Genomic DNA, 144,179 nt, shown 5'->3' with positions numbered 1-144,179 from the left:
GGTTGCGGGGTTGTCCAGAGCCCAAAATTATTGACTGGGTCCCAGGCCGTGCCCCTTGTTTTATAGGGATCTTAGAGATGTGGGCTTCTTCTTTAAAGATTTTATTTATTTACTTATCTGAGAGAGGGAGACAGACAGTCAGCAAGAACGGAACAGAAGCAGGGGAGTGAGAGAGGAAGACGCAGGCTCCCAGCGGAGGAGCCCGATGAGGGACTCCTTTCCGGAACGCCGGGATCACGCCCTAAGCCGGAGACAGGCGCTCAATGACTGCGTCACCCAGGCGCCTCCGGTTGTGGGCTTCTTGATTTTTCAGCCTGCCTTCTGTGTTCTGGGGGAGGGGCCTGCCGCGCCGATACTCAGGCAACCCTGTTTGGTTAGAGTCTCCGTGTCCCCTGCGAGGGAGGATGGGGATGGGCACTCTCTGAGCCGGTATTTCCAGGCTTTTGTTCTCTGGCGGCTTTCCCTGGCGGCCGGCTATGCCTCTTCTGAGGGTCAGAGCAGCAGAGGCTGCATTGTCTCAGAACAGAGGGATTGCGGCCCGTTCTCCACTGATGTTCTGGCCACTTTAACCCTATTACTGTTGGTGCTGCTCAACCCTGCAGCGTCCCGGGATGTGCGCACCAACTCGGGGACCCTGCCCTCACTTCCAGGGCCGGCGCGTCTCTGTCCTTTGTGTTTCTAATGCCGCCAGCCACCGGCCGCCCCGCGCGCCCCCGGGTCTCCTGGTCTCAGTCTATGCCCGGTGAGCACACCTCGATTCCGGAGTTTCGTGAGAAGCCTGGTGGCGCGCGCACCCGGTTCAGGGTCTCAGTCTGCTGTTTCGCAGGTGCCGACTGCGAGTCCGCCCGCTCCCCCGTGCAGATGGCCCGCCAGCCGCCAGCCGCCCCGCGCGCGCTCCGGGAGCTCCCGGTCTCAGTCTGGATCCCGTGAGCACACCGGGATTCCGGTGTTCCGGGAGATGCCTGGTGGCGCGCGCGTTCACGGCTCACCGGTCTCAGTCCGCTCTCTCGCTGGTGACCTCTGTGAGTCCCCCCGCTCCCCCGTGCAGGTGGCTGCCGCTTCCCGGCGCCCAAACGCGGCGGCTCCCTCCCCCTTCCGTTTATCTTCCGATATCCGTGCACGGTTTACAGCTCCCCTATTCATACCTCAATACTCAGCGCTGGAGATGTTCATTTGTAGAGATCCAGATGCATCATCCTGCGTCTCAGGCTGATTCCGTGGTTATTTAGGCTGGTCTGGTACCTATCCAGCTCGACTCAGGGGACCGGCTGAAAAAGGGGTCCCCTGCTCCTCCGCCATCTTAACTCCCTAACCGAAACTTTTGCCTCTCCAATACCTTCTGTGTGTGCTATCAATTGGTTAGAGTTAGTTAACTGGTCATCTCCTAATCAGGACGAAGCAGTTTAAATTAGTCCAAGTCAGCCAGTCAATAATGGTCAGTTAAATTTTTTAGGGTTAATTATTCAATCAGGCCATCAGGATGAGGGCTTAGTCATTCAGAGGGTCAATCCAAAGAGTTGTCCCAGTCAGTAAATTGAGTTGTGAATCATTGAGATTGTGAGTCACTATTCAGTCAGCCATTTGGTTGGTCAGCTGGGATTACTCATCTGTGTATTGGGTGCCATGATATTGTGATTTATAATAAGAAATATATTTGGTCTTCCTCTCCATTTCTCACAGAGAGCTCCTAAAGCTGTTGGAATTCCCTAAGTGATAAGAATGATAAAGGTCCCTTGATATTTATAACAAAACCCTTTCAACTATACATGAGTTTATATTAATTAAGTCCTTAAGGATAGGACTGGTTGTTAGCATAACCAACCATGTGATTAGAGTGTTGGAACTTTCAGCTCTCTAGAAAGGGGAGAAAGGCTGAAGATTGAATTGATTGGCCAATGGCCAATGATTTAATCAATCATGCCTATGTAATGAAGCCTCCATAAAAACCCAAAAGGACAAAGTTCAGAGAGTTTCCAGGTAGTTGAACACATGGAGACTCTAGGAAAGTGGCACATTCAAAGACTATGGAAACTCTGTGCCCCTTCCCAGAAATTGTGCCCTATGAATTTCTTTCCTTTTTAAAAATTTTTATTTATTTATTTGAGACAGAGAGAAAGAGCAGGGGAATCAGGGGTAGGAGCAGAGGGAGAGGGAGAGAGATAATCTCCAGCAGAGCTCTGCTGAGTGCAGAGCCTGATGTGGGGTTCGATCCCACAGCCCTGAGATCATAACCTGAGCCAAAACCAAGAGTTGGTTGCTCAACTAAGTGAGCCACCCAGGTGACCTAACCTATGAATCTCTTTCATCTGGCTATTCCTGAATAGGCCCTTTCATAACAAATCAGTAATCTAGTAAGTAAAATGTTTCTCTGAGTTCCGTGGGATAGTCTAACAAATTTATTGAACACTCAGAGGCGGTTATGGAAACCTCCAATCTAAAGCAAGAGGGTCAGAAGCAAGTTGACAACTGGGACTTGCAGGTGGCTTGAAATCTGTGGCCTGACATCTGAAGAATGGGTCCAGCCAGCTAGGGTAAGTGTGTCTCACACTAAGCAGATGTCTGACTGAAAAGTACTTATTTTTTTCCACTCACCGTTTTTTTTTCTTTTTTTCTTTAAATTCAGTTACCCAACATATCATTAGTTTCAGATGTATTTTCAGTAATTCATCAGTTACATATAACACCCATTGCTCATCACATCAGGTACCCTCCTTAATGCTCGTCACCCAGTTACCCCATCCCCCCACCCACCTCCCCTCCAGCAACCCTGTTTCTTTCCCATAGTTAAGTGTCTTTCACAGTTTATCTCCCTCTCTGATTTCTTCCCATTCCATTTTCCCTCCCTTCCCCTATGATCCTCTGTGATGTGTCTTATATTCTTCATACTTTTCATTTCAAGGGCTACTGGCTTATAGCTGGGAGCCAGCCCAGCCAGAGAAGAAGCACCACTTTTTTGGACACTGCCCCCAAGGGTTGCCAAGGCTTTCAGTTGCGAAAGCTCAAAGCAATAGGCAAAAGCCCCCAGAGCAGGAAGGAAGCAAGGGGAAGGGCTTCCTACCCCAAAGAAAGGTTATGGGGAGCTCTGAAAACAGCAACAGCAAGAGAGGCCTCCTGAAGATTTGAAGTGCTCAAAATGTCTGAGTCACCTGTTTCATCACTGTCTTTAAGAACAAGTGGGAGGGGAGGACTCAGCCTAGGGAAATGGTGATGTTTGTGTCCAAAGCCCTCCTGGCAAAGGATTTCATAGGCTCCCCGGCATCTATGTCTTGATTGAAATCTTTCCCAGTAGCATATTACCTCACAGCCAACAGCAGCTGTTTTGAGTTAGCATAAAAGATATAAAAGAATAGATTCAAGAGGAAGGGGGAAAGGAAGGAAATATACATTTAATGAGCTCTTACATTGAGGCATTGAAATCAGGGATTCACCACTGAAGGCATACAGATCTCAAGGACAAGCAAATGGAGTGGTTAAAGCGTGTCCTTTGGAGCCAGACTGACTGGGTTCAAATCTTAGCTCTACCAATTACTAGTTGAGTGACTTCAGGCAACTGACTTGTCCTCTCAGTTCCTTTACTCCCTCATCTGTGGATATGGCAATAGCATGTACCTCAAAATGGTGTTTTAAAACTTAAATAAGTTAACATTTAGAGAAGTACCTGGCACACAATAATCACCCAGTTAAGAATAGCTGTTATTTTCACACATCATGTGCCAAATGGGGTTCCATGAAATCAAACAATAAACATGGTGAATCTTCCTGGAAGATTAATTTTGTTCCATGGTAAATAATTAAAACATTATTTTAATCTTAAACAGCATATTTTGGAGTAGAAAAGTTTTATGGATTTTTAAGCTAAAATAAGATGTTTTAAGGAACCTAGGGCTTGCCACAGAAGAACCCATCAAACTCTCCCTCACACCTTGTCTGCTTGTTCCCAGGACTGTGTGTTCCCAGGACCGAATATGGTAACTGTCACTTAGAGGGCATTTGATTAATATTTGTGAGATGACTGAATGAACTAATATGCCCTACTTCTCTGTCTCTAGCTAAAAATTTTTTAGGGATATTAGAGCCTCACAATAGGCCTGCAAAATATTGTACATTACAATTATCCCTACTTTAGACATTAAGAAAGCAAAACTAGCAAATAGCTAGAGCTGAAGTTCAAACCCAGAAGAGGATTCTTTGTTTGACTCTAGATCCTGGAAGTGTTGGAGAGACAGCAATGCCCAGGACTCTCTCAATACAGAAGAGATGTCCATCTGCCCAGTTCTGGACCCAGATGAAAGCAGGAAGGTGGAAGGGAGGTCTCCACTCTCCAGTCTTCTGTCCTAAGGGCCTAGATGCCCCCTTTTCCCGTTCCCTGCGACTTCAAGGGAAGTAGAGAATGAACAATGGAGTCTTGGGTCACAGAGGATTGACCCTTCGGAAACATGAATCCTTCCCACACTGCCTCATCAGCGTCAGGGTGGGGTAAGGTGAGGTCATTGGTGATATGTTGCCCTGAAAAGAGCTCTCAGATGGAGAATCAGACTACTGCCAGTCAGTTCCAAGTCTACCATTACTAGTTTTGTAGCCTCAGACAAATCGGTTCATCACCTGGTATCTCACCTATAAAATACTGACCAAAATAAAACTTCCTTTCTTTCAGAGGTTCTAAATTACTACATTATGAGAACACCATAAACTATAAAGGGTATGAGCAAGCATGAGAGAGAGAGAGGGAGTTATTAATAACGACAGGGCAGAGGGACCTTCAATGCCAAGGTCATCATCATTCCTCACCTTGAAACACTGGGTGAGCTGTGGTTTCTAGTGTAACCAACAGCTTTCAGCTTCCTCATTTTTACTAATGGCTGTAAGCAACATCAGAGTAAATGTTCATCTTAAGTCCACCAGATGAGGAGGAGTGAGGTAGGAAAGGGGTTAGGTATCATGTCATAATAAAAGGAAGCAGAAGCGAGGTTCCTACAGGTGCAGGCAGCACTGAGTTTTGGAAACGAAACAAAACAAAACAAATGGGTGGACTCTTTGGACTTCTTTCTAGATATACACCTCCAATTCCCACAATGAGTTCCCCCATACCTGACTCCTATTCCTGTAGCCTTCATATCCTCCTACCATTTCCTCCATTTTCACATCCCTCTCCTCAAGGTTATCTGGGGAGGGAAAAGGAGATGTTGAAGGGGGCCCCCCTAGACACAGAAAGCCAAGTCAGAAGACTTGGTTTAAAATTCCTGTTCTGCAACTTATTAATTAGGCAGTCTTGGGCAAGTCACTTTACCTCTTTGAGCCTCTGTTCCCTCCTTGTAAGGTGGGTAGAGTAAGTCTGTATTCACTATTTCAAAACATTATTGTGAAGGACAAACAAAATGATAGATTGGATAATGGTTTATCAATAGCCACATGCTACAAACAAATGAGAGGAACAAGCATTGTCACTAATTCAGGCTTGACCAGCTCAAAGGACAGGCCACACATTGTTCTGCATCCCCTAACTACAACCAAATGCTTAAACATGCCATGTTCCTTTTGGAAGTCCCCTTTTCTTCAATCATTCATTGACACTCCAATTTTGACCATGGATATCTAACCAAATTCACTATTCATGCACAAAACTTTGTGCTCCTCCCATCCCCATTTTGGTGAATGCTATCACCAGCCACCACCTCCTGGCTATAGAAGACAATGCAAAATCATCTTCAGTATTAAATGACATTAATGTTAATGTTAATTAGATGACTAATTTTAAGCATAATTAAATGTGTGATGGTTATGAAAGAAATTCATATTTAGAGATATATTAGGAAATATTTATGGGTAAAATGACAAGATACCTGGGATTTGCTTTAAAATGTTTTTCCCATGACAAAAAAAAAAATCCTGCCAAAAAAGGCAAGAAAGGAAGCTGAAATAAGACTGTCAAAATGTTGATAGTTGTTAAAGCTGGGTGATGGATATCGGGGATCCATTACACTGTAGTTTTCTCTTACTGTGTGAGAAACTTTCAGTAATAAAAAGTAAAAAAAAAAAAACATTCTATTTAAAAATAGCACCAAAAATCATACGTTATCTCAGAATTAACATAACGAGAGATGTAAAGGATCTATATTCTAGAAAATACAAATCACTCTTGAAAGACATTGAAGAAGACACAAAAAGATGGAAAAATATTCCATGCTCATGGATCAGAAGAATAAACATAGTTAAAATGTCTATGCTACCCAGAGCAATCTACACTTTCAATGCCATCCTGATCAAAATACTGATGACATTTTTCAAAGAACTGGAACAAACAGCCCTTAAATTTGTGTGGAACCAGAAAAGGCCCCAAATCACCAAGGAATTGTTGAAAAGGAAAAACAAAGCTGGGGGCATCATGTTGCCAGATTTCAAGCTATACTACAAAGCTGTGATCACAATGACAGCATGGTACTGGCACAAAAACAGACACATAGACCAATGGAACAGAGTAGAGAACCCAGAAATGGACCCTCGGCTCTATGGGCAACTAATCTTTGAAAAAGTGGTAAAAAACATCCAGTGGAAAAAAGTCTTTTCAATAAATTGTGCTGGGAAAATTGGACAGCTACATGCAAGAGAATGAAACTTGACCACTCTCTCACACCATACACAAAGATAAACTCCAAATGGATGAAAGACCTCGATGTGAGACAGGAATCCATCAAAATCCTAGAGGAGAACATAGGCAGCAACCTCTACAACATCGGCCAAAGCAACCTTTTTCATGACACATCCCCAAAGGCAAGAGAAACAAAAGAGAAAATGAACTTGTGGGTCTTCATCAAGATCAAAAGCTTCTGTACAGCCAAGGAAACAGTCAAAAAAACTAGGAGGCATCCCACGGAATGGGAGAAGATATTTGCAAATGACACTACAGATAAAAGACTGGTATCCAAGATCTACAAAGAACTTCTCAAACTCAATACATGAGAAACAAATAATCAAATGAAAAATGGGCAGAAGATATGAACACTTTTCCAATGAAGACATACAATTGGCTAACAGACACATGAAAAAATGTTCAACATCATTAGCCATCAGGGAAATTCAAATCAAAACCACATTGAGATACCACCTTACGCCAGTTAGAATGGCAAAAATTGACAAGGCAAGAAACAACAAATGTTGGAGAGGATGTGGAGAAAGGGGATCCCTCTTACACTGTTGGTGGGAATGTAAGTTGGTACAGCCACTTTGGAAAACAGTGTGGAGGTCCCTTAAAAAGTTAAAAATTGAGCTACCCTATGATCCAGCAATTGCACTACTGGGTATTTACCCCAAAGATACAGACGTAGTGAAGAGAAGGGCCATATGCACCCCAATGTTCTTAGCAGCATTGTCCACAATAGCTAAATTGTGGAAGGAGCCAAGATGCCCTTCAACACATGACTGGATTGAGAAGATGTGGTCCATATATACAATGGAATATTACTCAGCCATCAGAAAGAATGATTACCCAACATTTGCAGCAACATGGACAGGACTGGAGGAGATCATGCTAATTGAAATAAGTCAAGCAGAGAAAGACAATTATCATATGGTTTCACTCATTTATGGAACATAAGAAATAGCAGGAAGATCGGTAGGAGAAGGAAGGGAAGAATGAAGGGGGGTAAAGAGAAAGGGGGAATGAACCATGAGAGACTATGGACTTTGGGAAACAAACTGAGGGCTTCAGAGGGGAGGTGGGTGGGGAATTGGGATAGGCTGGTGATGGGTATTAAGGAGGGCACGTATTGCATGGTGCACTGGGTGTTATACGCAAATAATGAGTCATGGAACACTACATCAAAAAGTAAGGATATACGGTATGGTGACTAACATAACATAATAAAAAAATATTTTAAAAAACTAGTTTTCCAGTACTTCTTGTTTTTGATATCTCTTTGACGTCACTTGAAATGGTCACAGAGGGCTGACATCAGTCACCAACTGTGGTTCTATCATGCAACTTTGACTTGGATCCTCTGTCTTCTCAACTATAAAATAGAAGAGGAGCTGTTCTTCCCAGGGTAGTTGTGGAGATCAAAAGAAATGTGTGATAAAGTGCTAAAGCAGTGTATATGTATGAAAATTATGCATATAAATCCATAGGTTTATTGTTATTGTACAGAGAGGGTAAGTGGAACTCCTAGAAGACCTGACTCTATCAAGCTCCCCAGGAGACTTTCTCACAAAGCTGAGGGACCCAGCTAGGGAAGGCTCTCAGAGCCAAGCTGAATCAGGTGGGGAGGAGAGGAAGGAAGCTTTTGTCAAATTATATTGCTGGTATTGAAAATATTTGGCCTGGGGGCCCTCCACCCTACAATAGAGACTAAGCTTTCTGACCCTCCCAGGCACCTGTATGCTGTGGGGCTCCTTAGTCCTGTGCCTTCCCCTCCCAAAATCCCTAAGGGGGCCAGGACTTACTCCTCGAGAGGCCTTCGTGCAGGCAGCAGTTTTTCCTCAATCCCTGGTGTCCTGGGCTCAGCCACCTTCCCAAGGGCTTCTGGGCCTGCCACCTATCCACTGCCTTTTTGGGCAAATTTGAATTGTGTAGTACAGGAGTTAGTTAAAAGAGTAGGCTCTGGAATCAGATTCCCTGGGTTTGAAGCCCACTGCCAATATTTTGCTAACTCTGTGATCTTGGGGAAGTTGTGTACCTGCTTTGAGCTTCATTTCTTCTATTTGTAAAATGATTATAATTATATTGTCTATTTCATAGGGTTGTTATGAGGAATAAATGGTAGTTTACATTATATCCAACTTAAGTGCCAGGCACTGTGCTCAGCACTTTTTATTTTTCTTGAGTTACAAATTAGAGAAATTGAGGCAATGAAAAATTGAGTCACTCACCCAAGGTCCACAACTAGTGAGTGGCAGAGCAGTATTCCAATCCAGATCATCTTGTTTCAGAGCCCAAGCTCTCATCTGCTCTGCTGATTTGGTGAATAGCCAGTGTTCAATAAATGATAGTTATTATTATCATTCTTAATAATCACAGTAATTTCTAAAGAAACAATCCCAGAGAAGCTAAATTTAGAGACTAAATTGGTGATAAAATTTTCTTGCTGAGAGAGAACTCGTGGATTATGTGGAGCAGTCCTTGCATTGTACAGAAGAGAAAACTGAGCCCCAGGAAGGTAGAGTGGGTTGCCCAAAGACATGCAGAAATTGGGGGCAGAACTAGGGTCCATTCCTGTTCTGCTGACTCTCAGGCCCATGCCCTTTGTACCCTCCCAGGCCTCTTCCCCCAAACCTCAAGCCCAGAAACCGCTGATAGAGTATCGAGTGGGAGTGCAACAGAGGGTGCAACAGACTGGGTTCCCCAACCCCTTTTCACTTCACACTGTCACACTTATTGGTGAGAGGTCTCCAGCAAGCTGCTAATGTGATCCTATACTAGGTAGACATTATCTGACACCCTCAGGACAATCCTAGCCTATATGCAAAGCCTAGCCTAAAAAGATACTAGAATTATATCATGAGCCTGGGAGGGGTGATGGAGAGGGAGAGTCAAGTTACCAGCTGAAGAAGATGGATCTCAAAAGACCCTTCAAAGACATACAGGATGAAGCACTCTACAAACAAGATCCCAGAACCAGAAAGTTGCCAGCCCTCCTCAATTGCTCAGCCCATTACCACACACAAAAGTCTCCATGTGGGCAGGCAGCTCTCTGGCTGAGGATGCACTGGATATATAGCCCTAGACTTGGTCCTCAGAGAAGTCCCCCAAAATGCAAGACAGTGCAGTCATGGGTCTGATTTTTAGGGGTTATTGGGGAGTGCTATGGAAAACACACTGGGCCTAGTGTCAGAAGCCCTGGGTTTGCTTGTCCACCCCTGATCTCCACACCATAGATACACTTTATGTCCTTGGGCAAGCTATCTAGCCTACCTGAACCATAGATACATTGTCTGTAAAATAGGCTGACACAATGCTGGTGAAACATGCCAGTCTCAGGTGAAAACAAAAACCAGATTGTGTTTTCTTGAGAAGTAATTTCAATTTTGCCTGCAAGTTTGAAGTTTCCAAAAGGAAGCAAGGTGGTGAGACAAAAGCAGTAAGAGAAAGAGGGTTACCTACTATTCTGGTCTGCCCAGGACCAAATGGGGGCTCCGGGTTTCAGGACTTCCAATGGTAAAACTGGGAAAATCCCAGGGAAACAAGGACAAACTGACTACTGTAAAAAGAACCCTGGCCAGAAAATCAGGAAGAAGAAAGGAGATAAACATTTGAGTTCCTACTCTGTGCTAGACACTGTCTAGGTATTTTCCTTTGTATTCAAATCCCAGCTCTAACTTCAACTTACCTTGGACAAGTCTCTGGGTCTGAGATGAAATAAAACCTCTGAAGTATATCTCCATTTGAACATTCTGGGAATCCTTTCCTTCAAACTCAGATGGAATTTGAGGCCCAGGGAGGTAAAACCCACCCAGCAGATCAATATGACCATGCCTCCCCCCCATACTCCCTGACCCATCCCACTCCCCCCTACTCCCTTACACCACCCTTCTCTAAGGACTTTGGTAAAGCTGTATCCACACTTTCTGAACTCCTGCTAGAGTTCTGTCATCTGGATTTTCTCTGTGAGCATCTGCAGGGACATTTCACGGATCCGAGGAAACATGCTTAGATCTCAGGGATCAAGGCAAGCTAGAGAAGCCTTCACAGGTGTGGGGGTCAGCTTCTAGCAGTAGAGTGTGGGAATGGAACTTGAGGCTAATGTATGGGTGGGGGGGAAAGGCTTACTTTGAGTTCTAGCTTAGCTCAACAGGAAGCAGTTTCGAAGGTCCCCAGTTTAGGGTGGGGGTTGAAATACCGGGACTGGATGGCTAAGGCAGAAGCAAATAGAGGTGGCATTGTCTCAGAAACATAGGTCTGCCCCAGACACAGGAGATGGAAATAACCTGAAGTGGCCCGTAATCTCTTCCCAATTGTCTGGACAGAGGCTTCAGGGGGAGCTTGCTTTCTCCCAAAGTTTACTGGTCCAGAATTAGCTGAACCTTCTCTAAAGTGAATTCTTCTCCTCTGCCCACTCCCAATGGAAATGGCCCCAGGCCTCTGTCGGCATGCCATTTCTCCCTCTGTTCTCTCTGGGTTAGCAGATCCAAGACCCTGCCTGTCTCAGCTCCCTGTTCACTACCATCCCTACTCCCCAACCAAAATCCCAGGGATCAAGAGTAAAGAGGGGGCATAGTTGGGCAGTTTGCCAAGGAACATTAAACCCCTAGTCACAGGGATGGCAATTTAGGCTTTACTAAGGAGGACTGGGCTTGGGTAATGAGGAATAGACAGTGTCAAAGGCCCAGGCTTTGGAGTTAGAAACCCTGGGCCAGAGGACCTATCCTGCCATTTACTTGTTGGCTGTGTGGACTAGGGCAAATCACTGGTACTTATTTGAGATTCAATTTCTTCCTCTGTAAAATGGGAAGAATGACAGACCATTAGCCTCAAAGTGTTAGTATGAGCAACAAATATGTAGTGGACATGAATTTTGTAAATTGTTGAAGTCTCCACATGAGTTTGCCATTTATTTACCTCTCCCTTCTAAGTCAATTGAATAGAACACATTGACTGAGTGGCCACTAAGTACCAGGTACTGTGGGGACTGCAAAGATGAGTAAGACAGGATCCCTGAAGAATCTAGAAACCAAATATCATTATGTTAGGATAGTGGAACTATGGATATTTTTTTCTTCTTTCCTCGATTTTCTACATTTTTTCTTCTGCAACTTGGTTATTTTTCATAAACAAATGATAAGCAAATATTGGTTGAATGTGTACTATATGCCACGCACTATACTGGGCACTTTGCACACATTATATTATTTAATCTGGCTACGATTCTATACCCTCACATACATAGGATTGTCACAACGATTACATTTTTACAAATCTTTTACACCATTTTACAGATACAGATACCGGATTCAAAAGGTTAAGCCTCTTGTTGAAGGTTTACAGACAATAAATGAGTGGTAGAGCCAAAGTTTCAATCCAGACCTGTCAGATTCCAAAGCCCAGTGCTCCAAAGCCAAAGTCGCCCTCTAGGAATAGCCCCTCTTAAGGGGTAATAGTGATACACAACACATTTTACTCTAAGACTGATTATGTTAAGTTCCAGAATAAGGGTGGAGATTACTGTGCACACAAAGAGGAACAGGAAGTAAACTCAAATTTAGATGAGTGTGTGGAAAAAAAAAAAACCACAAAACTTCTCAGAACAACTTGGAACCAACCCTCTTACCAGAAACATCTGGGACTCCATACAGATGGTGATCTAAGGAGAGAGGTAGGCCCTGTTATAATTAGAAAGAGCTTGAACGCTCAGTCCTTAGCATCTGGGTGCTCATTCATTTATTAATTTATTTAAATACTCCCTGAGCACCTGCTCCGCTCTAGTATTAATGCTGCTCCGCTCTAGTATTAATGCTGCTCCCTGGGGGATCAGAAAGGATTAAGGCAGTTTTGACCACTTTTTAAATCTAGCTGGACACACACAGTGAGAGAATCAAGTAATTATAAAATAATGCAAAAAGGGCAGAGATAAAAATACATACTAATGATATCAGCAAAGTACTCAGACTGGCAGAGGGCAAAGGGAATTTTAATTGCTATGTTTCCCTTTAGGATAATGGCATTCCAAATTTGGTTTTACAGTACAGAAGAGGACAGGGTTAGGGGAGCTGGGACAGGACTTACAGGAATGGTTTACTGCTTCCCAGGCAAGTGGCTGCAACATGCTTAAAGGTCCCAGTGCTCTAAGCAGAATAAAACAGCTCATAGTAATGATGTTAATAAACCCTAAGCATACATTCAGTGTATGTGCCAGGCACTGAGCTAAGCACTTTAACCACATAACAAGCCAGTGAAGTGAATGGGATAGCCTTTATTTTTCAACTACAGAAATCAAGGCTCAAAAAGATTCAGCAACTTTCCCAAGTTTATGCAGTTAGTTCAAACTGAGACTGGAATCCTCATCTGTTAGTGTCCGAAATTTCTGCTCTTTATTTAATTCTTCCGTGAAAACCACACACACACACACACACACACACACACACACACACACACACGCAAATTACCAACAGACGATATATTGTACATGTACGTCTAGAATCACAACCCACAGTGCACATGTCCATAAAAAAAATGAGAGAAGCTGCTTGGACCCTTCATCATAACATGTGCTGCTGGTTTACCACAGTAGTTTAACAAAGATTTGTGGAAGTAAAAATTGTCCATAAAGAAAAGTCAATTCTTTAACTTAACTATGCCAAGCTAGGCAAATGAATTACATCCAGGTACATATCTGGCAGTGACAGCCACCCAGATATTGGTCACTTCACCAATTTCTCTAATGATCTTGTCTCCTTCTTCCCTGGACCAATGCTGTCTGCTTGGGCTGCACACTTGGGTGAGGACACTGACCTTTCTAAGGAGAAGGAAGTCAGTGAACTGCTCTTCAGCTCAAGGTATCATGTAGCCAGACTGCTAGCTAAAACTTCCAATCCCTTCATATGCACCAGGGCTAGGAGGGTTTTCAGAAAGTAAGAAGTATTCTGAATGATAATTTAGATTCCAGCAACCGTGGATCCTAGTTCCAGGCTCAACCCCCAACTCACGGAGTTATCCTGGGCTAGGCCACTGGCCTTTCTGGTCATCACTGCCTCCACTTCTCTAAGCTTACTTAGGGAGTTAAACTGGCTGACCTTCTGAAGGTCCTTCCAGCGTCAACAGTCCATGCTTCCAAGAGAATTTACCTCAGAAGTTTTAAGCATAAGAGTGGATCTGTGTGAGCATGCTTCCTCATCCCTATTCTAAGGTCTCTTGGCTGACTGGAGACCAGGAGGTAGAAGTAGGATGGGGCATACAGCAAAGAATATTATTCTCTGGAAGCCTTGGACTTCAGAGAGGAACAGGCACATCTGTGATGGGAGTGGGTAGCTCTTGTTAAGCAAACAACAGCAGTAACATATCCTGGACTTTGATCAAGAGATATTCAGGGAAAAGAAATGAGCAGTTCACAGATTCTACTGTGGGTACTAGAAGCAAATGCAAGTTTAAGTTTCTAAGGCTAGAGTGATGATAGCTACTTAGGACATCAAAATGCAGGCAGGAAGAAGAGCAGAAGAGATAGACAACATATTTTCTAGCAATTAGCAGAAAAAAGCTCCAGAGTTCCCTAAAGAAAATTCTTCATCCTTGGAAAGACAGTTTTTTCCCAAAAGGCCTGGCAAGGGTTTGTGATACCAGCACTACTGGGCACAGACTTCCAGGATCAAATCCTTTTTTAAAATTTTTATTTCGTTTTGGTAGGGTTTGAAGTGGAATGTTAAAAAGTCCTAGGAAATGATGGCACACTGAGGAAACATGAGCTCCAGAATAGCACAGAGGATTTTTTGCCTCTTCTGTCTTGTCATCCTATTCAGCTCTCCCACCTCATCTCCTCCAATTTAAGGGTAATGCCCCAAAAAGGAGCCAAAACAATCTTGCAGATGGATTTTCCTGGGGATCCCCCTTTCCTCATGACTATCTCCTTACCCTTGGAGATAATTTTGCTGATGTAGAGTATACTCTAAGAGACCCACTCAAACCCACTTTATGCTGAAGATTTGGGGCATGATATGCTCAGAACTGTGCATCCATACTGTCATCAGCAAGTCACAGACTATATTCTAGTAGACCTCCTCTGTGTCCTGAGCCAAGGAATGGGGAGAAGATGATCCCAGAGTAGAGCATAGGAGGTTTTTGGAAGGCCTGAAACCATCCCACCTCCGTGAGTAGACAAATGCCTGTGGCTAGACCATTCTACTGCACTGAGTCTCATTTGCTTATGCAAGGAAATAGAGATATGATGTTTGTCACAGGCTTATTGCCAGGACTGAACAATGTATGTAAAGTGCCCAGCACACTGTCTGGCATGTAGTACATACTGGTGGTGACTTTTTTTTTCTTACTAGAGTGACATCCCCTTTTGCCCAGCACTTTCCTGATTTTGGCACAGAAAATCTCACATTGTGAGAAACTCCCTCAGTCCTGGAAGACTGGGATGTTTGGTTATCCTATATTCTATCATCTCTTCTCAACTCTCCAAATGAAGATATAATCTAACCCCATCTTCTCATTTGTTTGACTCATAAATTCATCTATTTCTGTATTTCTCTAATCAAAATCCTTGAGATCTATTTATCTATCTATCATCTATCTATCTATCTATCTATCTATCTATCTATCTATCTATCATCTATCTATCTATCTATCTATCTATCTATCTATCTATCTAAATTCAACAAAGTTTCAATGTGCTTCTACTTTCCATTCTTCCCAGTAACTCTGTGTTCTAGGACAGTGCTTCTCAACCAAGGTGATTTTACCCACAGGGGACATTTGGCAATGAATGGAAGCATTTTTTATTGTTACAACATGTACAACATGGGTGGGGGGAGGAGAGTGCTACTGACATCTAGTGAATAGGAGTCAGGGATGCCATTAAAAAACCCTCAGTGCACAAGACAACTCCAACAAGGAATTATTTAGTTCAAAATGTCAGTAGTGCTGAGGTTGAGAAATCCTGGTCTAGTGGATATTATTAGCTCAATAGATGCTACAAATGAAAACTCTGAGACTGAATGAGATACATAGCTCAAGGTCAAAGAGCTGAAAATTGGCTCAGGTAGGATTCAAGCCCAGACTTGTTGACTCTGGATCCAGTTTTTTTCTTACAATATTGCAATGCTCCTGAGAAATGTTTTGTTTGTTACCTCATCTGGGTTTATTACAACTCTGGCATGATAAGATACAGCCCATGTTCAACATGGGGAGATAAGTCTTCAAAACTCAGGTTGAGAGCTTCTTAATCCATTTTAGCATTATACCCTGTGGCATACCCCCACTCCCCTCACACACACGTGCACACACACACACACAGGGCACAAGGTATGATAGCAATGAGGGTTTGGTAGTTAGCTGGGGCCCTTGAGAGGCTGGAGGCGAGTGATAGCTGGGACTAGGGTATTGGTGGAGAGGGAAGAGAGGGAAGTCCTCCCTGCCAAGATAGTAGACAGTTATGGGGAGGCAGCAAGCCCATTCCTCCAGCCTCTTGGCATCCACAAAAATGTCTCCAGTCCTTGATTCTAAAACCAGCCCCCAAGAGGAGCCACATCTTGCACTGTAGAGCTCATAGAGGTGGCCCACTGATGTTGTTGTGGTATCCTTGAGGGCAATGGTCAAGAAAGAATTCTTGAGATGCTTTACAAAGCAACTTAGTAATTTAATTTATTTATTTTTAATTTAATTTTATTTTAATTCAAATAACATATAGTGTATTATTAGTTTCGAAGGTAGAGTTCAATGATTCATTGGTTGCACATAAACTTAGTAAGTTTATTTAAGTTGCATGGGGACAGCAGCCGAGGGCAGAAAGAGCTGCACTTTTGCTGTATGAAGCTGGTGGTTATATGCTTAGTGCTCAAGAGGGAGGGGACATGCAGGGAGTATTAGATAACAAGTGTTTTCTTTAACTTTCTACTCATAAAGTTTCTTTTGCAAGATTTCTCTGGTGATTGCCATTCAGTTTGATATTAACTATTGGTGATATTTACAGGCAGTCATGAGACCCTGTAAGAATATAGCAACCAGCACATATTTGATCCTTATTGAAACTATGCAGGATATAGGTCAGCCTTCTGGGCTAAAGGTGAACATTTTTCTGCTTCTATCCTTCATCAATGTAATCTACCCCAAAGCTCTTATTTTATAGATAAGACAGAATGAAGTCCAAAGAAGGGTTTGGCTCACTGTCTTGAGGGGGAAGAGGAACAGGAACACTAGGGTATCCTGCCACTTCGTGCAGAGCTCATGTCACTACATTCTCTGGAATCAGGCTTGCAGGCCAAGCAGGCCCTTTTACTTTAGTGCTGGCTGAGTGGAAGCCAATACATCTCACACCTCTGTACCTTTAATTCCTACACAGCAGGCTACCTTAATACCCTGAAATTTGAGGATCCTGAAGCAGATGTTAAAGTGTGGAGGTGAGGGAGTATTAGAAAGAAAGAGGGCTAGAGACGATCCCCCTTCCCCTTTTGATATCTTTTTTGCACTGCTGGCCTGGGCTGCTGAATCTTCCCAACCCCGTCTTCCAGCCTTAGTGCCTAGCTCTTACTCTCCCAGCGTCCTTGACTTTGATCAATTTGTCCTTTCTAAAGCACCTAAACCTCAAAACAAAGAAATCGTTCCTAAACATAACATTTTCTACACCTCAGGTAACCACTACACATACTTCTGCTACCTGCCAAGCCCCAAAAGAAATCAGAGTTTGGTACTCTACTCTACCCTGAGCCCTTATTCCCTAAAGCAGACATTCTAATTGAGTGGTCCAGCCATGTATTTCCTGCTCACAGAGAAAACACCTAGTTTATTCTAAACCACTAGGCCTCAAAAGGTGGTCCCTAAATCGACAATGTCACCACCATCTGGGAACTTAGAAATGCAAAATATCAGGCCCCACTCCAGACGTACAGAATCAGAGGAGTAAAGCCCAGTAATCTTGGTTTTAACCAGTATCCAGTGTGATTCTGCTACATGCTAAACTTTAGAACTCCTGCCATGCACCCTTATGTTAGCCTTACAAAGAAGCAAATGGTATCATTTTAGGGGTACTAGGAAGTAGGGCCACCAAGAACAGTTGTGCTTTGCATAATTCCAGAGGCCATCTTTCATGTAGATGCGAATGGTACCATGCAGAATTGAGCAGTGTGGACCTGAGAGTAAAGGTGATGTTCCTCTTCCTGCCACCAAAAGAAATTAACAAATAAAAAACAAGAATGGAATACCGCATTTTCTTTTAGTCCTCACGGTACTGTTCTGGAGCTGGTTTTTATAGGCTAGAGCCGATCGTGTGCATCTCGTCCCAACTCTGTGTTCAATGATTTCACATTGGTAGCTTGAAATTGGCTATAATGAAAGTATTGAAACCACAGAAATTGGCAAACTACAAATAAGAGTTTAAAAAAATTAAAGAGCCTGTTTACCCTTCTTGGCAGGGCCACCAAGTATAACCATGTGAGTTACACATGGCAACAATACCTCTCCAGCAAATCTGTACAAAAATATGATTGCATCATAGTTCTTTGTGGCAAAAAGTTGGTAACAAAATGAATGCCCAGCAATAAGGAACAGTTGAAAAAACTACAGTATGTTTGTGGTAGGGATTCTTACACAGCCATCAAAAAGAAACAATTTCAGCTTTATCAGATGACTTGAAGGGGCATTAATGAGAAATTGCTGAAGGAATTATGTAGAAAAGTCTTTATGATATGATCCCATTTTGGAAATCAAACAATATATGCATCTATGCATAAGAATATTTGGTTATGTGCAGGGAAAAATATATAATAGCATATCAACATGAATTATGGGAATAATGGGAATGAAGATACCCATGAAAAAGACTGTTCAAAGTGTCGCTAATATTCATATGGTTAGATTTATACAGTTAATGGCAATTTACATATTCTGTAAATGTAAACCTGCTTAGAATAATAAAATTAAAATAACATAAAATTGGGAGGTGGTAAGGTGATGGTAGGCAAGGCAGTAGTATTAAGGATCCATGTGCGGTTACACTTCCCCAAGTAAAGCGGTCCTCCAACCCTGGTCAATAAGGATCAGGATTTAACAGTTCTCAGTGCCTTTATGCCCAACCCCAAGCTCTGGCTTTCCAACCTGATATACAGGTCAATTGCTGAGTAACATGTAGCACAGCTGGATCATTGGACAACTGAAAAATGAGACACAGAAATGTGACCAACCAGCAATCAGCTGTGCTGTTTCTGTTCTAACAGCAGGTGCCCTGTATTTATTCTCTTCTATAAGTAGGGGTAAGGACAGGGGCTTTGACACCTTTCACTTGAGTGATATCTCCCTTATCTTTAACACTTTTCCTCCAATATCTAGTAAATAACCTTGATGTCTAGTATTTAATCACCTTTTCTTATTCCTTCCCTTGTCTCCATTTCCAATATTTTTTTAAAGATTTATTTATTTTATTTTAGAGAAAGAGAGCAAGAGTGGGGTAAGGGGCAGAGGGAGAGAGAATCTCGTGCAGACTCTGTGCACTAAGTGGGGAGCCCAAGGCAGGACTTGATACCATGACCCTGAGATAGCAACCTGGGCTGAAACCAAGAGCCTGATGCTCAACTGACTGTGCCACCCAGGCAACCCTCTGATATTTCAATCCCAGTTCTAGATTGGACTCTTCATCCTTTAGAGGCCTTCCCTGAACTCCTTATTACTGTCTTACCTTGTACCTATTTTTTTAAACATAGCTCTTATCATTACCTGAAATTATATTATACAGTACTTTTTTCTTGTAGGTTGTCATTTTCCTTCCACTAGAATGTAGGATTCATGAAGGCCAAGACCTTAATTTTGTTCACTGCTGCAACCCCTAGAAGAGTGCCTGGTACATATGGGTGCTTAATTAATATTTCTTTGTTGAATTATTGAATACATGAATATCACTTAGTCTCTGTATTTCTCCTATGCCCTGAAGATCTTAGACATTGTTTTTTTTTTTCACCAGGGTAACATAAGGCCCTAAAGAAATTTGTGTCTGCTGGATCCTTGAAACAACTTTCACTCTCCTCACTCCTTATAATAACTGTGCAGCCGTGGTGCAGATCCTTAGTACAGGTTCTTTGTTTTTTGAAGTTTTGTTCTGTCTTGTTCTCATATCTGTGTGGTAAAATTCATTTAAAAAGTATGCAGGAGATTTTCAAACACGGGCAAAAGTAGCTTTACCAATTACCAACATATGACCAATCTTGTTGCATCTCTACCCTCTACTGTTATATACCCCCTTTTATTAATTTTTATAGCTTTAATGGGATATAATTTTCATACAATAAACTGCATAATTTAAAGTATACAATTTGATGAGTTTGATATGTGTATATACTCATGAAATTATGGCCACAATCAATATAATGAACACATTAATTACCCTAAAAGTTAAAACAGTGTTTTTTAAACTGCAGGTTGCAACCCAATAATCATTTGTGGAATCATTTCCAGGTGATAGATGTGAGACAAGCCTGGATAGCCCTAGAGCCTTATTTCCTTCTGCTTTTCAGTAGCTCATTTAAGAGCTGAATGTGCTGTACTGAGCCAGCTGTGGAAAGAGTAGGCCTCTGGCTGATATCAGCATTCCTGGTGGGAAAGGCTCTTCCTGGGGCCCTTAGTATGTACACCTTGGCCTTGGGCGTGCATACTTCCTAGCATTTTTACTGATTTGAAAGATCACTGACAGATTTCTTGTTACTTAGAGAAACTAGGTGTGCCTTAGCTCCTTTTCCCTGTGTGGAGGCAGAGCTTGTACTCTCTTGGAGTGCTCACAGTTGCACAGACAGCTTACTGTCCAAGCAGGCCCCTCTTTGGTGGGACTTTGGCCTTAGTGCACACAGAACATCTATGACTGGCATATGCCATGGAACAAGGAGAGATCAGGAGAGGCTATGTGTATTATGCTACTTCTTGGCCTGTATAGAAGTTTCCCCCCAATAAATCCCATGTTGTACCTGCATCATGTGGTATATCAAAAACTGGCTTCCCAAATATTACCAACATAGACTATTGATAAGACCAAGTTGAGTTTATTGCTTACCAGGGTGAAGAAGAACACCACCTATGCAAAGCTTTGACAAAGAAGTCTCAAAGGGAAGGAAGGCAAAGTTAGAACTTGAGAATTGGAAGTTTGGTTTGAGGTAGGTCTTTTAATGCAGGGACTTGATTAGAATTAGGTAAGGATCATAATGCAACAGTCCAAGATTGGTGGAAACAGCAAGACAAGGATTTTGAAGTGATGGATTAAAAAACTCTTAGGGCATTTTAAACTCTCTGTTGATGCTTTCCATCGAAGAGTTAGTTGTTGGATTTTTTAGGATGTTCCTGTAATAAACCATTTGCCTGGGTAGGGAAGCCATGGAAAAGTAAAGTCATGTTAATGAAGACAGTAGAACAGGGAAAATATGTTTGTGTAGACAATAGGGTGTAGTTTTAGTTTTCAATGTCCAGGTTAAGTATGGGAATAGAAGGTTTTGATTCTCAGATGTTGGCAGTATATGTCCATGAACCCCTTACATGACAGTGATGACCAGCATTTTTCAAAAAATGAAACTAAATAAACTAGAATTAAATTGCATGTAATAAGGTTAGATACTCTTTCATGGAAACTTTCCTTCAGTTATATGTATGTATGTGTGAAATAAGTCATGAAGTAAAATGTGTCTCCTTACAATAGGTCTGGAGCCAGAAATGTTTGAAAGCTACTGCCTTAGAGAAATGCTGATAGATCCCTAAAAGTGATAATTCCCTCTCTCAGCAAGTGTGCACTGCTCCAACCTAACCTTCCATGCTAGTAATAGAGGACTGTCTGGCTTTGTTAGGAAAGAATACATAATATGAGAATGAAAATGGAGGTCTTCTTCAGGTAGACTAGGGTTTGAGTGGGAACTTTGAATCTGTAAGGTTGTCTGCCGTTTCAGCAGAGAGCTGAAAGAAGGCACATTGCTACTGAAGCACAAAACATGGAGGCTAGACACAAATAACAATGTCCTACTGTTAGCACTGTTAGTGTCTAAAACAAAGTCCTAAGAAGGCATAGGCTTCCATTTGACTGAGATACAATCTACTTTGTCAGGTGACTGGATAAGATGACCCTTGGGGCGCCCTCCACTGAGAGAATATTATGATTCTAGAGAGGATCCTACGACAGAAGCAGGCAATTAACCTGAGATGTTATTTGGCGATCACCTCTTAGTACCTGATCCTGAGGTATTTTTGGACAGGATAATAAATGTGACACAGTGGACAATTTGAAGAGCTTCCATTCTGAAGTGGGTCATCTACTTCTCGGAGGAAATTCTGCCACTTAAGGGCTTTAGAAGGCTCGAGGTTTTGGAAGGGACATTAGCCATTCTCCTCCACCACCATCATCCCTCATCAGGCCTGAAATTCCTCAGAGGGCCCCAATCCTTAGGATAAAGTACTATCTTCTACATTTAAAATGTAAATTCTTCTTCTGCTCAAAATTTTGGCTTTTCACATTTGTTTTTCCTGCTTATCAAAAAGAGGCTTAAGTTAAAAAGGAATGAGAAACACTGCAACACTACCTCAGTGGGAATTGACATGGTTTATTCAGGAATTCATTTAGCAAACAAAGATTAAGATTAATTGGAGACTTGGATGTCCTGCTTTTGAAGGTTTCATGGTCTGAAGCTGACCTATAAACAGGTAAATCACATCCCATGTCTGAAAGTTGTGGAAAGAACCTAGGCTGAAACCACACAGACCTGGGAGGAAATCACATTTCCTCCTTCTTAATGGTACCATCTTGGGCCACACAGCTGAGCTTCAGTTTTCTCATCTGTAAACTAACAGCAACAAAACTAACTTCACAGAGTTAAGGAGATGATTTTATTCAGGCTATAGCCATAGGAGACTGCTCAAAGAAAAGAAAGTTTTATAGAGGCAGGTGAACAAAGGAGTCATCATCAGTCTTATGGGAGCCATGATGAATATAGGTAGGGCCTTATCTCAGAATATGCCAGGGCAATGTGCTCCCTTACAATTAGCTGGTTTTTTGGAACACAAAATTGTGGGGGAGTTTTCTCAACAGTGGCTGCTTTCTTGGACCCTAGGGTTCAGATAAAGTTCAATGTTGTCAAGCATTTAGCATAAGGCCTGGACCATGGTAAGCATTCAACAAGTGTTTCTTTCGTTTCCTTTCTCCAGTAGAAGGATGTGCAAAGTGGTGTGGGGATTCAGAGATGGGCCTGACAGATTTACTTTGCTTGGGAAAACTGGATTTGACAAAACATCCTGAATCTTAAAAGACAAATGGTGTTTTGCCAGAAAGAGGAACAAAATGAAAGCTTTCTAGATAGGCTAACATAAAAGAGAAGGGCATAAAGGCTTACAAGATACATGTTCAGAGACCAGCTGTTACTTCAATGTGTTACAAAGAATTGCTGAACATGAGGTCGGTTGGTGCCAAATTGTAAAAGCCAGTGGGAAGCCATTTTATACTTACTGTTTCAGGAAAACAAACCAGGAATGTATGGCTCTGTCAAGATGAGATTCCATTTTATGACTTCTTTGCCAATTTGAATACCTTTTATTCTTTTTTGTTGTCTGATTGCTGTTGCTAGGACTTCTAGTACTGTGTTGAACAATAATGGTGAGAGTGGGCATCCTTGTCATGTTCCTGATCTTAAGGGAAAGGCTCTCAGATTTTCCCCATTGAGAATGATATTTGCTGTAGGCTTTTCATAGATGGTTTTTATGAAATTGAGGAATGTACCCTCTATCCCTACACTCCAAAGTGTTTTAATCAGGAAAGGATGCTGTATTTTGTCAAATGCTTTTTCTGCATCTATTGAGAGGATCATAAGGTTCTTGACTCTTTTCTTATTGATATAATCTATCACACTGATCGATTTGCGAATGTTGAACCACCCTCACATCCCAGGGATGAATCCCGCTTGGTGGTGATGGATAGTCCTTTTAATGTACTGTTGGATCCTATTAGCTAGGATCTTGTTGAGAATTTTGGTGTCCATATTCATCAGCGATATTGGTCTGTAATTCTCCTTTTGCATGGGGTCTTTGCATGGTTTGGGGATCAAGGTAATACTGGCCTCATAGAATGAGTTTGGTAGTTTTCCTTCTGTTTCTATTTTTTTAAACGGCTTCAGGAGAATATGCATTATTTCTTCTTTGAATGTTTGGTAGAATTCCTCAGGGAATCCATCAGGCTCTGGACTCTTGTTTTTTGGGATCTTTTTGATCACTGCTTCAATCTGTTCATGATTAATCATTCTGTTTAGATAATAAATTTCTTCCTGTTTCCGTCTTGGTAGTTTGTAGGTTTCCAGAAAGGCATTCATTTCTTCCACGTTGTTTAATTCATTGGCATATAGTTTTTGATAATACTTTTTAATGATTGTTTCTATTTCCTTGGTGTTGGTCATGATCTCTTCCCTTTCATTCATAATTTTATTAATTTGTGTCCTTTCTCTATTCTTTTGGATAAGTCTTGCAAGTGGCTTATCGATCTTATTAGTTCTTTCAAAGAACCAGCTTCTAGTTTTGTTGATCTGCTCTACCGTGCTCCTGGTTTCTAATTCATTGATCTCTGTTCTAATCTTGATCAACTGCCTTCTCATACGTGGGTTAGGCCTGTTCTTCTGTTCCAGCTCCAGCTTCTTAAGGTGAGAATATAAGGAATGCATTTTAGATTGTTCTGTTCTTTTGAGTGAGGCCTGGATGGCTATGTATTTTCCCTTTAGGACCGCCTTTGCAGTGTCCCATAGGTTATGGACCAATGTGTTTTCATTCTCGTTGTTCTCCATAAATTGTTTAAATTGATTTTTAATTTCCTGGTTTACCCAATCATTCTTGAGCAGGATGGTTCTTAGTCTCCAAGTGTTTCAGTTTCTTCCAAATTTTTCCTTGTGATTGAGTTCCAGTTTCAAAGCACTGTGGTCTGAAAATATGCAGGGAATAATCTCAGCCTTTTCGTATCAGTTGAGACCTGTTTTGTGACCCAGAATATGGTCTATTCTGGAGAAAGTTCCATGTGCATTAGAAAAGAATGAGTATTCTGTTGTTCTAGGGTGTTGTGTTCTGTATATATCTATGAGGTCCATCTGGTCCACTATGTCATTCAAAGCTCTTGTTTCTTTGTTGATTTTCTGCTTAGGTGATCTGTCTATTGCTGATAGTGGAGTGTTGAGGTCCCCTACTATTAATGCATTATTATCTATATGTCTCCTTATTCTGGTTAAGAGTTGGCTTGCATATCTGGATGCTCCCCTGTTGGGGGCATAGATATTTATATAAGACTGCTGTGTAAGGGATGGAAGCAGGGGGACCAGTTAGGAGAGTAGTATATGATCTAGAGAGGATCAAGGCTTGACCTAGAGCAGTGGCCATTAGGATTTCAAGGAGATGACTTATTAAAAATAAATTATAGGGAGGGGTAGGATGCAGGTGAGGAAGAAGGTGGAATAGTAGAGGATGATAATGTTAATAATAAATTGACTAATATTTCTAGTGCTTACAATGTGTCCTGCATTGTTTTCAGAACTCTACACTTATCTCTTTTAATCCACACAGTTCTATAAAGTAAGTGCTTTTCTCCCCTTCGTTTCCAGATGAAGAAAATGAGGCATAGAGAAATTAAATACCTTGCTGAAGTTTTCACAGATGGTAAGTGATGAAGCCAGAACTCAACCTCAACCTGTCTGAGTGCAAAGATTGAAGCTTGGATGACTGTGTGCATACTGTTGCCATTTACTAGGATCAAAGGAAATAGGATGAGGGTGAAATTTATGGCGAAAGTACTTTAGTTTTGGACAGGTTGATATTGAGTGCAGCAGGCAGTTGATTAAATGGATTTGGATCTCCAGGGAGAGATAGGACCAGAGCTAGAGACTTGAGGGGTATCAACATATAGGTATATGCTCATTAGGGCCCTCAGGGATGCCTTAGGTGAATGGGATGCACAAAAGTAGGGGTGGAGAGTTAGAAGGGGGGGATGGTGAAACAAACAAGGGGAAGCAGTAGCTTGAAGACAAATTTGATCAATTTAAAGATTTTGCATGCAATGTCTTAGACTTGGAGAGCACTTGTTTAATTCAAGACCATTGGTACATCTGGAGTTGTCCTGCAGCACTACATGCCTAGGGATTTTTAGGATTCTTGAACATGTGACAGGATGCATTCCATGGTACCTGTGGTAGGCTGAAAAATGCACCCCCCTCAATCAAAAGACATCCACATACTAATCCCTGGAACCTGTGACTATTACTTTCTATGGAAAAAATAAATAAATAAAATGGAAGAACACTACCTTATATATAAATAAATTTTTAAAAAATAAATATTTAATTTATTATTTGAGAGAAAGAGAGAGCACACAAGAGAGGTGAAGGGCAGAAGGAGAAGCAGACTCCCCACCAAGTGGGGAGCCGGGGATGGGGCTCAATCCTGGGACTCCGGGATCATGACCTGAGCCAAAGGCAGACGCCTAACCGACTGAGCCACCAAGGCATCCCTAAATTTAAAATTTTATTTAAATACATTAAAATTTTTAATTACAGATACAATTACATTAAAGATCTTGAAATGGGGAGATTATCCTGGATTATCCAGATTGGCCCTGAATGTGATCACATGTAGTAGAGGGAGGTAGTAGGATATCTCACACACACAAAGGTAAGGTGAAGTGAGGACAGAGCAGAGAGACATTTGAACATGCTGGCCTTGAAGACTGGAGTGATGTGGCTATAAGCCATGGAGTGCCAGGAGCCACCAGAAGCTGGAAAATACTAGAAATGGATTCTCTCTTAGAGCAGCCAGAGGAACTAAGACCCTGCTAACACCTTGATTTCAGCTAAATAATACTGATTTCAGACTTTTGACTTCCAGACCTGTGAGATATACATTTCTGTTGTTTTAAGCCACCAAGTTTGTGGAAATTTGTTACACCAACCACAAGAAACTAATATAGTGTCCCCTCAAAGCTATCACTACTGAACACACTTTTTGACCCAGTAATCCTTAATTATCAACAGGTATCAGGCCTCATTTGTCACATATTAGACATGGTGCTCTTGTTATGTACTTTGGTCAAGTTTTCTTGGAACACGTGGAATAGGGAGACTTTCAGCTTCATGGGGAATGAAAGTGGAAGGATAGGAGTCTACAGAAAAGCACTATCCAAAATTAGCCTCTAAACCCCTAAAATGTTCACAAATGATTCCTCCAGACCTGGCAGCTCCTCTGACTGGATTAGATCTTAAGGAGTCATATAAGCCATCTCCCTGTCTTTGCTTGTATGCAGCCAAGATCCTGAAGGTTAAAGGTATCTGGTTTCGGGCAGATAACTGGCCTACTGGTTGGCATGGCTACTCAGAACAGAGTAACTGTCACTCAAGAACCATGAGAATATTACATCTTAGGAGAAAATGGATGGAGAAAGAAGAGCATATGGAAAACGGATTGGAATTTGTTGCTATAAAGTGAAGAAGAGTTACTCACAGAAATGCTGTTAAGATTGCTATCAACAGCAGAGAAAAACAATTATCATATGGTTTCACTCATAGGTGGGACATAAGGAATAGCACAGAGGACCACAGGGGAAGGGAGGGAAAACTGAATGGGAAGAAATCAGGGAGGGAGACAAACCAGGAGACCCTCTGGACTCCAGGAAACAAACTGAGGGTTACAGAAGGGAGGGGGTGGGGGAATGGGGTAACCAGGTGATGGTATTAAGGAGGACACGTGTTGTGATGAACACTGCATGTTATACACAACTAATGAATTGTTGAACACTACATCAAAAACTAATGATGTACTATATGCTGGCTAACTGAACATAGTAATAATAATAAAAAGTTTGCTAACAACAGTTCTCTCTCAAGTGTTAGACTGGAAAATAACTTTTGTGAGAAGAATTGGGATGGAACCCTGAACACATTTCAGCCAACCTGTAACACTAGAAGGGCTTCATAAAATTGTCCCCCTGGCAACTCCAGAATCCTAAGGAATTATGCAGAAAAACTAAGTATACCTACGTAGATGTTGAAACCAACATAGCAGTGGATTGCTGGAAAAGTAAAATGCTACAATTTCCAGCTATGGAAGACAACCTAGAGATCACCCGGTCTAAGCCCCCCTTACTGCACAGAAGTGAAAAACAGCAGATATTTCAATCTAACCTTAACTATTTCAATATTTGCTCTGTAGTCTTACTTCAGTGTCCACAGTGTTTTTCTGGGTCAGGTGCCGATTCATGGCAATGAAAACATACTTATAAAGGCATTCCCAGTACACAGGACAACCACGATCCCTCCCCTGCCCGCCCAAGGGCGCAAAGTGAAATTCCTCCCACAGTTAGACACAGCCTCCTTGGGGTCTGGGACAGAAGCACGTCAGCAACCAGGAAATGAGCGGAACCTTGAGGCTGAACGCTTACAGCCCGCACGGTTGCTTTGAGAAAAGAACACTTCCGGCTGGAGAGGCCTTGCCCCCAATCTGTGGTTAGGTCGGCCCCCACCTCTGTGTTCCGATTTGCCACGTTAACTCAGGGAGGCGGGCTTGCGTCTGGGTCACGCTCTCCCATTGGCTGCTGGCATAGCGGCGGTTTGGAGTGAGGGTAGTTCGTTGAACTGAAAGCTGTACGGAGTGCTGCGGCGCAAGGCCTGCAGTCGAGCCCAGTGTCCCGGCGGGAATCCGGGGCTGGCCAGGTGTAGGTTTCCAGGGGATGGATCGCGTGTGGAGTGCGTGGTGCGGGAAGTGCGTCAAAGAGAAAGGGTCGTCGCCACTTTGGGCCCAGCGCATCGTGGTCGCCTGGCTCAGTAGGGCCGAGTGGGATCAGGTGACGGTGTATCTGTTTTGTGACGACCATAAATTGCAGCGGTACGCCCTGAACCGCATCACCGTGTGGAGGAGTAGGTAAGGCTGCAGGCTCAGCCCTCCTGCTTGCGTGCTGGTGGCGCCTCACCTCTTCCGTTGTAGGATTCCTCTTATAAGGCCCTAGTGTGCAGTCTTCTAAATGCCTAAGGCCCTTATGAGTGGTCTGGGCGTTGCCCCTTTCCCAAGAGCCTGGGGGAAAGTCACAGCCAAACTTTTGAACTAATCCCGTGTGCGGAAAGGAAGGGGGTGTGCCTCAACCACCCTCTTTTTTTAAATCTTCGAGCTTTAACCCTTACCTTCTTCTGTCTTGGGGAGGGTGTCGAAGGGACCAGTGTGGCCGAGCTAGGATTTAAGGAGTAGGTTAACACCCTAGGGTGGATTTCCGAGTCGAATTGGGCTGGAGGGGGGGCGGTGCTTCTAGCAAAAGCATGTTTGAATGGAGCACCTCAGTCCAGTTGCTAATATTGAGTTGGGAGCAGACAAAAGATGAAGTCTTTTCTAGCTGAATGAATCGAAGGTTTTAGAATGAAAGAAACACTTAATTGTTGGTTGATTGCCTAGCAGTTAGGTGTCCTTTGTAAACCCTAGCCGGCCTTTCACACCCTGTATACAATTGGATCCCAGGGACATTATCCTCCCTCTTCCCACTTTTTTGATTTGTGTCTAGTTATGCGCTGGAGCCAGTTATGTAATTGGAATAACTTACAAAGATTTAGGTTCTGAGGTGGAGGGTGGACCAGGATTAAGGGCCCTTTATGATGGTGCTGGACTATGGCCCTTTAGGTTAGGCAACGAACTCCCCCTGGCAGTGGCTTCTACTGCTGACCTGGTACGCTGTAAGCTCATGGATGTAACTGGTGGCTTGGGCCCTGATGAACTTAGACTGCTCTATGGCATGGCGTTGGTCAGGTAAGACCTACATGGGTAGGGGCGGGGGTGGGTTGAGAGATGGGTGGGGGTAGCACTTGATAAGCAAAGCTTGGCTTTACTTGCTACCTGAAGCAAAAAGCCCCATGTGTCCCTCTGTATGGGTCACCCTGTGATTGTTTGACTTGACAGCTTTTGGTACCCCCTGTCAATGCACATTGCTCTTTTTTTTTATTCCTGAGAGCCTTCCCTCTTCCATTTTCCTTCCCTTTCTGGAATGTGGGGTGGAGGTGATTTACACCAAGTGATCTTAGTGAATCTCTTCCAGCTGATAATTTGATTTTTTTTTTCCTTCCCCTTTAACTCTTTTACCCAGAAGAACTTTTCTGAATGGTCTGATGTCCTTGGCCATGATTTAATGTGGATTTTTCAGCCCTTCTCCCATCTCTGCCAAGCACCATCATTTCCCCCTTCTGTCCTTGAACACTAAAATGTTGCTGAGTTGAAGTGGACACATGGTCTGGGAGTTCCTGATTAACAAAGTGATTTAGAGTGGTTCTAGCTGTTTCATACACATCAGGAAAAAGACTGCCGCTGAATTTTCTCATTTGTCAAAATTTGCTCATCTCATACTGTTTACTTTGTGTGCCTTGAGGTCCTCCCTAGCTCTTCTTACCTTCTCCATCATTTAGGTGGGCTCCCCATATCATTTGATGTAGTCTTTTGTTTTAGCATTTATAACATGATCTAGCACAATATGTTTTATTATGTCATGATTAATTATCCTAGACTGACCTCTTCAAGGCCAGAGCAATGTCTTCTTCATCTGTATGGCTTCAGTACAGGACAGACATCCCTGTGCTGGCTGATGACAATCATAAGAAGAGGACAGAACAGTTTGTGGAAAGGTTGTAGAAATGCAGAGTGTCAGTAACTCAGGAAGGTGTTTTGAAGCCCCACTGGTTTGAGTAAAACAGTTCCTTGGGCTATGCCACTTATTTCTTCCCCAACCCCAGGTTTGTGAATCTTATCTCAGAGAGGAGGACAAAGTTTGTCAAGCTCCCTCTCAAGTTCCTGGCTCAGGAGGTATGTGTGACAAAATGGCCTTGCTCAATTCTCTCTCCCCAGGAGGGCTCACTTAATGGGGCATGGGGTGATATGGGCACACAGTCAGACTAGCTCATCCCACCACTACCAGCCAAGCCCAGCAAGAACCCCAGAACCTCAGCCTCCAGTTTGAAAGAAGCAGACTTGCTCCCTTGCTCATGGCTGTTATCTTCAGTGGCTTGGCCTGTGCAGCTTGTTGGGAGTGGGCCAGTGAAGCTGAGGCACTGGAATGCTCCACTGGGTGAGGACAGGAAAGAGGTGGCAGTCACAGCACCTGCCTTCTGGGAGCTGACAGTCTGAGGGAGGAGACAAGCTCAGCCAAGCAGCATGAAAATGCCTGACATTCCTGCCCTGAGTGAGTACGTGAGGTGTGTAGAAGCCCAGAGGGCAGGCAGGTTCTCAGCCATCAAGAGAAGCTTCCTGAGAAAGGGTGTGGGAGGGAGGGAGGAAGAGTAAAGGGTACCCAGGGATTGGGACTCACAGACAGGGCAGGGGAAGGCTGGAAGTGATCATGGTTGGAGGAGGTAGTTACCTTTTCTGATTTTCAAGATCACCTCCACAGAGCAGTAAAAAGAATAAGAAGACCTTGTTTCTAATTTTGTCTCTGCCATTAAAACTGGAACTTCCCCAGGACCTCAGTATTTTTATCTGTAAACTGTGGAGAAGCCAGGCTAATTCATTTCTGTGGTCCCTTCCAGCTTTAATATTTTCTAATTTCTGTACTCACACCATCTGTCACAATCAGGTAAACATCCCGGATTGGATTGTTGAACTTCGCCATGAGTTGACCCACAAGAAAATGCCCCATATAAATGACTGCCGCAGAGGTGAGTCTTCGGGGGAATATACCGATCATAGTTAAGCCCAGGGGCCTTGGCTGGGTGGCACTGTGGGGAGAGGGAGAGGAAGGAGAATCTCTAACTGGTGTCAGAGCCAGAAGTAGGGTGAGGCAAGTGAGGTACTTGTCTTGGGCACAAACTTTAAGGGGATGTCATAAGCTCAGTAACCAAGATAAATAACATTTTGATGTGGAAAACCCACAATGAACAAAATGACAAAATTTTAAATACAGGATGATTATTAGTGATTTCTCCTTTTGCTTCAGACTCCAATATGGCTTGGCAGGACACTGTTCTGATCCTTTTTTGATATCTTGATTACTGCATTTATTGACATCCCCTTAAATTTCATACCTAAAGAGGTGAATGGGGGACAAGTTGAGAGGTGTGAGCCCTCAAGTGTCATGAACCCAGGAATTCTTTAGACACCCCATCCCAATTGATTCAGCCTAGTCACTTCATGTTGGGGAAACTGAGATCTAGAAAAGGGAAGAGACTCAGCCAAGGCCATGTAACTAGCTAGTGGCCTGGGTCCTTATTCTTCACTTGCCAGCCCTTTGTCATTTTTGGCATCCCATCTCTAATACTGGTATTAGTTTCTTCTAGGAAAGGTGTGGTGAGCAGAAGAAAGCAAAGAACAGGGAGATAACCCAGAGCAAGAGGGGCTACTTCTAGATATTTGAGATTTGTGCCTTCTCAGAGCCAAGCCTCTTCCCTGGGGTCTTCCCAAAATGCTTATAAGAGGAGGCGAGGGGCCTGCTAGGAGCTGTTTGCCTATGGCTACTCCTACGACACTGCCTGCCTTCCTCCCCTCCTTTAGGCTGTTATTTTGTTCTGGATTGGCTCCAGAAGACCTACTGGTGCCGCCAGCTGGAGAACAGCCTGAGAGAGACCTGGGAGCTGGAGGAGGATAGGGAAGAGACAGATGAAGAAGATCAAGAGGAAGATAAAAATATTGTTGTTGATGACATCACAGAACAGAGACCAGAGCCTAAGGATAAAGGGAAAGGTGCAGAACTGGATATCAGAGTTGATGGAGAAAGTGAAGGCAACAAAGAGGTTGATTCACATTTGGAAAAGGCTCTGAGACATAAAGAGCTATATGGTAGGTGTCCTTGGGTCGGGAGAGGGGCATGGAGGGGCCCATGAGTCTGGAAGACTCAGACTTAGGTTTAACACTGGTTATTTTCCTGGCTCAGCATTTCCTCTGGGGTCGTGGTGAGTTTTAGCTTAAAACAGTTACTGTCACAAACCATTTCCCTTGAGCCCTGTGAAGTAGGAGAAGCAAGAATTCTAATTCCCAATTTACAACTCAAGAAATGAGGTGAGAGGGGCTTGGAATCCCATGAGGAGCAGAGGGCTGGGGTTCCCTATCTGTTTCCATATTCTGTTTCAGAAAGAGCCCGAGAACTGCTGGTATCATACGAAGAGGAGCAGTTTAAGGTAAGAAAGTGCCCTTGACTTAGTGTGTTTTCACTTGCCCCAGCCATTTCTTCCCTTTTACCAGCTTCCTGAGAGAAGTCCCGAGAAGGAGTTTGAAAGAAAAGTGGCAGAGCTTGAGGGAACTTCTCGGAAAGAGAGAGGGGGGAACTAGGAAGGAGACGAGAAGCAGAATCCAGTTGGCTGATCCTCCACACCGATGGAAGAGAGCAGATGATGGAAGTCTGTGGATAATCTGCCCCGCTGGGTGGTAGGGAACAACTGGGCATAGGTGGTTGTATAGTCCTGCAATACTGCAGCTGATAAGCAGATGGCACCCGGGAACTTTCCTAGATCAGGTGAGCTTGAGGGATGCTATTTTAGCAGGAAGGGAGGTAGCCTAGAAACCATTCAGCTTGACTCTTTCTTTTCACAGATGAAGACATAAATTGAAGCCACAGATGAGTGAAGGGACTAGCCCCAGGTCACATATGCAATTAGTGATAGAAACAGAATGAGAATCTCGGTCTCCTGATTCCCTTTCTTCCATAACCCATCTCTTCCCCTCATTCCTGGGCCCAAGGGTCTCTGGCCCGATTCCAACAAAATGCCCTCACTGAACATCTCAGTAGTAGAATATCTGGTGATTGGGAGGCACAGGGAATTCAGGGTGGGGAGGGAGGAGGAAGAAGAGAAGAAAGTCTGGCATTTGAAGGTCAGGATATTTTAAAATGTGGGGCCAGGAGGGGAGTTGTGGGCCCTGCATGCCCTGCCCTAGCCCATGAAGGGAGGTGCTGAGAGGTCCTATGGGAAGGGATCCTTGAAGGGTGGGAGAGGGTTGCTTGGCTGAATCAGGCTTCTGAAGGTAACTTCTTTGCTGGCAGGTGCTGGAGAAATTTAGGCATTTACCTCAGGCTGTTAAGGCTTGGAACAACCTGTCTCCACCTGTGGAAGGCATCCTGGCAGAGCTCAAGGGCATTACATGTGAGAACAGGTGTGTAACTAGGTAATCAGGGGCTGTCTGCTTTAGCAGCCTCACTGAAATAGGATTCCATATCTCAGCTTGCCAACCTCTGCTGTAAGGAAATCAGGGATAATCCTGATCCCCTTCAGGGTGACCCGAATTCTGCATGACCCTGTTCCCCTGGCCCTGCCAGCTGCCAGGTGGGAATTGCCTACTCTGAATCACTAAAACAGCCAGAGACAGGAATGTCTACTGTCATCAGTCCCCTGGCCAGCTTTGTTCCTCTCTGTCCAGCGGTATGTGGAGCTCTGGGCAAGTAGGAAAAGCCCTTCATCCTTACCACTTCACTGTCTAGCCCTTGTCCAAGTACGAGGTAAAAGATATGGTGAGCACTGCTGATCTTTTGAACTACAAGTGGGGAGTAATCGTGCCCCTTGGATAGTCATGGTTGGGGGAACAAAGAAGAGGCTTTCCCAGAGCCTGGCTCTTTGAAAGAGTGAGTCCCTCCCTGCTCAGTGTGGCCATGAGCCTTCCTCCCGCCCCCCCACCCTCCAAATAATGCTCAGTTCAGTCTAGTGCAGACAGTATCTATCCATTCCTATCTTCCCTAGCTCTTGGGTCTTGCTACCTAAATTGAGCTGGAAAGGGCTTTGAGGAACCTTCCACTAAACCTATAGAGGCACTGCTAGACCTTCCAAACTAGGGAGAGGTTGGAAGGAATCTGGGATGGAGCACAGAGTATTAGGAAGGTTGTGTAGGTGGCAGGGTGGGCCTGGATGGGAGCCTACAGTGCAGGTTAGGATTGCCTCTTGAGTCTTCTTCATTCCCAGGATACTGCTAGTTCCAAAGATGTTTTTATCAGTGTCTGCCCATCCTAGGTTTCTTGGCACCCTTCAGCAAAGGTCACCTCAGCAGCTGGGGTAACTATCCCTGTACCTCTGTACAGTAGTGTCTGCCCAGTTATGCGGAGCAGGCAGCTGGCTGTTTTAAGTGCTCTTCCTGGATGCTGACCTGAAGAGATGGGAGATGGATGGAAGGGCAACTCTTTCCACCTCAAACCTGGTGGAGCGAGGGATCTAAGCATGATAGCATGATCTGACAATGCCTCTGGCCATTGAGACACCTTGGGAGCTCATGTTCCCTCTCTAGGCCTGGTCAGCTAGGTGAGCCTCTTTTGGAGAGAACTGCTAGATTTGGTGAAGACAACTGGCTGTTGGTTTCAGTTTGAGCTACATGGGGTGAGGGATTACCCCTATAGCCTATGCTTTCAACCCCTGTAACTTAGTTCTGGGTTCTTGGGTCCCTAGGAATAAGGATTGTATTTGCTCCAGCAGTTGAGTCCCCAAAGTTTCTGCTTCTAGGATTTGAAAGAGGGTAACCGGGGAGAAGGGGAGGGGTAAGAGACTGGAAGACTGTCAAGCAAAAAGACTGAGTAGTAGCAAAAGTCTAAAAGCCCTTGACCTTGTGTCCCTAGGCATTACCTCCTCTGTGGGCCTGGGACCTTTCTCCGTCTGTGCTTTCAGGATTGTTCAGCCACTACCGCCCTCATTATGGGCCTTAGATCAGCACGTGCTTGGTAAATGCTTGTTCAGAACCCACTTATCCCAGTCTCTGGCCCAGCCTCTGCCCCAGAAGGCTGAGGCCTGAGATCCAACTGTCAGCTGTCTTCGTTTCCTGTGCTGCTTTGCCCACTTGAGCCAGAGGCATAAGCTGCCTTAGGAGTGGGTAAGGGAATAGAAGAGGGTCTTCTCTCTGCTCACTTGGCTTAATTAAGTGTCCTCTTGCTCCAGGGAGGCTGTGTTGGATGCTTTTCTGGATGATGGCTTTCTCATCCCCACATTTGAGCAGTTGGCAGCTTTGCAGATAGACTATGAAGGTATGGTCCTGGGGGTTCACTTCAGTCTTAAAGTACTGTGCTTCCTGGGCAAGAACACCAGGGGTTGGCTGGGTGGCCCAGGACGGGGAGGCAAGGGCGGTTTCCTGCCATTCCATAGCCTCTGGAAGCCTGTTTCAGCTGAGCAGAGCAGGTAGCCTCACTGTTAACTCAGTTGTTGGGCTGTTCTTAGGTGGCCTGGAATTGGGTGGGCTGGGGTGGGATGGGATGGGCTGGGGTGTGGGGGAGTCTTAATGTCATTATTTGCTATGTTAATTGTGATTTAGCCACTTACTAGAGAGCTAGAACAGCAGAACTGGAAGGGCCTTGTGAGGTCATCTAGTTCAACATCCTCATGTTACAGATGGGCAGACTGAGGTCCAGAGAGGGGAAGGTACTGACCCAAAGTTACACAGTGAGTTATTGACAAAGCTGAAGCTAGAACCAGAGCTTTTTTTTTTTTTTTTAATACTTTGTTTTGAGTCATTTGGTTGTCAGATACTAACTCATATCTCTCCTTACTGTTCTGCTCTTCTCTTTCTGTTCTGTGGTGGCAACTCTGTTGTTGGTGGGCCCCCCCTCCTCTCTCTCTTGCGTCCCCTTCCTCCCCACCTTCTCTTCCCCTTTCCTTTTCTTCTTTCCTTCCTCTCTTTTCCCCTTTCCTCCCTCCTTGTCTTCCATGGGCCCCTGCCTCCCCTTTCCATCAACCTGTATCCCTTACAAACCAGAAAACATGGACCTGAGTGACATCCTGGTGCCAAAGCCATTCTCTCAATTCTGGCAGCCTCTGCTCAGGGGCCTGCACTCCCAGACCTTCACGCAGGCCCTGCTGGAGAGGATGTTCTCCGAGCTGCCAGCTTTGGGGGACAGCGGGATCCGGCCCACCTACATCCTCAGATGGACCATTGAACTGATTGTGGCTAACACCAAGACTGGTGAGGGAGACTAGCCCTGGCCTCCGGGCCTAACACAGCCCAGGCAGGAGCATCTGCCACTGTCCTCAGCTCTCAGCTGAGTAACTCCAGGCGGTCATGTCCCTTGTTAAAGGTTTAGGCTTGCCCAGGAGGGCCCCCACAGCAGCAGTGGACAAATCTTCCATCTTTTTTTTTTTTTTCCTCAGAGCCAAGTAAACTGGTCTGGGATAAAAGGGCCTAAATGCTTGAGCCATTGGGAGGCATAGAGTGGGGAGTCTGGAGGAGTGGGGAGGGACAGAGCCAAGCTTTTAAAGGTACAAGGTTTGGTGGGAGGCTTATTCTTTCCTTCTCCTCAGACCCTCTCTTCTCTGTCAGGACGGAATGCCCGCCGATTCTCTGCAAGCCAGTGGGAAGCGAGAAGGAGCTGGAGGCTATTCAACTGCTCTGCCTCCCTTGACTGGCCCCGGGTGGTTGAGTCCTGCTTGGGCTCACCTTGCTGGGCCAGCTCCCAACTCCTTCAGCTGTAAGTCTCTTGAATTCCATCTGGTAAGAGGGTGAGGCTCCACAGGCCTCAGGGCCACAGGGTCCTAGAGTGGCAGAGTTGGGCCTTTGCAAGGACTCTGAGTCCCATTCCCCTCCTACTAACAGATGGGAGAACTGAGTCCCAGATGGCGTAGGGGTAGGGAATTCTTGCCTAAGATCGCACAGCTTAAGACCTGGCTCAACTGAGTCCAGTATGAGAATGATTGAGACAATTCCCTCCCACCCCCAGAGTGCTTAGCACAGTAGCCTGTACAAAGTAAGTGCACAATAAATGGTAGCTGCTGTTTATTATTAAACCCAGTCTTCTGACTCTGAGCCCAGTGCTGTCGCCTTTGTTATCCTCCCAAAGTGTACCTCTCCTAGGTGCTCACCAACCTTCAGTGACTTCCTGTTGCCATTCTGATGAAGTCTAGGCTTCTTGGCCTGACATTCAAAGATCTTTCTGATTCTGTCCCAGCCTATCATGGTAACCATACCTCCTGTGATTCCCCTTTACCCAGTCTACCCTGGGTGCTGTGGTCAAACTGAATATTGCACTGGTTCCTGTAAATACCTGCGGTTGTCTCCCTTTCCTTTTCTCTGTCATATTCGGACCCCGAGCCACTTCCCTCATACTCATGGAAGCCTTTAGCACGCAGTTCTCTTCCTGCTTTCTGGAGCAGTATCTGTTTCATTTGAGTGATCCATCTGACACTCTTCTCCTCCTCCACTCCAGTGACCTTCATTTTCCACTACACCCTGCAACCCATTTTCATCATTCAGAGCTGTTCCACCTCTGAAACCTGACATCCCAGGATCCCACTCAGTGACCATAACCTCTTGTCCTTCCATTTCTCACCCTTGCATCCCATGATGTTAGCTCTTTGCCTGCATCCAGACTTCCATCCCTCCATTTCCTGTCTCCCTCAACCTTGCTTCCTCTCCATCCTGTCTGTGGTTGATCACTTCAGCCACTCACCGTCAGGACTGTCAGCTCTGCCCATCCTTTGGTGTTTCTGACTTGCAAACCCCTGAGCTGGGATTGATCCTCCCGACTCTGCTTCCCCCACTCCTCAGCCCGGGTAGCTGAGCTCTGCTGGAGAAAACCACATAGCACTGCGGATTGCTGCCACTATGGAGGTATGATTTTTCATCTCAGGCCAGGCCTCAGTTCTGCTTGTCTGAACGTTTTACTTGTTTTCTGCCCATTGTCTCTTGTGTTTCCTGACTGTTCTAAGCCCTGACCACTCACCTCAAGCCCCTCCCCCTCTCCCATTTCACCCTAGCTTCCTCGAGCATCCAGCAGGGCCCCCTTGACCTGAGGTGCAGCCCTCGTGAACTGATCTGCAGCTACACTCAACCATCTCGCCAGTCTCAGGATGAGGTGGCCTTGCCCCGCTTCAAAGCCTGCTCCTCCACCTGTGCTCTGGAGCCACCTCTGCCAGCATCACTGGGGCCTCGACCCTGCCTCTCACTTGCTCTCCTGGCTCTTGCTCTTCAACTTATGAATGTGTCTCAGTTTTTTTCATCTTAAAATAACAGTAACATAAGCAAAATCTCCTTTGACCCTGCATCCCTATGGTGGGTAATCAGCAGCATATCAGTCCCCCCCTCCACCACCATCAGAACATCTCAAAAGAGTAGTCTACACTTAGCAGTCTTGATTTCCTCACTATCCTCTTAATTCCTCAACCTGCTGCAATTTGGCATTTACTACCAAAACTGCTTTGACCTCCTAATTAACCAAATCCAGTGAGCCCTTGTCCGTTGCTGTATCTGCTGCATTAATGGCTATTTACTACTCTCTCTTTGCAGTGCCTGGGCTTTTTTCCCCAGTTCTTATAAAGTGCCAAGGCCCAAATCTCTTTATCTATCCCAGGCTTCTCCCCCAAGATTCAGCCTCCTGTATTTGATTATATGTCAGACATCTCCCCACAGATGGCCCACAGTTACTTTACTGTGACTAGAAGAGAATTGGTCATCTTACTCTCAACCCCAATCCCAAAGTGATCTCCTCTTTTGCTCCCTGTCTCACTTGGTGGTATCACTATCTATGCTGTTACGTTGACTCTCAAGCACCTCCCAAATCTGAGATTTTGTGTTTCCATGTGTACTTCCCATAGTGTCTCCTTCCCTCTATCAGACTTAAGTTTTTCAAAGGTAAGAGCTCTGTATTAGCCATCTGTGCCCTAAACCACCACACAAATCCAGGCCCTAAACAGACCTCAGTAAACATCGTTGAACCAAAGTGTACTGTGCCGTCTCATTGCCAGCAGTGCTCTCTTTGGTGGGAGCTAAATTTGTGCTTGGGGACTGAATGAAGTGGGAGTCTAGATGCCAAGACCCTCTTAGTCCCCTGATCCCTCCATAGAGTCAGAAAGTCATTCTTGAACCCTAATGGCATTTAGGGCACGGTAGTAGTTTATAAGAGAAAAAAATATAGCTTTGTAGACAAAGTAAGCCAGGGCAAGACCTCCGGGACATGGAACTGAACCAAACAGCCAAATATCCAGATGTGTATGCTCTAGACTGGAAGTGATATGGATGGGTGGGAAACTGGGAGGAGAACCAAAAGACTTGGAGGGGTTAGGAAAGCATGACAGGTCATTTGAGCAATTCCAGGAGGAGAATAAACGAAGTTTCAAAGTCTAGAAAGACCATGGTGTGTGAATGTAATGGGGGGAGGGAGTGAAAAGAGTAGCATGGAGAGGTTTGGATAGGTGGCCTTCAAGGTACTTTCCAATCCTAAGTGCTTGCAGAGTGGAAGCTGCTGGTCTTGGAGAAGTCTGGACCACAGAGATCTCCCAATCCAAGCATACCAGAGGGATGCGACACATGCCAGCAGTAACAGCGGCTAACTTGGGTACGACTCCTTGTGCACAGATTCTGCTTTTCCCAGATACTCAGTGAATCTAGAGTCCTAATCACCCCATTACACAGATTGAGACACAGGATTATCCTAGGTATTTTGCCGTAAGTCAGTGGTATGTCTGCAAGTCAGAGCTGGAGCTAGAATCCAGATACCCTGTCCTTATTCCTGTGTTCTTTCTATAATGTTCCATTAGATTGCATGGTTGTGGAAAGCATGTGTTATTAGGCATATAGAGAACCTGACTTTGTTTTCTGCAGAAGAAAAAATAAAAGATACCACTGGCAGTTAACTGTCTCAGGCATGGTGCTGTGCTTTTTGTAGAAGTAATTTCATTTGACACAGTCTTTGGTGGTGGGAGTATTATATCCTTATTTGATAAGAAAGACATTGAGGTGCTAAGGAGTGAAGTGATTTATCCAAAAGTCACACAGTTTGTTGATGGTGGCACAGGGATTTGGGACCAGGTTTTGTGAGTCCAAAATCCACATTCTTTCCACAACCTGACCTGTGACCAGACAAACCCTAGGAGAGAGATGCATTTTAAGATTCACATCACCCCTACACCTCAGTGGTCACACTAGACAGCTTGAGGTAGCGAGTGGGTAATAATAAACAGTGGTGATACAGCATCTTGCCAATATCAAGTGCCTGGGAATATTTATTTTCAATCATACTAATGGCCCACAGTGAGAGGGAAGAGCTTCTCTCTGGCTTTTTCTCCAAGAAGGCTAGAAACTTTTCAAGAGCTTCCCCCCAGCCAGCCAATATTAATTCAATTTGAGCCAGTGTCCTCTTGGAATATGAAATTAGCCCTGCAGAAGGGGTCTCCCAATAGAGTCACTAGCCCCCAGCCCTATCCCCCCCCCCGCCGTGACCAAAGACCATATGTGGCCAGATAGCCTGCTGAGCATATGGCGACCTCCATGAACAACTCACAGTGCAGTTCACAACTCAGTACACCTAGAAGGGAGCTATTTGTCCACTCCCCCAGATGCCTGGTTTTATATGAGGCTCTGGAAGGGGTGTTCACCCTCTTCCTCCCTAGGAACTCTCCTCCCTATTGGCTCTATGTCTGTTGCTGGTTTTGCTGTTAGCACCATCCTTCATGTGCACACTGTTATCATCTTTAACTCTTCTCTGCCTGACCCCTACCATCCAGTCACCAAGCCCTGCTCTCTGTCTTTCACAGTTTCTCTCCCCCTCATCTCCACTGTCAGTGCCCTCTGTCAACCCTTACCGGCTTTCTGGTCTCCCTGCCTCCAGGCTGCCCCATCCACTCCATCCTCCATGTGGCCATCCTCCACATGTGCACCATGGTGATCTTCAGAAATGCAGCAATCACCTGTGCTTAGAGTTGTCAGGTGAACCCCTCTGCCCGACACACACACGTAACCTTTGCAGCCTTCTCTTCCTCCCACAGCTCCCCAGCACAGCCCTTCTCCTGGAGCCAGGCTACTCCCACTACATGTACACGGTATAGTGTGCTCACTCTTGTCTCTGCACAAAGCCCTCCCTTGATCTCTCCTGCCCTCCTTGTACTCTCTGCCTCTCCCCAGCTCCTGTAGTGCCCAAGGTCCGCAGTGTTCATCTGGCTTCCCTCCCACATCTTGCTTTGTCTTGTCAACTGCTGGTTTTTTTTTTTTCTTTTCTTCCATTTCAGACTGGGCTAGAGTTGCTCCTGGAAAGGGATCACATTTTGTGTTCCATGCAGAAGGAGCCCAACACACTTCCAGGCACATCTTTGGAGCTCAGGACAAATAGCTCAGCTAGGCCCGGGGAAGAGAGGGATCTACCATTCTCATGTCCAGTCCTGTTGGCCTGTTGGCTAATTTGTGTATTTACATAGCATTTAGTACAGAAGAATAGCTATCATTTATTGCATGCCCACTCACTATGTGCCAGGCACTGTGCCAGGCATTCTATGTGACCTGTCTTCACTCTTCCCAACAACCCTATAAGTTAGGTGCCGTTATTACCCTTATTTTACTGAGAATAGAAGTGAGTCACAGAGATGAATCACAGAGCTTGTTCAGGGGCCCTGGTCCCATTTCTGTTTGCTCTTCTGCACTGCTTTTCAGAGGCATTCTGGAAACTCAGGAGACCAAGTTCAAACCATGGAATATTGGGGTATGAAGTGAGTTGAGATTTTGAATCTTTCTTACCCCATCCTTTCCTTTGCTCAGTGTCTTCAAAGCCATGGGACAGGTCCTGCCAGATGAGGAGCAGGAGAGGCTGCTACGCATCTGTTCCATTTATACCCAGACTGGAGAGAACAGCCTAGTACAGGAGGGCTCAGAGGCCTCCCCCATTGGGAAGTCTCCTTACACACTGGACAGCCTGTATTGGAGCCTCAAACCAGCTGTTTCCTTTGGAATTGAAGGAGAACCTCAGCCGCAGGAGGAGCAGGGCAGTCTTAATGATCTCAAGAAAGATGAAAAGGAGGAGAAAGATCTGGAAGATAGGGTGGAGGAGGAAGAAGAGGAAAATGATGACCAAAAGTGGGAGGAGGAAGATGAAGAAGATGACGAGGAGGAGGAGGAGGAGGAAGAAGAGGAAGAAGAGGAAGATAGAATGGAGGTGGGGCCTTTCTCTACTGGGGAGGAGTCTCCCACGGCTGAGAATGCCAGGCTGCTGGCCCAGAAAAGAGGAGCTTTGCAGGGCTCTCCATGGCAAGTTAGCTCTGGTAAGAAGCCTGATACCCACTTTCCATCACACCAGCCTTCCCTCTCCAGCTGGTTCTAGAGGCTTCCCTCCACACTAGAGAAGAGATGGAAAGTAGCAGAAGGTGGCCAGTGTGAGGCAACCTGACGTGTAGATGGCACCTGGCTTTCCTCCCCTTTAAGACAGAGTCTGTAAGCTTCCGGGCACTAACAGTTGTCACGCTACTGGTTGCTTCATGCAGAGTGCCCCATGGGGGATGGTGTGGGTGTGGGCACTGAGTAGCAAAATACAGAGAGAAAGCAAGAGGTGTGTGGATATATGTGATTCTGCATGTGTTTTTTGCATGCAGTGATCCAGGAGCAGGGAGACAAATAATAATGCTTTCTATGTATTATGTGTATGTGTGTGTATAAATGGAGGCTGGGTGGTGATGAGACTTCTCTTTTCTGTTTGTATGAGAAAGAGGGAAACCAGGGATATTAAGTTAGAGGAAGTGGAAGGGAGATCAGCAAAGTGAAAATAAAGGAGTGGTGTGATCTTAGGTGAGTATACAAGTTAGTGAGACAAAGCCTGAAGGGGGAAGAGAAGATTAGATGATAAGAAAGTGGGGGTACACAAGTCTTCTTCTCCTGAGGGATGTGTTTTGAGTGCCTTTGTTTAAGTTAGGGAACAGGAACTTTAAGGCAGGGAGATCCTGAAGGAACCAATAGTTTGGTGTATGTGTCGGGGGTGGGGGCATGTGTGTATGTGTACACACCGGAGGCAGGGGTAGATGTAGGGCACAGCCAGTATGATGAAACCTGAAAGAGGGAAGGAAAACAGCTGGGATTGGGTATGGTGTAGGGTGGGCATGGTTGGGAACAATAGGGAGAGAGAGGGAAGGTAGCAAAGGAACTTAGGGGTAAAGGTAGAGCCTTTGCCCTTGTGTGGACTTGTGTGTGGAAGGGCTGGTGCATAAAGGTGCTAGGTGTGAGGGAGCACCTTTATGTCTGTGTGTGGTCCTGTACGTGCTGGACATAACCAAAGCCTGGTGGCAGAGAAGTCTCTTAGGGCAGGGAGGGCTGTGTTTGGGGTCTTTGTAAATATTGACTGGGAGGGGCATTGATACAGGCAGAATTGTACGTGTGAGAGAGTAGGGGCTGTGAAAGAAGTCATTGTGAAGTGGATACTATGCATCTGTGCGTAGTTGCACACATGTTTTTGGAAGAAGAGGCAGGGTCACTGAGACCTTTGGGAGCCAGGAAGTATGTCTGAGGAGAAGTGGCAATGAGAGGTGGGGGTATATGGAAAAGTGTGAGAACAGTCAGTGAGACAGCCATCCAGAAGTAGCCCATGTGTGCTGTGTTGTCACTGAGGGACATGTACACAGATGTCAGGCTGGAGAGGGAGGGGCTGTGATACAGACAAAGGTTGGGGATGTTGGTGATGGAGAGGGAGGATGGTCAGGTCAGTGACAGACATGGGGGAAGTGGCCCCTGTGTATGAAGGTATCGTATTTATAGGGCAACACAGGGCATTAAGACAGACACAACTTCTTCCTGTAAAAGAATCGGGGTGGGTGGTTCTATGGGTAACATGAAAAGCTAGTCCAGGCGTGATACTTACCAGAATGCCAGGGGCATTGTGACAAGGAGAATTTTTTGGGTAAGGTACCAGGGAGATGGAGAAGGCCAGAAACTGGATCTACTTGGAGAAAGAAGCTCATGAAAGCTTCACTTGAACCAACATTGGCTGCACTGGTATAAGGATGGGAACGTTCCTCTCTCTAATACTACGTCGAGGGTGTTTAAGTGATTGGACAGAGGTGGTGGAGCATGCTTCATATGGTTCATTCTAAAGTGGAATATCTGTTGGGGGGCTGGGAGAGTAGTTTATGAAAGTGGAAAGGGTAGGATATTAAAGCCTTTTCTTCTCCCTCTTTCCATTGCTGCTGCTTTGTGGGCATACACATACACAGGGACATGAAGATTTCTCATACATTCTTGTATGCCTGTGAATGAGAGGTGTAGGAGGCAGGGAGTGAAACTGGGAGCATTCATTGAATGGTGGGTTCAGTCTGTGTGTTTATATACTTAGATGGCAGTGGGCAGTGGGTATGCAGTAAGATGGTCCTTCCCTAGATAAGGGATGTTCTTTGTGTTTACATCTGAGGGCAATAAGACCTTGCAGGGGCGGGGGGAGGGTACAATACCTCTGAGAGTCCACCCTGAGGTGGTACGTGGGGGTGTGTGTATATCTCTCAAGGCAAGACCACTAAGAAATGGGGCATTCAAACACGTTGGGGTGGGGGTTGTGTGTAGACGTGCAGGAAATCTAGGCCATTCAGATACTCTCAGGTATCTGGGTTTGGAGATGCAGTATGGGAATTCTGGGGCATCCAGACTCTCCAGGATATATGTGTGTGCAGAAATAGCAGAGCAGGTGAAAGGCTGAGGCAGTGATAAGGCCAGGTCTGAAGAAGATATCCTTGTCTGTGTTCATGTTGAGGACATGTCTGGCAAGCGGGAGAAGAGCCGAGAGGAACAGATATGTTTGTAGTTGTGTACATGGCATGTGTGGACTTGGGGGTGGGTTGTGTTGGCAAGTGTGGGTGTGTGTGAACACAGGGAAGGGAAGAAGGGCAATAAAGAGTGAATAAGGGAGTGTGGAAGGGGTAGGGAGTGTGAAGAAAGGAGCTCATAAGAAATGATGCAGACAGGAATGAGGCTGGACTTGCACAGAAATCCCATGCTGAGCGGGCTAATTGAGGTGGGCAGGTAGACCTTGTAGGTAGGCCTGTATACCAGTTTGAGAACTAGCTAATCAGCCCACTCTTGTCTCCTCCCTTTGCTCCACAGAAGATGTACGATGGGATACCTTCCCCTTGGGCCTAATGCCAGGTCAGACTGAGGACCCAGCAGAGCTTATGCTGGAGAATTATGACACCATGTATCTTTTGGACCAGCCTGTGTTAGAGCAGCGGCTGGAACCCCCAACAGGCAAGACTGGGTGAGTGCCAATGGCAGCAGGGTTTCTTACCCCTTTCTTGCCTCCCGCAGGAGGGAGGGAGGGAGGAAGGGAGGGATACAAAGTAGGATGGGTGGGGGAGGTAGCTTCCCCCAGTCAGGGCCTAAATGAGGGATGTATAAACTCCAGTCCCTGGCTGTGCCCTTGCCAGGACTCCCAGTCCCTAGTTGGGGGGGCGGGCATTGAGGTAGCCACACAGAGCTGGCTTGGCACCCCTTTCAGATTGCATCCAGTTTGTGTATGTGTGTGAGACAGAGAGAGTGTATGTATGTGTGCACACACATTTTGGGAGGAGAGAGTTTTGTAGCTTTCCTTGGATTCTCTAAAGGGTCCACCACTCCCAAAAGGTCAAGAACGGGTGCTGTAATTCAACTTCCTCATGCTTCTGAGGAGAAAACTGAGGCCCAGAAAGGGGATGGGATTTGTCCAAAGGTGCACAGAGTAATCAGTAGGCCTCCCCACACTGTGCAGGCATCTTGGTAGCAAGGCCTGCGCAGGGCTCCATGCTCTCCCTCGAAACTCGCCTCTGGATCACAGGCGTGGGAGCCCTTGGGTCATCAGGGAGCCAGGAACCAAGCAGCCCTTGCTGAGGGGCTCTGCTGGTAACACAAAGGAGCCCATCCAGAGGGCCTGTACATTCCGGAATGCGGGGCCATTGTGACCGGGAGAATCCTGTGAGTACCAGAGAGAGACCTCTGTGGGCCCTTGAAACTGAGTCTGTCCCTGTGCTGCCTGCCCACTCCCTGGGAGATGAGCCCCTCTTCCTCTGGACTTTCAGGCAGAGAGCTATAGAACCCAGGGGCCCCGGCAGCTGGCCAGGCCCAAGGCAGTGCTGTGGACTCTGTTCTAGGCCAGGGGGCAGCAGACCTCTTGGAGAGGAGACGAGGCAGCTGGGGAAACTAGGTGGTCTGTAGTTGGGAGTGGGGCCCACATGTCTGAAAGATCTCCTCTCCCCTTGGGTAGGGCTGGCTTGATGAGCATCAAGGTATCAAGTGTGGGCAGGTGGAGCTGTTAATTCCAGAAGGAAGCTGATCGGTCCAGTTCCCACACCCCCCGTAGTAGGGAGGCTTCCTCTGCTGGAACAGGCATGCCCATCCCTGCTCCTGGTCTCAGCTCCACCCCTGACTTGGCTATGTGTCCGGGAGCAAGTCCCTTTTCATCTCTGGGCCTCAGTTCCCTTGTTTGTAAGATGGTGGGTGATGGGAGGGAATGGGACTAGATCATCTCTGAGGGTTTTTTCAGCTGCAGTAGTGTAACCATGGATCTGCCTGAGGGGAAGGATGATGGCTTTGCTCTCAGCTGTCACCCTCATCTACCTGGAAGGACGTGCAGGAAGCAGGGGAAGCAAGAATGTTCTGAGCAGCGCCAGGGAGGGGAAGGGCAGTCCTCTCCCTAGAGCAACCTTGCAGTCCTGGGATGGGATCTGGGCCTAGCCCTGTAGCCCAGTCCTGGCCTTGAACCCCTTAACCAGCTGTTGGGGGTGGGAGGGATCCAGCCAGGGTCCTCTGGGACCCCAACATCTAGGGCCTTACAGAAAGACCTGTTAAGGTGGCCACTTTCAATATCTTACTGGGATGGGGTGGTACGGGCCCTCCCTCCTGCCTCGACCCAAATAATTCTGCTTTAATCTGGTTTATATACTAGGGCTCTGAATAAAGTTTCATTTGAAAAGTTGTGCTCCTTCCCTCCTTCTCTCAATTGGGGGGAAGGCAGAACTACCCCTGGGGCCCATCTGAAGTAGTTTCTGATTTGCTCCATAGTCTTCGTAAAACCAGGCAGGAAGGTGGGCCCTTTCCATAGACACACATCAATCAAGCGCCCTTAACCCTTCTAGAGCCTAAAGCTGGCTCTTTCCATGACTGACTCCTTTCCCCTCTCTCCACAGCACTCTCGGCTTGAGCTGTGGCGCGGGCAGTGACAACTGCAGCAACAGTAGCAATGGCAGCAGCAACTTGGAGGGCCTTCTCTGGAGCCAGGGCCAGCTGCATGGACTCAAAACTGGCCTGCAGCTCTTCTGACGCTCACTCTGGTTCAAGGTGTTAATCCACCCCTGTCGGGGCAACAGCCCATTCCCTGCCCCTGTTGTCCCCCTGCTCCCGGCCCCCACCAGTGCACCTGATGCTCCATGAAACAACCTGGGAGACAGCCCACATCAGCCCTATCAGCTCAGCTTTCTGCCACAGTGGAATTTGGAATATGTTTTTTTTTTTTATTTTGTTTTGAAAAACAATAAACAGGCAACTGTCAGTTTTGGTGTTTGTAAGGTAAGGGAGTGTGTGCTGGGGCAGACCAGTGTAGTTGCTTTTTTCTGGGGGACCCAGAGAAGGTGTGATCATAACAGGGCTTTAAGCAGAAGCTTGGGCCCACTGCCCCTAATTGTTTTCACCATCAGGCCCCACTCATACTTTCTTCCTGATTTGAACCATCTTAACTCCTCTCAGCTGTGGAATGGGGCTAGCTCACTTGGAAACATCAGGCTCCAGAAGAGAGATACTGCTGTAGAACCCAGCCAGCATCAGGGGAATCTGCTTGGAACCTCCCTGACAGTGGGAGGACCTAGGTCTTCCTGATGTTACCTAGCAGGCTTTTGGCTCATTTCCTTGCTTACCCTCACTGGGCACTAAACAGCAATTGAAAACCAAAAAGAAACCTTTGTTCTTTTTCCACTCCTTTGGCCTAGGAAAGATAGAGTGGACTTTTCTGTGGTAGGCACTGAAGCTAGAGAAATCTTACAGGCTGACCTAGAGCTCCTTCTCTATGGTCACCCAATTCTGTCAGACATTCAAGAGTGCCTAGTCTGCCAGCTCTGAGTTGCCAAGAGACCGGGATGAATAGATTATGTTCCCAACCCACCCTCTGCCGGGTGAGAAAAGACAAAGTCACCAGTCATAACCTGAAGCTCTGCAGAGGGAGCTCTAAGGGAGCTCTGCTGTGCCACAGGTTCTTTGTTTTTCTCAGGGTTATAATTTCAGGGTGGAGGTTGATTGAGGTTAAGTCTGGCTACAGTATTACCCATCCTCTGGGGAGAGTGATAGCTGAGCAAGAGAGTGGGCATCTGTATAGGGCCAAGTTGGCCCCAGACAAGGGGAAGCAAGGGACAGAACTAGGCAGCATTCCAGACAAGAGGTTGGCCCAAGGAGTGGGTGAGCTAAAGAATGAAGAAAGGAAGGGGAGGGTTTATGCTATGAAAGTGCCAAGAAGAAATTTAGCGGAAACGTCATGTCTGACCCCATCAAAGCTTAACTTGAAGTAGGAACCCTGCGAAGTCCCCAACATTTCTTAAAGGATATCCTGAATATCTTTGTGGGTATGTGTGTATAATTTTTCTAGAGCTGGCCCACAGACCTAAACAGATTATCAGAGGGATCCATCAGTCCAGCAGGGCTAAGATTTTCCTACCTTGTGTGGACCCAAACATTAGGCATGGGCAGAACAGTCTCTTGCACTGGTTAATGCAGTCAGTTTCCCTCCAAATCTTCCCACTCCTGCCATAATGGCGAATGCTATCTTCCAGCATCCTGGAATGTCAGAGCTGAAGGAGCCCTCAAAGAGCATATAGGCCACACATAGTCAAGAGATTTGCAAATGTATTCTGGGAGGTAGCTCAGCACCGGCTCCGTGTGGAGATGGGTGCTGGAAATTCTTGATTTCCCTCCACCACTTACCTGGAGCAGCCTGGATTTTATATATTGTGTATGTATTGGTATCCTATGTAAGTTTTTTTTGTTTTGTTTTGGTTTGGTTTTGTTTTGTTTTGTTTTTTTACCAAATGGGTTTTGCTGCTAAAAAATTTGGAAATCTTGGTTCTAATCTAGCCCCCTAATTTTATGCATTGAGATGCTGAGGCAAACAAAAAGGGAAGGGATTTGTCCAAGGGCACAAAACAAATTAATAGCATATAGATCCAAGTTTCTTGCAAGATCAGCATCATTTGGTTACTTGTTAGAAATGCATTACATCAAGGACTAAGGATCTACTGTACGGTGACTAACATAACAAAATAAAAATTATAAGAATAAAAAAGGCAAATTATTGAACCGCACTACTGACCTGAATCAGAAAGATTAAGGGTGAGCAGCAATCTGGTTTAACAGTCACCAGTTGATTCTGATGCATGCTGAAGTTTGAGCTGTACCAGAATACAGAGGGAAAATCTGCCCAAAGACCCAGGTTCCAGGGAACTCCATCACTTAATGGGAGCAACCTTGGGTAAATTATGCCAGTTTCTTCATCTGTAAGAGAGTAGTATTTGCCTCACGGGCTTGTTGTAAGGATCAAAAAAGGTAATAGATGTGAAAGTGCTCTTTAAAGTGTACCATGCTTTGTATGTGTGAGCGGTGTGGATTCATACCAGGATTAGTAGGCCTTGAACTCATGACTCAGGTCTGTATAACCTAGGACAAAGTGCTTTCCCCTGGCCTTCAAAGATGGACCTAAAGATGAAAAGCAGACTATATGAGCTTATTTCTAGACCAGATCCAGGGAGGGTAAGAGTCAAGGGTCATTGTTTGCTGGAGTTCTGAAACCTGGGATCTGTGAAGCAGGTCCCTGGGAAGGGCTGCTTTAGACAGTGGGGTCAAGGGTAGGGTCAGGTGTGGGAGAGCGGTAGGGGAGGACTGGCCAGGAAGCAACAATAGCCCAGTGCCCTTGGACATTTTCCTTCTGACTAGAGATCAGAGACTGATTAGAAAGTCTTCAAACTGTACGCATTTAACTGGGGCACAGAGTTGGGAGTCAAGGGAAGGGAGCATAGATTATATTGTTATTCAATGACAATAATTGAGAGTCACCCCTTCTGATAATTCATCAGTGATGAAGAACATGGCTTCTGCTTCTAAGGAACTCCCTTATTTGTAGAGGAGTCTGCATGCCAACATAATTGTAACAGAGTGACAAACGCTAAGATAGAAGGATTGTTCAAAATGCCTGCAAGGCCCACTATAGCTAAGGACCAACAGTGCTTCATCAAGGAGGTGGCACAGCTTAATAAAGGAGGTAATATTAGCAGTGAGTCTTGAAAAGCAAGTTACTCTAGTCAGAACAAAGAGTAGAAGTAAGTAAAAGTCTGAAGGGGATAAAGGAAGAGCATGGCATGTTGGGACACCAGTGAAGGGTCCAGGATAATTGGAACATAGTAGGTCCTGAGGCCAGAGAGTTAAGCTAGAGAGAGAAGTGGTCAAACTAGTTGATTTCCCACCTATGATTAGGAAGAGGCATTAAATATTGAATTGTCCCCTCTTGGAATTCTAACTATTGTTACCACTCCCCCCAACACTCGGGCTGCCACACCCTCCAAGAAAGTCTTAATTTATTAACTTATTCTGTAAGCATGCCTTATTTCCTCATGAGAGTGTAAGTTCCAGAAGCTAGGAACTGTTTATTCCTCTCCTGTCTTTCCCTAGTCTGGTATGGACCAGGTCCCTATTTGGTACTCAGTAAGAACTTAATTACATTTATGCCTGAGTAATGTGAGAAAAAGCAGGAAAAGGATAGGGAGAGATAAGCACTCTCAGTCCCAAAAGGATGATAAAAGAAATATTCTCAGAATATTTCAGAATATGAATATTCTCAGAATATGAATAGTCCCTTCCAAAGGCTCAGGCTGGGCTCCCCTGTAGCAACTGTGGTCCTCTCTACCCTTAGAATGGGACTGGCCTGGATTTTTTGGGGGGTGGGGATGGGGAGGTTGGGGTGGGAGTAGGAAGCTCCCTAAAAGCATGAGGAAAGAGCACACACCACTGTAATAAAGAGCTCACTGGCCTGGGAGCAATGAGGCCTGAGGTTCCAGTCATGGCTTTGCCATTACCTCCCTGTTCAGCCTTAGTCAAATCTCTTTAGTTCTTGGGTCCTCAGTTCCCACACCTATAACCTGATGGAGTTGATGCAGCTGAGCATTCCACCAGCGACTTCTCTGTAAAATATAGGGTGCCAGGCTGCTTCTAGCTCTGATATTTTGGCTAATGCCCAGCAGATGATATTTCTGTGGCCCTAAGGCTATTCAGGGAAGAAACTAAGCTGGGCCCTGAGCCCTCCATCTAGTTCTGACCCATGAGTGGAGGCTTGGCCCAGTCCAGCCCTGTGGGAAACACCAGATGAGTAGCACTTGGAGCTATGTTAGTCTATAAAGATAGAAGAAGGAATATATGCTTACTGTGATAAAATTCAGATGAACTCATCTGGGGAGAACACTCTCCTTACAGCTTATCTCAAGATGCAAGTCCCAAGGACAGAATTTTTTTTTTGTGGTTTCAAGTTTTTATTGAAATTCTCCAAGGACAGAAAATTAAGTTTTTAGAAGTGAACTAGAGTATGTGTGTAGGTCGGTGTGGTATGGCTTTTGTTGTTGATGTTCTTAAAGAAACACAGCCATTAGTAGTTAGTAGACAAATAGTTTATGCAGAAAATAAGTGTGTTGCAGTTCATTAGTGTCAATGATACAGCATTTTCAATCATGATTATAGGCGAAACCAATTAAAACCTCATTAGGTAGTCATAACACATTCATGCTAGTGAGAACATTGCAAAGCACTGCACCTGCATTATAGGGGTAGACAAAACTGGGATATATTTTCACTCACCTCTGGTTGGCTTTGTGTATTTTGTCATTGAGACTTACATTATGTTTGGGTCAAACAAAAAACCCAAAGAGGTTTTATAAAAGTTTACAACAGTATTTGTTTAATCCCACAAATGGATAAAGCAAACTACTATAGCTCAGTAATATACAAATCAGGACTAGAAATAGTCAGTCTGCCTATGTATATAGCTAGCTACAATATGATAGACATTGAATATGCTGAGTCTTTTCAAAGGCATCGACTACTTTAGACAAGCAGGTTCCCAAAATACACTGGTTTGGTTTCCAGTGAGAACTAACTATAGTGCCACTTCAGTTTAAGACTATGCCCTCCTCAGTGTCAGACGTGAGGAGAAGAAAACTAGGGGAAGGCAGAGAAGGATTAGGAGGACACCTGAGCAGGGCTCTTTGGATAGCTTAACATTATTTTCCCTGTGCAGTTTCAGACCTGGTTCACAGAGTAAAAGTGTATTGAAATTGTCGGCCCTCAAAAAGGGCAGTTGTACAAAGTCCCATACTAACAGCATAGATAGAACAGTAACTGAGCGCCTCTCTAAAAGTGAACTCTTCTGTGTTAGAAGAAAGCTCAGTGCCAATGGTTCATGATTATCAATGTTTGAATTACTTTATAAAGATACTTTATTCTCAAATAGAAAAAAATGGGTTTTCAAAGTTCTGGAAACTAGCAGAGAGAGAGAAAAAAAACTTATATTATTACTTAGAAGAAAAAAAGTTTTACAGACCCTTTCCATAGGACATCTGTCATTCTCCCTTCCATACTTTGCACTTTAAGAGACAGTGCAATGGCTATATGCCACCTTTGAAAAGGCTCTGGTAACTGGATTGACCATGCCACTCCAGAATCACACTTCTTCAGGTTGAAATAAAAATAGCAAAAACAAAATCACAAAAAGAAAAAAAATCACAAAATCTACAAAATCTAAGGCCTGAACAGGAACAGATTTGCTATGAGTTCAGAAATTCAGTGAAAAAAGTACAAAGCACCTCTTGCAAAATATACTGGTCCTTGTAACCACACAAAACACTCTGCAATAACCCCTGCTGAATGTTTGGAGGTAAGTATTCTGAAGGACATATGCTTAACCCTAGAAAGGAAGCCTGATTTTATTATCAGGAGAGCTGAGAAGGTCACAATGCTTCTTTGTATTTGTTGTTTTATAATTACAGACAAAATGGAAAAGTCAAGAGGTGTGTAGACCTCAGTATAAACAAAATGTTTCTCTAATAACTTCACTAAAAACCATGCTAGATTTATGCATTCATAATTGTAGCTTCTTGCAGATGATTCACTAACACACTTTTGACACAAAATTCTTTTTGCAGGGACATATTAAATTTAATAGGCTAAAGAGAACTTACACAATATAATGCTTGAAACTATACACACAATAGTTGTGTGCATTGTAATAAAGAAGTCTTGAAAAATTGTCTTTGTCTATAAACCGCTACTGCTCTTTGGAAATAGCTCCCTCATGACCCCCAGGCTGCTGTCCTGTGACATACAATGCCAGAAACATCATGGTGAAAAGTCAGTACCTAACTTAGTTCATTATGAGTTTTGTACATTTGTTTTTTATACAATCAGGAAAAAAAACGATATAATTTGTATCAACAAAAGGTCATTTCTGGTTATTTAGACATTGCTTTTAGTTTGAACCACTTTGGTTCATTCACATTTTATGAGAAGAATGACAATTGTTTTTTGAAAATAAAAAATAACGTATGCTGCCTTAAGAATATTTCCTGTGTTGGGAGGAGCTTACAGTTTTTCTGAGTACTAAACATGAACATGTTTTCAAGATAAATTGCAACTGACAAGATAAATCTTGTGTTTCCCTGTAAACTGTGCAGCTAGTGGATACTGTGGTACCGTTGATGATTTTGGTAGGAAGATGAACAAACTGTCACAAAGGCAGTAGAGTCATCTAAGATTGTCAAATACACTGATTTAGACATGGGACAGATTCAGAAGGTCTAAGAAGTTGAAGATAGGAAATGGTATTTGTGTGAAATTTAGGTGAAACTGTGTGAATTGCAAGCATTTCAGTGGCAACTGTCACTTTCTATTTTATTCCTCGACAGAAGATACTTTTACACCTCAGTATGTTGGGAAATGGAAAGATCAGAGGGAAAGAGTTGAATATGAAGCTGTGGTTAACTGATAAATGCTGGTTGAGATGCAGTTTTAATCAACTAGGACAGAGACAAACCCAGAAAGCAGCGTGCAAGTCATTATCAAACCACCAAAAGCAACCCTGACTACAGCCTCACATGCGGAATGTTTCACAGTAAGAAACACCTATAGGCAGTGTCACACCTCACAGAGCAACAAGAGACCTAGACCAGGCCTTTTCAACTTTCATGACCAAAAACAAAACAAAACAAAACCCAACAATCATAGAAATTAGCAAGTTCCAGCTCAAGAAATAGTGAGCAGGTCAGGGTTCAAAATGTTTAATATACAATGGATTTAAAAAGGGGTTCATTTAGTACAGCTTAAAAAAAAAAACCAAAAACAATAAATGCCTAGAGGCATTTAGCTACAAAGTTTCCACCCTGAGCAAGATACTAGTTGCGCAAATGGTGCCAACCCCAAGTCCTGCTGCCTTTACTAATGCATTTAAGAATTATCTAAGGGTAAGTGCATTCTCTTTGCATGTATTTGAAGTGCATAACTGAGCCAGCTATTAGCAAAGATGTAGCATCCCCTTTTGTAAGCTGCCTTTTTCCACTTAGAAAATCCCCTGGTTTTGTTTCCTAAAGAAATTCTGTTCCATCAATGATCAACCTTATTGCCCAAAGGGTGGACAGCAGGAGAAAGTGGATTACATGTCTGTGCACTGTCCTCCATTACATTTTATCCTTTGATGTCGAATACTGCATAGGTCAGAAGTCTAAAGAGTATCCGTTAGACCCTCCTTGAGTGCAGCTCTTGTGTCCATCATTTAATGCTGCACAAGTTTGGCCATATCTCCTGGGAAAGAGGCAGTGGAGTCTGGTAGTAAATCCCTTGGTCCTGGTCAAACTCTTCTGTGTTGTCTAGCACACACCTGCTATGCTTGGAACTTGAGCTTGTCCGTCAGCTCCTCTGAAGAAGGCTGTAATCTGTTCCCTAATTTGCTAAGGTAAAGAGACGTAAAAGCTAAGAACTGTCAGTAAATGTTGACAAGTAAAAAGTGCAAAGGAAATAGAGCTAGTTTGCTCTGACATCTAAGAAAACAATATTCAAATATCGGCATGTAATTTCACTTTGAAAACTAGTTGTAACTATGAAATGTGACATAAAATCAAATTAGATTCATGATCTATACAACTGTAGACTAAGGACTGTGCAGAGCTTTTCTTCTCATCATCACTATATAAAAGGTTATATGGAGATACACAAACATCTCAAACTAAATACATAGTTATACATGCAATATAATTTCTAACAATAGATTTGAAATATACCTCTAGAAGCCTTGATGTGACCCTATAGCTTGGTTAGTAAAGATATCGAATGGTCAGATATTCATGCAATAATTTATGCATTTACTTTTAAATACCTTTAAATATCCTATTAATCCCAAAAGGTTAATTCAACATATGATTTGATCCTGATGCTCTTGCTCTCTAAATTAGATATATTATCAATACTTTGTAGTATAGAATGTGTGATTAAGAAAACATTGGTAATGGAATCCTTGGGAGTTTCTTGCATTTAGACCTCTCCCCCTGAGTTTTGTCCTCCATTGCATGGTGCCGTGCAAAAAAACATGAGACTTGGAGTCAGAGGACTTGAGTATGAGTCCTGGTTTGGTCACTTGCTAGCAGCGTGACCTTGGCAAATAACTTAATCTCAATGAGATTCAGTTTCTTTTTCTAGAAAATAAGACATTAATAAGATTTACCATACAGGGTTGTTTTGCGCTTCAAATAACATAAACACTATAACTTGAAAAGCGCAACACAAAATTATTTGTTACTATTATCATAGTATTAATGCATTATTAGTATTAATATTTATATTTGTATAAAGGAATAAGTTCTATGTCATGTCAACGAGCAGCCCTAAGCTTAGAAACAATCAAAGCTGCCAGTTGTTGGGCATCTGCTGTGTGGGGATTCTTCTCCATCACTGCAAGGACAATGTTTGAAGGGAAAATATTGCAGAGGTTCTTATAAGTCTGATACTGGTGCTCTGGGATCATATGCTCCCTGTTATCATTGCACATTCCAACCCAAGGATTCCTCCAAAGCTGTTCCATCTTTTCAGGCACGCTCCGTACCATGACTGGCTCATAGCATGGTTGCATGAGGCTGTTATTCAAGGGATAGGAGTGGTAGCCATAGGAATCAGTTGCACAGGGCAATGGGTCCCAGCTGGCATGTTGTTCCCGGCACAGAGGAGGTCGTCTTTGCCTCATGGGGTTGCTCTCATAGAGGCGGGAGTCAGAAATGCTGTCCATCCGAGTCATTACAAGGGCACGTCCTGGCTGAGGGGCTGCCCCAGGATGGATATTGGGAGGCATAGGGTAGTCTCCAGGACAGTTGGAGCATGCTCCAGTTGCTGGGTGCTGGGTTTGCAGAACTAAGTGGGGAACTGACTGCTTGTGGGGTGCTTGCTTAGAATCCTCTGGGCCATAGCTCTGCACTCGCGTTAAGGCGTCATGGTAACCATGAGGAAAAGGCTGAAGACGGTTCTGAGATGCCGAGCGATGCAGCTTCAAACTGCCTTCAGGATGGCTATCAGCTACAGCCAAGTACAGGTTGTTGTAAGAGGAATAGTTGTCGTTCCTGGTATGGCTCATACGGTTGTCAGGACAGAGGTTGGGATTCCGGGGATATACCCCTCGGTCTGCTTCAGCCACATAGTACTCTCGATTATGCATGCTGTTGATGTTCAGTTTGGAGAAGTCGCCCAGCATTGAATAGTAGCTGTGGTCCCCCAAGGACTCAAACTTTGGGTATTGGTCAGCATAGCTAATAGGGTTTCCATGGCTGTTGGTAACCAGGATTGGGGGGTACTGCATGCTGGCCATGTGCTCCAGTGAAGCCTTCTGGTGGGAGAAATGAGAGGATCCTGGCACTGGGCTGCTGGCTGAACGGGTGTTGAGTGCACTCACGGCATGGCTTTTGGGGGGTGGGATTGTGGGGACACTTAGGGCAGTCACAAGTGAGGGGACAGAGCTGGCCTCAGGCTTACGGGCAATGGGCAGCCATTCCTCAGGCTCCACAGCCATGGACCGGATGCTGGGATCCGATTGGCGCTTGGGGGCCACACGTTTGACTTCTGAGGTTGTCTCACCTTTGGCACTAGACAGCCCTGTGCCACACTTGGCCAGGGTGCCTTCATTCACGGTTTTCACTGTGGACAGTTTGGCACTGATGCGGAGCTCATCAGCCACTGAACGCTGTGGTTGGTTGGCCCGCTCCGGATGGTAGTATTTGCACTTGTGGCCATAGGTGCATTTTTTGCCTGAAAAATAATGCCTTGTGGTAAGACTCTCTCTCATACTGGTGCAAATCTGTCAGAAACTGTTGTAACAATCTGGTTACTCAGGTTAGAGTTTTACTGTTTGGGCTTAAGGAAGAAAATTAACTCTCCATGAAAATGAGAGAGGCAGGACAACATCAAGGGGGGGGGGAGAGGGAAGAAGTGGAAAGCTGGGGAGGAAACTGCAGTGTAAAAGCTAAGAACTGAAATTCACAACTTCGCCTAGGCATAACCTGCATGCTGAGGTGGTGTAGGGTAGTAGCAGCCCACATAGTACAATGCAAAAAGCATAGGCTTGGAAGCCAGTCAGACCTGAGTTTCAATTCCAGCTATGTCACTTACTAGCCATGTAACGTTGGTAAGTGACGTTACCTTCTGAGCCTCAATTTCCTCTTCTGTAAAAAAAGTTCATGATTATGCCTATATTATACAGTCATTGTGAAGACTAAATGAAGATAATGAACATGAAAATACTCTTTAATTTAAATAAACATTAATTGAGAAAAAGAAAAAAACCCAAGATGTCCCATAAATAAATGATTATCCGAAAGAGTGAACATGCAAGGTAGCCTCAGACCAGGCAGCCAATGTTGCACTGTTAGGCTCACAAACTTTGTATTGAGGGACCTGCGTAAGGTCACGAAAGCACTCCGGAAAACTATATTTTAAAAAAAGCAAACGAAAATGAAGTTTGGAAGCAAACTGGAAAATACAGAACTGAAGAAAAGAGTATTATTAGTTGACAGAGAGTGTAGTCACCTGCTTGAAAGACACATCCTTCTTGGGGCCAAATCCAATTTGGCATTGCCCTTTCTGCTTCCATAGGCCATCTGGGTTTCTGCACTTCCCTACCTCCAGCAACACTGCTCAGGATGGAGGCAGCTAGAACACGTGCATTATTTAAACAAGTGACAACCAATCTTTCCTTCAATTCTAGTTACCTTTTCCTCATGCAGTTTCTAGAATGTTTTTTTAAATGCCTAACTGGGAATACATAAAGGCACAGACTTTAATTAACTCCCAGGAAGTGGACAAGTTAGGATTTTCCATTTGAAAGGGAAACCTTTCAGAAATAAGCATTCCTATAGTCCTTATGTTTCCCTTAGTATAGAACTCAGTTCTGCACATAGGTACTCACCATAAGGGCATGGTTGCTTCTTATGCTCCGGAACAACAGGTCTCTTTCTCAAGAAATTTTCAAGATTTGGGCCATGGCGTCCTAAAGGATCATCTGGAGGCATAAATCTGAAAGCAAACAAGCAAGAGGTAAACATCTTCCTTTCTATCCCCACTCCCCCTTCGGGAGTTCAGACCTTCATTACCCCTTGCCTATGCTATTGTCATAGCCTTCTAATTGTCCTTTCCACTTCAAGCTAAGCCAGCAGTTCTTCCCTCCATTCTCACTTGACCACACACACACACACACACACACACACACACACACACACACAAAAGATGATTTTTCCAGTGTATCATTCTTCTGTGGACTATATGTTTCAACCATACTGATATGCCTGCTGGCTTCCCAACAGGAAACCCACTTTTACATCTTCATAGCTTTATTCATGATGTTCTCTTTACCTGCAATGCCCAGTAGTCCCCTTTCTTCTGTCTGTAAACTTCATCTCAAATGTCATCTCCTGTTTGAGGCTTTTTCCTATCATTTCATATAGACAAGGCAATTTTAAGAATTCTAACCATACTGCTTATCACAACACATTGTGGTTCTCTTTCTCTCTCTTCTCCACTACACTTTGAGCCTCTTTTAAGGGTGAGTCCTGTTTCTTATTCAACCTCTTATCCTATGGCAATCAGCATAATGCACAGTGTACAGTAAGTGTTCAGTAAATGTTTATTGAAATGAAATAATCTATTCCTAGTGAAACTTGGATTTAGGCTATTCAGAGCCTACTGAAAGCAACGTACTTGTCATTCACAAAAGAATACATCAGCAACCGCTCCTCTATAAACTTCTTCCATTCTGGCTTTTCAACTTGAAGGTCTCGGTAGTTATCATTAGATACAATGATGCCGTCGGAATCGAAAGCCAATTTGACTATGAACCGGTCATCATAACAGACAACTCTCCTGCCCTGGACCCTTCGGGATGGTGTGAAGACAAGAATCTTTTCTTTCTCCAGTTTACGTAGGATATCTTGATCTGTCAAAATATAGATTATATGCCACACAGTAGAAACCATCTTTGGAAATTACCAGCATTATCCTCATATTACAAGTACAAAAGTTGGTACTGGATGAATATGTTATTTGCCCTTAGAGAGAAAGTGGCTTCTATTCCCTGGCCATGGCACCAGTTTGGATTGTGACCTTAAGCAAGTCATCTTCTCCTTCAGACTTCAGTTTTCCGTAAAGTGAAGGAACTGGATTCAATGACATCTAAGTTTCAAAAACTACCATGAAGAGTGAGAAATAACATTGATATCCTAGCATTCTTGATGACTGCTTTGCCCTTTGGAGGAAGCAGCAGATTTTGGCTGCTGAAGAAAACAGAGCAGTATGCTGAGGATATGTCTGTCAGGAGGAGGGTAAAGTATCACTCTGTGGGACTTATATTTTTGCCTTCTGCCTGAAGGAAGGCCACAACTCAGGGGGAAACAAAGCTGTAGCATGTTAAGTACTGACCCCCTTACCTTTTGGCCTCTTAATTGCTGAGGAAAGAAAGCATATAAGCTGGGCTTGAGCAGGGCCAGGATCCACTCTCAGATGAGGTTGGGACCCTGTTCAGAAACTTGCAGACAGCTCCACAACACAGCTCTGACCGCCATTCTGACCTTCTTATTTGGCACATCATGCAAACAGCAGAGATTCAAAGGACTAGAGTCTATATGTTCTCAAATGCTATAAAAAGCTAGCTTCACATAGTTTGTAAGTGAACGTAGTAATCCTACTGACATTAGGGCCCCATCATGACTTTTGTGGACCTTAGGATGTTTGCCTTTGTGGGCCCCTTCTTTTATAAAGAAATATTAAAAATTATACTTTACAACTGCTTTGCTATAAAAATAATCTAGTTAGACACATTATTATAAATTAATTGTTGTTATATTCGATTTTCCCTTCAATGTTAAAAGAAAATAAAATTACAACATCTTTTGTTACATTTTAATTCCAGCATAGTTAACATACTACAGGCTATATTAGTTTCAGGTGTAAAATACAGTGATTCAACAATTCCATGCATCACCCAGTGCTCATCAAGACAAGTGCACTCCTTATTCCCCATCACCTATTCACCCATCCACACCACCGAACTCCCTTCTGGTAACCATCAACGTGTTCTCTATAGATATGAGTGATTTTTGGTTTGTCTTTCTTTTTTTCCTTTGCTGGTTTCTTTTGTTTCTTAAATTCCACATAAGAGTGAAACTATATGACATTTGTCTTTCTCTGGCTGAATTTTATCACTTGGCATTATACTGTCTACCTCCATTCATGTCATTACAAATGGCAAGATTTCATTTTTTTGTATAAATATATATTTTTAAGTTTTTATTTTAATTTCAGTGTTACATCACTTTCAGATGTACTAGATTTCATTCTTTCTTATGGCTGAATAATATTCCATTGTATATATGTACACCACATTTTCTTTATCCATTCATCAATCTATGGACACTAGGGCTGTTTCCATATCCTGGCTTTTGTAAATAATGTTGTTATAAACGTACAGGTGCATGTATTTCTTTGAATTAGTGTTTTTGTATTGTATGGTATGGTATGGCATTGTTTTTGTATGGGGGGGAATACCCAGTAGCATGATTAATGGATCATAGGGTAGTTCTATTTTTAACTTTTTGAGGAACTTTCGTACTGTTTTCTACAGTGGCTGCACAAGTTTGCATTCCTACCAATAGTGCAAGAGAGTTCCTTTTTCTCCACATCCATGCCAACACTTGTTTCTTGTGTTTTTTATTTTAGTCATTTTGACAGGTGTGAAGTGATATCTCATTGTAGTTTTGATTTGCATTTCCCTGAGGATGAGTGATGTTGAGCATCTCTCATGGGTCTGTTGGCCTTCTGTATGTCTTCTTTGGAGAAATGTTTGTTCGTTTCTCCTGCATTTTTTAATTGGATTATTGGGTTTTTTTGGGTGTTGAGTTGTATAAGTCAAAGAGGTTTCTGCTTGCGTTCTCCTCTAGAATTCTGATGGATTCCTGTCTCACGTTTAGGTCTTTCATCCATTTTGAATTCATTTTTTGTATGGTGTAAGAAGTCCAGTTTATTCTTCTGCATGTGGTTGTCCAATTTTCCCAGCACAATTTATTGAAGAGACTGGCTTTTTTTTTCCCATTGGATATTCTTTCCTGCTTTATTGAAAAGTAATTGACCATATATAATTGTGAGTTTATTTCTGGGCTTTCTATCCTGTTTCATTGATCTATGTGTCATTTTTGTGTCAGTACCATATTGTTTTGTTCACTACAGCTTTATAATATAACTTGAAGTCCAGAATTGTGATGCCTTCAGCTTTGTTTTCATTTTTCAAGATTGCTTTGATTTTCAGGGTATTTTGTGGTTCTATACAAATTTTAAGATTGTTTGGTCTAGCTCTCTGAAAAATACTATTTGAATTTTGATAAGGATCGCATTAAATGTGTAGATTGCTTTGAGTAGCATAGACATCCTAAAAATATTTTTTCTTCCAATCCATGAGTATGGAATGGTTTTCCATTTCTTTGTGTCTTCCTCAAGTTCTTTCATAAGTGTTCTATACTTTTCAGAGTACAGACTTTTATCTCTGGTTAGGTTTATTCCTAGGTATCTTATTGTTTTTAATGCAAGTGTAAATGGGATTCTTAATTTCTCTTTCTGCTTTTTCATTATTGGTGTATAGGAATGCAATAGATTTCTGTACACTGATTTTGTATCCTGCAACATTACTGAATTCACTTATCAGTCTAGCAGTTTTTTTGGAGGTTTTCGGGATTTCTATATAGAGTATCGTGTCATCTGCAAATAGTGAAAATCTACTTCTTCCTTACTGATTTGGATGCCTCTTATTTCTTTTTATTGTCTGATTACTGTGGCTATAGCTTCTGGTACTATGTTGAATAATAGTGGTGAGAGTGGGCATACATGTCTTGTTCCTGACCTTAGGGGGAAAGTTCTCAGTTTTTTCCCGTTGAGAATCATCTTAGCTGTGAGTTTTTCATAAATGGCCTTTATTAATTTGAGATATGTTCCCTCTAAACCTACTTGGTTGAGGGTTTTTATAATGAATTGGTGTTGTACTTTGCCAAATACTTTTTCTGCATCTATTGGAATGATCATATGGTTCTTTTTCCCCCTTTTTAAAAGTTTTTATTTAAATTCCAGTTACATACAGTGTAATATTAGTTTTGGGTGTACAATATAGTAATTCAATACTTACATACAACACATGGTGAAATCACAAAAACTGCACTCCTTAATCTCCATCAATTATTTAATCCATTCCCCCAACCACCTCCCCTCTGGTAACCATCAGTTTGTTCTTTATAGAAGAGTCTATTTCTTGGTTTGCCTCTCTCTCTTCTTTTCCCTATGCTCCTTTATTCTGTTTCTTAAATTCCACATATGAGTGAAATCATATGGTATTTGACTTTCTCTGCTTTATTTTTCTTAACATAATACTCGCCAGCTCCATCCACGTCATTGCAAATGGTAAGATATCATTATTTTTTACAACTGAGCAATATTCCATTACACACACACACACACACACACACACACACACACCACATCTTTTTATCCATTCATCATTCAATGAGCATTTGGGCTTTTTCCATAATTTGGCTATTCTAGGTAATGCTGCTATAAACATCAGGGTGCATGTATCCCTTCAAATTAGTATTTTTGTATTATTTTGGTAAATACCTACTAGTACAATTGCTGGATCTTAGGGTAGTTCAATTTTTAGCTTTTTGAGAAACCTCCATACTGTTTTCTAGAGTGGCTGCACCAGTTTGCATTTCCTCCAATGCTGCAGCAGAGTTCCTCCCCATAAACATCATTGCCAGCAGTGTTGCTTCTTGTGTTGTTGATTTTAGCCATTCTGACAGGTGTGAGGTGGTATCTCATTGTAGTTTTGATTCGTATTTTCCTGATGATAAGTGATGTTGAGCATCTTTTCATGTGTCTGTTGGCCATATGTATGTCTTCTTTGGAGAAAAATATGTCTATTAATGTCTTCTGCCCATTTTTTTTCATTGGATTATTTGTTTTTTGTGGTGTTGAGTTTTATAAATTCTTTATAGATTTTGGATACTAACCTATTATCAGATATGTCATGTGCAAATATCTTCCCCCATTCCTTAGGTTGCATTTTAGTTTTGTTGAAGTTCCCTTTACTGTATAAATGTTTTATATTTTGATGAAGTTCCAATAGCTCATTTTTGCTTTTGTTTCCCTTGCCTCGTGGGGACATATTTAGTAAGAAGTTGCTATGGCCAATATCAAGAGATTGCTGCCTGTGCTCTCCGCTAGTATTTTAATGGTTTCCTGCCTCACATTTAGGCCTTTTGTCCATTTTGAATCTGCTATTGTGTATGGTACAAGAAAGTGGTCCAGTTTCATTCTTTTATATGTTGCTGTCCAATTTTCTCAACATCATTTGTTGAAGAGACTGTCTTTTTGTTTTTTTCTTTCCCATCGGATATTCTTTCCTGCTTTGTCAAAGGTTAATTGACCATACAGTTGAGGGCTTCTTTCTGGGTTTTCTATTCTGTTCCAACGGTCTATGTGTCTTTTTTTGTGCCACCCCATACTGTTTTGATTACTATAGCTTTGTGATATAACTTGATGTCTGGAATTGTGATGACTCCAGCTTTGCTTTTCTTTTTCAAGATTGCTTTGTCTCCTCAGGGTCTTTTGTGGTTCCATACAAATTTGAAGATTGTTTTTTCTAGGTCTGTGAAAAACACTGGTGGTATTTTGATAGGGATTGCATTAAATGTGCTTTGAATAGTATAAGCATTTGAACAATATTTGTTCTTCCAACCCATGAGCATGGAATGTTTTTGCCATTTCTTTGTGTCATGTTCAATTTCTTTCATCAGTGTTTTGTACTTTTCAGAATATAGGTCATTTACCTAGGTATCTTACTGTTTTGGGTGCAATTGTAAATGGGATTGATTCTTTAATTTCTCTTTCTGCTGCTTCATTATTGGTGTATAGAAATGCAACAGATTCCTGAACATTGATTTTGTATCCTGCAACTTTACTGAATTCATTTATCAGTTCTATCAGTTTTTTGGTGGAGTTTTTCTGGTTTTCTATATAGGGGACTGTGTCATCTGTGAATAGTGAAAGTTGTACTTCTTTTTTGCCTATTTGGAATCCTTTTATTTCTTCTTGTTGTCTGATAGCTGAGGCTAGGACTTCTAATACTATGTTAAATAACAGTGATGAGAATGGACATCCCTGTCTTGTTTCTGACCATCCATCCCCATGGAGGATGATACTAGCTGTTGGTTTTTCATAGATGGCCTTTATTATGTTGAGGTATTTCCCTCTAAGTCTACTTTGTTGAGGGTTGTTATCAAGAATGGATGTTGTGCTTTTCAAATGCTTTTTCCACATCTATTGAAATGATCATATGGTCCTTATCCTTTCTTTTCTTAGTGTGGTTGTGTCATATTTATTGATTTGCAAATATTGAACCACTCTTGCAACCCAAGAATAAATCCCACTTGATCTTGGTGAATGATTCTTTTATTGTATTGTTGCATCCAGTTTGCTACTTTTTTATTGAGAATGTTTGCATCCATGTTCATCAGGGATATTGGCCTGTAGTTCTCTTTATTTTTTAGTGGAGTCTTTATCTGGTTTTGATATCAGGGTAATGCTGGCCTCATAGAATGAATTTGGAAGTTTTTGTTCATTTTCTAGTTTTTTGAATAGTTTCAAAAGAGTAGGTATTCAGAAAGTGGTTTTTACAAGTTTGTTAGAATTCCCCTGTGAAACCATCTGGGCCTGGACTTTTGTTTGTTGGGAGTTTTCTGATTACTGATTCAATTTCTTTGTTGTTTATTGGTCTGTTCAAGTTTTGTAATTCTTACTGTTTTAGTTTTGGCAGTTTATATGTTGGTAGGAATTCGTCTATTTCTTCCAGATTGTCCAATTTGTTGTCATATAGTTTTTATAATATTCTTTTATAATCGTTCACATTTCTGTGGTGTTGGTTGTTATTTCTGCTCTCTCATTTGTGATTTTATTTATTTGGGTCCTTTCTCTTTCCTTTTTGATAATTCTGGCTATAGGTTTATCAATTTTAATATTTTCAAAGAACCAGCTCCTGGTTTCATTGTTCTATTCCATTGTTATTTTTTAAATTTTTCTATATAATTTATTTCTGCTTTAATATTTATTGCTTCCTACCTTCTGCTGGATTTAGGCTTCATTTCTGTCCTTTTTCTAGCTCCTTTAGGTGTAAGGTTAGGTTGTTTATTTGGGATGTTTCTTTGCTTCTTGAGGTAGGCCTATATTGCTATATACTTCCCTCTTAGGACTGCTTTTGTTGCATCCCAAAAGTTTTGTAACATTGTGTTTTCATTTTTATTTATTTCCATTTTTAATTGCCTGTTTGATTTCCTGGTTGATCCTTTCATTGTTCAGTAGCATGTTGCTTAACTTCCATATATTTATGGTCTTTCCAGATTTTTTTCTTGTGGTTGACTTCTAGTTTCATAGAACTGTGGTAAGAAAAGGTGCATGGTATGAATCCACTCTTTTTGTATTTGTTGAGGCCTGGTTTTGACCTAATATGATCTATTCTGTAGAATGTTCCATGTACACTTGAAAAAAAATATGTAGTGTGCTGTTGTAAGATGGAATGTTCTGAATATATCTGTAAAGTCTCTCTGGTCCAGTGTGTCATTCAAGGCCATTGTTTCCTTGTTGATTTTCTGTTTAAATGATCTGTCCATTGATATAAGTGGGGTGTTAAAGTCCCTGCTATTATTGTGTTATTATCAATTAGTTCCTTTTTGTTTGTTAGTAATTGATTATGTATTTGGTGCTCCCATGTTAGTGGCACAAATATTTACATTAATTAGATCTTCTTGTTGGTTTGTTCCCTTTATGATATATTTTGCCCTCTTTGTCTCCTTTTACAGTCTTTGTTTTGAACTTTAGTGTTTCTGATGTAAGTTTTGCTACTCTGGCTTTCTTTTGACATCTATTTGCATGCTAAATGTTTCTCCACCCCTTTACTTTCAATATACCAGTGTCTTTAGGTTTAAAACAAAGCTGGGGGCATCACAATGCCGGATTTCAAGCCATACTACAAAGCTGTGATCACAAAGACAGCATGGTACTGGCACAAAAACAGACACATAGACCAATGGAACAGAATAGAGAATCCAGAAATGGAACCTCGGCTCTTTGGGCAACTAATTTTTGACAAAGCAGGAAAAACCATCCAGTGGAAAAAAGACAGTCTCTTCAATAAATGGTGATGGCAAAATTGGACAGGTACATGCAAAAGAATGAAGCTTGACCACTCTCTCACACCATACACAAAGATAAACTCTACATGGATGAAAGACCTCGATGTGAGACAGGAATCCATCAAAATCCTAGAGGAGAACATAGGCAGCAACCTCTACGACATCAGCCAAAGCAACCTTTTTCATGACACACCTCCAAAGGCAAGAAAAACAAAAGAGAAAATGAACTTGTGGGACTTCATCAAGATAAAAAGCTTCTGTACAGCCAAGGCAACAGTCAAAAAAACTAAGAGGCAGCCCACGGAATGGGAGAATATATTTGTAAATGACACTACAGATAAAAGACTGGTATCCAAGATCTACAAAGAACTTCTCAAATTCAATACGCAAGAAGCAAATAAACAAATCATAAAATGGGCAGAAGATATGAACAGACAATTTTCCGATGAAGACATACAAATGGCTAACAGACACTGAAAAAATGTTCAAAATCATTAGCCATCAGGGAAATTCAAATCAATACCACACTAAGATACTACCTTATGCCAGTTAGAATGGCAAAAATTACACAACTAATGAATCATCGAGCCTTACATCGGAAACCGGGGATGTACTGTATGGTGACTAACATAATATAATAAAAAATCATTAAAAAATAAATAAAATAAAATAAATAAAATCATATGCTTTCCATCCAAAATAAATAAATAAATAAAAGTTTCATCACCACTCAAAAAAAAAAAAAAAAAAAAGAATGGCAAAAATTGACCAGGCAAGAAACAACAATTGTTGGAGAGGATGTGGAGAAAGGGGATCCCTCCTATATTGTTGGTGGGAATGCAAGTTGGTACAGCCACTCTGGAAAACAGCGTGGAGGTCCCTTAGAAAGTTAAAACTTGAGCTACCCTATGATCCAGCCATTGCACTACTGGGTATTTACCCCAAAGATACAGACGTAGTGAAGAGAAGGGCCATATGCAGCCCAATGTTCATAGCAGCATTGTCCACAATAGCTAAATCATGGAAGGAGCTGAGATGCCCTTCAACAGATGACTGGATTAAGAAGTTGTGGTCCATATATACAATGGAATATTATTCAGCTATCAAAAAGAACGATTTCTCAACATTTGCTGCAACATGGATGGCACTGGAGGAGATAATGCTAAGCAAAATAAGTCAAGCAGAGAAAGACAATTATCATATGGTTTCTCTCATGTATGGAACATAAGAACTAGGAAAATTGGTAGGAGAAGAAAGGGATAAAGAAAGGGGGGTAATCAGAAGGAGGAATGAAGCATAAAAGACTATGGACTCTGAGAAACAAACTGAGGGCTTCAGAGGGGAGGGGGGGTGGGGGAATGGGATAGACTGGTGATGGGTAGTAAGGAGGGCACATATTGCATGGTGCACTGGGTGTTATACGCAACTAATGAATCATTGAACTTTGCATCAGAAACCAGTGATGTACTGTATGGTGACTAACATAATATAATAAAAAAAAATTTAAAAATATAATAAAAAGAAAAAAACCCAGGGATGTACTGTATGGTGACTAACATAATATAATAAAAAATATTTAAAAAATAAATAAAATAAAAAATAATAAAATAAAATGAATCTCATGTAGACAGCATATAGATGGGTCTTGTTTTTTTTTTTTAATCCATTCTGACACTATATCTTTTGATTGGGACATTTAGTATGTTTACATTCAAAGTAATTATTAATAGTTATGCATTATTGCCATTTTATTACTTGTTTTGTCATTTGAGATTTTTCTGGTTTCTTGAGGTATGCCTGTATTGCTATAAACTTCCCTTTTAGAGCTGCTTTTGCTGCATTCCACAGATTTTGGACCATCGTGCTTTCATTTTCATTTGTTTCCATGTATTTGTGGATTTCTTTTACGACTTCATGCTTAATCTATTCATTGTTAATAGCGTATTATTTAACCTCCATGTATTTGTGTTCTTTTTAGATTTTTTTCTTTCTTTTGGTTGATTTCTAGTTTCATAGCGTTGTGGTGAGAATAGATGCATGGTATGATTTTGATATTTTTGAATTGTTGAGACCTGTTTTGTGGCCTAATATGTGATCTATTCTGGAAAATGTTTCATTTGCACCTGAAAAGAATGTGTGTTCTGCTGTTTTAGGATGCAATATTCTAACTATATATGTTAAATCCACCTGGCCCAATGTGTCATCAAAGCCACTGTTTCCTAGTTGATTTTCTTATTTGTTGATCTTCCTGTTGATATAAGTGGGGTATTAAAGTCCCCCACTCTTATTGTATTACTCTTGATTAGTTCGTGTTTATTATTAACTATTTTATGTATTTAGGTTCTCCCATGTTGGGTACTTAAATTTTTACAATTGTTATGTCTTCCTGTTTGATTGCCCCTTTATTATCATATAGTGTCTTTTTTTGTCTTTTTACTGTCTCTGTTTTAAAATCTATTTTGTCTGATATAAGTATTGCTACTCCAGCTTTTTTTTTGACATCCATTTGCATGATGGATGTTTCTCCAAACCCTCACTTTCAATATTCAGGTGTCTTTAGGTCTAAAATGAGTTTCAAGCAAGTAGCATATAGATGGATCTTGTTGGGGTTTTTTTATCCATTCTGACAGCCTTTCAATTGGAGCATTTATTCCGTTTACATTCAAAGTAATTATTGATAGATATGTATTTATTGCCATTTTGTTTTGTGTTTTGTGGTTGTTTCTGATGTTTTTCTCTGATCCTTTCTTCTCTTGTTCTCTGTCATTATTTGTTTTCTTTAATGATACGTTTGATTTTTTTCTCTTTATTCTTTGCATATCTATTAGTGGTTTTTGATTTGTGGTTACCATTACATTTATATGTAATATCTTCTGTATATAGCAGTCTATATTAAGTTGATGGTCATTTAAGTTTGAACCCATTCTTTACTCCTGTCCTCCCAACATTTTAGGTGTATGTTGTCATAATTTATTTTGTGAGTTCCTTGACTGATTTTTTATAGAAATAATTATTTTTTACTTATTTTGTTTTTCCTACTTTCATATTGTTACCTTGGTCTTTCCTTTGCACTCAAAGTGTTCCTTTTAATATTTCTCGCAAGGATGGTTTAGTGGTCATGAACTCCTTTAATTTTTATTTGTCTGGGAAACTCTCTCTCCTTCTATTCTGAATGACAGTTTCACTGGGTGGAGTATTCTTGGCTTCTGATGTTTTCTATTCAGCAATTTGAATATATCATGCCACTCTCTTCTGGCTTGCAAAGATTCTGCTGAAAAATCCACTGATAGCCTTATGGGGATTCTCTTATATATAACTGTCTCTTTTGTCTTGCTGCTTTAAAATTTTTTTCTTTATCACTACATTTTGCCATTCTAATTACAATATGTTTTGGTGTGGATCTGCTTTTGATTTTGATCAGGTTTCTCTCTGCCTCCTACATCTGGATATGTTTCCTTTCTCAGATTAAGGGTGTTTTCAGCTATTATTTCTTTAAATAAATTTTCTGCCCACATTTTTCTCTCTTCTCCTTCTGGGACCCCTAAAATGCAAATGTTACTGTGCCTGATGGAGTCACTGAGTTTTCTTAATCTACTCTCATTATGCAGTATTTATTTGTCTCTTATATGTTCAGCTTGATTGTTTTTCATTACTCTAAACTCCAGATCACTAATACATTCCTCTGCTTCTTGTATTCTACTGTTTATTCCAAATATTGCATTTTATTTCATTTATTGAGTTCTTCATCTCTGATTGGTTCCTTTTTTAAAAATCTCTGTGTTAAGGATCTCACTGATGCTGTCCACTGTAGTGTCAAGTCCAGTGCACATTTTTATGATCTTACTTTAAATTCTCTATCAGGCATATTACTTATTTCTGTCTTGCTTCATTCTGCTATGATTTTCTCCTGTTCTTTCGTTTGGGACAAATTTGTCTGTCTCCTCATTTTATCTACCTCTCTGTGTTAGAAAACTCAGCTATGCTCTCTGTTCCTGAAAGTAGTAGCTTTATAAAGTAGTGCCCTGCAGTGCAGTATCCCTTATTCACCAGAACCTGGCACTACATGGGATTTTCCTATGTGTGTTTCTTGCATCTGGCTATTGTGTTTGAGTAGCTTCCCCTTTCAGTCTAGGCTTCTGCACTGATTCTCTGCCTGTTGTGGGCTGTACTTCCTCTTGTGGTGTTAGTGAGAACCAGGTAGGCCTGCCATGAGGGAATGTGACTCTAGAAGGGTTCAGGGGTAGGCGACAGTGTTAGCAAAATTTTCAGTGAGTCACTAGTTCTAGGTTCGATCTCCCAAAGTGCATTCGTGGCCACAGGCACAGTGCATGTTAGTGGCAGTGGCTGGGGGCTAGGCATGTGGCTGAGGTGGAGGCAAGGAGCACCTGTTGGCTGTGCAATCAGAGGCTGAAAGTGGAGGTGGCTGGTGGCATGTGGGAAGGACACATGCGACATTAGCAAAATTTGTACTTAGCTGCTAGTCCTAGGCCAATTCCTCAAAGTGTGATGAAAGCCAGGGTTGCAGCACACAACCGTGGCAGTGGCCAAAGGTGTGTGGCATCTGTGTGTGCAGAGATTGGGTACTGAGTGTGGTGGTTGGGACACAAGATGTATGTGCACATGGCTGGCTTGGTGGGGCACTTGTGGCATTAACAAAATTTGCACTAAGCCTAGGGCCAAGGCCAGCAGATTTGGGATAGGCAAGTCCTCTGGAGAACTCCTGGGCAGGGCACACTACTAGGGGGTTAGGTAACAAGTGTCTTTGCAGTACTGCCTCCTGCAGGTGGTTCTATTTATGCTGGGGGGTGGGGAATGAAAATGGTGACTGTCAGTTCCTTTGTTCCCAGAGAAGTCCCCCAACATGCTCCAAAATCAGTATAAACAGATCTCCCTCCTGTTTTGCAAGATGTGGCTTCTATGTTGACTCTCCTTGGGTGGAAACCCAGCTATCACTTGCCCTCTCAGCTCACCCATCACTGGCTGAGTCAATGGACTTTTAAAGCTTCAGGCTCTAAGTCCTGCTGGTTATACAAACTCACAGAATTCAGCCCCTCTGATATTCAAAGCCAGACATTATGGGGATTTGTTTTCCGTGTGTGGGCTCCCTGGTGTTTTCCCCTTTCTGCAACCATAACTCCCTCCCTGGAGCAGGCTGCTCCAGACTAAACAACCATTTCTGCCCTTCCTACCCTCTATGATGTGGCTTCTTCTCTACATTTAGTTATGGAGTTTGTTCTGTCAGTCTTCATATAACTCTTCTTTATTGACATGGATGTGAATGATATCCAGTGGCAAACATGGGACAGGGTGAGCTTGGGGTCCTCCTACTTTGTCATCTTGCCTGTGCCTCAAATTAAAACATCTTTGTAGGACCCTAAAGGTATCATGGCCCTGGCCACGGGGCCTGTTGTGCCTCATGGATAAATTGGCTCTAAGTGCAATGGGACTTTTCTCTCTATATATTTTACCCTATAATTTGCAGATCTCACAACCACTTCTCTGGTACAGAATGTGATTATTTTCCATGATGGTTTCTTTAGTCTTTTGGAAAACTCAATCACACTCATAACCAGGTTCATCCCCCTTTAGTCTGAAGTCTATGGTCAAATAGAAAGCACTCCTTTTTTCCCCAACCATTTGCTTTATTCCTTGCTGAATTGAAGTTGTCTCAATTTAACCACCATATGCCACAACACAATAATGGTTTTATTTGGATCAGGAAAAGTATGTTTAAAAATGTACTTAATACAAGACGTTTTAAGTATACTTAATAAACTTAGAAAAATAATTATCTAAGTTGGGACCATCAACCTCTCCCTAAACTATTGTGCTAGCTTTTCCTCTGGATGAGAAGAAATGTCTTATTTGAAATAGTACCTGTAATTGGTGCATCAGGGCGGGATTGCTCCTTTCTCCATGCAGGCACAAATACAGTAATATCTTTATGGCCTTTGTCTAGAAACCAATCCACAGCAAGTTGTATTCCTCTGCAGGAAAACTCTTCTTTATTCCCATGGCTTTAGGAAGATAGATAATGAAAGGATAAAGGATCAACAATAGGTAACAAAGAAATTCTCTGAACAGGCTTTTTCTTAGTACCAAGATATCAACAATAGACATTTTATTTCTTGATGATGCCAAAAACGTATTTTATTTTTTAAGATTTTATTTATTTATTTGACAGAAAGAGAGAGAGAGAGCACAAGCAGGGGGAGCAGGAGAGGGAGAAGCAGGCTTCCTGCTGAGCAGGGAGCTCGATGCGGGGCTTGATCCCAGGACCCTGGGATCATGACCTGAGCTGAAAGCAGCTGCTTAACTGAGCCACCCAGGTGCCTAAAACTGTATTTTTAAAAACAACAAATCAAGTTCTTTTTTAATCAATCATTATAAATATTGCAATTATTATTACACCTTTCTTCAAGGCCACAGATGGTTAATAACAACTCCCAACTTATAGCAACCCTGGTGGCTATTTCCTACACTACTTCAATTTCCTCTCTTCTCTCTCTACATCTACTACCACTTTATTTTAGAATATTCAGATATTCACAACAGATGAGAAAAGAAGAAGTGTCAGAAGTTTACATAGTTTATATGGAGGATTAGTTGGAGATAAGTTTTAAGCACATATATTAAGGTTAAAAATGATATTGGCAGCAAAAGAGATACACATAAATGCTGACTAAAATTAATTATCACATTTAATTAAATATAATGTACCAATAAAAATCACATTCTTGAAAATTTTAAAATGTTGGGAATGCTCACAATATAATGCTAAAGGGAAAATAAGAATACAGACTATATATAATGTAATCCCAATTTGGTAGAAGGAAGTCTATATATAAATTTAGAAAAAAATACTAGGAAATAGATACACCAAAATATTAATAAAAAGAACTATTCTATGTGAGAGGATTATAAATGATTTATTTTCTTTATTCTAAAATTTCTTCAAAAAATTAAGTATTGCTTTATAATTAAAACATGATGTAAAAAAAGAGAAGACATTTTATCATAATTATTTGTAGACATAAACATTGTAAAAACTTAAAAAGTCAAACAAAAATGTGATTGAAAATTTGAAGAGGGAAAATTAACAGATGAATTGGGAAAAGATATATTTATTGCCATCATCTTAAAAAACTCACAAATAGTGTACTAAATTTGTACCTAGTTTGCCTGTGAAAATTCTGATCTTTTAGCTTGTAGTTTGGTTTTCTAACATAAATATAAATCACACTAAATTACAGTTATTAAACAGCTTGGATGGTAAAACAAATTGTCATACATTACATGTACCAATTCTAGTACAATAAAGTGGATGTTGCCTGTCAAGACTGTTCAGAAAAGAAGGACCATTTTGCTAGAAAGCTAATTAAGATAATATAATGAGGTCTCTCTCTTTAAACTTCTCACTTTCTCACTAGTACTCAACTACAAGAGAAATTAGCCCCAATTATATTGTTCCCTTTGGGTGAATTCATACATAATGTCAGAGTCCCCATTAATACATATACTGCAGGACTTCCCAATGTTCCTAGTAATTTTTTATTAGATAAGCCTCCTGAGGCAAGGAAAACACAGGCAAAATAAACTATAGGGATTTCATCAAAATAAAAGCTTCTGCACAACAAAGGAAAAAATCAACAAAAGTAAAAGCCAACCTATGGAAAGGGAGAAGATAATTGTAAATCATATATCTGATAAAAGGTTAGTATCCAGAATTTACAAAGAGTATATAAAACGCAACACCCCAAAAATGAGTAATCCAATTAAATAATTGGCAGAAGACACCATTAGACATTTTTCCAAAGAACACCTACAGATTGCCACCAGACACTTGAAAAGATGCTCAACATCACTGACAATCAGGTAAATGCAAATTGAAACTACAATCAGATACCACTTCACACTTGTCAGTATGGCTAAAATCAATAATCAAGAAAAAGCAGGTGTTGGCAATGATGTGAAGAAAAGGGAACTTTCCTGAACTTTTGGTGGGAATGCAAACTGGTGCAGCCACTCTGGAAAACAGTATGGCATTTCCTCAAAAAGTTAAAAATAGAACTACCCTACAACCCAGCAATTGCACTACTAGATATTTACACAAAGAATACAAAAATACTAATTCAAAAGGATACATTCACTCTAGTGTTTATAGCAGCATTATCTATAATTGCCAAATTCTGGAAACAACACAAGTGTCCATGGACTGATGAATGGGTAAAGAAGATGTAGTATATATACACAATGGAATATTAGTCATCAAAAAGAATGAAATCTTGGGGCGCCTGGTGAGTCAGTTGGTTAAGCATCTGCCTTTGGCTCAGGTCCTGATCCCAGCAGCCTGGTTTCAAGTCTCACATTGGGCTTCCTGCTCGTTGGGGAGTCTGCTCCTCCTTCTGCCCCTCCCCCTGCTCGTGCTCTCTCTCTCTAATGAATAAATAAATAAAACTTTTAAAAAAGAATGCAACCTTGCCATTTGAAACAATGTGGTTGGAGCTAAAGAGTGTTATGCTAAGTGAAATAAGTCAATTAGAAAAAGACAAATACCATATGATTTCATTCATATGAAGAATTTAAGATAGAAAACAGAGAAGCAAGGACGTGGGAGGGAGAGAAAGAGAGGCCAACCAAGAAACGTACTCTTAACTGTAGAGAATAAACTGATAGTTATCAGATGAGAGGTGAGTAGGGGGATGGGTTCAATAGGTGATGGGAATTAAAGAGTGTAGTTGTGATGAGCACAGGGTATTGTATATAAGTGTTGAATCACTAAATTTTACCCATGAACCTAATATTACACTGTATGTTAACTAACTGGAATTTAAATAAAAACTTTAAAAGACTTGAGGAAGTAATGGAAAAATGTCCAACCCTTTAGCTGACAGCCTATTATGTATAGTCTTAGTTGCAGCAGCCATCAATTCTTAGCAAAGTTGCCTCTCCTATCTATGCTTTGTTTAGGAGGCATCATGACATTATATGTAATATTTTTCTATTAAAATATTTATAAATATTTACTATTTTCCTGAGACTCACTAGCATATTTGCAGAGATATTAAGGTAGATCTGGGAAGAACTGGCTGAAAAACATGAGAGAATAGGATGAATAGCTTTTAAAGCTATATATGTTTTAAAAAGGAAAGAGACCAGGAGGAATTAGTGGGCCATAATCAAATGAGACTGTGTTCTTGCAACTCATAAATAAAATAGCTATAGGTTGACTGGGGCAAGTGATTAAAAATTTATTGGTTTCAGTTTCTCACTTATAAAATGGGATAAGAATATTTTCTTTAAAACTTTTCTGTAGGGAAAAGGGAGAATATATATTTAGTAAGTACTTAGTATATTGGAAATCATTACATGCATTTGTTATATCTCTGTCTATATTAGCTAAAGAGAAAATTTTGTTCCTTTCTCTTCATGTATTACAAAATTGGTTGTATGCTAATACAGATTTTCTGTGCATTCTTTGAGTATACAAGGTGGTGTGTATATATGTGAGCTAGTGTCCATGAATGTGTCTGCAGATGCTACTGCTCTTTGAAGTCATTAAAGCCAGAGTTCTGTATTTAAAAAGGAAAAAAAAAGACATAGGGTGGTAAAATAAGTTTTCAAAAAAATTAAAAAATAAGACCAACCAAATGCTGCCTACAAGATGCTTACCTCAGATCTAAAAACACATACAGACTGAAGTGAAGGGATGGAAAACATTTACCATTCAGATGAAAGCAGAAAAAAAACCTGTGGGTGGGCGCCTTGGTGGCTCAGTCGTTGGGCATCTGCCTTTGGCTCAGGTCATGGTCCCACGGTCCTGGGATTGAGCCCCAAGTTGGGCTCCCTGCTCAGTGGGGAGCCTGTTTCTCCCTTTCCCACTAACCCTGCTTGTGTTCCCTCTCTCACTGTCTTTCTCTGTCCAATAAATAAATAAAATCTATTTAAAAAAAAAGAAAGAAAAAAAAGCTGGGATACCAATACTTAGATCAGAGAAAACAGACTTTATTTTTATTTTATTTTATTTATTTTTACTCTTCTCCCCTCACATTTTATGTATATGGTGTCACATTTTGCAACCTTTTATTTTTTGAATCCTTTGGCCGATATTTACAGAAATAGTTATTTATACTGCTTTTGTGTTGCCTGCTTTTCATATGCTCAGTTATGGTTCTTCCTTTCCATTCAAAGTGTCCCCTCTAATATTTCTTGTAGAGCTGATTTAATGGTCATGAACTCCTTTAGTTTTTGTTTGAGAAACTCTATTTCTTCTTCTGTTCTGAATGATAGCCTTGCTGGATAGGGTATTCTTGGCTGTAGATTTTTTTTCCCTTTCAGCACATAGAATATATTATGTTACTCCCATCAGGCCTGCAAAATTTCTGCTGAAAAAAATCCACTGATCTAGACTTTAAAACAAAGACTGTAATAAAGAACAAAAAAGGCAATACATAATGAGAAAGTGATCAGTTCAACAAAAGGATATAACAATTTTAAATATCTACACACCCAACACTGGAGCACCTAAATACATCAAGCAAATGTTAATGGAAATAAAGAGAGAGTAACAGTAGAGGACTTCAACAGCCCACTTACATCAATGGATAGATCACCCAGCAGAAATGCAGTAAGAAAAGTGTCTTTGAATGACATATTAGACAAGAAGGACATAATAGATATATATAGATATAGATAGATAGATATAGATATAGATATAGATATAGATAGATAGATAGATATAGATATAGATAGATAGATATAGATAGATATAGATATAGATCTATATCTATCTTTAGATATATAGATATATAGAGAGAGATATATAGATATATACAGAACAGTCCATTTAAAGACAACAGAATACACATTCTTTTCAAGTGCACATGGAACATTCTCCAGAATAAATCATGTTATGCCACAATACAAGCCTCAATAAATTTAAGAAAATCGCAATCATACCATGCATCTTTTCTGATAACAGTATAAAATTAGAAATAAATCACAAGACAAAAACTGGAAGAAAAACACAAATGTGGAGACTAAACAACCAATGGGTCATCAAAACAATTAAAGAAAAAAAATACATGGAGAGAAATGAAAATTAAACACAATAATCCAAAATCTTTGGAACACAGTGAACACAGTTCTAAGAGCAAAATATATAGTGCTACAGGTCTACCTCAAGAAACAAACAAGTCAAAAAACTCATTCTAACCCTACATATAAAGGAACTAGAAAAAAGAAGAACAAGCAAAGCCAGGATGAGTAGAAGGAAGAACAAACTGAGGGTTTTGGGGCGGGATGGGCTAGCCTGGTGAAGGGTATTAAGGAGGGCACATATTGCATGGCACACCAGGTGTTATACGCAAACAATGAATCATAGCTAATGATGTACTGATGGTGACTAACATAATAATAATAATAATAATTATAATAATATATAACAGCAAAAATAAATGACACAGAGACTAAAAAAATTCAATGAATCCAACAGGTGTTTTTTTAAAGATAAACAAAATTATAAACCCTTAGCCAGACTCTTCAAGAAAAAAGGGACCCAAATAAATGATATCAGAAATGAGAGAGAAGTAACAACTGACACCACAGGAATAAAAGGGATTAGAAGAGAATACCACAAAAATGGTATGTCAACAAATTGAACAACTTAGGAAAAAAGGATAAATTCCTAGAAAAATACAATCTTCCCAAACTGATTCAGGAAGAAAGAGAAAATCTGAACATACCAATTACTAGTAACAAATTTGAATCAGTAATAATAATAACTAATAATAATAATAATAATAATAATAATAATAAACAGCTACCAAAAAATGAAAGTTCAGGTCCAAATCAGTTCACAGGCGAATTTTATCAAACATTCAAAAACCAGTTAATACCTATTATCCAACTATTCCAAAAAAAGAAGAGAAAGGAAAGTTTCCAAATACATTCTACAAGGCCAGCATTACCATGATACCAAAATCAGACAAAGAAACCAAAAACAGAAAACTATAGGCTAATATCCCTGATGAAGATAGCTGTAAAATACCTCCCCAAGATGTTAGCAAACCACATTCAATAATACATTAAAAAGATCACTAACTATCATCAAGTGGGATTTATTCTGAAGAAACAAATCAATTGATGTGATACACCACATAAACAAAAAGGGATAAAACTCATATAATGATCTCAATGCAAACAGAAAAAAATTAGACAAAACTCAATCCACACATGATAAAAAAAATCTCAGCAATGTGGTGTAGAGAGAATACTTCAACATAAGAAATGCCATATACAAGAAACCCACAACTGAGGTGAGGAGTCAAGATAGTGGAGTAGTAGGGGTCCCTAATTTTGTCTGGTCCCTTGAATTCAGCTAGATAGTTATCAAATCATTTTGAACACCTGCAAAATCAAACAGAGATCTGAGAAAAGAATTGCTGCAATTCTACAAATAGAAAAGCGACCACTTTTTGTAAGGTAGGAGGTGCAGAGATGTGAATCTGAGGCAATATATCACAAGATAAACCATGGTGGGGAGGGAACCTCCATAAGCAGGGAACCAGAAAGTGTTATAAGCAGCAGAGCACAAAACTGGAACTTCTGCAAGTAATCCTGACAGGTGCTTAGGGGGCAAAGTGGGGCTGAATCCCATGTGGAAGAGCATGGTCTCAGGATCCCTGGGGCATAAAGAATGGGAGTGCCTGAGTGCAGCAGAGTTCCCAAGCGTTGGAACAGGGAAGCTGACTAAAAATAGTGAGCCCGGGCACCAGCTTTCTGCTCAGTGTCGCCATAAACTGCAAACTGCTGCATGGTCCAGTGATCACTCTCTGAGCAGGGGCACAGCAAGAAGCAGAACTGTGGTGATATGCTCCCCCACCCTGGGAGGAGTGTCTCGGGTGTGCGTCAAGGGAGTTGCTAAAGTTTTGAGACTCAAACCAGGTCCTGTGCCTGAGATAAAAACACTAGGTCACAGGCTGGGTGAACACAGAGTTCTGACAGAAACCAAGGAGACAAGAGTGATTGACTGCTTTTCTGTGAGGGCTCACTGAAGAGTAGAGTGAGCCGACTTTCAGTGGCAGGGCTAGAGATCAGGGCATCACCATTTTCATTCCCCACATAGGTACTAAAATCTTTTAGGAAGCAAAACAGCCACATATTTAGCAATCTGGAGCCACTTACACTGAGCTGGGCCCCCTGGGAAGGACACTCTGAATGTAAATGGACTAATTGGTCCAATCAAAAGACATAAGGTATCAGACTGGATAAAAAAACAAGACTCATTGATATACTACCTATAAGAGACTCATTTTAGAGCCAAAGTCACCTCCATATTGAAAGTGAGGGTGTGGAGAAGCATTTATCATGCTAATGGACATCAAAAGAAAGCTGGAGTGGCAATTCTTATAGCAGACAAATTAGATTTTAAGCCAAAGATTGTAATAAGAGATGAAGAAAGACACTATATATCATAATAAGTGGGTCTAGCCAAAAGGAAGGTCTAACAGTAGTAAATGTTTAGAACCCTAACTTGGGAACAGCTAATTATATAAACCAATTAATAACAAAATTAATGAAACACATTGAAAATAACAGAAAAATAGTAGGGAACTTTAACACCCCACTCATAGATCATCTAAGCTGAAGATCAGTAAGGACACAAGGGCTTTGAATGACACACTGGACCAGATGGACTTCATAGATATATTCAGAACATTGCATCCTAAAGCAACAGAATACACATTCTTCTCAAGCGCACATGGAATATTCTACAGAATAGATCACATGTTGGGTCACAAATCACATCTCAACCAGTACCAAAAGATTGGGATTATTCCCTGCATATTCTCAAAACACAGTGTTTTAAAACTTGAATTCAATCACAAGAGAAAATTTGGAAGAAACACAAATACATGGAAGTCAAAGATCATCCTACTAAGGAATGAATGGGTCAACCATGAAATTAAAGAATAATTTTTAAAAATCACAGAAACAAATGAAAATGGAAAGATGACAATTGAAAACCTTTAGGAGGCAGCAAAGGCAGTCCTAAGAGGGAAGTATATAGCAATACAAGACCTTCTCAAGAAACAAGAAAATCTCAAATACAAAACCTAACCTTACACCTAAAGGAGCTGGAAACAGAAGAACAAATAGAGAGTAAATCCAGCAGGAGAAGAGAAATAATAATGATTAGAGCATAAATCAATGATATAGAAATCCGAAAAACAGAACAGATCAATGAATCTAGGAGCTGCTTCTTTGAAAGAATAAGATCGATATCCCCCTAGCTGACTTATCAAAAAGAAAAGAGAAAGGACCCACATTAATAAAATCATGGATGAAAGAAGAGAGCTCACTACCAACACCAAGGAAACACATACAATTGTAAGAACATATTATGAGCAATTATATGCCAACAAATTAAGCAATCTAGAAGAAATAGATGAATGCCTGGAAACTTATAAACTACCAAAACTGAAACAAGAAGAAATAGAAAACCTAAACAGACCCATAACCAGCAAGGGAATTGAAGCAGTAATCAAAACTCTCCCGACAAACAAGAATCCAGGGCCACATGGTTTCTGAGGGGAATTCTACCAAACATTTAAGGAAGAATTAATACCCATTCCTCTGAAATTGTCCCAAAAAATAGAAATGGAAAACTTCCAAATTCATTCTATGAGGCCAGGATTACCTTGATCCCTAAAACAGATGAAGACCCCACCAAAAAGGAGAATTATAGACCAATATCCTTGATGAACATGGAAGCAAAAATTCTCATCAAGTTACTAGCTAATGAGACCCAACAGTCCATTCAAAGGATTATTCACCAGGACCAAGTGGAATTTATTCCTGGGCTGCAATGGTGGTTTAACATCTACAAAAGAATCAATATAATACACCACATTAATATAAGAGAGGATAAACATATGATCCTCTCAATAGATGCAGAAGAAGCATTTGACAAAATAAAGCATCCTTTCTTGATTAAAAACCATCCACAATGTAGGGATAGAGGGAACATACCTCAACATCATAAAACTCACATATGAAAGACCCACAGGGACTATCACCCCTCAACAGGGAAAAACAGAAAGTTTTCCCCTAAGGTCAGGAACATGATAAGGATTTCTACTCTCACCTGTTAACCAGCATAGTACTGGAAGTCCTAGCCTTAGCAATCAGACAACAGAAAGAAATAAAAGACATCCAAATAGGCAAAGAAAAAGTCAAAATTTCACTCTTCACAGATGACATGATACACTATGTAGAAAACCCAAAAGACTCCAGCAAAAAATTCAGCATGGACTCAGGAACTCAGCAAAGTAGCAGGATTTAAAATCAACACACAGAAGTCTGTCACATTTCTATACACTAACAATTAAGCAGCAGAAAGAGAAATCAAGGAATTGATCTCATTTATAGTTGCACCAAAAATGATAAGATACCTAGGAATAAATCTGACCAAAGAGGCAAAAGATCTGTGCTCTGAAAACTATAGAACACTTATGAAAGAAATTGAACAGGATACAAAAAATGGAAAAAAGAACATTCCATGCTAACGAACTGGAAGAACAAATATTGTGAAAAGGTCTATATTACCAAAAGTGATCTACAAGTTTAATATGATCCTTATCAAACTACCACCATTGCTTTTCACAGAGCTAGAACAAACAATCCTAAAATTTCTATAGAACCACAAAAGACCCCAAAAAGCCAAATAAATCTTGATAAAGAAAAGCAAAGCTGGATTTGAAATTATATTACAAAGCTGTAGTGATCAAGACAGTATCATACTGGCACAAAAATAGACACATAGATCAATGGAACAGAATAGAGAACCCAGAATGGACCATCATCTCTTTGGTCAATTAATCTTTGACAAAGCAGGAAAGAATATCCAATGGAAAAGAGACAGACCCTCCCACAAATGGTGTTAAGAAAATTGGACAGCCACATGCAGAAGAATAATAATAAACCACTTTCTAACACCATACACAAAAAATAAACTCAAAATTGATAAAAGACCTAAATGTGAGCTAGGAATCCATCAAAATCCCAGAGGAGAACACAGGCAGCAACCTCTTCAAATTTGGCCTCAGCAACTTCTTGCTAGCACATCTCCAGAGTCAAAGGAAACAAAAGCAAAAATGAACAATTGGTACTTCATCAGGATTAAAAGGTTTTGTACAGAGAAGGAAACAATCAACAAAATGAAAAGACAGCCTATGGAATGGGAGGATATTCTCAAATGACATATCAGGTAAAGGGCTAGTGTCCAAAATCTATAAAAAAACTTAACCAAACTCAACACCCAAAAAACAAAACAAAAAAATCCTGTCAAGAAGTGGACAGAAGATTTGAATAGATATTTCTCCAAAGACATACAAATGGCCTGCAGACATATGAAAAGATGCTCAACATCACTAGGATCAGGGGAATGCAATTCAAAATCTCAGGGTATTACCAACTCGCACCAGTCAGAATGGCTAAAATTAATACCTCAGGGAACAACGGATGTTAGTGAGGATGCAGAGAAAGTGGGACATTCTGTTGGTGGGAATTCAGCCAATGCAGACATTCTGGAAATCAGTATGGAGGTTTCTGAAAAAGTTAAAAATAGAGATATCTTATGACCTAGCAATTGCACAAACTGGTATTTATCCAAAGGATACAAACCTAGTGATTCGAAGGGGCACATGCACCCCACTGATCATAGCAGCAATGTAACAATAGCCAATATATGGAAAGAGCCCAGATGTCCATTCAATGAATGAATGGATAAAGAAGATGTGGTACAAATATACCATGGAATATTACACAGCCATCAAAAAGAATGAAATTTTGCCATTTGCAAGGGTGTGGATGGAACTAGAGGGTATTATGCTAGGTGAAATAAGTCAATCAGAGAAAGACAAGTTTTGTATGATTTTACTCATATGTGGAATTTTAAGAAAACAGATGAACATAAGGGAAGGAAAAATAAAATAAGGTAAAAACAAAGAAGGAGGCAAACCATAAGAGACTCTTAACTATAGGAAACAAACAGGGTTACTGGATGGTTTGTGGGTTGAGGGGTGGGGTAATTGGGTGATGGGCATTAAGGAGGGCATGTTATATAATTATTACTGGGTGTTATATGCAGCTGATGATTTGCTAAATTCTACCCCTGAAACTAACAACACACTATATGTTAACTAAATTGAATTTAAATAAATAATTAAAAAGAAGATATACTACAAAGCTGTAGTAATCAAAACAGTATAGTGCTGGCACAAAATGAGACACAGAGACCTATGAACAGACTAGAGAGCCCAGAAATAACCTGACACTTCTATAGTCAATTAGTCCATGAAAACGGAGGCAAGACTATACAATGGGGAAAAGACAGTCTTCTTTTTTTTTTAATTTTATTTAAATTCATTTTTTAAAATATTTTTTATTATATTATGTTAGTCACCATACAGTACATCCCTGGTTTTTGATGTAAAGTTCGATAATTCATTACTTGCGTATAACACCCAGTGCACCATGCAATACGTGCCCTCCTTACTACCCATCACCAGCCTATCCCATTCCCCCACCCCCCTCCCCTCTGTAGCCCACAGTTTGTTTCTCAGAGTCAATAGTCTCTCATGCTTCATTCCCCCTTTTGATTACCCCCTTTCTTTATCCCTTTCTTCTCCTACCGATCTTCCTAGTTCATATGTTCCATAGATGAGAGAAACCATACTATAATTGTCTTTCTCTGCTTGACTTATTTTGCTTAGCATTACCTCTTCCAGTGCCGTCCATGTTGTAGCAAATGTTGAGAAATCGTTCTTTTTGATAGCTGAATAATATTTCATTGTATATATGGACCACAACTTCTTAATCCAGTCATCTTTTGAAGGGCATCTCGGTTCCTTCCACGATTTAGCTATTGTGGACAGAGCTGCTATGAACATTGGGGTGCATATGGCCCTTCTCTCCACTACGTCTGTATCTTTGGGGTAAATACCCAGTAGTGCAATGGCTGGATCATAGGGTAGCTCAATTTTTAACTTTTTAAGGGACCTCCACACTGTTTTCCAGAGTGGCTGTACCAACTTGCATTCCCACCAACAATGTAGGAAAGATCCCCTTTCCCCACATCCTCTCCAGCAATTGTTGTTTCCTGCCTGGTCAATTTTTGCCATTCTAACTGGCATAAGGTGGTATCTCAGTGTGGTTTTGATTTGAATTTCCCTGATGGCGAATGATTTTGAACATTTTTTCACGTGTCTATTAGCCATTTGTATGTCTTCATTGGAAAAGTGTCTGTTCGTATATTCTGCCCATTTTATGATTTGTTTATTTGCTTCTTGTGTATTGAGTTTGAGAAGTTCTTTGTAGATCTTGTATACCAGTCTTTTATCTGTAGCATCATTTGCAAATATATTCTCCTATTCCGTGGGCTGCCTCTTAGTATTTTTGACTGTTTCCTTGGCTGTGCAGAAGCTTTTTATCTTGATGAAGTCCCACAAGTTCATTTTCTCTTTTGTTTCTCTTGCCTTTGGAGATGTGTCATGAAAAAGGTTGCTGTGGCTGATGTTGAATTAATTAACATGTAGTGTATCATTATTTTCAGAGGTAGAGTTCACTTTTTCTTTTTTTTAAATTTTTTTTGTTTTTTAATAATTTTTTTATTATGTTAGTCACCATACAGAGTTCACTTTTTCATGAGATGCATATAACACCCAGTGCTTAGTACATCACGTGCCCTCTTTAATGCCCATCACCCAGTTACTCCATCTCCCCACCAAGCTCCCCTCCAGCAACCCTTAGTTTTTTCCCTATAGTTAAGAGTCTCTCATGGTTTGTCTCCCTCTCTGATTTCTTATTTTCCCCCTCCCTTCCCCTATGATCCTCTGCATTGTTTCTTAAATTCCACATATGAGGGAAATCATATGATAATTGTCTTTCTCTGATTGACTTATTTCACTTAGCATAACATCTTCTAGTTTCATTCACATCATTGCAAATGGTTTTGATTTCATTTTTGATAGCTGAGTAATATTCTATGATATATATATCAGCTATTCTTTATGCATATCTGGGCTCTTTCCATAGTTTGGGTATTGTGGACATTGTTGCTATAAACATTGGGTGTAGGTGCCCCTTCAGATCACTATGTTTGTATACTTTGGGTAAATACCTAATAGTGCAATTCCTGGGTCATAACGTAGCTCTACTTTTAACCTTTTGAGGAACCTCCATACTGTTTTCAAGAGTGGATATGTCACATTCCCACCAACAGTGTAAGAAGGTTCCCCTTTCTCTGCATCCTTGCCAACATTCGTTTTGATTTGTATTTCCTTGATGTTGAATGATGTTGAGCATTTTTTCTTGTGTCTGGTGGCCCTTTGTACGTCTACTTTGGAGAAATTTCTGTTCTAGTCTCTTGCCCACTTCCTGATAGGATTTTTTGTTTTTTGGATGTTGAGTTTGATGAGTTTTTTATACATCTTGGATACTAGTCCTTTATCTGATAAGATACTTGAAATATCTTCCCCCATTCTGTAGGTTGTCTATTGGTTTTGTCAACTGTTTTCTTTGCTGTGCAAAAGCTTTTTATCCTGATGACGTCCCAATAGTTCATTTTTCTTTTGTTTCCCTTGCCTTTGAAGACATGTCTAGCAAGAGGTTTCTGTGGCTGAGTTCGAAGAGGTTGCTGCCTGTGATGTCCTCTAGGATTTTGATGGATTCCTGTCTCCCATTTAGGTCTTTCTTCCATTTTGAGTTTTCTTTGTGTAGGGTGTAAGAAAATGATCCAATTTCATTCTTCTACATGTGGCTGTCCAATTTTCCCAACACCATTTGTTGAAGAGACTAAGACAGTCTTATCAATAAATGGTGCTGGGAAAACTGGGCAGCTACATGTAGAAGAATGAAATTGAATCAGTCTTTAACACCATACACAAAAATAAACTCAAAATGGATGAAAGACCTAAATGTAAGACCTAAAACTGAAAAATCTTAGAAGAGAACACAGGTTATAATTTTTCTGACATTAGGTGTAGCAACGTTTTTCTTGATGTGCCTCTTCAGGCAAGTGAAATGAAAACAAAAATAAACTATTGGGATTAAATCAACATAAAAACTTTCCACATAACATGGAAGCCATCAAAAAAATTTGAACCTGAGTGGGAGAAGATATTTGTAAATGGGAGAAGATAAGATATCCAAACTAAATAAAGAACTTATATGGCTAAACAGCAAATAAACAATCTGATTTTAAAAAATGGACAGTGGACTTGAATAGACATTTGAAAAAAAAGAGTTACAAATGGTCAACAGACACATGAAAATATGCTCAACATCACTAGTCATCAGGAAAGGCAAACAAAAACCACAAAAAGATATCACCTTACACTTGTCAAAATGGCTAGAATAAATTAAAAAAAAGAAATAAGAAATAACAAATGTTAAAGAGGAAGTGGAGAAAAAGGAACTCTTGAACACTGTTGGTGGGAGTATGAATTGGTACAGCCAATGTGAATAACTGTATGGAGTTTCCTTAAAAATTCAACATAAAAATACCATATGATCTAATAATTCCACTCTTAGGTATTTACCCAAAGAAAATAAAAATGTTATTTCAAAAATATGTATACATTCCCATGTTTATTGCAGCATCACTTACAAAAGCCATGATATGGCAGCAACCCAAGTGTCCATTGATAGATGATTAGATAAGGAAGACATATATATAACGGATAATATTATGTAGCTATAAAAAAGGAAAAGATCATGCCATCTGTGACAACATAGATGAACCAAGAGGGTATTAGGATAACTGAAATAAGTCAGACAGGGAAAGAGGAATACTGTATTATTTCACTCACATGTGGAGTCTAAAAAGCAATCAAGTGAATAAACAAAGAAAAGAATCAGACCTATAAATATAGAGAACAAACTGATCATTGACAGTTGGGAGAAGGTGGGATGTTGCGCAATATGGGTGAAAGGGACTGGGAGATATAGACTTCCTTTTACGGAATGAATAAGTCATGGGAATAAAAAGCACACCATAAGCAATACAGTCAAGAGTGGCTGCGCCAGTTTGCATTCCCACCAACAGTGAAAGAGGGTTCCCCTTTCTCCACATCCTCACCGACACTTATTTCTTGTGTTATCTCTAGCCATTTTAACTGGCGTGAGGTGATATCTTATTGTATTTTTTATTTTTATTTACCTGATGATGAGTGATGTTGAGCCTCTTTTCATGTGTGTGGTGGACATCTGTATCTCTTTTTTTGAAAAAAATATCTATTTATGTCTTCTGCCCATTTTTAAATTGGATTATTCATTTTTGGGTTTTATAAGTTCTTTATATATTTTGGATACTAACCCTTTACCAAATATGTCATTTGCAAATACCTGCCCCTTCCTTAGGCTGCCTTTTAGTTTTGTTGATTTTCTCCTTCGTTGTGCAAAAGCTTTTTATCTTGATGAAGTCCTAATAGTTTATTTTTGTTTTTGTTTCCTTTGTGATAGGAGACATCTAGAATGAAATTGGTATGGCTGATGTCAAAGAGGTTATTATCTGTTTTCTCCTCTAGGATTTTTGTGGTTTCAGTCTCACATTTAGGTCTTTCATCCATTTTGAATTTATTTTTGTATATGGTGTAAAAAAAAGTGGCCCAGTTTCATTAGTTTGCATGTTGCCATCCAGTTTGCCAAACACAATTTGATCAAGAGACTGTCTTTTCCCACTGGATATTCTTTCTTCCTTTGTCAAAAATTAATTGACCATATAATTGTGGATTCCTTTCTGGATTTTATATTCTGTTCTATTGATCAATGTGTCTATTATTGAACCAGTACCACACTGCTTTGATCACTACAGCTTTCCAATATAACTTGATTTGCAAAATTGTGATGCCTCTAGCTTTTCTTTTTCAAGGTTGCTTTGGCTATTTGGAGTCTTGTTTCAAAAACATGAGCCTGGAATGTCTTTCCATTACTTTGTGTCCTCTTCAGTTTCTTTAATCAATATTTTATAGTTTTCAAGATAAAGATCTATCACTTCTTTGATTAGGTTTTTTTCCTAGGTGTTTCATGCTTTTTGGTGCAATTGCAAATGAGACTGATTCCTTGAATTCTCCTTCTTGTGCTTCATTATTGGTGTATCTAAATGCCACAGATTTCTGTAGGTTTGTTTTGTATTCTGTGACTTCACTGAATTCGTTTTCCAGTACCAGCAGTTTTTTGGTGGAGTCTTTCAGGTTTTCTATATAGAGTATCATGCCATCTGCAAATAGTGAAAGTTTTACATTTTTCTTGCCAATTTGGATGCCTTTTATTTCTTTTTGTTGCCTGATTACTATGGCTAGGTCTTCCAGTGGTATGTTAAATAACAGTAGTGTGGGTACCTGGGTGGTTCAGTCGGTTAAGCATCTCACTCTTGACTGGCTCTGAGAGTTGTGAGATTGACCCCTGCTCCATGCCAGGTGTGGAGCCTGTTTGAGATTCTCTTTCTCCCTTTCCCTCTGCCTCCCCCCCCCACTCTCTCAAATCAATCAGTCAGTCAGTCAAGCAATCAATCTTTAAAAAAAATAACAGCAATGAGTATCGACATCCTTGTGTTCCTGATTGTAGAAGAAAAGCTCTCAGTTTTTTCCCATTGAGGATGGTCAGCTACTCTGTAAAACACTATAGAGTTCCCTTAAAATGTTACAAATAGAACTACCCTACAATCCAGCAATTGCACTAGTAGATATTTACCCACAGAATACAAAAATGTTAATTCAAAGGGATACATGCACACTGATGTTTATAGTAGCATTATCTACAATAGCCAAATTATGGACACAACCTGTGTGTCCATTGACTAATGAATGGATAAAGAAGATGTGAGATTTCCATATCTACAATCTATAATGAAATATATATATTATATATATATTTATTCATATATATATATGACTATTAGTCATAAAAGGAATGAAATCTTGCCATTTGGAACAACATGGATAAAGCTAGAGAGTGTGATGCTAAGCAAAATATGTCAGAGAAAGACAAATACCATATGATTTCACTCATATGTGGAACTTAAGAAACAAAACAAATGAATATAGGGGTAAAAAGAGAGAGAGATGCAGTCCAAGAAACAGGCTCTTAACTATAGAGAACAAACTGATGTTTACTGGAGGGGAGGTGGGTGGGGGATGACTTACACAGGTGAAGGGGATTATATAAGGAGTGTACTTGTAATGAGCACCAAGTGTTGTATGGAAATTTTGAATCACTGCATTGTATACCTGAAACTAATATTACACTGTATGGCAAATAACTGGAATTTAAATAACAACTTAAAAAAAGAAATATTATCAATATATTGTAATACAATGATAATGAATCTGTGGTCCAATAGTAGCTACAGTAGTGGTGAGCATAGCTTAATGTTTAAGGTTGTTGTATCACTATGCTGTGTATCTAAAACTAATGTAATATTGTGTCAACCATAGTCAAAAAATTTCTAAAAACAAAAAAATCCTCCATGACTGAATCAGTGAGAAATAGAAAATCTGATGAGACTAATTACTAGTAATGAAACTGAATCATTAATTAAAAGACTCCCAGAAAACAAAGTCTAGGACCAGATGGCTTCATAAGTGAATTATACCAAAATTTTAAACAGTTAATACCCATTCTTCTCAAACTATTCCAAAAAATTTAGGAGGAAGAAATGCCCCCAAGCTCATTCTATGAGTCCAGCCTTACCATGGTATGAAAACCAGACAAATTCACTCAAAAGAAAAGTGGAGATAAATATCCCTGATGAGCATAGATGCAAATATATTCAACAAAATATTAGCAAACATATTCGTCAAAACATTACAAGGCTCATACATCATGATTTTCTGGGATTTATTCCAGGGATTCAAGGATGGTTCAATACCCACAAGACAATCAACTGACACACCATGTTAATAAAGGATAAAAATATCATCCTAATAGATGCAGAAGAAACTTTTGAAGAAATTTATCATCCATTTATGATTTTAAAAAACTCAAAAAGTGGATATAGAGGGAATGCACCTCAACATAATAAAGACCATATATGAAAAACTCACAGCTAACGTCATGCTCAATGGTGAAAAATTGGGAGGTTTTCTTCTAAGATCAGCAACAAAACAAGGATGTTCACTCTCACCATTTTTATTCAACACAGTTTGGGGGTCCTATATACAGCAATTAGCAAGAAAAAGAAATAAAAGGCATTTGACTGGTAAGCAAGAAGTAGAACTGTCACTATTTGCAGATGACATGATACTATATATAGAAAACCCTAAAGAATCCACCAAGAAACCAAAAAAGCCAATAAAATGAATGCAAAAAAGCTTCAGGATACAAAATCAATATATAAAAATATATTGTGTTTCTATACACTAATAAAGAACTACAGAAGGTATGAAAAAAACCCATGTACAATAGTATCAAAAAGAATAAAATACATAGGATTAAACTTAATTGAGATGAAAGACCTGCACTCTGAAAACTGTCAAACATTGATGAAAGAAATTGAACATGACACAAATTAATGGAAAGACTATTGTGTTTATGGATTGGAAAAATTGATATTGTTACAATATACATACTGCCCAAAACAATCTGCAAATTCAATGCAATCCCTAACAAAATATTAACAGTGTTTTTCACAGAACTAGAACACGTAATCCTCAAATTTGTATGGAAATAAGCAAAGCAATCTTGAAAAAAGAAAAACAATGCTGGAGGTATCACAATCCCAGATTTCAAACTACACTACTCAGCAACAGCAATCAAATCAAATCAGTATGGTACCGGCACAAAACCAGACACATAGATCAATAGAATGCAATAGAAAGCCCAGAAACAAACCCATGTTAGGGGAGAACTAAGATGGCAGCATACTAGGAGGACCCTAGGATTGCCTCATCCCTTGAATACAGCTAGATATCTATCAAATCATTCTGAATACCCAAGAAATCAACCTGAAGACTGACAGAACAAACTGCACAACTAGAGGGAGGGAAGGGGCCACATTGAGGAAGGAAGGAAGTATAGAGACATGGTTTGGGGGAGAAACAGATCATGGGGGCTTGGGAGGGGAAGGAGGCCTGCTCACAGAGAAAGGCAAGAGAGAATGGAGTGCACAAGGATATGCACAAAGAGAACACTTCCCCAAGGGCTTTGGCTGGGAAAATGACAGGGACTGATTTTCTTGAGTGTTTGCAACCAGCGGGGATCAAGGACTGCAGTTTCAGAGGTCAAGGGCCTTGGCTGGGATAGAGAGCTGAGAGTGCTTCCCTACTTCTGGGGATAAGACAGGTAAGCAACAGCAGGGCAGATAGTGTGATCTGAGGATTGCCTAAGGCACACAAGGAGAGACTGTTTGCTCTTCTTGGAATGGATCTATGGGAGGTGGTGTGAACAGAGATACCCCTCAGGGGACAAAAGAGCCAGCAGGTGCCATTTCCCTCCCCCACCTCTCAGCATAGGTGCAGAGAAACCTGCTGAGGACAGTTAACCTGGACACTGGCTGTTTAGCCTGCTTTGCTCCAAATCCCAAACCCCTGCACTCTGGCATGACTGCTGTTCTTTGTCAAACCTGCATCAGTCCCAGGGTGGCAAGACTCTCCCCCAGAAGACCAGCACAGGCCCCCACCAGAGCAAGTCTTTAAAGTTTGGAATTTTATTTTTAATTTTTTAAAAAGATTTTATTTATTCATCTGAGAGAGAGACAGAGACACAGAGAGAGAGAGAGAGAGAGAGAGAACATAAGCAGGGGGGAGCAAAGGGAGAGGGAGAAGCAGGCTCCCCGCCGAGCATGGAGCCCACTGTGGGGCTCAATCCCAGACCCTGGAATCATGACCTGAGCCAAAGGCAGATGCTTAATCGACGGAGCCACTCAGGTGCCCAACTTTGGAGTTTTAAAAGTCAGTAGACTTGTCTGGGTTAGAGCCAAAAATGCACTGCACTGCTCCAGACAGTCAAACAAACTGGAGTGCATGAGGGGAAACTATTTGCTCTTCTGGGAGTGCTTCCCTGAGAGCAGTAAGCGCAGAGACCTCTCTCCAGGATCAGACAAGCTGGTTGGCACTCTTTCTCTCCCCCGGCCCTCAGCATAAACCAACTTCAATAAACAGCACAGCACCAACACTGACTGCTTAACCTGCTTACACCAAATACTGCCCCCCCCCCGCACTCTGCTGGTACTGCTTTTCTCAAGCAAGGGTGCTTAAATACCAGCACAGTGGACCCCTTCCCCAGAAGTCTAGCAGAAACCACTGCATGCACCACATCTACTGACTACAGAGTTCTGCAAGTCTTCAATTCTAGTGGAAGTAGTGTTAGGTCTCATTTAACAAGCAGACCAAAGCACAGCTAGTTAAAACTCACCACTCTCTGGCTAAGGTCCACACACTGCCCACTTCAGGCAAGGAAAGCCTCTGCAGACAGCTGACCTAAGGAACAAAGCAGCCAAAACACAGCAGCAGAGTGCATGCAGCACACACCAGAGGCATTCTCTGAAACACTAGGCCCTGGACACTATATAACCTCTTCTTCATAAAGCCATTGCTTTTGGGAGCAGAAGAAACAACAGGCAATTCTAACACACAGAAGAAGACAGAGAACTAGACAAAATGCCAACATGGAGGAATTCATCACAAAATAAAGAACAAGGAAAGATCACAGCCAGATGTGTAATTGAAACAGATATAAGTAATATGCCTGATGCAGAATTTAAAGCAACAGCCATTATACAGCAACATTATAAGGATACTCAGCAGGCTAGAGAAAAGACTGAGAGACATCAGGGAGATCCTTATTGCAGAGATAAAAACTAAAAAACAATCAGGCAGAAATGAAAAATGCAGTATCTGAGAATCGAAACTGAGTGGATGTAATGACCACAAGGAGGGAAGAAGCAAAGGAATGAATTAGTGATATACAAGATAAAATTAAGGAAAATAATGCAGCTGAACAAAATAGAGAAAAAAGAAAGATGGACCACAAGAGTAGACTTAGGGAACTCAGTGACTCCATCAAACATAATAACATTCATATCATAGGAGTCCCAGAAGAACAAGAGAGAAAAGGGGGCAGAAGGTATATTTGAGGAAATAATAGCTGAAAACTTCCCTAATCTTGGGAGGAAATAGACAATCAAATAAAAAAAAGCAGGCCAACAGCAAGACATATTGTAGTTAAATTTACAAAATAGAGTGATAAAGAAAAAATCCTAAAAGCAGCAAGACAAAAAGAATCCCTAACTTACAAGGAAAAACCCATAAGGTTAGCTGCAGATCTCTCCACAGAAACTTTGCAAGCCAGAAGAGAGTGGTGTTATATATTAGAAATGCTGAATGGCAAAAATCTGCAGCCAAGAATATTCTATCCATCAAAGCTATCATTCAGAACAGAAGGAGAGGCATAGAGTTTTCCAGACAAACAAAAACTAAAGGAGTTTGTGACCACTAAAACATCCCTGCAAGGAATATTAAAGGGAACTCTTTGCATGCAAAGGAAAGACCAAAAGTGTAAAGGACTGGAAAGGAACAGAGAAAATTCTCCAGAAACAATGACAAAACAAGTAAGAAAAGTGATCTAAATACATGTCTATCAATAATTATTCTGAATGTAAAAGAAATAAACATCCAAACAAAAGACAGGGTGTCAGAATGGACTTAAAAAAAAAAAGACCCATCTATATACTGCCTACATGAGATTCATTTTAGACTTAAAGACACCTGCAGATTGAAAGTAAAGGGATGGAAAAATATTTATCATGCAAATCGATGTAAAAGAAAGCAGGAGTAACGATACCTATATCAGACAAACTAGATTTTAAACCAAAGAGTGTAACAAGAGATGAAGAAGGACACTATATAATAATAAAGAGTACTATCCAACAAGAAGGTCTAAAAATTGTAAATATTGATGCTCCCAACATGAGAATACCCAAATATATGAAACAATTAATAACAAACACAAAAGAACTCATCGAGAATAGTACAATAATACTAGGGAACTTTAACACCCCACGGACATTGAAGAACAGGTCATCTAAGCAGAAAATCAACTAGGAAAAAATGGCTTTGAATGACACACTCCACCAGATGGACTTAACAGATATATTCAGATCATTTCATCCTAATGCAACAGAATGCATATTCTTTTCAAATGCACATAGGACATTATCCAGAATAGATCACAAATCAGGCCTCAACAAGTACAAAAAGATCAAATTCATACCATGGATATTTTCTGATCACAATGCCATGAAACTTGAAGTCAATGACAAGAAAAAATCTAGAAGGACCACAAATACATGCAGATTAAAGAACATACTACTAAAGAATTAATGAGTCGACCAGTCAATAAAAAAAAATACATGGAAACAAATGAAAATGAAAACACATTTGTCCACAACCTTTGGGATGCAACAAAAGCAGTCATAAGAGGAAAGTTTCCTCAGCTGCCCAGGATCGGGGGGAGGGGTAAGGTGGGACAAGGCACACTTGAATGGCTAGCTTGGTGGTGGTGGAGCCAGTAGGCCCCCCACACCTTCCTGGTGACAAGCTTAGAAAATCTCAGCCTACATTAAGATGTTTGCATATGAGGAATATATACTGCCAAGTAACAGAAGGAAAAGCAATGGCAGGAGGAGTTAAGACGGCAGAGGAGTAGGGGGACCCCAAGTTTGCCTTGTCCATCAAGTGAAGCTAGATAATTATCAAATCATTTTGAATACCCAAGAAATCAATCTGAGGACCAAGAGAAGAAAACTACAAGTCTACAAGTAGAAAAGTGACCCTTCTGGAAGGTAGGAGGTACAGAGAGTTGATTTGGGGGAGATAAGACCTGCAGATGCTGTGGAGGGAAGGAAGCCTTGCTTACTGAGACTATTGCAAGGTATTGCAAGCAACAGAGCACAAAATTGGAAATTTCAGAAGTCCACTACTGCCAGGCTTGTGCCTGGCCTAAAGGGGCTCCAGTGGGGAAGGACAGAGATCCAGGAGCCAACAGCATGATCTGAGGATCCCCTGGGTAACAAGAAGAACTGGTGGTATCAATGTGCTGCACTGTTCCCAGGCACAGGAGTGGGGATGCCTGCTGGGTGCCAGCTTTTTGGCTCCACATTACAGTAAACTCTAAACTGCTATTCAATAATGCAATTATTTTCCTGGGATGGGCTGGTAAATGGCAAAAGCACAGCAAAACCCTCTCCAAGAGGATCAGCATGGGTCTGCACCATGGGAGTACCTAAAATTTGGAGTTTTGAAACCCAGCAGTGGGCCTGAGATAAAACACAGGCATACAGTGCTTCTTAGCAAGTTGATGGTTTGGACAAGACAAGGTGAAGGCAGGGATCTGACAGAAGCTGGGGACACAAGAGGGGAGATAGTTTGCTCTTCTGTCAGGGCTTCCTGAAGAATGTGGGGCACAAACAAGAGAGTGTGGTGAGACCACAACACAATTTTGTATCCTGCTCATCAGCAAGGACAGACCTCAGTGAGTTAAACAGCACCACCAAGTGTAGAATGGAGCTGCTTACATGAAGCTTTGCAAACTTGCACCCAGTAGGTGCATTTCCAATAGGGCAAGTGGGCCTGAGAATCAGTGCAACAGGCCCCTCTCCCAGAAGACAAGCACAAGCTCCTCCCCTGCACGAACTCTACTGATCATAGAGCAAACCTCCAGTTCTAAGGGAAATATGATATAACTTCCTTTTTATTTTTATTGTTTTATTTTATTTTATTTTTATGTTTTATAATATTTTTTATTATATTATGTTAGTCACCATACAGTACATCCCTAGTTTTTGATGTAAAGTTCCATGATTCATTACTTGCGTATAACACCCAGTGCACCATGCAATATGTGCCCTCCTTAATACCCATCACCAGCCTATTTATTTTATAATTCCTTTTTTATTTTTTATTTTTAAAAATTTTAATTCTATATATTTATATATTTTTAAAATATATTTTTTTATTTTTATGTTTTGGATCTAGGTTCTTTTAACATGCAGACCAAAACACACCTAGGATCTAGCTTTTTTTTTAATCTGGAAAAAATGACAAGACAAAGGAATTCACCCCAAAAGAAAGAACAGTGAGTAAAAGTAATAGCCAAGGATTTAGTAAATACAAATATAAGTAAGTTGGCTGAACTAGAATTTTAAATATATATATATATATATATATATATATATATATATATATATATATATAAAGATATTTACTGGACTTGAAAAAAGCATAGAAGACACTGGAGAGTCCCTTACTAAGATAAAAGAACTAAAGTCTAGTCAGACTGAAATTAAAAATGCTAAAACCAAGATGCAACCCCAAATAGATGCCATGAAAATGAGAGGAAGAATGAAGCAGAAGAATGAATCAGTGATACAGGAGAGAAAATTATGGAAAACAATGCAGCTGAAAGGAAGAGGAAGAAAAAGATAAAGGACCATGAAGGTAGATATAGGGAACTCAGCAACTCCTTCAAACATAATAACATTCATATCATAGGAGTCCCAGAAAAGGAAGAGAGAGCTAAAGGGGCAGAAGTTCTATTCAAACAAATTATAGCTGAAAAATTCCCTAATCTTGGGAAGGATGCAGACATCTAAATCCAAGCAGCACAGAGAACTCCCATTAAATTCAACAAAAGCAGGCCATTACCAAGGCATATCAGTCAAATTCGCAAAACACACAGACAAGGAAAGACTCCTGAAAGCAGCTAGGGAAAATAGTCACTACCTACAAGGGAGGAGAAATCAGGTATACAGCAGATTTTTCCATGGAAACATGGCAGGTCAAAAAGAAGTAGCAGGAAATATTCAACACACTGAATGGTAAATATATGCAGCCAAGAATTGTTTATCTAGCAAGACTGCCATTCAGAATAGGAGAGATAAAGAGTTTCCCAGACAAACAAAAGTAAAGGACTTCATGACCAGTAAACCAGCCCTGCAAGAAATTTTAAGGGGGGGGGCACTTTGAGTGGAGAAATAAAAGACCAAAAGCAACAAAAACTAGAAAGGACCAGAGGACATCACCAGAAACGCCAACTCTACAGGTAACACAATGGCACTAAATTCATATATTTCAACAATCACTCTGAATGTAAATGGACTAAATGCTCCACCCAAAAGACATAGGGCATCAGAATGGATAAAAAAAAATAGATCTATCTATATGCTGCCTACAAGAGACTCATTTTAGACCTAAAAGACTCATTTAGACCAAGAGACTCGTTAATACCTAAAGATATTTGCATATTGAAAGTAAGGGATAGAAATCTATCATGCTAATGGATGACAAAAGAAAGCTGAAATAGCCATACTTGTAACACAGAAACTAGATCTTAAAACAAAGACTGTAACTAGGGATGAAGAAGGGCATTTAGTCATAATCAAAGTGTCTATCCATCAAGAAGATCTAACACTTGTAAATATCTATGCCCCCAAGTTGGGAACACCCAGATACATAAATCAATTAATAACAAACATAAAGAAACTCATTGATAATATAATAATAGTATGGCATTTAGCATCCCACTTACAACAATGGACTAATGATCTAAGCAGAAAATCAACAAGGAAACAATGGCTTTGAATGAAACACTGGACCAGATGGACTTAACAGATATATTCAGAGCATTTCATCCTAAAGCAGCAGAATACATTCTTTTTGAGTGCACATGGAACGTTCTCCAGAAGAGATCACATACTGGGTCACAAATCAGGCCTCAGCAAATACAGAAAGATCAGAATCATACGATGCATATTTTCAGACCAGATCACAGCACTACTAAACTTGAATTCAAACCACAAGAAAACATTTGGAAAGATCACAAATACATGGAGGGTAAAGAACATCCTACTAAAGAATGAATAAGTTGACCAGGAAATTAAAGAAGAAATTAAAAACTATATGGAAGCAAATGAAAATGAAAATAGGATGGTCCAGGGGCACCTGGGTGGCACAGCGGTTGGGTATCTGCCTTCGGCTCAGGGCGTGATCCCGGCATTATGGGATTGAACCCCACATCAGGCTCCTCTGCTATGAGCCTGCTTCTTCCTCTCCCACTCCCCCTGCTTGTGTTCCTTCTCTCGCTGGCTGTCTCTATCTCTGTCGAATAAATAAATAAAATCTTAAAAAAAAAAAAAAAGAAAATAGGATGGTCCAAAACGTTCGGGATGCAACAAAGGCAGTCATAAGAAAGAAGTATATAGCAATACCAGCTTATCTAAAGAACCAAGAAAAAAATCTCAAACACACAACCTAATCTTACCCCCAAAGTAGCTAGAAAAAGAAAGGCAAATAAAGCCTATAACCAGTAGAAGAAGGGAAATAATAAAGATTAGAGAAAAAATAAACTATACGGAATTTACATGGAAACAAACAAGCAAACAAAAAAACAGTAGAACAGATCAACAAAACTAAGAGCTGGTTCTTCAAAAGAATTAACAAAATTGATAAACCCCTAGTCAGATTTATCAAAAAGAAGAGAAAGGATGCAAATAACTAAAATCACAAATGAAAGAGAAGAGATCACAACCCACACCACAGAAATACAAAAAAAAAAAAAAACCATAGGAGGATATTATGAACAAAATATATGCAAACAAACTGGGCCATCTGGAAGAAACGGACAAATTCCCAGAAATATACAAACTACTAAAACTGAAACAGGAAGAAATAAAAAAAAATTTTGAATAAACTGATAACCAGTATGAAATGGAATCAGTAATAAAAAGTTTCTGAACTAACAAAAGTTCAAGGTCAGATGGTTTCCCAGGGAAATTATACCATACATTTAAAGAAGAGTTAATACCTATACTTCTTAAATTGTTCACAAAAAATAGAAATGGAAGGAAAGCTTCTAAACTCCATTATGAGGCCAGCATTATAGTGATTCCAAAACCAACGACCCCAGTAAAAAGAAGAATTACAGGCCAATATCCCTGAGGAACATGGATGTAAAAAATCTCAACAAGATAATAGAAAACTAAATCCAACAGTGTATTAAAAGAATTATTCACCACAATCAAGTGCGATTTATTTCTGGGCTGCAGGGGTGGTTCGATATGCCCAAATCAATCAATGTGACACACCACGTTAATAAAAGAAAGGATAAAAAACATATGATCTCACTAGATGCTGAAAAGGCATTTGACAAAATACAGCATCCATTCTTGATGAAAACCCTCAGAAAAATAAGGATAGATGGAACCTACCTCAACATCATAATAGCCATTTATGAAAGACCCACAGCTAATGCATCCTTAATTGGGAAAAACAGACCTTTCCCTCGATAGTCAGGAACAAGACAGGGACGTCCACTCTCACCATTTCTATTTAACATAATACTGGAAGTCTTAGCTTTAGTACTTAGACAATAAAAAGAAATAAAAGCACCCAAATTGGCAAGGAAGAAGTCAAACTTTTACTATTTGCAGACAATATGATACTATATGTAAGAAACCCAAAGACTCAATGAAAAAAATTGCTAGAACTAATACATGAATTCATCAAAGTCACAAGGTATAAAATCAATGCACAGAATTCCTTTGCATTTCTATACACCAATAATGAAGTAGCAGAAAAAGAAATCAAGAAATTGATCCCTTTACAATTGCACCAAAAACTATAAGACACCTAGGAATAAATCTAACCAAAAAGGTAAAAGATCTCTACCCTGAAAATAATAGAAAACTTATGAAAGAAATTGAAGTGAACACAAAGAAATGAAAAAACATTCTATGTTCATTATTAAAGTGTCTATACTATCCAGAGTAATATACATAAAATTCAATCTCCATCAAAATGTTACCATCATTTTTCACAGAGCTTGAACAAACATTCCTAAAATTTCTATGGAATGACATGTAAAGACTCCAATAGCCAAAGTAATCTTAAGAAAGAAAAATGAAGCTGGAGGCAGCATGATTCCAGACTTTGAGTTATGTTGCAAAGCTGTAGTCTTCAAGACAATATGGTACTGGCACAAAAACAGACACATAGATCAGTGGAACAGAATAGAAAACCCAGAAACTGACCTATAACTATATGGTCAATTAATTTTTGAAAAAGCAGGAAAGAATACCTAACGGAAAAAAAGACAGTCTCTTCAACCCATGGTGTTGGGAATACTGGACAGCAACATGCAAAAGAATAAAACTGAAACACTTTCTTACACCACACACAAAAACAAATTCAAAATGGATTAAGAACCTAAGTATGAGACCTGAAAACATAAAAATCCTAGGAGAGAGAATAGGCAGTAGCTTCTCCAACATCGGCCATAGCAGCTTTTTCCTAGATATGCCCCTGAAGCAAGGGAAACAAAAGCAAAATGAACTATTGGGACTTCATCAAGATAAAAAAGCATCTGCACAGCAAAAGAAACAATCAACAAAACTAACAGGCAGCCTATGGAATGAGAGAAAATATTTGAAAATGACATATCTGATAAAGGTTCAGTATCCAAAATCTATAAGGGCCTTATCAAACTGAACACCCCAAAACCAAATGATCCATTTAAGAAATGGGCAGAAGACATGAATAGACGTTTTTCCAAAGAAGATATACTGATGACTAGCAAACACATGAAAACATGCTCAATATCACTCATCATCAGGGAAAAACAAATCAAAATCATGATGAGATACCACCTCACACCTGTTAGGATGGCTAAAATTAACAACACAAAAAACAACAGATGTTAACAAAGACACAGATAAAGAGGACCTTCTTATGCTGTTGGTGGGAATGCTAACTGGTACAGTCACTCTGGAAAACAGTATGAAGGTTCCTCAAGAAGTTAAAAATAGAACTACCTTACAATCCAGCAATTGCACTACTAGGTATTTAGACATATGATACAAAAATACAAGTCAAAATGATACACGCACTTTGATGTTTATAGCAGCATTATCAACAATAGTCAAATTATGGAAAGTGCCCAAATGTCCATTGGCTGATGAATGGGTAAAGAAGATGTGGTCCATATATATATAATGGAATATTGGTCAGCCATAAAAGAGAATGAAATCTTGCCATTTGTAATGATGTGGATGGAGCTAGAGTATATTACGCTAAGCGAAAAAAGTGAGTCAGAGAAAGAGAAATACCATATGATTTCACTCATATGGGGAATTTAAGAAACAAAACAGATGAAAGTATGGGAAGAAGAAAATAAAGAGAGAGACAGGGAAATAAGCCATAAGGGATTCTTAATGATAGAGAACAAACCGAGGGCTGATGGATGATGGGTCACAAATGGGCTAAATGGATGATGGGTATTAAGGAGGGCACTTGTTATGATGAGATGGATGTTATATTGAAGTGACGAATCACTAAATTCTGCTCCTGAGACTAATATTACACTACATGTTAACTAGAATTTAAATTTTAAAATTTGAAAAATAAAAAGAAGCAAGAAAATTTTCAAATAAAAAATGTAACCTTACAACTAAAGGAGCTAGAAAAAGAACAACAAATGAGGACTAATGCCCACAGAAGGATGCAAATAATAAATATTAGAGCAGAAATAAGTAATATAGAAACTTAAAAAGCAATAGAACAGATCAAAACCAGGAGCTGTTTCTTTGAAAAAAAATAATAAAATTGATAAAGTATAGCCAGACTAATCAAAACAAAAAAGAGAGAGAGAAAGGACCAAATAAATAAAATTACAAATGAGAGAGGAGAAATAACAAGAGCACAGAAATACAAACAATTATAAGAGAATATTATGAAAAACTATATGCCAACCAATTGGATAATCTGGAAGAAATGGATAAATTCCTAGAAATATATAAATTACCAAAAGTGAAACAAGAAATAGAAAATTTGAACACACTGATAACCAGCGAAGAAATTGAATCAGTAATTAAAAATCTCCCAACACACAAAAGTCCAGGGCCAGATGGCTTCCCAGGGGAATTCTACCTAACATTTAAAGAAGAGATAATACCTGTACTTCTCAAACTATTCAAAAAAGTAGAAATGGAAGGAAATCTTCCAAACTCATTCTATGAGGCTAGTATTATCCTGATTCCAAGAGCAAAGGCCACACTAAAATGGAGAATTGCATCAATATCCTTGATGAACATGGATGCAAACTTTCTCGACAAGATACTAGCAAATTGAATCCAACCATATATTAAAAGAATTATTCACACAATCAGGTAGGATTTATTCCTGGGCCACAGGGGTGGTTCAATATTCGCAAATCAATCGATGTGATACACCACATTAATAAAAGAAAGGATAAGAACTATATGATCCTCTCACAAGATGCCAAAAAAGCATTTGATGAAGTACAACATCCATTCCTGATAATAACCCTCAACAAAGTAGGAATAGAAGGAACATGCCTCAGCATAATAAGGCCATATATGAGAAAGCCACAGCTAATGTCATTCTCAATGGGGAAAATCTGAGAGCTTTTCCCCTATGGTCAGGAAGAAGACACTCTCACCACTGTTATTCAACATAATACTGGAACTCCTAGCCTCAGCAATCAGACAACAGATAGAAATAAAAGGCATCCAAATGGGCAAGGAAGAAGTACAACTTTCAGTATTTGCAGATGACATGATACCCTATGTAGAAACCCCAAAAGACACCACCAAAAAACTGCTAGAACTGATAAACAAATTCAGTAATGTTACAGGATACAAAATCAATGTACAGAAATTTGTTGCATTTCTATACACTTATAATGAAGCAGCAGAAAGAGAATTCAAGGAATCAGCCCCATTTACAATTGCACTCAAAACCATAAGATACCTAGGAATAAACCTAACCAAATAAAATGTCTGTACTCTGAAAACTATAAAACGCTGATGAAAGAAATTGAACAGGAACAAAGAAATGGGAAAACATTCAATGCTCATAGATTGGAAGAAGAAATATTGTGAAAATATCTATACCACTAAAAGTAATCTACAAGTTTAATGCGATCCTTATCAAAATACCATCATCACTTTTCACAAAGCTAGAATGAACAAACTTAAAATTTGTATGGAACCACAAAAGCCAAAGAAATTTGTATGGAACCCAATAGCCAAAGAAATCTTGATAAAGATAAGCAAAAAAAAAAAAAAAAATGGATGCATCACATTACTGGACTTCAAGATGTATTACAAATCTGTAGTGATCAAGACAGTATCATACTGGCACAAAAATAGACACACAGATCAGTGGGACAGAATAGAGAACCCAGAAATGGACCCAAAACTATATGGTCAACTAATCTTTGACAAAGCAAGAAAGAATATCCACTGGGAAAAAGAGTCTCTTCAACACATGGTGTTGGGAAAACTGCATGGCAACATGCAAAAGAATGAAACTGGGCCACTTTTTTACACCATACACAAAAATAAATTCAAAGCGGATGAAAGATCTAAATGTGAGGCCGGAAACCATCAAAATCCTAGAATAGAACACAGGCAGTAACCTCTTTCACATCAGCCTTAACAACCTGTTACTAGGTATGTTTCCTGAAGAAAGGGAATCAAAAGCAAAAACAAACTATTGGGACTTCATCAAGATAAAAACTTCTCCATTAATCAATGCATAACTGAATTTAAAAATGGACAGAAGACATTTCTCCAAAGAAGACATACAGATGGCCAACAGACACATGAAAAGATCGTCAACATCACTCATCATCAGGGAAATGCAAATCATAATTACAATGAGATATCACCTCTCACCTCTCAGAATGGTGAAAATGAAAAACATATAGAACACCAAGTGTCAGTGAGGATGTGGAGAGAAAGGAACTCTCTTGAACTGTTGGTAAGAATGTACACTGGTGCAGCCACTCTGGAAAACAGTATGGAGGTTCCTCAAGAAGTTCAAGGTAGAAATACCTGATGATGTAGTGATCACCCTGCTGGATATTTACCCTCAATATATAAAAACACTAATTCAAAGGGATACGTGCACCCCAATGTTTATTTTACCATGATTTACAATAGCCAAATCATGGAAGCAACTCAAGTGTCTATCAATAGGTGAGTGGATAAAGTAGATGTGGTATATGTAAGCAATGAAATATTATTCAGCCCTAGGAAAGAATGAAATCTCCATTTCCAATGACATGGACAGAGCTAATGAGTATAATGCACAGGGAAATAAGTCAGTGAGAGAAAGACAAATACCATATGATTTCACTTATATGTGAAATTTAGGAAACAGAACAAATGAGTAATGGAAAACGATAGAGAGAGAGAGAAACCAAGGAACAGACTCTTAACCGTTAAGAACAAACAAGTGATTACCAGTGGGGAGGTGCGTGGAAAGATGGGAAAAATAAGTGATGGGGATTATGGAGTGCTCTTGTCCTGATGAGCACTGGCTGATGTATGCAATTTTTGAAATACTATATTGTACACTTGAATATAATATAACACTGCATGTTACCTACTAGAATTAAAATAAATAAAGTAAAATAGTAATATAAAATAAAATAAAACAATTAAGTATCTAAATATCAGACCTGAATCTATTAAACTCTTAAAAGAAAACATAGGCAGTAAACGCTTGATAGGCTTTATGTATATCGTTCTGGATCTGTCTTCTCAGGTAAGAGAAACAAAAATAATAATTTGGACTACATCAAACTGAAAAAAAAAAACTGTTCCTCAGCAAAGGAAACTGTCAGCAAAACAAAACAAAAAGTTAACTTACTGAATGGAAGAAGATATTTGCAGATGATATATCTGATAAGTGGCTAATCTCCAAAATATATTTTAAAAACTCATAGAACTCAATGCTAAGGAAACAACAAATAATTTGATTAAAAATAGGTAGAAGACCTGAGTAGATATTTTTTCAAAGCTATCCAGATGGCCAACAGACACATGAAAAGATGCTCATCATAACTAGTCATCAAGGATATGTAAATCAAAACCACAATGAGATTATCATTCCACACCATTTAGAATGGCTAGTGTCTAAACGACAAGAAATAGCAAGTAAAGGGGCGCCTGGGTGGCACAGCGGTTAAGCGTCTGCCTTCGGCTCAGGGCATGATCCCGGCGATCTGGGATCGAGCCCCACATCAGGCTCTTCTGCTATGAGCCTGCTTCTTCCTCTCCCACTCCCCCTGCTTGTGTTCCCTCTCTCGATGCCTGTCTCTATCTCTGTCGAATAAATAAATAAAATCTTTAAAAAAAAGAAAAGAAATAGCAAGTATTGACAAACATGTGGAGAAAAGAGAACCCTCATGCACTGTTGGTGGAAATGTAAATTGGGGCAGCTACTATGGATAATAATAAGGAGGTTCCTCAAAAAATTAAAATTAGAAATATCATACAATCCAGTTTTTCTATATCTGGGTATTTATCCAAAGAAAATGAAAACACTAATTCAAAAAGACATATGTACCCCTAAGTTCATTGCAGCATTATTTACAACAGGCAAGACATGGAAGGAACCTAAATGTGCATCAATAGATGAATGGATAAAGATGTGATAGACACACACACACACACACACACACACACACACACACAAGAATGTTGGGGAGAGGGATAATGCAATATTACTCAGTCATAAAAAATAGTTAAATCTTGCTATTTGTGACAACATGAATGAAACTAGAAGGTATTATGCTAAGTGAAATAAATAAGACAGAAAGATAAACATCATATGATTTCACTGATACATGAAATCTAAAGAAACATAACAAATGAACAAATAAAACAAAATAGAAATTGATAGAACAAACTGGCAGTTTCTAGAGGGATGGGTGGGGAGGGGATGAACAAAATAAGTGAAGGGGAATAAGAGGTACATATTCTAGTTACAAAATAAATAAGGCATGAGAATGTAATTATGGCACAGGGAATATAGCCAATCATATTGTAATGACTTTGTAGGATGACAGATGGTAAGTAGGCTTATTGTGGAGACAATTTTGTAATGTATATAAGTAACAAATCACTATGTTGTACACCTGAAACTAATACAATATTGTATGTCAATTATTCTTCAATAAAACATCTTTCATCATTATAACAGTAATATATATTTAAATGTAAAATGTGGAAATTACATAAACTATGAAGAAAACTCCTTCCAGGATCTGTTTTACTACCTCTCAGAGACAAACACTGTTAATATTTTGTTACATCTGTATTATGATATGTTTTTAACATACTGATTATTATGTTAAAAAAAGTAAAATGCCTGGGGGGTAGATTTAAGATGGCAGAGGAGTAGGGGTCTCCTTTTTGAGCTGGTCCCCTGACGCGAGCTGGATAGGTACAAGACCATCCTAAAAACCTATGGAATCAGCCTGAGATGCAGGAAGACATGTCTGGATCTCTACAAATGAAGATCTGCAGCACTGAATATTGAGGAACGGGGAGCTGTGATATCAGAAGAAAAACGGAAGGGGGAGGGAGCCTCTGGGGTCGTGCGCCGGGAAGCGGTAGCCAACTGCACTGGGGAGTGGCTGGACTCTCGGACAGGCACCCACGAGAGAACAGCCTGAGACCGTGAGCCCGGGTACGCGTGCCACCAGACTGAAAACCGGCACTCCACAGTGCGCGTGAACCTCACTGAAACGGAGCTCAGGAGAGCGCGCGGGGGCGGCTGGCAGCTGGCAGTGTTAGAAACACAAAGGACAGAGATGCTCCGGCCCTGGAAGAGAGGGCTGGGATGCCAGCTGCAGGATTTTTAGCAGCAACAAAAGAAACAGAGTTAAGGAGGCCAGAAGAGCTAAGTGGAGAGCAGACTGCGATCTCTCTGTTCTGAGATAGAGGCTAGGATATGGCCACTGCTACTCTGACTCTCAGAAGAGTCACAGAAAACCGCCAGGGAAAGCCGCCACAGAAAAAAAGCCTGGAAATACCAGCTCACATTGTGCCAATCCCCAACCGCCTCGCAGGGGACAGGGAGACTCTACCCAAACAGGGTTGCCTGAGTATCAGCACGGCAGGACCCTCCCCCAGAAGGCAGGCTGAAAAATCAAGAAGCCCACATCCCTAAGGTCCCTATAAAACAAGAGCACACTGCCTGGGTCCTGGTCAATAATTTGGGCTCTGGACAACCCCACAACCTCTCTTCATTAGAATGACAAGAAGGAGAAATCCTCCCCAGCAAAGAAAAGATAATGAGTCTCTGGCCTCTGGCACAGAACCGATGGATATGGATTTAACCAAATTATCAGAAATGGAGTTCAGAGTAACAATGGTCAAGATGATGTGTAGACTTGAAAAAAATATTGACGAAAATATTACTGAGAATATAGAGTCTCTAAGGGCAGAAATGAGAGTGAATCTGGCAGAAATTAAAAATGTTATGAATCAAATGCAGTCAAAACTAGATGCTATGACAGCCAGGGTAAATGAGGCAGAAGAACGAATTCGTGAATTGGAGGATGGGATGGTAGAAGAGAAATCTAAAATACAAACTTGGTTCAAAAAAATCCAATGTCAAGAATGTAGGTTACGGGAGATTACTGTCTCAATGAAACGTTCTAATGTCAGAATCATTGGCATCCCTGAGGGGGTGGAGAAAGAGAGAGGTCTAGAAGAGATATTTGAACACATTTTAGCTGAAAACATCCCAAATCTAGCAAAGGAAGCAATCATTTGTGTCCAAGAGGCAGAGAGGACCCCTCCCAAGCTCAACCATGACAAACTTTAGCCACGTCACGTCATAGTGCAATTCACAAATATTACATGAAAGGATATGGTATTGAAAGCTGCCAGGGCAAAGAAATTTCTCACGTACAAAGGCAAAAATATTAGAATTACGTCAGACCTGTCTACACAGACCTGGAATGAAAGAAAAGGTTGGGGGGCATTTTTAAAGGTCTTTCAGAGAAAAACATGCAGCCAAGGATCCTTTATCCAGTAAGGCTGTCATTCAGAATTGATGGAGAGATAAGGACCTTCCAGAATCGCCAGTCACTGACCAACTTCATAACCATGAAACCAGCCCTACAGGAGATATTAAGAGGGGTTCTATAAAAGTAAAAAGGCCCCAAGAGTGACACAGAACAGAAAATTACAATCTATAGAAACAAAGACTTTACAGTCAACATGACATCATTAAAATCATATCTTACAATAATCACTCTCAATGTGAATGGACTAAATGCTCACATAAATGCCACAGTGTTGCAGATTGGATAAAAAGACATGACCCGTCTGTTTGCTGTCTACAAGAGACTCATTTTGAACCTAAAGATATATCCAGACGGAAAGTGAAGGAATGGAAAACCATCTTTCATGCCAATGGACCTCAAAAGAAAGCTGGGATAACAATTCTCATATTAGACAGATTAGATTTTAAACTAAAGACTGTAGTTAGAGGTGCAGAAGGACACTATATTATTCTTAAAGGAAGTATCTAATAAGGGGATATGACTATTTTAAAAATCTTTGCCCCAACAGGGGAGCAGCAAGACACACAAGTCAACTCTTAACCGCAATAAAGAGACATATTTCTTTAATGGTGGGGGACCTCAACACTCCACTATCAGCAATAGATCACCTAAGAAGAAAATCAACAATGAAACAAGAGCTTTGAATGCCATACTAGACCAGATGAACCTCATAGATATATGCAGAACACTACAAACCAAAACAACAGAATACTCATTCTTTTTGAATGCACATGGAACTTTCTCAAGAATAGATCATATACTGGGTTACAAAACAGGTCTCAACCGATACCAAAAGACTGAAATTATTCCCTGCATATTCTCAGACCATGATGCTTTGAAATTGGAACTCGACCACAAGGAAAAATTTGGAAGAAACTGAAACACTTGGAAACTAAGAACCATCCTGCTCAAGAATGAGTCGATAAACCATGAAATCAAAAATCAATATAAACAATTTATGGAGACCATTGCCAATGAAAACACAATGGTCCAAAACGTATGGGACACTGCAAAGGCAGTCCTAAGGGGAAAATACATAGCCATCCAAGCCTCACTCAAAAGAATAGAAAAATCTAAAATGAAGTTTTTATATTCTCACCTCAAGAAGCTGGAACAGCAACAGAAGAACAGGCCTAACCCACACATGAGAAAGCAGTTGATCAAGATTAGATCAGAGATCAATGAATTAGAAACCAGGAGCACAGTAGAGCAGATCAACAGAACTAGAAGCTGGTTTTTTAAAAGAATAAATAAGATCAATAAGCCATTGGCAAGACTTATTCAAAAGAATAGAGAAAGGACCCAAGTTATTAAAATTATGAATGAAAAGGGAGAGGTCACAACTGACACCAATGAAATGGGAAGGATCATTAGAAGCTTTTATCAACAGCTTTATGCCAATAAATTAACCAACGTGGATGAAATGGATGCCTTCCTGGAAACCTATAAACTACCAAGACTGAAACAGGAAGAAATTGTTTTTTAAACAGACCAATTAATTATGAAGAGATTGAAACAGTGATCAAAAACCTCCCGAAAAACAAGACTCCAGGGCCTGATAGATTTCCCAGGAAATTCTACCAAACATTCAAAGAAGAAATAATACTTATTCTCCTGAAGCTCCTTCAAAAAATAAAACAGAAGGAAAACTACAAAACTCATTCTATGAGGCCATTATTACCTTCATCCGCAAACCCGGCAAAGACCCCATCTAAAAGGAGAATTACAGACCAATATCCGCGATGAATATGGACGTCAGAATTCTCAACAAGATCCTAGGTAATAGGATCCAACAGTACATTAAAAGGATTATCCATCATGACCAAGTGGGATTCATCCCTGGGATGCAAGGGTGGTTCAACATTCGCAAATCTATCATTGTGATAGATCTTATTAACAAGAAAAGAGTCAAGAACCGTATGATCCTCTCAATAGATGCAGAAAAAGCATTTCACAGAATACACCATCCTTTCCTGTTTAAAACACTTCAGAGTGTAGGGATAGAGGGTACATTCCTCAATCTCATAAAAACCATCTATGAAAAGCCTACAGCAAATATCATTCTCAATGGGGAAAAGCTGGAAGCCTTTCCCTTAAGATCAGGAACACAACAAGGATGCCCACTCTCGCCACTATTATTCAACATAGTACTAGAAGTCCTTGCAACAGCAATCAGGCAACAAAAAGGTATAAAAGGTATCCAAATCAGCAAAGAAGAGTCAAATTGTCTCTCTTTGCAGATGACATGATACTCTATATGGAAAACCCAAAAGAATCCACCCCCAAACTACTAGAAGTTATAGAGCAATTCAGTAATGTGGCAGGATACAAAATCAGTGCTCAGAAATCAGTTGCATTTCTATACACGAACAATGAGACTGAAGAAAGAGAAATTAGGGAATCCATTCCATTTACAATAGAACCAAAAATCATATGTTATTCCGAATTAACTTAACCAGAGATGTAAAGGATCTATATTCTTGATACTACAAATCACTCTGGAAAGACATTGAAGAAGACACAAAAAGATGGAAAAATATTCCTTGCTCATGGATTGGAAGAATTAACATAGTTAAAATGTCTATGCTACCCAGAGCAATCTACACTTTCAATGCCATCCCAATCAAAATACCAATGATATTTTTCAAAGAACTGGAACAAACAGCCCTTAAATTTGTGTGGAACCAGAAAAGGCCCCAAATCACCAAGGAGTTGTTGAAAAAGAAAAACAAAGCTGGGGGCATCACAATGCCGGATTTCGAGCTGTACTACAAAGCTGTGATCACAACGACAGCATGGTACTGGCACAAAAACAGACACATAGAACAATGGAACAGAATAAAGAACCCAGAAATGGACCCTCAGCTCTATGCGCAACTAATCTTTGACAAAGCAGGAAAAAAACAACCAGTGGAAAAAAGACAGTCTCTTCAATAAATGGTGCTGGGAAAATTGGACAGCTACATGCAAAAGAATGAAACTTGACCACTCTCTCACACCATACACAAAGATAAACTCCAAATGGATGAAAGACCTCGATGTGGGACAGGAATCCTGCAAAATCCTAGAGGAGAACATAGGCAGCAACCTCTTTGACATCAGCCACAGCAACTTTTTTCATGAAACATCCCCAAAGGCAAAAGAAACAAAAGCAAAATGAACTTGTGGGATTTCATCAAGATAAAAAGCTTCCTCACAGCCAAGGAAACAGTCAAAAAAACTTCACAGAATGGGAGAAGATATTTGCAAATGTCACTACAGATAAAAGACTGGTATCCAAAATCTATAAAGAACTTCTCAAACTCAACACACAAGAAACAAATAAACAAACCAAAAAATAGGCAGAAGATATGAACAGGCACTTTTCCAATGAAGACATACAAATGGCTAACAGACACATGAAAAAATGTTCAACATCATTAGCCATCAGGGAAATTCAAATCAAAACCACACTGAGATACCACCTTACCCCAATTAGAATGGAAAAATTGACAAGGCAGGAAACAACAAATGTAGGAGAGGTTGTGGAGAAAGGGGATCCTGCGTACATTGTTATTGGGAAAGTAAGTTGGTACAGCCACTTTGGAAAGCAGTGTGGAGGTCCCTTCAAATGTTAAAAATTGAGCTAAACCGTATGATCTAGCAATTGCACTACTGGGTATTTACCCCAAAGATACAGATGTAGTGAAGATAGGGCCATATGCACCCCAATGTTGATAGCAGCTCTTTCCACAATAGCTAAATCGTGGAAGGAGCGGAGATGCCCTTGAACAGATGACTGGATTAAGAGGATGTGGCCATATATACAATGGAATATTACTCAGCCATCAAAAAGAACGATTTCTCAACATTTGCTCAACATGATGGGACTGGAGGAGATAATGCTAAGTGAAATAAGTCAAGCAGAGAAAGACAATTATCATTTGGTTTTACTCATTTATGGAATATAAGAAGTAGGAAGATTGGTAGGAGAAGAAAGGGAAGAATGATGGGGGTAAAATAGAAGGGGGAAGGAACCATGAGAGACTATGGACTCTGGGAAACAAACTGAGGCCTTCCGGGGTGGAGGGAATGGGGTAGGCTGGTAATGGGTATTAAGGAGGGCACGTATTGCATGGTGCACTGGGTGTTATACACAAGTAATAAACCATGGAACTTTTAAATAAATAAATAAATAAATAAATAAATAAATAAATAAATAAATAAATTTAAAAATAAAATAAATTTTTTAAATATGTAAAATACCTATAGCATTCAATTGAAAATATATTGAAATCATACCTTTGGCATTATCCATGAAGCTTACCAAGTGCCCAATAGGAATCAGAATTCAATTTCATCATTTATTTAGGTGGAAGTAAAGTCCTACATAACAGCCCAGTATACAAAGTTTAGTGCCAATGAATATTTGAGGAATGCATAAAAGAAAAAAAATACTGGAAAATAAAGTGATTCTTGCAAGATGACCTACTTTAGGCCCAACCCACAAAATATTATTTTACAATTTAAAAATTAAACCCAAAAGCCTATCTAAAATGTTATCTAAAAGCCTAGACCTGGGGAGGGGAAGAAAAAAGGTGGCGGAGGAATAGGGGACCTTTTTTCAGCTAGTCCCCTGAATCGTGCTGGGTATCTACAAGATCAACCCGAACACCCATGAAATCAGCCCAAGACGTAGGAAGATACATCTGAATCTCTACAAATTACCAACTTTGGCACTAAGGATTGAGGTATGAAGAGGAGAGTGGTGAAACTGTGCCCAGATATCAGAAGATAATCAGAAGGAGGACAGAGCTGCCATACTCAGACGCCGGGAAGCAGTAGCCTCCTGCACTGGGAAGTGGGTCGTACTCACAGACCGATAGCTGCAGAGAAAGCAGACTGAGACAGAGACCTCAGGAGCATGCACGCGACAAGAGTGAAAACCGGAGCTCTGGAGCAAACGTGAACCACACTGCAACAGCGAACATGGGAGTGTGCACAGGATCCAGGGGCGCTTGGCGATGTTAGAAGCATAAAGGACAGAGATGTGCTGGCCCTTGGAGCAATGCCTGGGAGAGTGGCTGTGGGGTGCACAACCCAGGACGCTGCAGGGTTCTTAGCAGCACCAACAGAAACAGAGTTAAAGTGGCCAGGAGAGCTCAGTGGAGAGCGGACTGTGATCTCTCTGTTCTGAGACAGAGGCTGGGATACAGCCACTGCTGCTCTGACTCTCAGAAAGAGTCACAGAAAACCAGCAGGGAAAGCCGCCAGAGAAAAAAAGCTCGGAAATACCGGTTCCCATTGTGCCCATTCCCACCCCCTCTCACAGGGGATGGGGCAACTTTATCCCAACAGGTTTGCCTGAGTATCAGTGCAGCAGGCCCCTCCCCCAGAAGGCAGTCTGAAAAAACATGAAGCCCACATCCCTAAGGTCCCTATAAAACAAGTGCACATTGCCCGGGTCCTGGTCTGTAATTTGGGCTCTGGACATCTATGCAACCTCTCCTCATCAGAATGACAATGAGGAGGAACCCCTAAAAAAGGAAAGAAACAGAGACTGTGGCCTCTACCACAGAACTAATGGATATGGATATAAACAAATTGTCAGAAATGGAGTTCAGAGTAACAATGGTCAATATGATGTGTAGGCTTGAAAAAAATATTAACGAAAATATTAACGAGAACATAGAATCTCTAAGGGTGGAAATGAGAGTGAATCTGGCAGAAATTAAAATTGCTATGAATCAAATGCAGTCTAAACTGGATGCTCTGACAGCAAGGGTAAATGAGGCAGAAGAAGAAATAGTGAGTTGGAAGATGGGATGATAGAAAAAAAGGAAAAAATGGGAATTGGCTCAAAAAAAAATCCAACTTCAAGAATGTAGTTTTTGGGAGATTACTGACTCAATGAAATGTTCCAATGTCAGAATCATTGGCATTCCCAAAGGGTGGAGAAAGAGAGAGGTCTAGAAGAGATATTTGAACAAATTGTAACTGAGAACTTCCCTAATCTGGCAAAGGAAACAAGCACTTGTGTCCAAGAGGCAGAGAGGACCCCTTGCAAGATCAATGAGGACAGACCAACACCACATCACATAACAGTACAATTCACAAATCTTAGATCCAAGGATAAAATCGTGAAAGCATCCAGGGAGAAAAGAATTCTAACCTACAGAGGAAGGAACACCAGAATAACGTCAGGCCTGTCTACAGAGACCTAGCAAGCCAGAAAAAGATGGCAAGACATATTCAGAGCACTAAGTGAGAAGAACATGCAGCCAAGGATCCTTTATCCAGCAAGGCTGTCATTCAGAATTGATGGAGAGATAAGCACCTTCCAAGAACTGCAGAAACTGAAAGAATATGTGACCACCAAGCCAACCATACAAGAAATATTAAGGGGTGTTCTATAAAAGTAAAGAGACTGCAAGAGTGATACAGAACAGAAATTTACAATCTATAGAAACAAAGACTACACAAGCAACATGACATCATTAAAATCATATCTCTCAATAATCAATGTGAATGGCCTAAGTGCTCCCATAAAACTCCACAGGGTTGAAGATTGGATAAAAAGACATAACTAATCCATATGCTGTCTACAAAAGACCAATTTTGAACCTAAAGATACATCCACACTGAAAGTGAAAGAATGGAGAACCAGTTTTCATGCTTTCTCAAAAGAAAGCTGGGGTAGCAATTCTCATATCAGACAGATTAGATTTTAAACGAACGACTATAGTTAGAGATACAGAAGGACACTACATTATTCTTAAAGGATGTATCTAACAAGTGGATATGACTATTTTAAATATCTATGCCCCAACAGGGGAGCAGCAAGACACACAAGCCAACCCTTAACCGCAATAAAGAGACATATAGATAATAATACGTTAATAGTAGGGGACTTCAACACTCCACTCTCAGCAATAGACAGATCACCTAAGCATAAAATCAACAAAGAAACAAGAGCTTTGAATGACATAGTGGACCAGATGGACCTCATAGATATATACAGAACACTACACCCCACAACAACAGAATACTCATTCTTTTCAAATGCACATGGAACTTTCTCCAGAATAGACCATATACAGGGTCACAAAACAGGTCTCAACCGATACCAAAAGACTGAAATTATTCCCTGCATATTCTCAGACCACGATGCTTTGAAATTGGAACTCAATCACAAGGAAAAATTTGGAAGAAACTGAAACACTTGGAAACTAAGAACCATCCTGCTCAAGAATGATTGGTTAAACCAGGGAATTAAAGAAGAACTTAAGCAATTTATGGAAAACAATGAGTATGAAATCACATCAGTCCAAAACCTATGGGACACTGCAAAGGCAGTCCTAAGGGGAAAATGCATAGCCATCCAAGCCTCACGTAAAAGAAGAGAAAAATCTAAAATGCAGTTTTTATATACTCACCTTAAGAACAGAAGAACGGGCCTAACCCATGCACAAGAAGGCAGTTGATCAAGTTTAGAGCAGAGATCAATGAATTAGAAACCAGGAGCACAGTAGAGCAGATCAACAGAACTAGAAGCTGGTTCTTTGAAAGAATAAATAAGATCGAAAAGCCACTGGCCAGACGTATTCAACAGAATAAAGAAAGGACCCAAATTATTAAAATTATGAATGAAAAGGGAGAGATCATGACCAACACCAAGGAAATAGAAATAATCATTAGAAACTATTATCAACAACTATATGCCAATAAATTAAACAACCTGGATGAAATGGATGCCTTCCTGGAAACTTATAAAAACTTCTTAAAAAACATGTAAAAAACTTATTTAAAAAAGTCTGAAACAAGAAGAAACTGATTATATAAACAGACCAATTAGTCGTGAAGAGATTGAATTAGTGATCAAAAACCTACCCAAAAACAATAGTCCAGGGCCTGATGTATTCCCCGGGGAATTCTACCAAACATTCAAAGAAGAAATAATACCTATTCTCCTGAAGCTGTTTCAAAAATAGAAACAGAAGGAAAACTACCAAACTCATTCTATGAGGCCAGCATTACCTTCATCCCCAAACCAGGTAAAGACCCCATCAAAAAGGAGAATTACAGTAGCAGAAGAAGGGCATAAAGAAAGGGGGGTAATCAGAAGGGGGAATGAAGCATGAGAGACTATGGACTCTGAGAAACAAACTGAGGGCTTCAGAATGGAGGGGGTGTGGGAATGGGATAGGCTGGTGATGGGTAATAAGGAGGGCACGTATTGCATGGTGCACTGGATGTTATACGCAACTAATGAATCATGGAACTTTACATCAAAAACTAGGGATGTACTGTATGGCGACTAACATAATATAATAAAAAATATATTATTATAATAAAAAAAGGAGAACTACAGACCAATATCCCTGATGAATATGGATGCCAAAATTCTCAACAAGATCCTAGCTAATAGGATCCAACAGTACATTAAAAGGATTATCCATCACGACCAAGTGGGATTCATCCCTGGGATACAAGGGTGGTTCAACATTTGCAAATTGATCAGTGTGATAGATTATATCAACAAGAAAGGAGTCAAGAATCATATGATCCTCTCAATAGATGCAGAAAAAGCATTTGACAAAATATAGCATCCTTTCCTGATTAAAACCCTTCAGAGTGTAGGGATAGAGAGTACATTCCTCAATTTCATGAAAACCATCTATGAAAAACCTACAGAGAATATCATTCTCAATGGGGAAAAATTGAAAGCCTTTCCCTTAAGATCAAGAACACGACAAGGATGCCCAGTCTAGCCACTATTGTTCACCATAGTACTAGAAGTCCTAGCAACAGCAACCCAAGAACAAAAAAGAATAAAATGTATTCACATTGGCAAAGAAGCCAAACTCTCTCTCTTCACAGATGACATAATACTTTATATGGAAAACCCAAAAGACCTACCCCCAAATTAGTAGAACTCTTACAACAATTCAGTAATGTGGCAGGATACAAAATCAATGCTCAGAAATCAGTTGCATTTCTATACATGAACAATGAGATTGAAGAAAGAGAAATTAGGGAATCCATCCCATTTACAATAGCACCAAAAATCATACAATATCTCGGAATTAACCAGAGAGGTAAAGGATCTATAAACTACAGATCACTGTTCAAAGACATTGAAGAAGACACAAAAAGATGGAAAAACATTCCATGCTCATGGATCAGAAGAATAAACATAGTTAAAATGTCTATGCTACCCAGAACAATCTACACTTTCAGTGCCATCCCAATCAAAATACCAATGACATTTTTCAAAGAACTGGAACAAACAGCCCTTAAGTTTGTGTGGAACCAGAAAAGGCCCTGAATCGTCAAGGAATTGTTGAAAAGGAAAAACAAAGCTGGGGGCATTACCTTGCCGAATTTCAAGCTATACTACAAGGCTGTGATCACAACGACAGCATGGTACTGGCACAAAAACAGACACATAGACCAATGGAACAGATTAGAGAACCCAGAAATGGTCCCTTGGCTCTATGGGCAACTAATCTTTGACAAAGCAGGAAAAAACATTCAGTGGAAAAAGAGTCTCTTCGATAATTGGTGCTGGGAAAATTGACAGCTATATGCAAAAGAAGGAAAACCGACCACTCTCTCACACCATTTGCAAAGATAAACTCCAAATGGATGAAAGACCTCAATGTGAGACAGGAATCCATCAAAATCATAGAGGAGAGCATAAGTTGTAACCTCTTTGACATCGGCCACAGCCACTTATTTCATGACATATCTCCAAAGGCAAGAGAAACAAAAGAAAAAATGAACTTGTGGGACTTCATCAAGATAAAATTTTCTGCACAGCAAAGAAGATAGCCATCTGAACAAAGAGGCAACCCACAGAATGGAAGAAGATATTTGCAAATGACACTACAATTAAAAGGCTGGTAACCAAGATCTATAAAGAACTTCTCAAAGTCTATACCTGGGAAACAAATAATCAAATGAAAAAATGGGCAGAAGATATGAACAGACACTTTTCCAATGAAGACATACAAATGGCTAACAGACACATGAAAAAATGTTCAAAATCATTAGCCATCAGGGAAATTCAAATCAAAACCACATTGAGATACCACCTTACACCAGTTAGAAATTAAAAAATGGACAAGTGAAGAAACAATGAATGTTGGAGAGGATGTGGAGAAAGAGGAACCCTTGGTGAGAACTGTTGGTGGAAACGCAAGTTGGTATAGCCACTTTGGAAAACAGTGTGCAGGTCCCTTAAAAAGTTAAAAATTGAGCTACCGTGTGACCAAGCAATTGCACTCCTGGGTATCTACCCCAAGGATAGAGACATAGTGAAGAGAAGCACCATATGCGCCCCAATCTTCATAGCAGCACTGTCCACAATAACTAAATTGTGGAAAGAGCCGAGATGCCCTTCAACAGATGAATGGATTACGAAGATGTGGTCCATATATATGATGGAATATTAGCCATCAGAAAGAACAATTACCCAACATTTGCAGCAACATGGACAGGACTGGAAGAGATTATGCTAAGTGAAATAAGTCAAGCAGAGAAAGACAATTATCATATGGTTTCACGCATTTATGGAACATAAGAAATAGCCAGGGGATTGGTAGGAGAAGGAAGGGAAGAATGAAGGGGGGTAAACAGAAGGGGGAATGAACCACGAGAGACTATGGACTCTGGGAAACAAACTGAGGCCTTCAGAGGGGAGGGGAGTGGGGGATTGGGATAGGCTGTTCCTGGGTATTAAAGAGGGCACGTATTGCATGGAGCATTGGGTGTCATATGCAAACAATGAATCATGGAACACTACATCAAAAACTAAGGATGTACTGTATGGTGACTAAAATAACATAATAAAAATTTTAAACAAAAAAGATGTATGATAGATCTTGAGAAATAAGGTACTACAGCATTCACAATAATATCTAACTCCTGGTTACATGTGGAAGAAGACATTGTTTCCTCCACCTCTCAATTTAATTTTATATGCCTATCACAAACAAATGACCAATAAATACTGCTGTCATTTCTATTATTCTGAGGAGGAAAAGCAGTTGATTTAGAGTCTGAAGTTCTACAATGTAATACTGGCTTTGAGTAACTGTGGACAAATAGGCCCCTTCATTTCTCTGGGCCTTAATTTCCTTGCCTACAAATTATTGAATAGCTTGATCATTTTTTAGCACTATTCAGCTTTTAAATGATATAATCTTCTAATTATCAGTTTTGTAAATAGTCATGCTATAATCTTAATTCTATGCTTCTTTCTTTTCCTATCTTTATGAGGATTTACTCAGTTAATAAAAATTAATAAAAAAATAAAGCCTAGACCTGTAAGTTACCAAGTGTCTTCGTGATGGTATATATCACTTTGTTCTGTAAATTAGCTTAGATACATATTATGATCCAAATTCCAAGCCAAATTCTGCCTAGCAGGTGGGTCAGTGGCATCTCTTGGACTTAAAGAATATGATGGCATTTACTTTTGAAAGACTTAATAACTCTAAAATGGATTTTTCCTCCCCAAGGAGGCAGCTCTTACAATGAACATACCCTTTAGGATCATAGCTTATATCAGTATGTGAATCACAGGTACACCACTACTGCAAATGTTAAGCAAATGTTGTAGATGACAAAGCATCATGATTTCAATGCAGGCTCATGTAACATGCTGAGGAACAATAGATGTTGATATGTAGTTTGTCCAGCAAGTACTAATCTAATGATGAAGTTACAGCTAACCAATGGAGAAAATAAGCCAAATTTAGATTAACAGCACTAACAAATTCACAAGCGGACTATACCAATGAACTTTCACCATGTGAAATGTGATTTCAGGATAAATGGGACTCATCAGTAACTAACCGGTCAGAATAGGAAGGAGACGCTAACAAGGACACAGCTGGCAATTTTAGAAAATCACATGGTCCACAATGCACTATTTTAATGCGCTCTAAAAATAAGGTTTAGTGCTGCTTTGGGGGGGGGGGCTTTATTTAAATTGTGTGAGGCATCTTTAATTTGGCAAAGCAACTCCTACAGAAGGCAAAAGTTCATCTTCCCATCAGTATGACAGATTGCTACTGGCATAGACTAGATATGTTGAAACTAATTATCTTGTTAACTAATCTCTTCAGTATTCCTTACAAAGCAAAGGAACCATACTACAGTGTCTTTTATAACCAGCAATCCTTGAACAGAAGTCCAAAAATAAGGAAGATCTTATATCACTGTGAAGTCAATGTCCTCAAGGAAGTCCTGGGTTCTTATCATCCCTACATTAAAAAAAAAAAAACTTACAGTAATAGAGGCATTGGAGGCACCTGGGTGGCTCAGCCATTAAGCGTCTGCGTTTGGCTCAGCTCATGATCCCAGGGTCCTGGGATCGAGCCCCGCATCAGGCTCCCTCCTCGGCAGGAAGCCTGCTTCTCCCTCTCACACTCCCTTTGCCTGTGTTCCCTCTCTCACCGTCTCTCTGTGTCAAATAAATAAATAAATAAAATCTTTAAAAAAAAAAAGAAGAAGAAATAGAGGCCTTGGGAAACTGGTCCAATCTAAGGTATTTTGAATGGTCTAGTTTGGCAAGAGGTTGAGTTTCACAGATCCCATACCTCTTCCCCTCAGAAATTACTCTAGTTTATGCCAATTTGGAGAAGAGCAGAGTTACCCTTGGCCCTTTGAACATAGATATCACCCTCTGCTTTTCGCTGGCCCACTGCATCATTCTGATTACTTTAGTATTGTGTACAGGCCATTTAACTTCCTTGTTACTATGCTTCTAGTTTTCCCTAAGTAAAACAGGGGAGATGGCTCACATTCCTTACCCACCTTGACTATGCTGTCATGATTTAAAGGTTTGGAAAAGGAAACCTGTAAATGTATTCTCTGCTACCAGGAAGAATGTCAAATATTCTTTTTTTTTCTTTAAGATTGTATTTATTTATTTGAGAGAGAGAGAGAGAGAGAGAGCGACACAGAGAAAGCACAAACTGGGGGAGGGGTAGAGGGACAAGCAGACTCCCCACTGATCTGGGAGCCTGAGGCAGGGCTTGATCACAGGACCCTGAGATCATGACCTGAGCTGAAGTCAGAGACTTAAATGTCTAAGCCATCCAGGTGTCCCTCAAATATTCTTAATAACACTAATAGCCACATACTATTGCATTATATTGTCACAGAAGCATTGAAGTCAGATTCAGATTTTAATACAAGCAGCGTCATTTATTACTCGCATTACCTTGGGCAGTTACTCAGCCTCCCTGAACCTGAGTCTCCTCACCTGCAAAAATGAGCCTCATTAGCCTGTTCTTGTAGGGTTTATAGTGAGGATTAAATCGTGTATGCAGAAGTGCCTGGCACTTGTAGTGATGAGCACTGGGTGTTATATGTAAGTGATGAATCACTAAATTCTACACCTGAAACTAATATGCTGTATATTAGCTAACTGTAATTTAAATAAAAAATTGAAAAGAAGGGGAAAAAACAGAACAGATATTTAGAAATGATAATTTCATTTCATTCATTTGAAACCAGAAGATATAAGTTCAAGTTCTCACTGTCATACGTTACTAACTATAGCAAATGACCTCAAGAAAATGGATAAAGAAGATGTGATACACACACACACACACACACACACACTTGTATGTGCATGGAATATTACACAGCCATCAAAAAATGAAACCTTGCCATTGGCAATGACATGGATGGAACTAGAGGGTATTATGCTAAGCAAAATAAGTCAAACAGAGAAAGACAATTATCATTTGATCTTACTGATATGTGGAAATTTGTTTTTTTTTTATGCCCAGGGATTTATCAGAATCACCTCAGAAGTTTTTTTTTATTATTATTATTATGTTCAATTAGCCAACATATAATACTTCATTAGTTTTTTATGTAGTGTTCAACAATCCATTAGTTGCCTATAACACCCGGTGCTCACCATGACACATGTCCTCCTTAATCACCCATTGCCTGACTACCCCATCCCCTCACCCCCTTCCCTTCTGTAACCCTGAGTTTGTTTCCCAGAGCCCAGAATCTTCCTGGTTTGTCTCCCTCTCTGATTTCTTCCCATTCTGTTTTCCCTCCTTTCCCCTATGATCCTCTGTGCTATTCCTTAGGTTCCACATATGAGTGAAACCATATGATAATTGTCTGTCTCTACTTGACTTATTTCACTAACCATAATGAACTTCAGTTCCATCCATGTTGATGCAAATGATAGGTATTCATCCTTTCTGATGGCTGAATAGCATCCTATTGTATATATGAACTACATCTTCTTTATCCATTCCTCTCTTGAAGGGCATCTTGGCTCCTTCCACCGTATGCCTATTGTGGACATTGCTGCTATGAACATTGGGGTGCAGGTGCCCTTTCTTTTCACTACATCTGTATCTTTGCTATAAATACCCAGTAGTGTAATTGCTGGGTCATACGGTAGCACTATTTTTAACTTCTTGAGGAACTTCCATGCTGTTTTCCAGAGTGGCTATACCAGCTTGCATTCCCACCAACAGTGTAAGAGGGTCCCCCTTTCTCCACATCCTCACCAATATTTGTTGTTCCATCTCTTGTTAATTTTTGCCATTCTAACTGGTCTAAGGTGATATCTCACTATAATTTTGACTTGTATTTCCCTGATGGCCAGGGATGTTGAACATTTTTTCATGTGTCTGTTAGCTATTTCTATGTCTTCTTTGGAGAAGTGTCTGTTCATGTCTTCTGCCCATTTCTTGACTGGATTATTTGTTTTTTGGGTGTTGAGTTTGAGAAGTTCTTTATAGATCTTGGATACCAGCCCTTTACCTGTTATGTCATTTGAAAATATCTTCTCTCATTCTGTGGGTTGCCTCTTAGTTTTGTTGACTGTTTCCTTTGCTGTACAGAAACTTTTTACTGTGATAATGTCCCAATTGTTCATTTTTGCTTTTGTTTCCCTTGACTTGGGAGACATATCTAGCAAGAAATTGCTGTGGCCGAGGTCAAAGAGGTTACTGCCTGTGATCTTCTCCAGAATTTTGATGGATTCCTGTCTCAACTTCAGGTCTTTTATTAGTTTTGAGTTTATGTTTATGAATGGTGTGAGAGAATGATCCAGATTCATTCTTCTGCATGTGGCTTCCCAATTTCCCCAGCACCATTTATTGAAGAGACTGTCTTTTTTCCATTGGGTATTCTTTCCTGCTTTGTTGAAGATTAGTTGATCATACAGTTGAGGGTCCATTTCGGGGCTCTCTATTCTGTTCCATTGATCTATGTGTCTGTTTTTGTGTCAATACCATGCTGTCTTGATGATCACAGCTTTGTAATATAGGTTGAAGTCAGGCATTGCAGTAGACTGACTTTGGTTTTCTTTTTCAACATTCCCCTGGAGATTCTGGGTCCTTTTGGTTCCATACAAATTTTAGGATTATTTGTTCCAGCTCTGAAAAATGTAGATGGTATTTTGATAGGGACAGCATTTAAAGTGTAGATTGCTCTGGGGAGCATAGACATTTTAACATTTTTTTTCCAATCCATGAGCATGGAATGTTTTTCATTTCTTTGTGTCTATCTCAATTTCTTTCATAAGTGTTCTATAGTTTCTAGAGTATAGATCCTTTACCTCTTTGGTTAAGTGTATTCCTAGGTATCTTATAGTTTTTGGTGCTATTATAAATGGAGTAGATTTCTTAATTTCTCATTCTTCAGTTACATTGTTAATGTGTAGAAATGCAACTGATTTCTGTGCATTGATTTTCTATCCTGCCATGTTTCTGAATTGCCCTATGAGTTCTAGTAATTTGGGGGTGGAGTCTTTTGGGTTTTCCACATGAAGTATCATGTCATCTGTGAAGAGAAAGAGTTTGACTTCTTCTTTGCCAATTTGAATGCCTTTAATTTCTTTTTGTTGTCTGATTGCTGAGGCTAAGACTTCTAGTACTATGTTGAACAATAGTGGTGAGAGTGGGCATCCTTGTCATGTACCTCACCTTAGGGAAAAAGCTCTCAGTTTTTCCCCATTGAGAACGATATTTGCTGTGGGCTTTTCACAGATGGCTTTTATGATATTGAGGTATGTTCCCTTTATCCCTATACTTTGAAGAGTTTTAATCAGGAAAGGATGCTGTATTTTGTCAAATGATTTTTCTGCATCAATTGAGAGGATCTTCCGGTTCTTGTCTTTTCTTCTGTTAATGTGAGCTATCATGTGGATTGATTTGCAAATGTTGAACCTCCCTTCCAGCCCAGGAATAAACCCGACCTGGTCTTGGCGAATAAGCCTTTCGAAGTACTGTTGTGTCCTATTGGCTATTATCTTGTTGAGTACTTTGGCATCCATGTTCATAAGGGATATTGGTCTGTAATTCTCCTTTTTGATGGCCTGTTTGTCTGGTTTTGCGATCAAGGTAACACTGGCCTCATAGAACAAGCTTGGATGTTTTCCTTCCATTTCTGTTTTTTGAAACAGCTTCACACAGACTGAGGGCTTCAGAGGGGAGAGGGGTGGGGGATTGAGATAGGCTGGTGATTGGTATTAAGGAGGGAACATATTGCATGGTGCACTGGGTGTTATACGCAAATAATGAATCATGGAACATTACATCAAAAACGAAGGATATTCTGTATGGTGACTAACATAACATAACACAAAATTATTATTAAAAAATAAAATAAAATTATAAAAAAAGAAACAGCTTCAGTGAAATGGATATATCTTCTTTAAATGTTTGGTAGAATTCCCCTGGGAAACCATCTGGCCCTGGACTCTCACTTTTTGGGAGGTTTTTCATTACTGCCTCAATTTCCTCATTGGTTATTGGTCTGTTCAGATTGTCTATTTCTTCCTGTTTCAGTCTTGGTAGTTTATAAGTTTCCAGGAAGGCATCCATTTCTTCCAGATTGCCTAGTTTGTTGGCATACAGTTGCTGATAATAATTTCTAATAATTGTTTCTTTTTTTATGATGATATGTTAGTCACCATATAGTACATCATTAGTTTTTGATGTAGTGCTCCATGATTCATTGTTTGTATATAACACCCAGAGTTCCATGTAGTACATGCCCTCCTTAATATCCATCACTGGGCTAGCCCATCCCCCACCCCCCACCCGTCTGAAAACAAATAATTGTTTCTATTTCCTTGGTGTTAGTCATGATCTCTTCCTTTTCATTCGTGATTTTATTAATTTGGGTCCTTTCTCTTTTCTTTTGGATAAGTCTGGCCAGAGGTTTATTGATCTTCTTGATTCTTTCAAAGAACCAGCTTCTAGTTTCGTTGAACTCTTTTACTGTTCTAGCTTCTCTTTCATTGATTTCTGCTCTAATCTTTATTATTTCTCTTCTCCCACTTGTTTTAGGCTTTATTTGCTATTCTTTCTCCTGGTCCTTTAGGTGTAAGGTTACCTTGTGTATTTGGGATTTTTCTAATTTTTTGAGAGAGGCATGGATGGCTATGTTCTTCCCTCTTAGGACCACCTTTGCAGTATTCCATAGGTTTTGAACCGATGCTACATTTTCATTGCTTTGCATGAATTGTTTAAGTTCTTCTTTTATTTCCTGGTTGACCCACTCATTATTTAGCAGGATGCTCTTTAACCCTCAAGTGTTTTAGTTCCTTCCAAATTTCTTTTTGTGGTTGAATTCCAATTTCAAAACATTGTTGTCTAAAAATATGCAGGGAATAATCTCAATGTTTTGTTATCAATTGAGAACTGATTTCTGATTCATTATGTAATCTATTCTGGAGAAAGTTCCTTGTGCACTCAAGAAGAATGAATATTCTGTTGTTTCAAGATGGAATGTTCTGTATATATCTACGAAGTCTATCTGGTCCAATGTGTCAGTCAAAGTTACCGTTCCTTTGCTGATCTTCTGCTTAGATGATCTGTCCAATCCTGTGAGTGGACTGTTGAAGTCTCCTACTATTAATGTATTATTATCAATATTATTCTTTATTTTGATTATTAATTGGTTTATACAATTCGCTGCTCCCATGTTAGGGGCATAGATATTTGCAATTGTCAGATCTCCATGTTGGATAGACCTTTTAAGTATGATATAGTGTCCTTCTCCATATCTTAAACTACAGTTTTTGGTTTAAAATCTGATTTGTCTGATATTAAGATTACTACCCCAGCTTTCTTTTGAGGTCCATTGGCATGGCAAATTGTTCTTCATCCCCTCACTTTCAATCTGGAGGTGTCTTTAGGTTCAAAATGAGTCTCTTCTAGACAGCATATGAATGGGTCCTCCTTTTTTATCCAATCTGAAACCCTGTGTCCTTTGATGAGAGCATTCAGCCCATTTACATTCAGAGTAACTATTGAAAGATTTGAATTTAGTCCCATTGTATTACCTTTAAAGTCCCCGTTTCTGTAGATTGTCTCTGTTTCTTTCTGGCATATATTACTCTCAGGGTCTCTCTTCACTTACAGAATCCCCCTTAATATTTCTTGAAGGGTTGCCTTGGTGGTCACATATTCTTTCAGTTTCTGCTTGTCGTGGACGCTCTTTATCTCTCCACCCCTTCCGAAGGACAGCCTTGCTGGATAAAGTATTCTTGTCTGCTTGTTCTTCTCATTTAGTACCCTGAACATGTCTTGCCAGCACTTTCTGGCTTGCCACATTTCTGTGGATAGGTCTGATGTTATTCTGATGCTTGTCCCTCAATATGTAAGGAAACTTTTCTCCCTAGCTACTCTCAGGATAGTGTCTTTTGCTGTATAATTTGAAAGCTTCACTATTATAAGTTGGGGTGTTGATCTATCTTTATTGATTTTCAGAGGGGGTCCTCTCTGCCTCTTGGATATGAATGCTTATTTCCTTCCCTGGATTAGTGAAGTTCTCATCTATGATTTGCTCAAATATACCTTCTAGCTCTCTTGCTCTCTCTCCACCTTCTTGGGGATCCCAATAATTCTGATATTGGAACAATTCATGGTATCATTAATCTCTCCACACCTTTTTTCATAGGTTACTAGCAGCCTATGTCTGTTTTCCTCAATTTTCTTCCTTTCCATCAGTTTATCTTCTAGATCACTGATTCTTCTGCCTCATTTACCCTGGTTGTTAGAGTATCCGGTTTAGACTGCATCTCATTCATAGCATTTTTAAGTATGGTCTGATTAGATCTCATTTCTGCCCTTACAGATTCTATATTGTCACTAATGCTTGTTTCAAGCCTAGCTATTGGCTTTATGATTCTTTCCTGAATTCTGTCTCTGAATCTTGCTTATATCCATATTGATTAGCTCTGTGGCAGAGAATACTATCTCTGGTTCTTTTTTGTGTGAGATCCTTCCTCTTGTCATTCTGTCCAGAGAACAATGGATGGGCAAATGAACAGAGTCCAAAATATCAACTACATCCCAAACAGGTTGCACCCTAGCAACATCCTGAGTAGTTGGAAGCCACCACAGAAAAATAAAGCCAAAATGAAACACAAGAATAAAATAAAATTTAAAAAAGGTGGGGAGGGGAAGAGGGAGTATAATCTTGCAGTGTGGACAAAGCAGGGTGTTCCACTTGTTCCTGGGTGAATTTTAGTCCGTGTGTTAGAAGACATTACCACCCAACATTGCAACAAAAGTAAAACTTATATATATATATATATATATATATATATATATATATATATATATATATATATATAGAGAGAGAGAGAGAGAGAGAGAGAGAAAGGAGTAAAATGAAGCATATATCTATAAAAATATAGGTGTGAAAAAATACAAGTTAAAAAGCAACTATGAAATATAAGTTGGTATAATAAACATCTAGTTGAAATGAGAAAAAAAGGTAAAAAGAAAGAAAAGAGAAAAAACCTAAGAAAAAGAAAAAAAAGGAGAATTTTATCTGAAAAATAAATGAGTCATGAGGCAACACCTGGAGCTCAATATACTGTTTTCCTCTGGCATTGGAATTTTACAGTCTTATGGGATCCATAGGCTCATCATCCACCTGTTCTTCCAGACTGTCTTTTGGAGGAGAGGCCTGCTGTGCTGTTTCTCAGGTGTCCCTGTGTGGGCAGAGTTGCCCCACCCCCTGTCAGGGGGGTGGGCTCAGTGAAAACTGGTCCTATGTGTAGTTTTTTCCCCCCTGGAGGTTTTCCACATCTCTTTAGAGGATCAGAGCAAAAATGGCTGAGCGCAGACCTCTGGCCCAGAGCAGAAAGATCACAGTCTGCCCTCTTTAATAAACTCTCCAAGACAAAGAGTCTCCACTTCTGTATGCACTGAAAACTGTAGCCTCCCACTGTGTGCACCCACTGCAACTTTCTCAGAGGTAGTCCTAGGGGCCTGGGAGTGCCACTGACCTTTTTGACTCTAAGACCACAAGTGGCCATGGGCTTGCGTGCACACCTGAATCTCCTTGATCGTGTGTGGGTGCTGCTCTAATGTTCTTTCTGGGCCACAACTGCCCTTCAAGCTTTTACCTGGTCGGGCGCAGGTTCCAGACTTTTTCAGGCTGCTCAGGAAAAGAGCAATTATCTACCAGCCTGGCTCATGCTTTATGGTGATCCCAGCTGAGAATCCCCTTCTGAGTTCACTGACCATAACCTGCTTCCTGACTCCACTGCTCAGGCACTCTACCAGTTCAGGCTCCCCTGTTCACTCTGTGACTCCTCAGATCCTGAGACCACAATGCCATGTCCTACCTAGAATTCTGCCTTTTCATTTCCAGAGAGAGATGTCTCTTACTAGAGCAGATTTCTAAGGGTTCTGATTTTGCACTCAGGTGTTATATCACTTTCCAGGAACCAGCTTATCAAGGCTCCCTCCCCCTTCTGTTTATCTTCCAATATCTTCCCACAGATTCACAACTCCATGAGTCATACCTTTCAAAAAGCAGTAGCTTTTCTGCTTGTAGAGATTCAGATATATATTCTTACATCTCAGGTTGATTTCATTGGTGTTCAAAATGGTTTGATAGATATCCAGCTAAATTCAGGGGATTAGTTGAAATGGGGTCCCCTACTCCTCAGCCATTTTGCCTCCCTCCCCTGATATGTGGAATTTAAGAAACAAGGCAGAGATCATAGGGGAAGAGGGGAAAAAATGAAACAAGACAAAACCAGAGAGGGAGACAAACCATAAAAGACTCTTAATCTTAGGAAACAAACTGAGGGCTGCTGGAGGAGGAGGGAGTGAGGGGATGGGTTAACTGGGTGATGGAAACAGGGGAGGGTATGTGTTGTAATGAACACTGGGTATTATATAAGAGTGATGAATCACAGACCTGTACCCCTTAAACAAATAATACATTATATGTTAATTTAAAAAAAGAAAATCATTGAACCTTGTTGAAGTCTAGTTTTCTCATCTGTAAAATAAAGTTTCTGTGAGGATTAAATAGAACTATATACTAAAATGGACCTCCAGGTAGTCTGCTAAGCAACTCCTGTATAGAGCAATGGTATGGTTCATAAAACTTGTGCTATCTCTGCTCCCTCTCCAGGAACATCCAGTAGTGTGCTATGTGCTGTGAGAAAAACAAAGGAGGCATAAAACAAGGCCCCTGCCCTGCAGAACAATGGGATAATCAAATGAAAAACTTGCTAGTCTAAGGCTTCTTACTTTTGTTCTGATTCTGTACAGTCTAAGATTCCAGGGAGTTCAAGCAATGATAGACTCAGAAGGAAACAGGCTGGGAATTAAAAAAAAAGATTTATTTACTTATTTGAGAGACTGGGGGAGGGGCACAGAGGGTGAGAATCTCAAGCACACTCCTTGTTGAGTGCAGAGCCTGATGGGGGGCTTGATCTCACAACCCTGATTTCAGGACCTGAACCAAAACCAAGAGTTGGATGTTTAACTGATTGAGCCACCCGGGCACCCCAATCCTTCAGAGTTTTAAAGCCAAACTGAATGACAACTCATTTTAGAAATAAGAAGAGGTTTTTATTTTGATGAAGTCCCAATAGTTTAGTTTTGCTTTTGAATAAAAAAAAGAAATGGAAGAAGGGATTCTTAAAGATCTCTGACATGAAATAAAAAATTATATGAGAAAGTATGGAATAAAGTATGAAAGCACTCTTCATAATGTATTTACTAACGTTCTACAGCAAATCACCACACATTTAGTGTCTTAAAATAACACCAACTTAGTTTTAGTTCAGGAGGTCAGAATTCTAAAATCAATGTTCTGACAAGACTGTGTTGTTTCTGCAGGCTTCAAGAGAGAATCTGTTTCCTCGCCATTTGCAGTTTCAGAGGCTGCCCACATTTCCTTGGCTCATGGCTTCTTTGTTATATCACAAGACCTCTTGTTTCTGTCATCACACCTCCTACTACTCATTCTTATCCTGCTGCCTCTTTCCCTCTTATAAGGACCTTTGATATTATAGTGAGTCCACCTTGATAAACCAGTATAATTTCACTTATCTCAAATCCTTAACTTAATCAAACCTGCAAAGTCACTTTTAGCATGTAAAATAACATAATCCCGGATTCCAGGGATTAGGATGTGAACATCAAAAGGGAGCTATTATTCAACTTACCATAGGTGCTGTAGCTCAGAGATAATCAATGGGATTAAAAAGTCCGGATGGTATTTATGAAAGCAGTACATCTTGATGGGTATGAAGATAAGGAAGAGGTCACTGCTAGGTTGGGGAATGACATGGACACAAGCAGTGGGGTTAGAAATCAGCATAATTTACATGGAGGCTGATGTAAATCCAGTAGGTGTGAAAAATACAATCAAATAGGAGAAGAGAAAGGTCGGATCACAAAGCCAGGCAAAGGGATCCAAATTTGGTAGAATGACAATTGGGAGTTACTGAAAGTTCCCGAGTAAGCCCCCAAGTGATGTTATAAAAGCATTCTCAGGATGATTCATCCAGACAAGTAGAGGTGGGAGAAGGGGCCGCAAGAGGAACAAAGGTTAAATGATTATGTTTCCATTGAAGAATCACTGATGTCTAAGCTGTTTTCAGGGTACCTGAAAACAAATTGCCAACAATTTCAAAGGAGAGAGAAAGGACCCTGGCAGGATCATTTTAGCCTCTCTCCACCTACAAGAGCACAAGCCATGAACAACAACCAGGAAACTCTCATAGCATTTAGCAAAGAAAGATGATTTCTATGAGCTCAGGGAAGGTTTCTTTTTTTCTTTTTTAAAGAGCAAAAATATACTACACTTACCTCATTGCCACATTACTTCCATCTATGACAACTGGCCTCAAATTTTCACTGCTGTCTATTTCATCTTCAAGAGATAGTTCAGGGCTTGCGGTCTCTCTGGAGCTGGAACCCCGAGGCACTAACAGACTCAAGCTGACCTGCCCTTCTGAATCACCTTTGTTCCCAAGTCTGACGAGCTCTGCCAATACATCATTAATAAGTGATTCTGGGCCCAGCTTGTTCAATACTGATTGAATCTGTGTCTCTGCGTAGCCCAGCTTTAGAGCAAAATCCATCTTTGCTTGGTATTCCTTTTCCAAGTCAAGCTTCCCCTCTTGTAGAATGCTGCTCTGGGAGAAGCTTGGATGGTCTAAGCAGGGTGATCTATAGAGCTGACGGTGTGGCTTAGAGGGAATCCCCTTTTTTTTCATCTGAGCATCCCCAGGTTGGTGGCTATTGTCATTGTTGCTGCTCTTAAGGCTCATCTGTTCAGGGTCACTTTCAGAGTTCATCCACTCTTCAGAGTCAGCATTGCTGTGCTCTAGGCTGTCCTGCTTAGACTGTTGTTTCTCTTCCTTGGAGGCATTCTTCTCCATTTTTGGTGTCTCTACTGCAGCCGTGGCCGTCATCCCTTTCAGTGAGCAGTCTGAGGTCTAATCAGTTATTTTTCTTTTTAGACTGCTTGGAATCCACATACAGTTACATTCCGTTGTGGTAAAATGTGGTAGTGATGGTGCAAGAGTTTGCCTGTTTGGTTCGGTATGTTCAGATGTTACCAGTCCCTACAAATAAACAAAGATACCACAATCATGTTTAGTAAAATTCTGGAAAAGCATTTCAGAATGCAAAGGTTTCTTTGTAAGAAACTACAGGCTGTATGACATTTAATTTTTGTGCTTCAAATGATTGGACTCATCTTACAATAAAGAAAAAAATTCTTTTATAATTCTAATTCTTTAATAATTCTAAGCATAAAATTTCATTGGTGACAATAATGCTGTAATCCCCCCCACACACACACAAAATAAATCACGCTATAGTTAACTGTTAATCATAACAACTTTGAGAAAGAAAAACATAGCATTTCAACAAGAGTCAAGAATATATGCATCCTTGATAGGATTCTCTCTTTTCCTTTCTGCTAGGCAAGTTTTCCCAAATCTCACACCAGATCCCTCTTGCTAAAGCTGAGTTCCACTCCTGAAGAGCACAACATCTTCAGCACTACTCATTGCAAAATATCAGGGATTCTATCTACTGGGTAGACTAGAAAACCATTGAAATTGTTTTCAAGCAATTGAAGTAGGGTATAAGGTGACAAGTAGATAGGTGTGCTCCAGATTTTTAAAAAATGGGTCTGTGTACACTTTTGAATTGTATCTGCAGCCTCTTTTATTTATTGCAACTGTATTTATTGTTTTGTAAAAAGGAGAAAATTGTCAATTTATTGTCACAATAAACCAAAACATTTTGAAAAGAATATTAATTACAAAAGAGAATTAAGGACAATTTTATTTCTGAACTCCTCCTCTCACTGATCACATCTGTCCCTGCAGGGCTGAGTTCTAACTTGGCCAAAGTGTTTTTTCCTCAGTTTGAGCCTTGGTTTCCTTATATATAAAATGAGAATATTGATACTTACCTCACAAGGTAAGGACTATGTAAGATGAGTAAGGAAAGTGCTTAGAAAAGTGAATAGAACATATAGTAGGTTCTTAACATATGTAAAGGATACAACAGACACCATCAAAAGATTGGTTTTTGTTTTAAGAAGTCTAACAGAGAAGCAAAAGCTGTAGACCTGCGAGCACTGACAAGCTCTTCAGATAGCAGCAGTGTTCACTAATCTAAAATCTGATTATCTATGTAACCAATGTACTAAAGTTTTCTGGTTACCCTTTAGTAATATTTACACAAACAAGAAAAAAAGTCACCAATAGCTCTATCTAAGAATAATATGGATAAGTGCTTGTGTGCTTTAGGAAAGTCACATTTAGAAACATCATATGCACACAGAATTGACATCTCAGAACTGATATTCTGGTAACATATGACTTCTGTAATGATTATACTACCACTTGTAACTTCCAATTTTCTCTTAATGAATTAGCCAATATGTAGACATCCATTTTACTTTCACTTCTCTATTAATCTCTTATTTGAATTTTGAAGTCTATTTCCTTTATAAGTCCACATTTACTATCCGACTTACATTTTATTATCTTCAAAATAATTTCTAGTGTACATAGGACATTGAAATTTTCCCCTTGCATTTATTCAAAGCTCAAAAGTCACTTTAAAAACGTCAATGTTTATAAGACTAACTGTATATTTTATTGGCAAAGGAGAGGTACCTGTAGAAAATAAGTTTGACTATTCCTAGCTGATGGACCATAGAATATTATTTTCTTCTCTATTCTCTTATATTTTGCTCTGTCCGAATTAACATTGATGTGAGCACCTTTACCATGTTCATGTATACAATACATTACATGTCACATAGAGTACAAGTTCAATACACAGTAGCAAAGTTAAGGTCAGAAAAAAAACTCACAACATAGGAAATCATCATTGTAATGGCTGTTTTTATTGTGAAAATTCCCTACTCAATAACCTAAAGCAGAAGAGAAATAAATGACTTAGTAAACATAAACTTGGATTTACCTTTATAACTCTTAAAAAAGAAGATATTAAGAAAAATGCTGAGAGTCTGTCCTAAAACCTGTGTATATGTGTAGGTGTCATGTGTTTTTTGTGTTTGTTTTATAGAACAGTAGAAACTTCTTGAGACAAAGATGGCAGGAATGCTTTTCATTTGAAAGAACAGTCACTGAGTGCCAACCACTGAAATAAGCCCTGGGTCTATAAAGAAAAAGCAGAATTGATTCTGTCCTCAAAGAACTCACAAACTAATAAATATTAGCTAGACATGGCTCTAATAAGTGCTAAAACACAATTCTATAGAGGTGGCCATCTATTATTGTCCAAGCTGAGACACTTATGAGAATAAAAAGAACATCACTAATAATTATGTCAGATCATTAGGCATAAAAATTATGTATGTCCCAGGCAAACATGGATGTATGGCTGGTCCTTCAAATTACTTGAAAATTTCCATTCATATACAAAAGAGGGAATGGTAAATCTGTCAGTGGAGTGAGAGTTAAGGGTAGTGGTTATAGGGATTAGGAATGAATTCAAGAAGGATATAATATTTGGAGTAATTTTCTGTCTAATAAATTGATAAACATTTACTTAGTGCTATGTGCCAGGAAACATGTTAGGATCTGGGAACATAAAAACAGGCATAGATCCTAATCTCAATGTTCTTATAGTGGAGACAGATAATAATCAAAAAATTATATAATTTATAATTAAAAACTTTGACCAGTGATTAAATGTTTAAAAAAAAAAAAACAGGAAGGCATCAATTGAGCCTTAAAAAAAAGAGTAACAATTTGCTGGTAGGGAAGAGTTTTCTAAATTATAAATATATAAACATAAATATGACACTGTGCTTTTAGTCAACACCTCATTCTTAATATTATGGGTAAGGGGTGATAAATGAAAGCTTTGAGGATGGATAAAGGAAAATAGTTACTTTTGCCCAAAAAGGAAACTAAGAGAGAAAAATTTCAAAGATGATGTTCTACAAGACAGGGATGTCCACTCTGACCATTAAAATTTAGTAGCACTGAGCATGTTAGCTTGAGCAATCAGACAACAAAAAGATATAAAAGACATCCAAATTGGCAAGGAAGAAGTCAAATTTTCACTACTTGCACACAACATGATGCTTTATGTAGAAAACCTGAAAGAATCCACCAAAAAAATTGCTAGAACTAATACATGAATTCAGTAAAGTCACAGGATATGAAATCAACATACAGAAATCTGTTCTAATACTATACACAAATAATGAAGCAGCAGAAAAAGAAATTGAGACATCAATCCCGTTTACAATTGCACAAAAACCCATAAGATACCTAGGAATAAGCCTAACCAAAGAGGTAAAAGATCTGTACTCTGAAAACTATAGAACACTTGTGAAAGAAATTGAACAAGACACAAAGAAATGGAAAAACATTCTATGTTCATGGACTGGAAGAACAAACATTGCTAAAATGTCTATACTGGGGCGCCTGGGTGGCACAGTTGTCAAGCATCTGCCTTCAGCTCAGGGCGTGATCCTAGCGTTATGGGATTGAGCCCCACATCAGGCTCCTCTGCTATGAGCTTGCTTCTTCCTCTCCCACTCCCCCTGCTTGTGTTCCCTCTCTTGCTGGCTGTCTCTATCTCTGTCAAATAAATAAATAAATAAATAAATAAATCTTTAAAAAAATAAAATAAAATGTCTATACTACCCAAGTTAATCTACACATTTAATGCAATCCTTATAAAAATACCACCATTTTTCACAGAACTAGAACAAACAATCCTAAAATTTGTATGGAACCACAAAAGACCCCAAATAGCCAAAGCAATCCTGAAAAAAAAGCAAAGCTGGAGTCATCATGATTCCGGACTACAATCTATATTATAAAGCTGCAGTCATCAAGACAGGATGGTACTAGCACAAAAACAGACACATAGATCAATGGAACAGAATAGAGAACTCAGAAATGGACCCACAACTATATGGTCAATTAATCTTCCACAAAGCAGAAAAGGATACCCAAAGGAAAAAGACACTCTCTTCAATAAATGGTATTGGGAAAACTGGACAACAACATGCAAAAGAATGAAACTTGACCACTTCCTAACACCATACACAAAAATAAATTCATAATGGATGAAAGACCTAAAAATGAGATCTGAAACCATAAAAATCCTAGCAGATAACACAGTCAGCAACCTCTTTGACCTCAACTGTAACAACTGCTTATTATGTACACCACCGGAGACAAAGAAACAACAGCAAAAATGAACTTTTGGAACTTCATCAACATAAAAAGCTTCTGCAAAGGAGACAACCAACAAAACTAAAAGGCAGCCTATGGAATGGGAGAAGATATTTGAAAATGATGTATCTAATTAAAGTTTAGTATCCAAAATCTATAAAGAATTTGTCAAACTCACACCCTAAAACCAAAAAAATCCAGTTAAGAAATGGGCAGAAGATGAGAATAGACACTTTTTCAAAGAAGACATATAGAGAGCTAACAAGCACATGAAAAGATATTGAACATTATTCGTCATCAGGGAAATACAAATCAAAACCACAATGAGATACCACCTCACACCTTTAAGAATGGCTCAAATTAACAACACAAGAAACAACAGATGTTGGTGAGGATGCGGGGAAAGGGGAACATTCTTGCATTGTTGGTGGCAATGCAAACTTGGTGCAGCCACTCTGGAAAACAGTATGGAGGTTCCTCAGATAAAAATATAACTACCTTATGACCCAGAAGTTGCACTATTAGATATTTACCCAAATGATACAAAAATACAGATTTGAAGGGGTTCATGCACCACAATATTTATAGCAGCATTATCAACAATAGCCAAACTATGATGAGACCCCAAATGTCCATTGACTGATGAATGGATAAAGAAGATGTTGTATGTATAAATACAATGGAATATTACTCAGTCATCAAAAAGAATGAAGAGAAGACATCACAACCAACACCAAGGAAATACGAACAATTTTAAGAACACATTATGAGCAACTACATGCCAACAAATTAGGCCATCTGGAAGAAACAGATGCATGCCTGGAAAATTATAAACTACCAAAACTGAAACAGAAAGAAATAGAAAACCTAAACAGACTCATACCCAGCAAGGAAATTGAAGCAGTCATCAAAAATCTTCCAGCAAACAAGAGTCCAGGGCCTGATGGCTTCCCAGGAGAATTCTACCAAACATTTAAAGAAGAACTAATATGCATCCTACTGAAGTGGTTTCAAAAAAAGAAAGGGAAGGAAAACTTCTAAACTCATTCTATGAAGACAGCATTATCTTGATCACCAAACCAGAGAAAGATCCCACCAAAAAGGAGAATTACAGGCCAATATCCCTGATGAACATGGATGCAAAAATTCTAACCAAGATACTAGTCAATGGTACATTACAAGGATTACTCACCATGACCAAGTGGGATTTATTCCTGGGCTGCAAGGGTGGTTCAACATTCAAAAATCAAGCAACGTGATAGATCACATTAATAAAATAAAAGACAAGAATGATATGATCTTCTCAATTGATGCAAAAAATGCCTTTGACAAAATATAGCATCCTTTCTTGATTAAAACTCTCCACAGTATAGGGATAAAAAGAATATATGTCAATATCATAAAAACCATCTATGAAAAACCCACAGCGAATATCATTCTCAATGGGGAAAAACTGAGAGATTTTCCTGAAGGTCAGGAACACAACAGGGATGCCCACTCTCACCTCTGTTGTTCAACATATTATTAGAAGTCCTAGCCTCCACAATAAGGCAACAAAAAGAAATAAAAAGCATTCAAATTGGCAAAGAAGAAGTCAAACTCTCTCTCTTTGCAGATGACATGATAGTTTATGTGGGAAACCCAAAAAACTCTACCCCCAAATTCATACAGGAATTGAGCAACATGACAGGATATTAAATGAATGCACAGAAATCAGTTGCATTTCTATACACTAACAAAGAAGCAGAAGAAAGAGAAATTAAGGAATCGATCCCATTTACAATTGCAGCCAAAACCATATGATACTTAGGAATAAACCTCACCAAAGAGATCTGTACTCTCAAACCTACAGAACACTTATGAAAGAAATTGAGATAGACACAAAGAAATGGAAAAGCATTCCATGCTTATGGATTGGAAGAAAATTGTTAAAATGTCTATGTTACCAAAAGCAATCTATACATTCAATACAATCTCTATCAAAATACCATCAACATTTTTCACAGAGCTGGAATGAATATACTAAAATCTGTATAGAACCAGAAAAGACCCCAAATAGCCAGAGGAAAGTTGAATATGAAAACCAAAGCTGGTGGTATCACAATGCCTGACTTCAACCTATGTTACAAAACTGTAATCATTAAGACAGTATGGTGCTGGCATAAAAAAAAAAGAGACATAGATCAGTGGAACAGATAGAGAACCAGAAATGGAACCTCAACTCCATGGTCAACTAATCTTTGACAAAGTAGAAAGAATACCCAATAGAAAAAGGACAGTCTCTTCATTAAATGGTACTGAGAAAATTGGGCAGCCACATGTAGAAGAATGAAACTAGACCACTTTTTTACATCATACAAAAAGATAAACTCGGAATGGATAAAGACCTAAAGGTGAGACAGGAATCCATCAAAATCCTAGAGGAGAACACAGTGAGCAATCACTTTGACCCCAGCCACAGCTACTTCTTGCTAGACATGTCTCCAAGGGCAAGGGAAACAAAAGCAAAAAGTGAACTATTGGGACTTCATCATGTTTAAAAGCTTCTGCACAGCAAAGGAAATAGTGAACAAAATGAAAAAGCAACCTACAGAATAGGAGAAGATACTTACAAATAACATAACAGATAAAGGGCTGGTATCCAAGATCCATAAAGAACTTACAAACTCAGCACCCAAAAAACAAATAATCCAGTCAAGAAATGGGCAAAAGTCATGAACAGACATTTCCCCAAAGAAGACGTACAAATGGCCAACAGACACATGAAAAAATGCTCCACATCGCTTGGCATCAGGCAAGGGCAAATCAAAACCACAATGAGATACCACCTCACACCAGTCATAATGGCTGAAATTAACAAGATAGGGAACAACAAAGGTTGGGGAAGATGTGGAGAAAGGGGAACTCTCTTACACTGTCGGTGGGAACACAAGTTAGTACAGCCACTTTATTTTTTTGTGTGTGTGGTTAAAAGACTTTAATACTTTATTATTTTTTTATAATGTTTTTTTATTATATTATGTTAGTCACCATACAGTACATCACCGGTTTCCGATGTAAGGCTCGATGATTCATTAGTTGTGTATAACACCCAGTGCACCATGCAATACGTGCCCTCCTTACTACCCATCACTGGCCTATCCCATTCCCCCACCCCCCTCCCCTCTGTAGCCCTCAGTTTGTTTCTCATAGTCCATAGTCTCTCATGTTTCATTCCCCCTTCTGATTACCCCCCCTTTCTTTATCCCTTTCTTCCCCTACCGATCATTCTAGTTCTTATGTTCCATAGATGAGAGAAATCATATGATAGTTGTCTTTCTCTGCTTGACTTATTTCACTTAGCATTATCTCCTCCAGTGCCGTCCATGTTGTAGCAAATGTTGAGAACTCGTTCTTTCAGTACAGCCACTTTAGAAAACTGTGGAGGTCCCTTAAAAAGTTAAAAATTGAGCTACGCTATGATACAGCAATTGCACTACTGGGTATTTACCCCAAAGATACAGATGTAGTGAAACAAAGGGGCACCTGCATCCCAATGTTCATAGCAGCAATGTCCACAATAGCCAAACTGTGGAAGGAGCTGAGATGTCGTTTGACAGATGAATACATAAAGAAGATGTGGTATGTACATATAATGGAATATTACTCAGCCATCAGAAAGGATGAATACCTACCATTTACATCAACATGGATGAACTGGAGTTTATTATGCTAAGTGAAATAAGGCAATCAGACAAAGACAATTACCTTATGGTCTCACTCGTATGTGGAATATAAGAATTAGTGCCAAGGATCATAAGGGAAGGGAGGGAAAACTGGATGGTAAGAAATCAGAAAGAGAGACAAACCATGGGAGACTCTTGGCTCTGGGAAACAAACTGAGGGTTGCTGAATTGAAGGGGGTGGGGGGATGGGATAATTGGGTGATGGGCATTAAGGAGGTCACGTGATGTGATGAGCACTGGGTGTTATACGCAATTGATGAATTATTGACCACTACATCTGAAACTAATGTTATACTATATGTTGGCTAATTGAATTTAAATTAAAAAGAAAAAATATGGCATTGTTATTTTGATGAGGATGGCATTGAACGTATAGATTGTTCTGGGCAGCATAGACATTTTAACAATGTTTATTCTTCTGATCCATGAGCATGGAATGTTTTTTCCATCTTTTTGTGTCTTTTTTCAATTTCTTTTGTAAGTGTTCTGTAGTTTTTAGAGTATAGATGTTTTACCTTTGGTTAGATTTATCCCAAGGTATCTTAAGGTTTTTGGTACTATTGTAAATGGAATCAATTCCCTAATTTCTCTTTCTACAGTGACATTGTTAGTGTATAAGAAAGCAACTGATTTCTGTGCACTGATTTTGTATCCTGTCACATTACTGAATTGCTCTGTGTGTTCTACTAATTTGTGGGTGGAGTCTTTTGGGTTTTCCACATAAAGTATCATGTTATCTGCTAAGACAGAGAGTTTGACTTCTTCTTTGCCGATTTGAATACCTTTTATTTCTTTTTGTTATCTGATTGCTCTTGCTAGGACTTCTAGTACTATGTTGAACAATAGTGGCGAGAATGGGGATCCTTGTCGTGTCCCTGCTCTTATGGGAAAGGCTCTCAGCTTTTCCCCATTGAGAATGATATTCCCTATGGGCTTTTCATAGATTTTTTAAAATGAAATTGAGGAATGTATCCTTTATCTCTACACTTGGAAGTGTTTTAATCTGGAAAGGATGCTGTATTTTGACAAATGCTTTTTCTGCATCAATTGAGAGGACCATATTGTTCTTGTCTCTTCTCTTATTTTGTGTTCTATCACACTGATTGATTTGTGAATGTTGAACCACCCTTGCATCCCAGGGATGAATCCGATCTGGCCGTGATGGATAATCCTTTAATGTACTTTTGGATCCTATTAGCTAGGATCTTGTTGAGAATTTTGGCATTCATATTCATCAGGGATATCGGTCTGTAATTCTCCATTTGGATGGGGTCTTTGCCTAGTTTTGGGATCAAGGTAATGCTGGCCTCATAGAATGAGCTTGGAAGTTTTCCTTCTGTTTCTGTTTTTTGAAATAGCTTCAGGAGAATAGGTAATATTTCTTCCTTGAGTGTTTGGTAGAATTCCCCAGGGAATCCATCAGGCCCTGGACTCCTGTTTTGGGGAGGTCTTTGATCACTGCTTCAGTGTCATTACTGGTTATTGGTCTATTTAGGTTGTCCTTTTTTTTCTGTTTCAGTCTTGCTAGTTTATAGATTTCCAGGAAGACAACCATTTCTTACAGGTTGCTTAAGTTATTAGCATATAGTTGTTGATAACAATTTCTGATAATTGTTTCCATTTCCTTGGTGTTAGTGGTCATCTCTCCCCTTTCATTCATAATTTTATTAATTTGGGACCTTTCTCTTTTCTTTTGGATAATTCTTTCCAGTGGTTTATTGATCTTATTAATTCTTTCAAAGAACCAGCTTCTAGTTTCATTGATCGGCTTTTCTCTATTTCTGGTTTCTAATTCACTGATCTCTGCTCTAATCTTAGTTATATCTCTTCTAGCGAGTGGCTTAGGCTTTATTTGTTATTCTTTCTCCAGTTCTTCAAAGTGTAAAGATAGTTTGTGTATTCTGGATTATTCTACTTTTTTTTGAGTAAGGCTTGGATGGCTATGTATTTATCCCTAAGGACTACCTTTTTTCAAAGTGCTGGAACAAATTATCCTAAAATTCATATGGAACCAGAAAAGACACCGAATCACCAAGGAAATGTTGAAAAAGAAAAACAAACCTGAGGGGAATCAAGTTGCCTGATTTCAAGCTGTATTACAAAGCTCTAATCACCAAGACAGCATGGTACTGGCACAAAAACAGACACATAGATCAATGGAAAAGAAGGCACGTCTCCAAAGGCAGGGGAAACAAAAGCGAAAATGAACTTTTGGGACTATGTCAAGATAAAAAGCTTCTGCACAGCAAAAGAAGCAGGCAACAAAACTAAGAGGCAACCCACGGAAAGGGAGAAGATACTTGTGAATGACACTAGAGATAAGGGGTTGATATCCAACACCTATAAAGAACTTCTCAAACTCAACATCCAAAAGACAAATAATCAAGTAAAAAAATGGACAGAAGACATGAACAGACACTTCTCCAAAGAAGACCTACAAATGGCTAACAGATACATGAAAAAATGTTCAACATCATTAGTCGTCAGGGAAATTCAAATGACAACCACCTTACACCAGTTAGAATGACAAAAATTGACAAGGCCTGAAGCAACAAATGTTGGAGAGGTTGTGGAGAAAGGGGAACCCTCTTACGCTGTTGGTGGGAATGCAAGCTGACACAGCCACTTTGGGAAACAGTGTGGATGTTCCTCAAAAAGTTAAAAACAGAGCTACCTTATGATGCAGCAATTGCACTGGTGGGCATTTACCCCAAAGATACAGATGTAGTGAAGTGAAGGGGCACATGCACTGCAATGTTCATAGCAACATTGTCCACAGTAACCAAACTATGGAAGGAGCCGAGATCCCTTCAACAGGCAAATGGATAAAGAAGATGTGGTCCATATATACAATGAAATATTACTCTGCCATCAGAAAGGATGATTACCCAACATTTGCATCAACATGGATGGAACTGAAGGAGATTATGCTAAGTGAAATAAGTCAAGCAAAGTCAATTATCATATGGTTTCACTTATTTGTGTAACATAAGGTATAGCACGGAGGACATTAGGAGAAGGAAGGGAAAAATGAAGGGGGGGAATCAGAGGGGGAGATGAACCATGAGGGACTTCGGATTCCAAGAAACAAATTGAGGATGTCAGAGGGGAGGGGGTGCAGGGATGGGTTAGGTTGGTGAAGGGTATTAAGGAGGGCACGTATTGCATGGAGCACTGGGTGTTATACACAAACAATGAATCATGGAACACTACATCAAAAACTAATGATGTAGTGTATGGTGACTAACATAGTAAAAAATTTTTAAATAATTAAAAAATTTAAAAACTAAAATAAAATCTTCAGTATTCAACAAAAACTTATGAGACATAATTTCTGAATCAATCCTGTAAGTTGGTTCTAACCCCTCCCAGCTGTATAGTCTGTGAGTAGCTGTTCCAGGAACTTATGGAAAGACACACCCATTTGTGTCTCCAAATACTCTGAAATGAGCCTAAAACATGGCTGA

At 40.2% G+C, this 144,179-nt stretch overlaps 2 protein-coding genes across 8 annotated transcripts; one reads left to right on the top strand and one right to left on the bottom strand.

Annotated features, from left to right (window-relative positions):
- The first annotated feature begins 28,197 nt into the window (after positions 1–28,197).
- On the top strand, positions 28,198–47,780 carry LAS1L (LAS1 like ribosome biogenesis factor). 7 transcript variants are annotated; one of them, XM_026487612.4, is made up of 14 exons: positions 28,198–28,528; positions 29,273–29,398; positions 30,373–30,442; positions 31,209–31,290; positions 32,123–32,407; positions 32,699–32,745; positions 33,606–33,715; positions 35,476–35,561; positions 35,923–35,973; positions 36,287–36,493; positions 36,848–36,995; positions 42,050–42,549; positions 45,365–45,515; positions 47,419–47,780. In XM_026487612.4, exons 1-14 carry the CDS (start codon positions 28,338–28,340, stop codon positions 47,549–47,551), a joined length of 2,187 nt encoding a protein of 728 aa, XP_026343397.1. In that variant the 5' UTR covers positions 28,198–28,337; the 3' UTR covers positions 47,552–47,780. The 7 variants fall into 7 exon arrangements, with proteins under 7 accessions (XP_026343397.1, XP_026343395.1, XP_026343396.1 ...); XM_026487610.4 differs by lacking the exon at positions 47,419–47,780 and adding an exon at positions 46,005–46,206; XM_026487611.4 differs by lacking the exons at positions 35,923–35,973; positions 47,419–47,780 and adding an exon at positions 46,005–46,206.
- An 8,388-nt stretch (positions 47,781–56,168) lies between these two features.
- Positions 56,169–132,715, bottom strand: ZC3H12B (zinc finger CCCH-type containing 12B). The gene is made up of 5 exons (XM_026487603.1): positions 132,108–132,715; positions 72,934–73,073; positions 59,534–59,768; positions 58,746–58,852; positions 56,169–57,589 (listed from the first exon to the last, which is right to left on the bottom strand). The coding sequence occupies exons 1-5, from the start codon at positions 132,713–132,715 to the stop codon at positions 56,169–56,171; spliced, it is 2,511 nt and encodes an 836-aa protein (XP_026343388.1).
- Positions 132,716–144,179: the final 11,464 nt, after the last annotated feature.

The sequence above is a fragment of the Ursus arctos genome, chromosome X, assembly GCF_023065955.2.
Source record: "Ursus arctos isolate Adak ecotype North America chromosome X, UrsArc2.0, whole genome shotgun sequence".
NCBI classification, from domain to species: Eukaryota; Metazoa; Chordata; class Mammalia; order Carnivora; family Ursidae; genus Ursus; species Ursus arctos.
Note: the sequence above shows the minus strand (reverse complement) of the source record. Positions and strands in the feature narration are given on the sequence as shown.

Coding starts and splice junctions, on each gene's coding strand:
- LAS1L (XM_026487610.4), top strand. CDS start 28,338: ATGGATCGCGTGTGGAGTGCGTGGTGCGGGAAGTGCGTCAAAGAGAAA. Junction 28,529..29,272: donor ATCACCGTGTGGAGGAGTAG/GTAAGGCTGCAG, acceptor ATGGCCCTTTAG/GTTAGGCAACGAACTCCCCC. Junction 32,408..32,698: donor GAGACATAAAGAGCTATATG/GTAGGTGTCCTT, acceptor ATTCTGTTTCAG/AAAGAGCCCGAGAACTGCTG.
- ZC3H12B (XM_026487603.1), bottom strand. CDS start 132,715: ATGACGGCCACGGCTGCAGTAGAGACACCAAAAATGGAGAAGAATGCC. Junction 59,769..72,933: donor CCCTGATGCACCAATTACAG/GTACTATTTCAA, acceptor ATATTTTGACAG/ATCAAGATATCCTACGTAAA. Junction 57,590..58,745: donor GAAGCAACCATGCCCTTATG/GTGAGTACCTAT, acceptor ATTATTTTTCAG/GCAAAAAATGCACCTATGGC.